Raw genomic sequence first — 119,453 nt, forward strand, 5'->3', positions numbered from 1 at the left:
GGAAAGCAGGCTGACTGGGTGACTGTGAGGAGGAAGCGTAGCCCTAAACAGAAGCCCCGTGTACACCGTCAACCCGTTCACATCTCTAACCGTTTTTCCCCACTCGGCGACACACCCGCCGAGGATCAAACTCTGGTTATTGGCGACTCTGTTTTGAGAAATGTGAAGTTAGCGACACCAGCAACCATAGTCAATTGTCTTCCGGGGGCCAGAGCAGGCGACATTGAAGGAAATTTGAAACTGCTGGCTAAGGCTAAGCGTAAATTTGGTAAGATTGTAATTCACGTCGGCAGTAATGACACCCGGTTACGCCAATCGGAGGTCACTAAAATTAACATTAAATCGGTGTGTAACTTTGCAAAAACAATGTCGGACTCTGTAGTTTTCTCTGGGCCCCTCCCCAATCGGACCGGGAGTGACATGTTTAGCCGCATGTTCTCCTTGAATTGCTGGCTGTCTGAGTGGTGTCCAAAAAATGAGGTGGGCTTCATAGATAATTGGCAAAGCTTCTGGGGAAAACCTGGTCTTGTTAGGAGAGACGGCATCCATCCCACTTTGGATGGAGCAGCTCTCATTTCTAGAAATCTGGCCAATTTTCTTAAATCCTCCAAACCGTGACTATCCAGCGTTGGGACCAGGAAGCAGAGTTGTAGTCTTACACACCTCTCTGCAGCTTCTCTCCCCCTGCCAGCCCCTCATTACCCCATCCCCGTAGAGACGGTGCCTGCTCCCAGACCACCAATAACCAGCAAAAATCTATTTAATCATAAAAAATTCCAAAAAAAAAAATAATATAGCACCTTCAACTGCACCACAGACTAAAACAGTTAAATGTGGTCTATTAAACATTAGGTCTCTCTCTTCTAAGTCCCTGTTGGTAAATGATATAATAATTGATCAACATATTGATTTATTCTGCCTAACAGAAACCTGGTTACAGCAGGATGAATATGTTAGTTTAAATGAGTCAACACCCCCGAGTCACACTAACTGTCAGAATGCTCGTAGCACGGGCCGGGGCGGAGGATTAGCAGCAATCTTCCATTCCAGCTTATTAATTAATCAAAAACCCAGACAGAGCTTTAATTCATTTGAAAGCTTGTCTCTTAGTCTTGTCCATCCAAATTGGAAGTCCCAAAAACCAGTTTTATTTGTTATTATCTATCGTCCACCTGGTCGTTACTGTGAGTTTCTCTGTGAATTTTCAGACCTTTTGTCTGACTTAGTGCTTAGCTCAGATAAGATAATTATAGTGGGCGATTTTAACATCCACACAGATGCTGAGAATGACAGCCTCAACACTGCATTTAATCTATTATTAGACTCTATTGGCTTTGCTCAAAAAGTAAATGAGTCCACCCACCACTTGAATCATATCTTAGATCTTGTTCTGACTTATGGTATGGAAATAGAAGACTTAACAGTATTCCCTGAAAACTCCCTTCTGTCTGATCATTTCTTAATAACATTTACATTTACTCTGATGGACTACCCAGCAGTAGGGAATAAGTTTCATTACACTAGAAGTCTTTCAGAAAGCGCTGTAACTAGGTTTAAGGATATGATTCCTTCTTTATGTTCTCTAATGCCATATAACAACACAGTGCAGAGTAGCTACCTAAACTCTGTAAGGGAGATAGAGTATCTCGTCAATAGTTTTACATCCTCATTGAAGACAACTTTGGATGCTGTAGCTCCTCTGAAAAAGAGAGCTTTAAATCAGAAGTGTCTGACTCCGTGGTATAACTCACAAACTCGTAGCTTAAAGCAGATAACCCGTAAGTTGGAGAGGAAATGGCGTCTCACTAATTTAGAAGATCTTCACTTAGCCTGGAAAAAGAGTCTGTTGCTCTATAAAAAAGCCCTCCGTAAAGCTAGGACATCTTTCTACTCATCACTAATTGAAGAAAATAAGAACAACCCCAGGTTTCTTTTCAGCACTGTAGCCAGGCTGACAAAGAGTCAGAGCTCTATTGAGCTGAGTATTCCATTAACTTTAACTAGTAATGACTTCATGACTTTCTTTGCTAACAAAATTTTAACTATTAGAGAAAAAATTACTCATAACCATCCCAAAGACGTATCGTTATCTTTGGCTGCTTTCAGTGATGCCGGTATTTGGTTAGACTCTTTCTCTCCGATTGTTCTGTCTGAGTTATTTTCATTAGTTACTTCATCCAAACCATCAACATGTTTATTAGACCCCATTCCTACCAGGCTGCTCAAGGAAGCCCTACCATTATTTAATGCTTCGATCTTAAATATGATCAATCTATCTTTGTTAGTTGGCTATGTACCACAGGCTTTTAAGGTGGCAGTAATTAAACCATTACTTAAAAAGCCATCACTTGACCCAGCTATCTTAGCTAATTATAGGCCAATCTCCAACCTTCCTTTTCTCTCAAAAATTCTTGAAAGGGTAGTTGTAAAACAGCTAACTGATCATCTGCAGAGGAATGGTCTATTTGAAGAGTTTCAGTCAGGTTTTAGAATTCATCATAGTACAGAAACAGCATTAGTGAAGGTTACAAATGATCTTCTTATGGCCTTGGACAGTGGACTCATCTCTGTGCTTGTTCTGTTAGACCTCAGTGCTGCTTTTGATACTGTTGACCATAAAATTTTATTACAGAGATTAGAGCATGCCATAGGTATTAAAGGCACTGCGCTGCGGTGGTTTGAATCATATTTGTCTAATAGATTACAATTTGTTCATGTAAATGGGGAATCTTCTTCACAGACTAAAGTTAATTATGGAGTTCCACAAGGTTCTGTGCTAGGACCAATTTTATTCACTTTATATATGCTTCCCTTAGGCAGTATTATTAGACGGTATTGCTTAAATTTTCATTGTTACGCAGATGATACCCAGCTTTATCTATCCATGAAGCCAGAGGACACACACCAATTAGCTAAACTGCAGGATTGTCTTACAGACATAAAGACATGGATGACCTCTAATTTCCTGCTTTTAAACTCAGATAAAACTGAAGTTATTGTACTTGGCCCCACAAATCTTAGAAACATGGTGTCTAACCAGATCCTTACTCTGGATGGCATTACCCTGACCTCTAGTAATACTGTGAGAAATCTTGGAGTCATTTTTGATCAGGATATGTCATTCAAAGCGCATATTAAACAAATATGTAGGACTGCTTTTTTGCATTTACGCAATATCTCTAAAATCAGAAAGGTCTTGTCTCAGAGTGATGCTGAAAAACTAATTCATGCATTTATTTCCTCTAGGCTGGACTATTGTAATTCATTATTATCAGGTTGTCCTAAAAGTTCCCTAAAAAGCCTTCAGTTAATTCAAAATGCTGCAGCTAGAGTACTGACGGGGACTAGAAGGAGAGAGCATATCTCACCTATATTGGCCTCTCTTCATTGGCTTCCTGTTAATTCTAGAATAGAATTTAAAATTCTTCTTCTTACTTATAAGGTTTTGAATAATCAGGTCCCATCTTATCTTAGGGACCTCGTAGTACCATATCACCCCAATAGAGCGCTTCGCTCTCAGACTGCAGGCTTACTTGTAGTTCCTAGGGTTTGTAAGAGTAGAATGGGAGGCAGAGCCTTCAGCTTTCAGGCTCCTCTCCTGTGGAACCAGCTCCCAATTCAGATCAGGGAGACAGACACCCTCTCTACTTTTAAGATTAGGCTTAAAACTTTCCTTTTTGCTAAAGCTTATAGTTAGGGCTGGATCAGGTGACCCTGAACCATCCCTTAGTTATGCTGCTATAGACGTAGACTGCTGGGGGGTTCCCATGATGCACTGTTTCTTTCTCTTTTTGCTCTGTATGCACCACTCTGCATTTAATCATTAGTGATCGATCTCTGCTCCCCTCCACAGCATGTCTTTTTCCTGGTTCTCTCCCTCAGCCCCAACCAGTCCCAGCAGAAGACTGCCCCTCCCTGAGCCTGGTTCTGCTGGAGGTTTCTTCCTGTTAAAAGGGAGTTTTTCCTTCCCACTGTAGCCAAGTGCTTGCTCACAGGGGGTCGTTTTGACCGTTGGGGTTTTACATAATTATTGTATGGCCTTGCCTTACAATATAAAGCGCCTTGGGGCAACTGTTTGTTGTGATTTGGCGCTATATAAAAAAAATTGATTGATTGATTGAATCTAACTGCGCAGATTAAACAGCTAACAGATACAGAAAAACACCGCTGTGCTCCGGAACAGGAAGTGATACAATACCGCAGTGAGAGCCAACCACCAGTAGAGGCAAATCTGACCTGTTATGGTCTTCTGAAACAGTTATTGTATTTTATAACTTAAAAACGGCACCGATGCTAGCGCATTAGCATGTCTATGGCGTTTTCATGGTGAAGTCAGCATTAAGCTGTTGCAGCTGTCAGCACATTTGTTTTCTGTATAATAATTCATGGCTCAGCGTTTGTTGTCGTAAAAGAGTCAAATGTATTACACATTGTAATATTTTATTCATTTATTTTTATTTATATATCAATAATAATAGTAGAAACAACAACAATAGTAGTAATAATAACTAATAATGCCACAATACAGTTTTAGAGAAACGGACAAAAAGAATCTGATAAAACAAAACAGAAAAGATTAAACCAACTAACAATGAACATAAATAAATATAGAAATAACTGTTTCCTGTGAACACCTAGTGACTCTTAAACCTCCACTTCATCCCTGTTTTATTTTAGTTTAATGACAATTTGTTTCGGTCAAACCACATCTAAGCTGTGTTTTTACACAAGAAAAAAAAATAAAATGCAGTAAACTGCATATTTGTGTCTTTTTTCATGAAAATGTGTTTTTAAAGATCACATATTACACTTTAGTCAGGCCTTTAAAATAGTTTCATGGACTCTTGCTGTAATATGTTGTCAGTGGTTGAGATAGTTGCTGTAGGCATCTAAAAATGCTCATAATCAGGTGAAACCTGATGGAAATCTCTTTGTGGTGTGTCGGTGATGTATGTATGTGCAAGATAAAACAAAACACTACTCCAGGTATGTTTTTGACGAGAATATAACATAATTTTGTTACAAGGTCAAACGTTGATGTTGCGTGATAAAGGCCTTTTAATAATAACTCACTTAAAGAAATAATGGGAAAAGTCACATGTAAGTAAAAAAAAAAAACGATTAATCTAAAAACTAATCGACCGATGAACTGATTAGTAAAATAATCGTTAGTTGCAGCCCTAGTGTTTAGGCTGAAATAAAATATGTCTTTCCTAAAAAATCAAAGTCCGGATTTCAAAAAAGAAGAGAAAAAAGGACAGGGAAAGAAAACTAAATGAGGGAAAGCAGCTGCTAACCAAATTCTTTGAAAAGAGAGGTGAGCTTGAAAGCTAGCTATATTGAGTTGGGGGGTCTGGGGGACCAAATTGCACCATTTTTCTAGATTCTCTAGAATGATTTCTAGATTTTCTAGAATGCATTCCTGTGCATTTTAACAGATAGGAATGGTGCAATTTGGTGCATTCCTGTGCATTTTAACAGATGGGAATGGTGCAATTTGGTGCATTCCTGTGCATTTTAACAGATGGGAATGGTGCAATTTGGTGCATTCCTGTGCATTTTAACAGACGGGAATGCACCAAATTGCACCATTTTTCTAGAAAATGATGCAATTTGGTCCCCCAGACCCCCCAAGTCAATATTGCTCCCCCAACTTTAAAAAGGGTTCTGGCTCCCTGGTGTAATCTAAGGTAAACACGATTTAGACCTGGTTTGACTACACATTAGAAATTTGGTGTTTTTGCGTTAATAAAAAAGAACATAACAGTGGGGGGGGGTCTTCAATATGGCTAGTACCTAGGGCCCAGAATTTGGTGCTACGCCCCTGACCCTAACCCTTCACACAACACAAAGTCGGTGAGAAAGAAGCAGAAACTGGGCAAAAATCTGTGAACAAAAAATGAAATGAGGAGCCGCAAAACATGTAGGGAGGAACACATGGTCAGAAAGGCATGCATGCAGGTTTAGTGCACGCTCATGTGCATGCACAAACACAATGCAAGCACCTGGAACATGTGGCACCACATTGCGAAGCTGCTGTGGGAAAAAACTACACACCAAAAAAAAACAAAAAACAAAAAAAAAAAACACACAATTTCTAATATTTAATCCCTCTTATTGAGCGGACAATATAAGTATGATCCTTCTGTTCCTCTGTATATGACCCATGGTCACAGACGTCAAGTCATTAAATGACATGAATGGAGCTCTTATCATGTCCATATCTGCTGGCCCCAAGTGTCCAGCCGGTCCCGCATGCATGTCTAACTGGTCCAGCGTGTCCAGCGAGCGGTGCATTGAAGGACACCCTGTCATGTGGACCATAGTGTGGGTGACGTGACATTCAGATCACCAGCTGAGTATAGACATGATCCTTTTCACCTGGCACAGCCTGTTGATGTGTGTGCTGTGCGGTCGCTCCAGCCCATTGCAAAGGCGATATTTGTTTTTATGTATTTCCACATGAGGACAGCATGCACATGCACGCACCTCACAGTGGAGAGTTGTAAGGTCATGTCCATCATATCATGGAACGTGTTCTGCAGCTGTGACTTGCAGGTTCACAGATCTCAACAGCCGCAGCTGTTTGCAGACACGCCCACCATTTTGATCAGTGCACAGAACAAAGTGTCACTCTCTGTTTCTTTGTTGTGATTATTCATTTTATGTATTTGTTATGTAATTATGTATGTAGTTATTGTAGTATTTATTCATATACTTGTCCTGGCTGTGTTCTCTGTGTTTTTAATTTTACACATCATGTGTACAGATCCGTCATTTCCAGCTCTCAGTGAGTGGGTGGCCAGTGATCAGCTGAGAGGTTCCTTGCCATGCTGTGTGCGCTCAGGCGTGACTGGCCAGTCCCCATGTGATCTTGTCTGGACGTAATTATCAGCATGTCATGCAAGTGTGCTCCCCCCTGCACGGCACATGTGTTGCGGAGGATGGAGGACGCATTCACATGCCACATGTGTTGGGGAAGCATGACACACTCACATGCCACATAGGTTGGGGGGCGGGGAGCATGACACACACGTATGCCACATGTGTTGTGGGGGCTGACACACTCACATGCCACGTGTTGCTTGGTAATGGCACACTCGTGTGGCACGAATGTGGTCATCTGCACTCCACTATCGTGCCAGTGTGCGATTAGCCCTGCCTTTTCTAAGTGCCCAGCAAGTGGTGTTGGATGTTCGTGTGTGATCGAATGGTCACTCACAGGGCACTCGCTGTCTTTCGGCTGTTGGCGTGCGCAAACTGTGTCGATAGCTGTACGAGGCGTTCAAGGCAGCTCTGATTTTTCACAAGTGGCATGAAATTCCTCCTTCGTGTGCCAGTCGGCTTCAATCATGTTATGCGTGAAGGGGCCCTTAGGAAGACCTGTGCTTACAAGGTTTACAGACAGATGACCAGGATGATTCGACTCCTCCGGCCAAAAAAATAACTAAATAAAAAAGTTTGAGATTGTAAAACACAGCATGATCTGCAACCCAATTCTAGATCTTGTAAAAACAATTTTTTTTAAAAATGACGCCTTTCACCTTGTAAAAATGCTGTTTGTCTTGATGTGTACTTGTTGCCTGCTGTGATGTCGTTGGGGATTTGTCCTTTAAAGCTGAGTGTGATGTTAAACCGTCTTGACTGACATGTCTCTGATGTTGCAGACAAAAAAGGCAATATTACAGCTAAAAGGAACAAAAAGTTGACATGAAGCTGAATCAATTCAGAAAACATTTTAATGCTTGAGGAAAACTGTGAATTATTGCATTTATCTTGGAATTTCAGTGTCAAAACAATTAGTCATACATTTCCTATTGATTCCTCCCCAAGCACTTCCAACAGCTGCAGACAGCCTCATTAGTCTAAAAAGACACCCTTATAGACAGGAAGTGCTGATAAAGCTCAATCAATACCACTGATCAGTTCAGACTTTGTTACAGATAAGCACAGAATAAAAAAAAAAGATAGAAAGTGCAGGGACACTGTCATTAAATAAAAACTCTCAATTGGTGATTTGGCTGCTACACACCAAAATCTACTTAAGTGGTCTGATGTAAGCGTCCGCTTTGCCGCAGTCTCAGGGATGGTGTCCAACCCATTATAGTGAATTAATAATCCCTAAAATTGAAGTGTTAAGGTGGTTTGCGCATACAGTTGAAGGAGATCTGCATAGTTAACAAGATGAAGCATCTGGAGCCACGTTATTAAGCCGCACTGCTCATTATACACTACAAAACTGTCGATGGTTGAAAAATGGAGCTACGGCAACTCTAATCCTTACCGTGTTCAAAACTCTATGGCACAAAGGCACCACAGATACCCTGATCTTTAACAAAAATCATGTCTGTCTGTCACACATAACTGTGGAACAGTCTGCCCACTGAAATTTAGATTTTGTGATAGGCACAGTTTAGCTAACAGCTAATTAGCTGTTAGCTAAATTTTCCGTGAGTGGGTTAGCTTTTTAGCTAACTTTGCAAACATTTAATGAACCAGTTAGAATTCACTAAATTTGGTTACGCTAACTGTAATGGTGCGTATCTTGTTTGGTCCAACAGTTCGGACATTTCATTTTCCTCCAAACCAAAAGATGATGAAAGATGTGAAAGCTGCATCGCACCATGGTCCAGAGAAAAGAACAACAATTTAGTCTGATGAAAGACGTGGTCTCAGTCCGGCTCAAACTGAACTATGGTTTGGTGCATTTGCAGTGGGAACTTTTTGGATGGTTCAGACTTTTTGCTAAACTACAGGAAGTAGGAAGCACACAGCCAGGATAACCAAGGAGTGGCTCCGTAAGAAGCATATCAAGGTTCTGGAGTGGCCTAGCCAGTCTCCAGACCTACACCCAATAGAAAATCTTTGGAGGGAGCTCAAACTCCGTGTTTCTCAGCGACAGCCCAGTAACCTGGCAGATCAAGAGAAGATCTGTGTTTAGGAGTGGACCAAAATTCCTGCTGCAGTGTGTGCAAACCTGGTGAAAAACTACAGGAAACGTTTGACCTCTGTAATTGCAAACAAAGACTACTGTACCAAATATTAACATTGATTTTCACAGGTGTTGAAATACTTATTTGCAACAGTAACATAAATAAATTATTAAAAAAATCATACATTGTGATTTCCGGATTTTTTTTTTTTTAGATTATGTCTCTCACAGTAGACATGCACCTAAGATGAAAATTTCAGACCCCTCCATGATTTCTAAGTGGGAGAACTTGCAAAATCGCAGGGTGTTCAAATACTTATTTTCCTCACTGTGTATATATATATATATATATATATATATATATATATATATATGTGTGTGTGTGTGTGTGTATGTATGCATGTAGACACACACACACACTCATCTTCAACGGCTTACTCCAATCAAAGCTCGCGGGGGGCTGGAGCTTATTCCAGCAGTCATAGAGCGTGAGGTGGGGTACACCCTGGACAGGACGCCAGTAGACAAACAGATTCACACCTGCATGCAGACCTAGCTGCACATAGAAAGGTCACAGGTGGGAATTGAATCCATGACCTTCTTGCTGTGAGGCAACAGTGCTAACCAATAAGCCACCATGCTATATATATATATATATATATATATATATATATATATATATATATATATATATATATATATATATATATATATATATATATATATATATACATACATATATATATATTGGACCATTTTTCAGAGAATATGAATGATAACATAAAAATGTATTTTCCACTCATGGTTATTGGTTGTGTGTCAAACAACTGTATTTACTATTTTTAAATCATAACAACAGAAACTAACCAAATGACCCTGATCAAAAGTTTACATACCATGGTGATTTTGGCCTGATAACATGCACACAAGTTTGAGTGGCTAACAAAAAGTTTGAGTGGCTAATAAAAGCAACCCTCCTCACCTGTGATCTGTTTGCTTGTAATCAGTGTGGGTGTATAAAAGGTCAGTGAGTTTTCTGGGCTCCTGACAGACCCTTGCATCTTTCATCCAGTGCTACACGTACGTTCTGATTTCTGGGTCATGGGGAAAGCAAAATAATTGTCAAAGGATCTGCCGGAAAAGGTCACTGAACTGTAAAAAAACAGGAAAAGGGTATGAAAAGATAAGATAAGGACCTAAGAATGCCAATCAGCATTGTTCAAACTCTCATCAAGAAGTGGAAAATGAGAAAATCCAAACCACGGTCAGGTAGACCAACAGAAATTTCAGCAACAACTGCCAGGAAAATTGTTTGGGATGCAAAAAAAAACCAAAAAAAAAAAACCCACAAATAAATTTAGCTCAAAAACAGGATTTCTGAAATAAAGTGGTGTGGTTGTTTCAACATGCATAATCAGGAGGCATGTACTTGAGGAAAAATGGGCTGCCAGAAGAAAGCCATTACTATGCGAATGCCACAAAGTATCCCATTTACAGTACGTCTAACATCACAGAGAACAAAGTCATTTAGAGTGATGAGACAAAAATCAAACTTTTTGGCCACAACCACAAATGTTATATTTGGAAAGGAGTCAACGAGGCCTGTGATGAAAGGTACACCATTCTTACTGTGAAACACAGAGTTGGATCACTGATGATTGCTGATGTGTGAGGTACAAAGGCACGGGAAACCTGGACAAAATTGATGATAGGGTGAATGCAGCATGTTATCAGAAAATACTGGAGGTAAATTTGCACTCATCAGCCCAGAAGCTCCGCACGAGATGTACTTGGACGTTCCAACAGGACAATGATCCAAAACACAAGGTCAAGTTGACCTGTCATTGGCTACAGCAGAATAAAGTGAAGATTCTGGAGTGGCCATCCCAGTCTCCTGACCTCAATATCATTGAGGCACTCTGGGAGATCTCAAATGTGCAGTTCATGCAAGATGGCCCAGGAATTTACAGGAACTGAGGCTTTTTGCCAAGAATGGGCAGCTTTACCATCAGAGAAAATAAAGAGCCCTGTCCACAACTACCACACAAGACTCCAAGCTGTCATTGGCGTTAAAGGGGGCAATACACTCTTAGATATATTTGTGTTTATTTGTTATTATAGTTTATTTTTTGCTATATCAAGTATTTGCTATGCTTACGAGGGTAGGCTGAAAAGTTCTAAGGCTCACTATAATGCAGTTAATGCATTACTCCTTCATGGGGAGCCTTAGAACTTTTCAGCCTACCCTCGTATATGGTTATATTTTTAGTGAGTTTGAGTCGGAGTATGTATGTCAACTGGTCTGAACTGGTTTTATATGATCAGAAACAACAGAGTTTGGTTCCACTAGGTACCAAACAAGTGTGGGTTGAAGACAAGAGCTTCCCTCTGTCTGTGGAGAGCCACTAAGATTAGGTTTGTGAGACTAAAACCCACCCACTGTACTGCCTATATTCTCTTGTATAAAAGCCATTTTGTTCAGGGTCTCTCAGTAGCTGTGTCTCTGGGGACCCAGGGCTGGTTTCCAGCGTAACTTTCAATAAATTCAAACTGAGCAATATATTGACTTTGCTCTTTGTAAGGGACAGTATTGCAGTAAGAACTGTAAGGATTAACAACACAGTATTAAAAATTGGGGTATGTAAACTTTTGATCAGGGTCATTTGGGTAGTTGCCGTTGTCATTATGATTTAAAAACACAGTTCATTCATTCATTCATTCATTCATTCATTCATTCATCTTCTACCGCTTTGTCCAATTAAGGGCCGCGGGGGGGCTGGAGCCTATCCCAGCAGTCATAGGGCGTGAGGCGGGTACACCCAGGACAGGACGCCAGTCTGTCGCAGGGCCACAAACAGACAAACAAACACAGACACACCCACACACACACCTAAGGACAATTTAGGGAGGAAACCGGAGCACCCAGAGGAAACCCACGCAAACACGGGGAGAACATGCAAACTCCACACAGAAAGACCATGCGAATTGAACCCACGACCTTCTCGCTGTGAGGCAACAGTGCTAACCACTAAGCCACCGTGCTGCCCTAAAAAAAAAAAATAAACACAGTTTTTAACAATAAATAACTTCACACAACCACTAACCATGAGTGGAAAAAAAAGTTTTTATCATGCCTATTCTCTGAAAAATGGCCAAAAAAAAAAAAAAATCTGCCAGGGTATGAAAACTTATGAGCAAAACACACACACACACACACACACACACACACATATTATATATATATATATATATATATATATATATATTTTTTTTTTTACAGTTCAGTTACCTTTTCCGGCAGATCCTTTGACAATTATTTTGCTTTCCCCATGAACCAGGAAATGTGAGCGTTGGGCGGACAGTTTGCTACTTTTACTTCCTTCATTTACTTCCTTCATTTTGCCTGTGTGTCACAGTGGCGGCAGATATGCTCATGTACGAAAGAAAGTGGTAGAGAAAAACAAAAAAATTACTTTGTGAGCATGGCTGATTCGAACGCGGTTTTGCCCGTAAGTCGCAAGAGAAAAACTACAACCTTTGCGGGGAGAAGTGAGAGTGCGCAGCCGAGGAACGGGAGGCCGTCAGCGGCTCGTGTGAGCGCGGTGGCCGCGGACAGAGAGGCAAAGAGAGACCGCTCCCTGGAGTCTACCCGGTCCAACTCCAACAGTGAAAAAAACGACCGCAAAAGTGAGATAAATACCAGACTGAGGTACGGAAGAAAGTTAAAGTTTTCCTTTGTAGGCTTTAAACATCTTACAAAAAAAATCCAACATAAACACGTACGCTACACTAGTTTTAAAGGGACCGTGTTGTTAAAACATTTTTTTGTCTTAACAGTTTAAATTGAATGTCTAGGGTTCCGTGTTAGTGATCCTCAAAATCCCACAATTCCGGTTGTGTATTAGAATATATCTGCCACACAAAGTTGCCTCAAGGTGTTTCACACAAGTAAGGTCTAACCTTACCAACCCCCAGAGCAAGCACACAGGCAACAGTGGTAAGGAAAAACTCTGATGATTTGAGGAAGAAACCTCAAGCAGACCAGACTCAGAGGGGCGACCCTCTGCTTTGGCCATGCTACAGACAATTGACAAAACAATTTACAAACAAATATAAAGGAAAATTTGCCAGTGCACAGGATGGGAGGGTTGCAGAAGTAGGGCAAAGCTATTCACCCATAATGTCTTACCTTATTCGCCCAACCATGATCATGTATTTTGCACGTTTTGTGCATCTAAACTACATTTTTTACACCACTTTTTTAAGGCTCTACTGCAGCGTGAAAAGCTTGACACATTTAACGGCGCCATCTTTAATTACTGCAAAAAAAACACCGCAGTGGATGAAAGCAAAGTTCATAAGCATTTTGAATGGATGCCTGGTAATGATGACGAAACAATTTTTATGAACAAAATGCTGCTTGTTGCCTGTAAGATGTTGTTAGTTTGACACAGTTCTCTGGGTGTGATGAGCCAAACAGAACCGGTTTAGATCACAGCCCCTCTGCGGGTTGCGAACCCTCCTGCAGCCGGCGAGAAAATATCCGCCCTTTTTACCCACGTTGAAACTGGAAGTGAACTTACAAACGTGCTCATTGTTCGGTTGTGGTTGGGCGTATATGCTCGCGTATTTACTCTATTGAACCAACGGTTGGGCGAATAGCCACTCCGCAGAAGTAGACACCACACCCATCTCTGGATGGAGCTGCATCTCAAACAGAGAGAAAAAAAAACAGAATCAGGCATTGGAAAGACAACAAATACAGTATAATTTGTTAGCATTAAGCAACAAGAAAAACAGAAGAATTACTAATGTGATCGACGTATGTCACAGGAGATCATATGAGAACATCTGCTTGCTTCAGGAGTAGCGCTGGGCCATCTGCACCAAAAATTATATCCCAGGATTTTTAGGCTGAATGGTGATATACAATATATATTGATATTTTATACAAAATGGGATAAATATTCAGTTTGAACTCATTGCCACAGGTGCGATGTCACAAGCACATTTATTTAAAGACTAATCAAATAAGAAACCTTCCAGGTTTTCCTTTCCTTCTCGGCAAAGCACATAACTAAATGCAAAACTAAAGTAATGCGTAACTTAAAACACGCCTCAGAACTTAAAGCACAAATAGTACACAAACATAAGCATAACAAGAGAGAGAACATCCCAAAGTTAATATACAGTACAATAAAATAACATAAAGAAATACAGAAAAATCATACACTAAAAATCATGCACCGGGATAGCAAAAGAAAGCAGTTAGTGTTCTGCAGATTTCTATTGGGGTCCCTATGTGTAAATGTTGAACAAACCACAAACGCTATGTCCATCCCATATTACATTTTTTTTTTTTTTTTTTTTACATTTTAATTGTTTTTAAGACCTGTATAACATCAAATAACATGAAATGTAATGACATATGAAATTTGCATCATATTTTGAATTAAATTGGCTGAAGTTGTGACTGTTGGAATTGATCAAGAAATCATGAATTATTTAAATTATTTAAATCATGAATTATTTATTTTATTTTGCTCCACATTAACAGATTTACAGCAAATAATGAATGTGCAAAAATAACAAGATTCAACACCTGTTTCATTTCAAAATACCTGCACCCCTACAGCGTTGTAGATTTACTTTTGTTTACGTTACTTTTTTCAAATATAAAGCTACATATGTAAACTTAGATGCAGTTTGCTTTGATGGCATCATTTGCCACCTTTCTTGGCATACTGCAGTACACTTGATTAGGTCCTGAAATTAGCCGCTTAATGTACTGAATTAATTTAGATTAAAAATTAGATTTTTGAATCAAATTGTGATGCCCCCCACAGGTGGGAATCGAACCCGTGACCTTTTTGCTGTGACGCAACAATGCAAACCATTAATCCACTGTGCTGCCCAATTAATCTGATACCAAGAAAATACAGGGTCAGTCTTGCAGATACCAACACGATACTTTTTACTTATAAAAGTAGCTTATGTACTTTCATAAGAGAAAGCGTTGTCTTATGATTTATGAAGTTAATGCATCATCAAAATGCTCACCCTGAATACATTTTCATTACTTCTAAATGACTTTGTGATTTTTTTTTTTTCCTTCCTACTGTTAAATAGCTTTCATGTGCATGTTAAAACCAGTCACACTTTCAGCAAGAAAACCTGACTGACGTTATGGCATCTGAACAACACGTTACCTCCTTTTCAGTTGCTTTGAAGTCATTCTGAATGGCTTCTAAACCGCCTGCACTGTGGTTTGATTTGTGCTGGATTTAGACCAGCTGCCTTTTATTTCTGCTAGTGAGCACCAACGTCCGCCAATGTGCTGCAGACATTTTTTTTGCTATAGCCTACACAGTGTTACATGAATGCCTTTTTACTCCACACAGGTACTAAAATATTGAAAAATTTTTTAAGAACACATATAGCCGGGAAGAGGTGAACAACATTAGCTGACCATGGTTGTATAGTTGTAAGCCTACCTACAAGAATTTAAAAGTACTTTCACCCCTGGATATTACTTAAATATTATTTTCTCCACTATACTCGTATAAGCTACACTCTTAAAAAAAAAAAAAAAAAAACTAACGCGCACTATTGATGATCTAAAAGAGACTTATTGTGTGGTTTAAATAAACACGTGTGTGTATTAATTAAAAAAATACACAGTGCAGCAAACATTGGCTATTCGCTCTACCTCACAAATGAAGCGAGAGGATGCGCACACTTTTTAATTTAATTTTTTTTTTTAGTGAATCAAATTTAATTGTTCCCATACTGACCCATCAAAAAAACTGCCGTTATCAAGCAGATATCGAATTTGATCAGAGTTGTAATATATGTACAGTATGTGTACACAGGGCACACAGCGGCTTTATTAATGCGTCTCTTGGGGAAATCAATCTGGAAAAGGCCTCATTCCGCACCTCCAGGAACAGCCTCATCTGAAATTTGAATCACCAAATTACCTTATACATACCTACTTGCACCATGTCCGCCTTGAGCATGTTGCTGAAAGTTGTGTGAAGAACCAGCTATTGATGAATGACAGTTATTGATGCATTGTCATTGGTGGGATTGGAGATGATGGAGGTTCAGGTTAGGCTTGCGACCTTGACCTTTATACATGGAAATTCCTCCAGATTCCTTAAATCATTTAATGATATTAATTGTATGCACTACAGAGGGCGAAATGTGCAAATTTCTTCTAGTCCTTTTTGAGGACCGTAGTTTTTAAACATTTCCCATTTTTTCTTGTATTTGTTGATAAACTATAGATCCTGTGGCACGGTGGATTAGCGGTCCTGCTCTTTCTCCCGGGAGTTTGCATTTCTCCCATGTTTGTATGGTCCGAGTGCTCCGGCGTCCTCCCACATCCAGTGCATGCAGGTTAGGTGAATTGGAGATTTTAAATTGGCCATAGATGTGCGTATGGGTGTGAATGTGTTTGTTTGCCTGTATTAATTCGGAGCATTTACACAAATAAACTGTTTACTCAGAAAGCAGCCAGCCATTGGGCACCGTGCCAGCCTCTAGCCTGTTCCCAACCCAATGCATTTGTGCATCACATATGATTTGAACATTGATGGAATGAAAATGTTTCTCATAAGCAAAAACCAATTCATCATTTGATGGCACCTTTATATATGTGTGCAATCAATAGCTCCGATTACATTATGGAAACCAGCTTTCTCTGAAAATTATGCCTTTAATGTTGGCCTGTTCAACAGCATTGTTTGGGAATGTGATGTACCTGGATGACATTTGGATGATTCCGTCCCACACAGCTGGGCTGGCTTGACTCAAGGTTGACTGGCACACTCGTGGCCAGTCGGCCAGCTCTCACTGGAATGCCCCTGTTGCCAGGAACCCCAGCATGGTCAGCACCTGTGTGGGCACAGACAACCGCCTGGCCTTGGTAAACAAAATTGGCTTTTGCAAGTCATTTGCAAGTAAATCCTCGCATTCCCTGAATACACTCTCATGTCGATTGCACAATTTGCAAGGCCCTCTTACAGTGCTAACACAGCCATTGTTAATACCGTTTTCTTCATCACTTTGCGCATGCTTTTATATCCACCCATATAATTGCAAACACGTGGGTGTGTTAATTGTTCAGAAGTGTGTCTCTGATGTGCATATCACTCTGATGACTTCTTGTTTTCACGATTAACATTTTCCTAACGTCACTTCTAAGTGTCACCAGAGGAACAATAGCTGTAGAAACGCACGTACGGCAGCCATGAACTTGGCGTGTGGCACCACACATTTCCACGATCATTTCACTTTTGATACATCTGAACATTGGCGTGGAGAAGGACGTACGCCATGTTTTTGTGCATTCGCAACCTATGTACGTGAGACCCATTGTTCCACACCTGTGGTTACAACCCAAGTACAAGGTTGCCAATGAACATGGGGGATAGGGAGATTTTGTCTTCTCTACGTTTGTCAACATTACAAGTGCACATAATAACTCTGAATAACTCTTACTGCATAATGACTAGTAACTGAAAAGGTTGTGTTTCTTTAGCTGGACCAAAGGGAAAAGGGGGACAGTATCATTATTATGTACAGTACATGTTCAAGAAAACCAAAAATTAGACCACAATGAATGCAAAAAGACTGTGTCCATGACAAACATCAGAAAACGTTGATTAGAGATGAAAAGAAAATCTAGCTTTGCAAATCCAGTCTTTTTGTTTTCTCTTTGTGCAACTTGATTTTTAGGATAATTCATTAGAGTTTTTCAAAGATTCAGTTTACTTGAAGAAACAGTTTTATATTTTTTCTTTTTTTATTTACTGCAGTTTTGCACAATAAATGTTCTTAAAATACCACTGTACCGTGTGAAACTTGTTACAGTAATACAGTTAAGAGTATATCTTTAGCTGACATGTAGTTCTCATACCAGTGCTGTACTACTTCAGAGGCATTTATATTGAAGTAATAATAATGAAAAATTAATATATTGTGATATACTCGTAATGTGGTAGATTTTAGGCCATACTGTCCAGCCTTAGTCAAATACAAAACCTTTTACACAATACCAGCTTTTTCCTAATAAGCGTCAATTGCAATATACTAACACTCAAAATACAAAATTAGAAAGTAAATACCCGCTGTTCAGGCGCAGTGTTGCAGGAACACGTGAAAATAGAAACATTCTGAAGGGTGGCGGTTCTTATGGATATGTTTTGTTAACTTTTTTTTTTCCCTCTCTCTAATTATTTCCCCAAACACATCTCTGTTGTAATTGTATAGCGGTCTCACATGAAACACACCTGGAAGAAGAAAAAGTTGCAGTTCCTTGACTGACCGCTTGAGGCTGCCTCCAAAAGCGAGCAGGTTCCCATTCAAGTCCATGTTATGATTAAGCCATAGTTATTTATGATTGGGCATGTGGCTGCTTTGAGTGATAGCGGTGGAGCCCAGTGTCTCTGCCTTTTGTAATGTTGGTATCTCGTTGCTTTTTCACTGTGGCTGCGAGCTGTTAATGTACTGAATTAATTTAGATTAAAAATGAGATTTTTGAATCAAATCGTGACCCCCGTGAGCTGGAATCAAACTGATTCGTGAGATACTGCAAGATTCACACCCCTACTCTGTAATGTTGTGCAATATTATTTGGTATTTTAATTTAACCTTTATTTAACCAGGTTAGTCCCATTGAGATCAAGACCTCTTTTGCAAGGGAGACCTGGACAATTATGAAGTTTCCACTTCAGCTAACCTGCCCAAAAGGCTGTGTGTGGTTTTGGGCATTTTATAAAAAATACCTGGAATAATATGGCTTGTTGTATAGTGAAACGTCCGAACGGGTTATTCAATTTGCAATTATACAGCGCCAACTCACAACAAAGCTGCCTCAAGGTGCTTCACACAAGTAAGTTCTAACTTTACAGCCCCTAAGGGACATCTTAGGGTGATCTAAAACGTCCTTGCTGCAATATTTTCTTATTTAATGTTGTATGCTAACGGTGTTAGCACTTTTAGCAGCTATTCCTAGCCTGATCTGTTAGGTCCCGATAATACATGATTGCTAACAACATAAGAGGCTCATAACTTTTTATGCCCACAACAAAGCAAACCGTCATGAGAACCATCACACAGTCCCCAAAAATATTATTTAATTAACACCCCAAACAGATGTTAGCCTGTTAGCTTAGAGTTCAGGCTTCTTTTGTTCTTTTGGATGGGTAAAGTGGGATTTCTGTTTAGAGCAAGTATGTCCTTGGAGTATCTCCCTCTCGCCACTCCTTTTTTGCTTTTGCTTTTATTTTGTTTTCATTGCCTTAGGGTCATGGGGTTGTGATTTGTTCCTTGCATAATTTGACCCCCTTTAAAACTAAGACAAAGACAAAGTTTAACTCTAATCCAAACTGCATTAAACTATGCAGTCAGCTCCTTTATTCAGATCTATCCCAGAATCTGTTGAATGCATTTCAGGCCAGGTCAAATCTGTCCAACAGTCTTTTTGATATTTTTGGAATAATTTTGCCAACAACCAACAAACACATTTGGTCTCTAAAAGTTCATCTTGTGCCAGTCACTGTGTGTGGCAAATTGAGATAATCCTTCTTTGGTACTGTAACTACAAATTACCAGTCTGTCATGGTCATATATTACATTTAGGACTGTACTGATTTTAATCGTAGGATTTTTATACAAATACAGTTTTACACTACTTAAAATGAACTGAAATTTTCTTGATTATATTCACACCTGAATACAGACAGTTGGTGTTTTAATGTTGATTTATTTTTTCTCAGTTTGTTCTGTTGTTGACATTTCTATAGAATTTAATATATTCACTGAATAATTATATATAAATGACTGGAAGCAATAAGAATACTGGCAGTGAGTTATGATTTTAACATTTCAACATGTCCAATTGTTGCAGCATAGGATTTGTATCATATTGCAGTTTAATGAGTTATGAAAACAATAACCAAATGTACTTTTTAAAATTTTACGCTTATATGACATGAAGTCTTAAAGTGTTGATATCTCCATAGGCATGAAGACAGTAGGGGCTGTGGCAATCTGACATAGCCCTTGACCTTCGCTCAAATGATTGACCTCTGGCTGATTGTACCAGGACTGTTCTGGAATCCATCCAAGCTTTTGGGCCAAATCTGTCTGAAAATCAAATTCCTTGACCTTGGCCTTCGTCAAAGTTAACTCAGTTTCATGGTCAGCCTTCACTGACGTACCAAGTTTGGTAGAAATAAGAAAAGATTGCTGGGCCGAGTGGCGGAACCTATGTTCAAACCTAAGGACGCTCCTGCAAGTTGGCTACCGGAGCATCCTTTTTTTTTTTTTCTTTTTTTTTTTTTAACATAAGGATGACTATCTTCCATTGCTGTTAACTTTGAACATAAAAAAATCTATTGTTGTATGCCAAGAGGAGAATACGCCATTCAAATTACACCTTTTGAAAGTCTAGGCCAATTTGAGATTTATAGACCTCACAAATGGTTAGTAAAATGTATTCCCAAGGATTCATTATTTTCTTATTTATTTTGTGAGCTGCAGCAAGAGACAGTGCACTATTTTTATTAGACCTGCTGCCTAACCTTGTTTTAGTGGCACTGTATATTTCTTTGTTGCATGCTTTGCTTTTTCTTAAAAGCCAGCAAACACAGAAAACATTACAAGTCTCTTTTCTGTCAGATTCATAATGTAATATACCTTTGACATAATGTTGTGGAGAATATATTACATTTTATTATTGTTCAAGTCATCCATCAATGCTTTATTTCTCCAGCTGTCACCGGACACAGGAGTCCCTGCTGAGTTCAAGCAGTGGGTTCAGCAACTACAGAGGAATCCTCAACTGGTGTGTGGTCATGCTGGTAAGTATATATGCTTACACACAATACATATACAACATATTACTTCCTCTGCGGAGAATATTACAGTGTTGCCAGGATTTATTTATTTATTTGTTTGTTTTTTAATAGTGGCACCGCTTGACAAGATTGAGCCTAGCCTGCAGTAGAAACTATTATTTTGAGAATTTTTGTGATACTTTTCACATTGCAAGATTGGATGTTTTCTCTCTTTTCAATTCCAAAGACATGGGAGGAAAAATTATGTGTCCATGTTGCTATAAAAATAAATAAATAAAAGGTCTGTAAGCAATTTAGTTGCTCGTGTTACAGTTATGTTCGAGTTAATTCCAGTGGGAATGTTGGGCCTTGGTGAAGGTTTGTGCTCTCATGAGTACTTTTTCTGATCACACAGTACACATGATTGTATTGACTGTTTCAACCGTTTCATTTCAGGCATCTACACAAGTATAAAATAATAATTGGACTTCATGGTCCTAGTGTGTCAGCAGAGGCATTACAGTTGACTTTGTTCAGACATGATCAAACTGTCAAAATAAGGGATTAAACATGAAAAAACTGAAGTTGCATCAAGCAGAGCATCCGGCTGTTTGTAGAAAGGATCGGATTAAGCCTAATTTATTTTTCAATGTTAAATACAGATGCGGACTGAGTCTTCTGTCCAAACTCTGTGTATGTTTTATCTGTAATTGTGTTAGTTTTTGAATAAAACTATGGCAACTGAGGAAATGAAGCAATACCACTGGTAGTCACGGGGGCAGTCTAGCCAACGTTCATGTAAGACACAACCTCAAAGCAAAAGAACATGAAGAAGACAATAACAATGACATAATATTTTGACGAGCAGTTTTATATATGTAATCCTGTTGTGAAGTATTTAATGGAAGTTGTCAGAAATGTTCAAGCTGTACTACAGCACTGTCTAGTGGATATTTTTCTTAACATTGTGTCCATATAAATGATGAACAGGCATATGTGGGCAGTGATGCCGGTAACGCATTACTTGGTAACGCGTTACTCTAATCTGACCACTTTTTTTAGTAACGAGTAATCTAACGCGTTAATCTTTCCAAATCAGTAATCAGATTAAAGTTACTTCTCCATGTCACTGTGCGTTACTATTATTTTTCATTGTGGGTCGACAGCAGCATTAAACTTGGTCTGTGGGCAGGAGGTCGGGGTTCGACTGAACTGCCCACTTTAAGCAAGCTGTGAGCTTTTCATTCACGGTTTTTTGCAGCTGCTCGACTCGTCCTTACCTCTTAAAGCGCGGTGATCAGCACACCTGCACTGAGCTTTACAAAGACATTTTTATACTTTTTTCCCTCCTTTATTTAGAATTCTGAGCTGAGCTGCACCGTATCGTCTCATTAAAAACAGCTGATCCTCCGCGACGCGTCAACAAACACTATTTTCCACTCAAATGTACCTAAACTCTCTTTCTGAGGACCGCATGATGTGAAAACGCAATAAAACTTTCTTACCTGTTAATCTGGTCCTGTTTTCTGCATAAATAAATGTTATCCATTCTTTGTGCTCAAACGCCAAAGCAGGGGCGAATCCAGATGGAATGGGGCGTGGGGCAAGGATGTGCCCCTCTCCCCCACAACACCCCTAGATTAAAGGTCCAGTTTTGAAGCCGTTTTTTACTACAACTACTAATATTGCTTAAAATAATAATAATTTCGACAAGTAAAATGTTTAGAGAGAATTTAAATGTTAGAAAAAGTTAGAATTTAATAGTTACATTTATAAACAATATAGGTTTGAAATTGCAAGTTTTACTGTTACAGTGCTGTTAACAGTTAAATATGAGGTCAATTCAATTTCAATTCAATCAATTTTTTTTTTATATATATAGCGCCAAATCACAACAAACAGTTGCCCCAAGACGCTTTATATTGTAAGGCAAGGCCATACAATAATTATGTAAAACCCCAACGGTCAAAACGACCCCCTGTGAGCAAGCACTTGGCAACAGTGGGAAGGAAAAACTCCCTTTTAACAGGAAGAAACCTCCAGCAGAACCAGGCTCAGGGAGGGGCAGTCTTCTGCTGGGACTGGTTGGGGCTGAGGGAGAGAACCAGGAAAAAGACATGCTGTGGAGGGGAGCAGAGATTGATCACTAATGATTAAATGCAGAGTGGTGCATACAGAGCAAAAAGAGAAAGAAACAGTGCATCATGGGAACCCCCCAGCAGTCTACGTCTATAGCAGCATAACTAAGGGATGGTTCAGGGTCACCTGATCCAGCCCTAACTATAAGCTTTAGCAAAAAGGAAAGTTTTAAGCCTAATCTTAAAAGTAGAGAGGGTGTCTGTCTCCCTGATCTGAATTGGGAGCTGGTTCCACAGGAGAGGAGCCTGAAAGCTGAAGGCTCTGCCTCCCATTCTACTCTTACAAACCCTAGGAACTACAAGTAAGCCTGCAGTCTGAGAGCGAAGCGCTCTATTGGGGTGATATGGTACTACGAGGTCCCTAAGATAAGATGGGACCTGAATATTCAAAACCTTATAAGTAAGAAGAAGAATTTTAAATTATATTCTAGAATTAACAGGAAGCCAATGAAGAGAGGCCAATATGGGTGAGATATGCTCTCTCCTTCTAGTCCCCGTTAGTACTCTAGCTGCCGCATTTTGAATTAACTGAAGGCTTTTTAGGGAACTTTTAGGACAACCTGATAATAATGAATTACAATAGTCCAGCCTAGAGGAAATAAATGCATGAATTAGTTTTTCAGCATCACTCTGAGACAAGACCTTTCTAATTTTAGAGATATTGCGTAAATGCAAAAAAAGCAGTCCTACATATTTGTTTAATATGCGCTTTGAATAACATATCCTGATCAAAAATGACTCCAAGATTTCTCACAGTATTACTAGAGGTCAGGGTCAAGAAAGAGGTCTTTATTTTACTTTTTATAAAACAAGTATTTATTTTCATTGAAGTCAAGAAAGGGTGACTATAAAGTGAGTTTTGGCAAAACAGGTATCATTGTCATGTTGACGTGGGTTGTTGTCGGCAGCTGGGGAAAGTAACTAAAAAAGTAACTACTAATCTAACTTAGTTACTTTTACAATTGAGTAATCAGTAAAGTAACTAAGTTACTTTTTCAAGGAGTAATCAGTAATCAGTAATTGGATTACTTTTTCAAAGTAACTGTGGCAACACTGTATGTGGGTGTGTGACGGTTTCTTCATTTGGAATGTGCAAATAGTATAAATGGTCCCTGAGGCGATGGAGGAAGCTTCTGCTAACCACTGATTGGTGGATTTGATTGCCGCATGTAGCTTCGTATTGGAGTTTCCTTGAGCAATAAAATAACACCAAATACCTGTCATTGTCCTTATGCAATGACCCCACATGAACATGGAAAATTTGATGTGGATAATTTAAAAAGAGTATCCTGCAAACTCTCCTCTTCACCAGTTTGTTTATGACAGTAATTTACAGTCTGGATTTAAAATTTTTACCCAAGGCCATCAAATATGGCCATTGGGTATTACAAAGGCTTTGTGTCCATCTGTCTGTGCTCAGCATAAGTCTAGTCCTATTACCGCCAGGGTCTTCAAATTCACAGGAAACATTCTTGGGACACAGACCTTGGACAAGTACAAAGATGGCTAACTTGGACCTATTCTGAGAGGTATTTTAAGAGGTTAAAACATCACATTGTGTTTCAGTCTGTTCCACATCAGTGGCTGGTCTCTCCAAAACTGCTTTGTTTTGTGTGTTTATATATGTTTCTCATATATTATGTAAAAGCTAGTGAGAAATAAACACTTCTAAAACTGAAAATGCTGTTTATGGAACCTAATAACACCTGTGAACCTATTTACAAGACATTTTGCAGTTGTTAGTGTGGTTATGGCATAGGCTGGTAGCTACCTGCAAAACTCCATTTCGTTTGTGTAAATATTCAAAGGATTCAAGGATTCAAAGGAATTTTGTCATATGCACAGAAGAACATGTTCCCTGCACAATGAAATATGTCTACTGCATTTAACCCATCTTAATTGCCAGTAGGAGCAGAAGTCGCCATTAGGCGCCCGGGGACCAGCTCCAGATGTACATCCCTGCCTTGGTCAACAGCAGGGCTGAGCAAACCAACACCAACCCATAACAGACAACACACACACAACACATAGGCCGGCCCGGTACATAAACATATATATGAAAAGCAAAACACGAGGGAAAAGGAGAAAAAAAAAACCCTCATAGCCGCTGCATTACACAGCAGCAATGAGGAAAAAAATCCCCATCAGCACTGAAAAACAATAATCACACAGACAAAAACAAGGACACAGTACGACAACCAAGATTTGAAAAGGTCCAGTTTATCAGAACACTCCGGAGGCAGCCTGTTTGGCGCCGTCAACGGCCTTGTCCGACAATCCTGGAGGGGGGAGGGGCAGCCCTGAGCAGTCTGAGCAGTCCTGAGCAGTCCGTCAGAGCTGGAGAAACTGAGGGGAGGGGGGAAGACTAGGGAGCGAGGCTTAAGTGGTGATCTTCTGAGGAGGTTTTATCACAGCGACCTTGAAGTGCAGCTGTATTTGGGGAAGCCAAATGAATAGCCAGATTAGCAGACGCCTGAAAGATTCCACAGTTCTGAGAACAGAATGGCTCTCAATGCATCTGAATGTAGAATGTGGTCTTCACAGACGGTCAGAGCGGGTTTCCAGGGCTGCAATCCTATTCGAGCTATTTTCCAACGCGCGGTTAACCCCCGCCGACTGCGCAGCCACTGCCTTCCCAATCAAATCAATCATGTAGGGCAGCCTGGAAGGACCAATCAAAGCTGCTTCCACTTTCTTGATTTTCCGGTAAACCAGCATAGTGCCTGCTCCACACATCAGAAAGCCGGTCACCACCAAGCCGAATATGTACACATCTTCGACGTCCTCCACAGAAAGCATGTAAAGGCACATGACCTGCCATCTCCTCCACGAGTCCATCACGTAACCCATCACATGCGTCCCGGCAGGACAGGTCGGGTCCTCCGCCCCCGAATGTCTTGTAGAAAAAATAGTGTCAGTTGCGTTCAGAGACCACTTTAACAGATCCATTTTTGTCATTCCAGAAGAGCAAAGCTGCAGCCTCACAGACAACACACCACAGAAGCAGTAAAGATAAGGAGGGAGGGAGAAGAGAAAAGTGCGTCCGTCTCGGCCGAGTGCAAGCTGGCAAAAAAAAAAAAAAAAAAAATATATATATATATATATATATATATATATCCTCTTTGTCATATATTATGTAAAAGATAGCGAGAAATAAGCATTTCTAAAACTGAAAACACTGTATTTGTAATCTGATAACACCTCTGGAGTCATTTACAAGACATTTCATGGACATCAACATGCACGGTAACATCTGCTAACTCAAAGCCAACTGCTGCTCCTGTCAAAACCTCATGCACAAGCCCACACTCCTGCAGACAAAATTAAAATGTAAGTGTTGTTTATGATTGATTGATTGATAGAGAGGCTTTATTGAACATGTACAAATTGTATGCAAGACAATAGGATCTTAATAATTAAACAACTGCAAATTATAAAGAAGACATTGCTCATACAGCAAGGGGATTTTAGCATTGCATTATATTCATTTGCATTGGTGCATTCCAGTTCTGTCAGTTATCTACAAAGCAAAACATACTCATACGTGTAAATATCTAGTTTTCAGCTTTATAATGAGAGTGAAAGATACAGACCCCAGATTCACTAAGTAACTTAAGACACGTATTCATTATGCATAATGAGACACTCCGCTCTTCATCACACTGAAGCTGTGATGAGTTGTTACAGTCACAGTTTTTCTAATACTTGCATGACAATGTTTTGGTCTAATTTCTGTTGGCAAAGCAAAGATGCTGTGTGTTGTGCATCACACTGATTAGTTCATTTGCTCTCAGGATGAGTTAACAACTAACAAGACTTTTTTATGATGTACAGTAATGAACTGCAGGAAGTCAGAGCAGCCAGAAACTAAAAGGGTGTATGAGTGAAAATATAAGGGGCACTGTCGGGTAGGTAGATTAAGGATTAAGAACAAGAATGTGAAAATGGGTCACATATCTGTTTGTCCATATCACGTTTGAACCTGCATAATAGTTTAAATTTAACATGCTGGTCAGTATTATTCCATGAAGCTTCAGATGAAAAATTATTAAAGGGTTCATATTTTACCCATTTTTCAGCAAGCCAAATTAGGTTGTCTTAAAAACAAACATTTGTAGACTCTGGAAAAGCATGGGCATGTACCCTGTCCATAGATGAACAAGTCCAACCTCTGCAGTTTCTCAACACGTTAACTCAAGCATGATATATGATATTGTCTTGTAACTCGGTAAATTAGAAGGGAATATGGGGATTCATCCATTTACATCTGGTGAACTTTGAAACACTAATTCAATCAAATGAGCAGCTTTGTTTTGCCCATAGACAAGTGTGTCACCTGCTGTATAGTTATTGGATGCTGTGTATTGATGATGGATTAGGAGCAGGTGTGGTTGTCAGTGATAGAGACTGGACATTTCTGCGTTAAAATGTACTACATCAGAGAAGCAAACTGATACTTTCTGATTCTTTCACAGCAGTTACTTTTTGAAACTCTAAAAAATAAGTCATACCTCCACACAACCCTGCAGAAAGGATTCTGTATGAATGTAGCCATGAAAGAAAATTGGAAAAAAGGGCAAGGGAGATGTTTGAACAAGTTGTGTCTCATGAATTGTCATTTCACAGAAGCCCAAAATCATATCAAGCATATCAAATATAGATTTTACTTATAGTATGAGAATTACAACATGCATACATACACACATTGTGGGATTTTGAGGATGGTTATCATGAGACCACAGTCACATTTTACTTTGAACATTACATGAATATCAGTTTTAGGCATTTTGACCCTTTTGCCTGAAAAGACACAGCTTCTGCAAATTAACAAATTAGATAATGGTAATAAATGAGCATCCTCAGTTGTCTTAACTTTACAGCATTATTTGCATATTAGTATTGTTATAGAGATCTGTCTTTCTCAAACATTTTCTTTAAATTCTGTAATTAAATATTTTAATTTGTACGTCTGTTTAGGGATGAATAATTTGTGACAAGAAGGTTGAATAACATTTCTTTGTGCTGCAGGTGCTGAGTAATGCTCGCCTCTTCTTAGAAAACTTGTTAAAGTAAGTCAGCATTTTGGTATTTTACATTATTCCTGTTTTGTTACATTAAATAATTTATGCAGAAATAAGAATGTTAGTGTAAGACACATCTTTCAAAGAGTTGTAGCTATGTTTAAGTGTGCAAAACAAATGGCATCAGTTTAATGTGATGCACATTGAACTTAAGCAACTGCAACTAATTTATTAATGTCCGTTTTATTCATATTTCTTACAGTGTAAATATTACTATAAACTGCAATGTGTTAAAACCAATGTTTTGTAAATTGTTTTAGGACTAAAGCTACAGACACATAAACAACATGCGACAGCAAGCAACAGAGGCAAAATGACTACTTGCCATTCATTTTCAATCTGATTGGGCCTTTTGCCGCAGCTAGAGTCTACGGTTGCTTTGCCGCCAACTAGGCGGGGCCAAAATAGAGTTGCAGTCTATTTTATGCAAATACTGAGCGACATGACACGGCGACTGCCAGTCCAATTGAATAGGCAGCGTAACATCGGCTGGTTGTTTGCTCGAACAAAATAATCCAAGACGGTGAAATTAGTGCCAAAGCAGCTGTGTTTATGTATAAATCTAATATGTTTCTCTTATATTTTGTAAAAGGTAGCAAAAATAAACACTTTTAAATCTAAAAATGCTGTTTTGAAACCAGATAACGCCCCTGAAGTGATTTGCAAGACATCTTACTTAGGTGTATTGATGGAACCGCCCATCAATTGACATAGCCGACTGCTTGTCATCGTCATTTGTAGCTAATGTGACTGTAGTATTAGGACCCATGTCCATACAGTGTTGCTTGTTTTGTCTTTCTGACAGAAAAGTGCTGAGATGGAGCTGGAAAAAAAAAAGCTTCATCCCACCATCTCATCTCACCGCTTTCCACAGAATAAAAAGGCTTCCTCATGGGATTTGTTTCTATGACCACAACAAACAGCTAATTTCTATCTTATAATGTATGGCAATAAAAAGCATTCACCTTCAGCGGGACCCTGGCATTTGTCCAAGTTATTATCACAAATGAGGGTTGTTTTTTTTGTTTTTTGTTTTTTGTCTCTATTGTAATAGATGTGCGACATATCAGGTGACTGTAGTCAGAAATGGCAAAAACAAATTTCTTCCATGCTTTGTCTGACTTGTCTGATTTTGCCTGAAAAGGCACTGTAGTGTTGTCACAGCACCTGTTTGGAAAAGCTTAGAGATCTTCAACTTAGTGCTCAGTGCAGCTACACAAAAAAGGTGAAGTGCTCTGAAAAAAAAGATCCTGGGTGCACCGCTTTTTCTGGAGATGCTCCATTCTAATGTACAGCAATTGAAAAAAGATGCGACTGCGCGAGGGGTGGGGGGGGCTACATATGTGGACATCAGACCTGAAGCATTCTTGCCCCCCATCCCCCGTCCTCATTAAATTAAAAACACAGATATAATATGCACATGCGACAATTACTGACACATTTTCATGAATTTACAGTAAATTACAGTCTTGGTGCACAGTCATTCAGTTTTTGAGAACTACCTGTTCCAGATAGATTTACCATACAGTACCATAATGTTTGTATTTCTTAACCATTGATGCAAGTCAACACCAAAGCATATTTAGTGACTTGGAAATGTTTATGTGTCTGTGTTCTTATTTCACAATGTGACAGCTTTTGATGTCCTTATTGTTCAATAACTTTGGCTGTTTTTGACTGTTACGATAATACAAAATTGGATAACATGGATTTATTTCTGAATACATTTAAAATTTTATCCTTAAAAAACAGGGAAATCAGGACTGTACATATACGTAGCTTTATTTTTTATTCTTTTTTTCCCCTTATTTTTTAATCTTGCTTTTTTTTCCCCTGGATATGCAGGTACGGCGTTCTTGTTGACCCTGTTCAGGTGATTTCCTTGTTTCTGAAGGATCCATATAGCTGGCCAGCAGTGTGTCTGATAATTGGTAGGTGCAATTTTCAAAACATTTCATTGACACAGAAAGATTCCTCAGAATAACTTCATTATTTTCTGAGTTGTGAAAAGTCACAAGTAAAGCTCTCTCACTACCAAGTGATGTAGGTACTAGTATAGGCATTAGGGCTGCACGATTAACTGCATTTTCACAGTCATCACATATCCCTAAAGTGCAATGAATATGAAAAATCATCTTTACATGTGCCATGATGCAAGGTCTAACAAGATGTAAGCTTTGGTCTTTAAGTGCTTGAGCTTAATGTTTTTTACAGTTGATGGATTGTGAAGCCGGTAGTCATTCAACATTTATATATTTTTGTCAGGGGAAATGAAGGAGAAGGTGGACAGTGATTCTGAAGCTGGGTGGCAAGAATGAGAAGCTTCTTGTATGAACTTTTGCAGGAAGCAGTAGTGACCAAAGTTTAACAGATTACAACAAGATTTTCTTGATTGGAAACAAAGGACAACTCCTGAATCTAGTTAAAACTGGCTCACATTAGTGGACAAGTGAGTGAATTTTCACCCACAACACACTATTAGCTACATGAGCGTGCTACTAATAATGTTCAGTAATTAAAACTGAACTTCTAAACTACATACGTGATTGTCATATGAAGTTTATATTGACATTTTCAAATACCTTGTGTTGATTGATGAAGTCCATCAGGGTTTTAACCCATAATGCAACAATTTTTAACCCAAATGTACACAGTAAGCAGACATTTTAAATATTTCACTGTAAATTCATTGTGTTGTAAATGAAAAAAACTCCCTTAGGTGTTTTTGAGGAAGAAACCTCAAGTAGACCAGACTCAGGGGTGACCAGCTGCTTAGGCTAAACTAACAGTAAAAAGAATCAGGTGAACAAAATTCAACAAAGAATTGTCAAACAAAAATGAATGTCCACATTGGAAGTCCCTGGGGTAGAGGTAGATAGATAACTGTCAGTAGTAATTTGAAATGATACTATTAAGGAATGTATTTATTTTAATTCGTGCTCTTAAATGAAAACAGACAGCCTGAGATTCATAAGCTTCATTTTCTGAACACAGGGGCAGGAGCAGGAGCAAAACCTAGTGGACGCTGGCCGAGAAGTGGGGTACAATCTGCACAGGCCACCAATGTATTGCAGGGGTGACACATGTAGGCAGATAAACTCATTCACACCTACGACATGACTTTAGAACTTCCAATTCATCTAACCTGCATGGGGCGAACATGTGAAGTCCACACAGAAAGAACCGGCTCAGAAGCAAACCTGGGACCTTCTTGGTGGGAGGCAACAGTGTAAACCACTAAGCCACTGTGGTTGGTAGTTTGATGTTGGAAATCATTAAATTCCACCATTGTACAAAATCTAATTTTGTTTGAGAAAGAAGCATGAAAATGGATCTTTAAGCAAAGTGAAGTGGTAAATGGTCCTTTTACCTTTCCATGTGTAGGAGACCCTGAAAGCCTTTTACAATGATGCCTCACATTCACCAACTCATGCATACACCATTGCTGGCATGCTGGCATGCAGGGCACTCAAATGCACAGTGCAAGTAATTTGGGGAATATGGACCTTACCCAAGGATCTTACCCTTAATGCTTTTCCAGTGTGTTGGGGATCTGAACCCAAGATCCTCTGGTCTCCAGCTCATCACTTTATGCTAGACCATCACCTCCCACAGGCAGTGGTGGACAGCTTAGATAAACAGTTAGTGTATGACTGTTATTATATATGGCTACTTCATCTGGTATTCCATGGTGTCTTCCTCACCATCCTTTGTCTTCTACTGGTTGAGGTACTCTACTGGCAGTTTGTTCCTGGGGGCCAGCCAGTTCTCCTTGGGTGTTATTTGTTTCATCTTGGATAGTACCTGTTTTCATTGATGACACAGTCCCCAGTGTTGGACTCTGGATGGAATCCTTCATCCATTGTGACAAGTTTATGTGTCTCAATATCTGTGCCATTTATCACTTGGTAGACTGGTAGGGTATGTCGGTACATGTTGATGGAACTGGTTTCTCAGCCTTGCTCTCTGGAGGTATCCAGCTGTACTGACTCCTTCATTAATCATCGTTAGTTTAATAAATGTCAAAATGATGATTAAAAAATGTTTGTTAAAACCATTCTTCTTAAACCATAGATATTCAGTGAAGTGGAACAAATTAATTCATGGAATTTTTGCTTGATAACAGACTATTTATTCAATCATCCATTTTCTATACCCACTTACTCCAGTCAGGGATCACAGGCGGCGTCTATCCCAGGGACACATGTAGATGAACACATTCACACGCACACCTACGGCCAATTTAAAGCTTCCAATTCAATTGACATGCATGTCTTTTGAAGTAGGAGGGAGCTGGAGGGAACCCCGCCAACATGGGGAGACTATGCAAACTCCACACAGAAAGGACCAGGCTGGAAGTGAGCCCAGGACCTACTTGCTGGGACAGTACAGTGCCAGTGTGCTGCCCTAGATGATTTATTGATCATGATTATACAAAACTATTGTTACAGTTTTGTATGACTGGCAGAGATATAGTGTAGAGACAATAAAAATCACCCTGGGATTAAAAAAAATTTACTTCTAATGGGGCTAGACTCATCCTTTTATCCTGCAGGGACCCATCAGGATTGGTCCTGCAGGGAATTAAGAATTCTAAGTGCCCAGCAATGTAGGACTGCTTCACTGCACCTCACGTAAACTGACAAAAATGTCATTGTGTCTTTGCAGTGTCCAATGTTTTCATTCTGGTGGCTCTTTACATTGAAAGGCAGCTGTCAAAGGTGAGTTAAGACACCCTCCATACATGTATAAAGTATTGGAACAGTTTTTGACAAATTTTTGGAGTGTTTGGCTTGAATATAGAACTCCTTTATTGGTCCGTGATCTCTGAGTATAGAGGCTGCGATGCCATGCACAACCAAAGGTCAACTTCAGCCGGTCACAATACACTTGGCTGTGTAAACAAGCCATCTCAACTCACCTTTCCTGTTTTTTACTCTTTTTTTCTGCAAATACACCATGCCAGAGACTTCTTGTGCAGTTCACTGTCACAACAGATGTGGACAGAAGCAGAATGAGAACTTCTACATGATTCCAGTGGAAACAAAGTGCTGACTTTTGCCCAACAATCCCACAGTAGGATACACAAAATTCAGTAACATTAATGACTAACATTATCACTAAGGGTAGGGTTAGAAATAGTAAAAAAAAAATTAAAAAGTGACACGAAAATGTTACTCATTTTGTCACGGAAGCCACGACGAGACTACGGAGGCGAACTTGGCTGGGGTTTCCTCCACAATGTCATAGCAGCGTACACAGAATTCAATAAAGTTAATGACGAACATTATCACTAATAGTAGAGTTATAAATGGGGGAAAAAAACGTGTAATGAAAATGCTACTCATTTTGTTACAGAAGTCACGATGGGACCACAGGGAAAAAAAAAACTCAGCTAAGTTTTCCTCCATGATATGACTGTAGTGTACACAAAATTCAATAAAGTTAATGATGAACATTGTCAGTAAATACTATTATATGTATGTAAGTCTGCAATCCTCAATTAACAAGTCTCGAGTGCACTTACACATGCGATGATACCAATTTTGCTCCAGGTGCAGTCAACAAAAAACAACACACCTGGTGCTGTGTTCAAGTGCCCAAAACGTCAATTTTTCTCCTTGTACTGCTGTAATTCAGCACCAGAAAGATGCCTGGTATGTTCGCTTACTCCACTATCGGTTTCAGACTAGGGCTGCCGCAATTAGTCGACTAGTCACGATTACATCAACTATCAAATCATTGGTGACAAATTTAATAATCGTCATTGTTTATTTTTAAGCTTTGCTTTTCTCTCAAAACTGCTGTTGTATCTTCTGCTGCCTTTCTGTCCTTGACGCACATGTGCAGTAGTCATAATCTGGGTCAGATGTAATGTCACCAGAAAAGTTATGCTCAAATAATACCATTTCCAGCTGGCAACGAAGCTCAAAAGTTTGGGAGCATTTTAACAAAATTAAAGAGAAAAACATGCAATGAACTTGCCTTCCATGGCAGTACAACGGCGATACAGGAGCATCTAAGAAGGAAACATGTTGTGGCTGATTCTGACAAAGCGAGACAGTTATCTCAGTAAGCTAATTGGCTAATTAACCGCTAACATTAACGTTTATAGTGAGTTACTGTAGCTGCAAACGTTAACATTAATGAGGACAATTTCATTCGCCTTAGCACACATATGTTATGTGTTTGCTGTAATGTTATAATAGCGATGTCATGTGAATAGGAAATGTGATAACGCTAATGTTTTATGACGCTACGTTGCAGTGCTAAAAAATGCATTCCTCTTCAATGGAAGATTTAGTTACCAAGTAAAAATGGAAAGAACTATCATCTTAATTGTCTTTATTTTTAGTTAGCACATATCTTAAAAACTTCAGGCTTGAAGCTAATGATGGTTATGTAAGAGCAGCTGCATGCTGGTGCAATAAGACACAATTTACATATGATCCGACTAATCGCAGAAATAATCGGTGATGAGTCAATTATCAAAATAATCGTTTCATAATCGTGTCATCTGATGGCTAATAATCATTTGATCGCTTTGGGTGAAGAGACTCTGTCTCAGATGAGTGACTGAGCTCTGATATGACGCGTGCCCAGTGGAGGCAGGGCGGACCAATTTTTAAGGGTGGACCATTCGCTCTGCGACACCGGCAACATGGCAGTGGGGAGTGTCCGGGTCACATAACTGCAAGGGGTCTATAGCTCTTATGTGGGTTGGTAAGGTTAGACTTTACTTGTGTGAAGCGCCTTGAGGCAACTTTGTTGTGATTTGGCGCTGTATAAATTAAAATAATTTGAAATTGAAAAAATATGCTACACTCTGCTTTATAAATGCAGAGTAAACAAATGTTTAAAGGGGCAGCTTTTCATATTTGCATCCAGGAATACAAACTCTTTTCATTCTTGCTACCGCCCTCACACATCCCTCCTACATTTGTGTGCTTCATCTCTTTCTCTCTTTGCTGTGAAAGCACATGAAACACCCGCACATAGTTGTAACAAAGCAAAACACGCTGGGCCTGTAATATCGAACACAGATCTGTGAACAGTATTAGTGTTATGGGATGACCCACTTGTTACTTTTCACTGCTGCTATGTGGAAATAAAGCAGTTGTTTGGGCACAGTAGTGTATTTTCCCCATTCACTGACACACATAGTCTATAACCTGGATTTGTTTGTTTATCAAGAATGAACCAGTTCAAATTAATTATTATGCACTCATAAATATACAAAAATGTTATTTACCTTAATAGAAGAAATAGCAACCAAAAATCTTCTTTTAATTTCAAAGGCTGAACAAAGAGATGCAACAATATTCATCTAGAGACAATAAAAGAAAAATGAATTAAAAAACAAAGCAAGTTGAATCTCCCACTGGGTGTCTCAGACAACTTGTACAAGTTGGTAGGAAGTTTAAATGAAACAGTAACGGATTAAATTAATGCTTCAGATGCCAGATGATGGTGTAGGTCAGTCTGATCTGAAACTGCCTTGAGTTCTGGATGGCAACCACCCATGAACAAAAGGTGGACAATCTCTGAGATTTAGCTACAGAGGACCAGATTTGGGATTAGGAATTGGATGTTTATGAAGGTTTGCCACTTTTAAATGGCCGAAAGTATTTCTGTCAGTGCTTTCAACAAACATTAAGCAAAGGAAAGGGTGCAACAAACAAAATGAGGTTGTTTGTACAGATTTAGTGTAAACATTGATGCTTTTGCTTTTACTTTCTGCACAGGGGTCTTTCAGTGAAATGGTGGGATTGCTGTTCCATTGCATTAACCTGACGGTCATACTAATCTTCCCAGCTGCAGTTGTGTTGTTCGTCCCCTCTACAACTCCAGGTAAAAGGTTTCTTCTTGGGAGAATAACATAACTAAGTCCCTTCGGCTGCTCCCTTGTTTTCACTCAGGGTCACCACAGCAATCCAGTGTGGATCTGCGTGTTGAATTGGCACAAGTTTTACGCCGGATGCCCTTTCTGACGCAACTTCACATTATATGGAGAAACCTGCAGAGGTGGGGTTTGAACCAGGAACCTTCCACACTGAAACCAAGCGCACTAACCACTTGGCCACCACCCCTGCCTTCCTGGTAGAATAACATGTCTGCTGCAAATGTATGACCCAATTTTCATGAAAGTTGGTCAGGCAATTGGGCGCAGGCCAAGAACTTTCCTCTTTTTCCCCACTTTATCAACATAGCAAAATGGGCTATTTTTCTCCATTTTTTCCCCTCAGTTTTTCATGAAATAATGCATGGACCACAACAACAAAATCTGGAATTTTATTCTCTGTAATAGAGATATGCAAAGTTGAATAATGGTGACTATCCATTGGCGAATAAAATTGTAAATTGCAGAATAGGTCATAATCCTTTTAGCTGTTTATAGTTCACAGGTTTGAAGATCAATGGGTTGGAATATATGCTGCTGTTAGTATGGATGAATGGCTGACTGTACCTTGGTGAAGGTGTACACTCTACAGAGTGCCCCACTAGTTGAGTATTTATACTGTGTTTTGGTGTGAATGGAAACTCCTGCCCTCAGTGGCGTTACTGTGTGTGTTTGCCTCCTAATGGTCTCCTCAGATTTAGTTTTGTGCCCCCCCCCCCCCCTCCCAGCCCCAAACTCAGTCATCACATGTAGTTTTATATGCACAATGTCCTGAAAAATGTGCTTCAAATATTGAACACTGTTAAAAAATAAATGGAAAAAAAAAAGTTTTATTCCACTTATCTCAAAGCAGCAACTGTCTTGGCAACCATTTGGTGCATGTTCAAAGCATCAGATTTCAAAGCTTTGGATTGCTCCATGCTGAAGTTTTTGTCTGCAGTAGCCCGATTGGGCACTTCAAAACAAACGCATTATAAAAGATATGATCACACTGTACAACTCACTCTTCAGACCACTTTGAGAGCAATCATATTTAGGCCACATTCTGCTAGTTAAAATAAACCAAACTTCATCTATCAGCCAGGCATTGTGGAGACTGCATTCCATTTTTTTCAACTTATATCCAGTGTATTTCATTTTTGAGTGATTTTAATTAGTGGCATTTATAAACCACCCATGTGTAGCAGCTGACATAAGAGGTCACACATATGGCCTTCAACGGACAATTGAGTGATTTGATCATGGAGTAAAGGAACATGTATTAGGGGTGTAAAGATTAATCAATACAAACAAAAAATAAATACATTTTTAAGTAAAAGCTATTTTAAGGACTATTTGTAGTATTATGAATGTATTGAGTATTGGTTACATTTGTACAAAAATCCACCATGAAGATGAATATGTATGTCAGTCTTATTTATTTTTGAAACGAGGTGCTACTGTTTCATGCAACAAAAGGAAGTAAAAGGGATATAATCATTGCATTATTTATTTATAATGCAAACACCGTGTTTGACGAGCAGACGCTACAGCATCAGACTAATTAATGTTATTATGTGAGACACAAAGGACTTGAGTAAACTGCTTCTTGATGCCACTGAACAGACAAAAATGTCAGTGTGGAGCTAAGCGTGTGCAAATTTACCTCACTAAATATAAATAAACATTTTATGTGGTACTGCATTTAATTATTTTATACATTTAATAATTCTATTAAATTTATTTATTTGCACATTGGCAGCTATGTTTAGGAAAAACTCCCTCAGGCATTTATGATTTCAGGAAGAAACCTTAGTCACACCAGACTCGGTGGAGTGACAATCTGCTTTGGCCATACTACCAATAACAAATGAAACATAACACAAAGAATCGTCAGTCATGCAAAGACAGAAATGTTGCAGCTAAGCAACCATGTACGTATAGGGTCTAATGGTTGCAACAAGGGATGGTTAAAAAAAACAACCAAATGATGAAGAGCAGAGTCTCAGTAAATGGAATATAACTGGTAAGTCTGTGTTCAAAGCCAGTTCAGTCATAGAAGGAACATTCTCAAGTATTCATCCATTAGATTTCCACAGTTCCCCATAGATCTCACATGTCCCAGTCCTGGAAGGATCTTGGAGGATCAGGCGGATGGATGATGGATGGATTTTTAAAACATTATAGTTAGGCTCACATTAGCTTCATCGTCCTACCTTGTTGTAATTCTGGCTGTCCCACAAAGTGCAAACAAATTGAGTGCTGAATAGTATGAAAGTTCTTTTTATTCAAGCCTATGAAGTTTATTCCCTCTCCTTATTCAGGAGTGTATGAAGGCTATTCCCTCTCTCTATTCAAGAACATTGTCTTTCAGTTTGTGAGCATGGTTTATTAATTTAATGTGTTCTGTATGTCACTGTGATACAACAGTGCTAACCACTAATCCACTGTGCTGCCTTGCATGGAATCAAATCACATTAATTCATTCCATAATGAAGAGTATTGTTCCTGAATCATATCTCACTTTGTGGCTTATTTTGAGTTGTTTTCAAGCCTTGATGTCCTCTCGCATGCTGAAAATGATAAATTAAGCAATAAGAGATTTATCAATCAGGTGGGCTGCATGCGTAACAAAAATTTTATGGAGGTAGCAGATTATGACGAAGTATTGAGCAGCTTTGCTCGCTGACTACAAATTGTATTCATCAGGTGGTGAGAAACCAGACCTGTTGTTAACAAAAATTTTCTTGAATTAATTGATGTCTGTGTTATTGAAGTAGTAATAATAATATTACTAATAACTGTTAAAAAAGAACAGTCTCATCAGTGATGTGATGTCTGACATCCATGTTCCGGTGTTGTTGGCATTTATAATACATGCGTACCACACAGAGTCCAAATGAGGCATGCCCCAGACCATCTGGACAAGTGGGCCCAGGCACAGTGAAGCGAACCCACAATAGTCAAACTAACTGGACTTTACAGGTCAAATGTGCTGAGGCTCGGTATGGATCACTTGTTGAATGCTGTGGTACCGACGATTCCTCCAATATTAATGCACCTTCTTGCTCATTTACAGTTTATTTTTATTAAGGGAAAAATGTTTTGGCGGTTCAGTGCAGGACCTCACAGTTATGCAAGTATATGTACCTGATGCTTACACATTTATGGACAAGACACTCATATTCCAAGCCAGACTTGTGATACTACTTATATTACAATTAAATTAAAAACAAATGTGTGTCAACTTCTAACACCCCTGTCACACCTTGACGATTTAGCCAGCGTATGACGACCAGTATTAAAAACACTGGCATACACTTGCGTACATATAAGTTATGAGTAAGTTTTGTATAAGTTAAGAGCATGTTGAAACACGTTGACGCATGCTGATATGCGTTGTGACACAGCGAGTTCATCGAAAAATTTTGGGCACGCACAGTATTTTCAACGCATGCCAGCGTACGACTCATATGTCTCGCATATGCAGGACATAGGTTGGAGGTAAGTTATGTGATTGTTGACACACGTTTCTTGTAAGTTACTCATAAGTCGATATACATCCATTGATGCTTTCCATTGATTGGCTGAACTGAAAGTTGCAGTCCTCGTTCAGACAAACAGTTCAGACTGTTACAGATATTAAAACCATTCACACACGGAGTAAATATAAAGTCTTAATCTTACCTATTATTTTTTTTCAGTCGGATTCATCATCACAGCCTGACGAAAACCTATTCACATAAAGCGTTCTGATTTTAGAAAACGGCATCAGAAAATACTTTAGTGCCTTATTGTGGCTGAAGAAATGTAGAATTTTAAAAGAAGTCGTTTTGTATGTTTTTCAGCCTGAACCAGAGAATGCTGGCGCTTTGTGCCACAATAAGAAAATTAGCTTATTTTAAAAGTTGTCACATCGCCTCATTTATTCATGTCAGAGTTTACCACAGGCATCATTCGACTCTTAAGCATTCTCCACGCGATGAAAATAAATCCCGTGATCCACCAAGACAAAAATAAAATAAAATCTTATAGATGTTAAGTTGCTTTGTTTGGCCTCCATGTGGAGGGGAGAGGCTTTGCAACAGTGTACGCGTGCTCGATGACATGCTTGTCAGTATTTATGTGCACTGCCTGCCAGACAAAAGGGTTCTGTCTGTAGTGGAAATGCAAACCAAGCCACACTTAACTGTTCCAACCTGTAGCATACTGACCCAGACCGCTTGGTGGAAACGGGGCTGTCGGTATACGCTGGCTAAATCGTCATGGTGTGACAGCTGCATAACTTATTTGACGCATCCAGTGTATCCAGCACATTTTTCATACGTCGGCATACGCTGGCTAAATTGTCAAGGTGTGACAGGGCCCTAAGGGGGAGTGTGTGTGTGTGTGTGTGTGTGTGTGTGTGTGTGTGTGTGTGTGTGTGTGTGTGTGTGTGTGTGTGTGTGTGTGTGTGTGTGTGTGTGTGTGTGTGTGTGTGTGTGTGTGTGTGTGTGAGAGAGAGAGAGGAGAGACACCTGAGTCATCGGAATAGTTTCCTGCTGTGGAACCAGTTTGAATATTTTGCCAGATTAAAGTACTAAGTCAGACGTATTGTACAATAAAAATCAGCAGCACTCCTCTTCATGTGCATGCATTTGAATCTGTGAATAATTAAATTTCTGGTGTATGCGAATCCTGTTGAACAAAGCTGAGATTTTCAACAGCTCAGAATTCATTGGCAGATTCCCGATTTGGCTGTGAAATTGTGAGCGGGTGAGGATTGGCTCCTGTAGTGTGTTTTTCCAACATGAGCTCCGCCTCTCTGTGTGTGTCTCTGATCACTGTAGAGCTGTCAAGCCATATTGAGCCAGCGAGGCAGATGGTTAATGTTGCAGATCTGCTGTGGTTTGATGCCAGGTGTTGCTGACCTCCACCTCACCCTGTTGGCATTACATGCAGCTTTGTGTGTGTGTGTGTGCACGTGCTATATATTTGTTGGTGTGCGCAGTCCCGCACGCTCTTTCCTATCAAACATATGGTGACTATCGATAAACCCTGCTAAGCAAACTGCTCACTTGGCCCGTGTGTTTGTGTGTGGTTTGTTGTGCAAATGTGAGTCCATGCGTGTGCGCACCATTGGCTAAATAAATTTAGTAACCTCACATCAAACTGTTTAACGGTGACAGTTTTTTCAGTGCATTGTGACCTTTTTACACATGCGTGCTGCAGTATAGTCTGCATCATTTTGACTTTAAACTGATTGCATTTTATTCTGTCTACCTCTTTCAACAAGGATGTTCCTTATTTGCCACATTAAAGTTGTTAATTGACAAGTAGGAAATTTCAGGCATCTCCCCATTATTACTTCACCAACAAAGTTGGAGGAGATTGTTTTCTCCCCTGTTTGTTTGTTTGTTTGTCTACGAGCGGGGCGCTGTAGTCTTCAAACGTGAAGTTTCCAATGCAGCTAACCACAAAATGGCAAATATAGTTAAGATGATCACATACAGGAAGTTCCCTGCACATCGCACCCATCCTCAGCTGGAACCCATATCCTTTTGGGTTCTGTTCCAGTAGGACATGACGTGTATGTGCCTAATGTTCAATAATTGATTTTGAAGTAATCTAAAAGTATTCAGATTATGTTACCTTTTTGTAATTCAATGAATTGTTACTAATTACAAAAATGCTCCTGCAGTTTGTATTCAGTAACTGATTACCTTTCAGAGTACTCTTACCCAACTCTGTATGTACTTCACATAACATCAACATTTATTTCTCACCTTTGGCCCTCCTTCTAGATTAATTTGTCACCCTTCACAAGAAAGAATTTGTTCATCTCTGCTCTGTGTATGTCTTGATTTGATGTTGCATGTATTTTGGAATTAGCTTGTTAGTTTCTTTCATTTCTAAATACTCTGTCTGGCAGTGCTTGTTTTTACCACCTGATTTTCTATGGTATCCCTAAAAGTCCAGCAGTATTTCTGTGCAGGTTTTCTGCATACTAATTTTACACCTTCATTCTGTCAAGCTTTAAACACTTAAGGGGTGAAACATTCAACGATAAACATGTTTCAAGCTGCATAAGCATGTTGGTGACATTATGCAATAGAGACCTCACGGTTAAAAAAACAAAAAACAAATTATAGCAGCTCTGTTGACACTCGACAGGCAGCTCACTGTGTCTGTAAAGCTGTGTGAAGGAGCAAGAACAAAATAAAACAAGCAGGTTGTTCACTGGATTCAACAAACACAGAGCATGGCAACGTCTCTGGGTTTGCTGAACTGAATTCTCCACAACATATCAGAATAGTGGTTAGTACTGTTGCCTCACAGCGAAGATCGTGGGGCAACATGGTGTCTAACCAGATCCTTACTCTGGATGGCATTACCCTGACCTCTAGTAATACTGTGAGAAATCTTGGGAGTCATTTTTGATCAGGATATGTCATTCAAAGCGCATATTAAACAAATATGTAGGACTGCTTTTTTGCATTTACGCAATATCTCTAAAATTAGAAAGGTCTTGTCTCAGAGTGATGCTGAAAAACTAATTCATGCATTTGTTTCCTCTAGGTTGGACTATTGTAATTCATTATTATCAGGTTGTCCTAAAAGTTCCCTAAAAAGCCTTCAGTTAATTCAAAATGCTGCAGCTAGAGTACTAACGGGGACTAGAAGGAGAGAGCATATCTCACCCATATTGGCCTCTCTTCATTGGCTTCCTGTTAATTCTAGAATAGAATTTAAAATTCTTCTTCTTACTTATAAGGTTTTGAATAATCAGGTCCCATCTTATCTTAGTTACCTCGTAGTACCATATCACCCCAATAGAGCGCTTCGCTCTCAGACTGCAGGCTTACTTGTAGTTCCTAGGGTTTGTAAGAGTAGAATGGGAGGCAGAGCCTTCAGCTTTCAGGCTCCTCTCCTGTGGAACCAGCTCCCAATTCAGATCAGGGAGACAGACACCCTCTCTACTTTTAAGATTAGGCTTAAAACTTTCCTTTTTGCTAAAGCTTATAGTTAGGGCTGGATCAGGTGACCCTGAACCATCCCTTAGTTATGCTGCTATAGACGTAGACTGCTGGGGGGTTCCCATGATGCACTGTTTCTTTCTCTTTTTGCTCTGTATGCACCACTCTGCATTTAATCATTAGTGATCGATCTCTGCTCCCCTCCACAGCATGTCTTTTTCCTGGTTCTCTCCCTCAGCCCCAACCAGTCCCAGCAGAAGACTGCCCCTCCCTGAGCCTGGTTCTGCTGGAGGTTTCTTCATGTTAAAAGGGAGTTTTTCCTTCCCACTGTAGCCAAGTGCTTGCTCACAGGGGGTCATTTTGACCGTTGGGGTTTTACATAATTATTGTATGGCCTTGCCTTACAATATAAAGCGCCTTGGGGCAACTGTTTGTCGTGATTTGGCGCTATATAAAAAAAAATTGATTGAATTGATTGATCATTTCCCACCTGGGGCCTTTCTGTGTGGAGTTTGCATGTTCTCTCCCGGTGTTTGTGCGGGGCCTTGATGAGTGCTCCGGCTTCCTCCCACATCCAAAGACATGCAGGTTAGATGGATTGGGAACTTTAAATTGACCATAGGTTAGCATGCAGGTGTGAATGTGTTTGTCTATATGTGGGCCTGTGATAGACTCGTGTCCTGTCCAGGGTGCACCCTGCCTCACGCCCTGTGGCTGCTGGAATAGGCTCTGCTCCTTCCCCCACCCCCGGTGACCTTTAGTTGGAGTAAGCGGGCACAGTAGATGGATGGATAGATACCTGAATTGGCCCATAAGATAATTTGGACATAAGAGCATATGGTGTTTGAGCAAAATGATGGGTTAAACTTTACATGTCAATAAAAGACACAGATGTCAACCTGCAAAAATTCTCTTGTGTGAATGCCTCTATGTGTCAGACTGTGTGAGCATTTGGAAATACAGATGAAGTGAGGGGAGGCGATGGTCTTGTGGTTAAACGTTGGGCTTCAGACCAGAGGATTCTCTGTTCAAAACCCAGTCAGACCAGAAAATCGCTAAGGGTACTTGGGCAAGTCCTTAATCCCCTAGTCACTCCCGGTGTGTAGTGAGCGCCTTGCATGGCAGCACCCTGATATCAGTGTGTGAGTGGGTGAGTGCATGTCAAAATTGTAAAGAACTTTCAGCTTCTGATGTAGATGGAAAAGCGCTACAAAAATGCAGTCCATTTATCATGCAGTCTGCATTTTGAAACAAATACCGGCCTACATGTTGTGCATTGCAGTGATATAGAACATGAGAGAACAGAGTACAATCCAGACAGGCCACCAGTTTGTCACAACCACAACACATCAAAACTGTCAGCATGCATGTTTGCCTCATCTGTTTTTTTTGTTTGTTTGTTTTTGTTTTTTTTTGGGGGGGGGGGGAGTGTGGGAGGATGGCCCAAACAGAACCAAAACACTTGGTAAACTTATTTCATACTCAAGACACAGTTAACCTGCTCGAATACTCTGACATGTGGAGATGAGAGCTGTAACAAATCATGATTTTCATACTGATTAGTCAAGAAAATAATTGACTGATTATTTGTCTGGTCGATAAAATGTCAAAAAGTGATGAAATGTTTCCTACAGCCAAAGATGATGCGTTCAAATATCATGTTTTGTCCACAATCCAAAGATACTCAGTTTGTTGCCAGATGGAAGTAAAGAAACTCATAAAATAAACCAGAACATATTCACATTTAAGAAGCTGAAATCATTGATTTTTTTTTTTAATGACTTAAAAAAAATTGATTATTAAAATAGTGTTAACTAATTAAAAGTTTGATTAATAATTACTTGCTGCAGTTGTAGTTGACTGCATTGTTGAGCTGGGACGATACGTATCTTCCAGTGTGATGTGTATTGTGATACATGAAGTGTTAATCGGTACATATCGCAATTATTAAGAAATGTAATTCTACAAGAATTGCAATTTGATGCATTATATTTTGATTTTAACTTGCTTTTTTTGCATCGCTGTAACCAGGGTAAGAAGGTGAATAATACACTTCCGGAGACTATCATAAGTCAAGTTTAAAACATTGCACATCACATTTTTTTTTTCCTGGGGCATCAAACTGCATATTTGGTATTTAAATAAAATGCATTGTGAAGTTCCACAGTGCATCAGGCAGGTGAGCTCATTGACATCTCGCATGAACAATTTCAATGTTCTGCTTGACAACTGGATGCAGAGTTGAGCATCTGGCTTCCCTGCTTCGGTCCAGTCAGCATTTGGCGTATGAACGGCCGACCCTCCTAACCATTTTTCATCCAGATAGACTCGAGTCATTGTTGCACTCTCTGGCTAACAGTCCTTCATGTCCATATTCATCAGCACTGAATTTGATCTCTGGGGAAATTCCCTGTGTGATCCACAATTTTTTTTTTTTCTCATTTCTGCCATAAACGGAGCTGACATTGGACACTAGATTTCCACCTTCTCTATAAACATTTGAATTTCAATTATATGTAGTTGTTACTTTAAAAATGTATTTTCTTATAATAAAAAAGTGATGATATATCAATCCCCCCCCCCTCCCCTACAACATTACTTTTTGCTGTTTAAGATCAAACTGCAAACCCTCTTCATTTGCTCTTTCACGCTCTCATCCATATCATCGTCTTTGCTCTCCATCCTTTCCCCACCTATCCCTTCATCCTCCATCTCAAGCATCCCTTCTCCCATTCACAGGTTTCATCCATCCTTTCTGTACCACTTCTCCTTTCTTCCTTACTTCATTCTTCCCTCCTCCCTCTTTCCGGCAATGCTTCTTCAAAACAGAGCCCCTTATTTCTCTGCAGTGCATCACTTTTACTGTATCGCCCATCTCCGTCTCTCTCACAGTTGGTGGTGCGTGCGTCCTTGGCTCTTACACTGTGCTCTTCCTCAAGCTTTACTCCTATAAGGACGTCAACATGTGGTGCAGGGAGATGAGTGCCATCAAGGCCAAAAAACTGTCCCGCTCTCTGTCCTGTAAGTGACTTGTACACACACATGCACTTGAGAAGGTTCTCACACGGAGAAGCATGTGGATGCCTGCTTGAGCCCTTTCATTCTTTTTATTTAATGTGTCATTTGTATGTAGATGGATGTGCAACTTAAAAAAAAAAAAAAAAATCATCCATTGGTCAACTTATTTTGGCCACCAGTGCAGATCATGCCAATTGTTTATATTGTTACAGTGCCATCTGCTGGCAGACACGTTACACTGCAGTTCTTTAATAAAACTGGAGGATAGATATAAGCTAGATATAGGATAGATATAGGACAGTATAAGCTATAATGACGCTACTTTTTTGATAATATAATAACTTCTGTTGGTAATGTAGAACTGCCTTTATGCAGATGTCACATCTCTGTGTTTGAGCATTAATTATGAATTTGTGCCACAGGCCCCTCTGCACACCACTTAAACAGAGTCGATCAAGTCTGTTACCCTGGCAACCTCACCCTCAAAGGTGATCAAATGCAACGTTTCCTTGTGCCAATTTTGTCTTATGCATCTGACGGCATGTTATTGTTGTGTTTGTTTGTGTGTTTGTTTGTTTATTTATTTGATTTAAATGTCACATTGACTTCCCTCTATAGACATGTACTACTTTGTCTTTGCTCCAACTCTGTGCTATGAGCTCAACTTCCCTCGATCTGCAAGGATCCGCATGAGTTTCCTGCTGAAGAGGCTGTTTGAGATGGTAATGAAACATTTTGCATCAATAATTGTCAGTACAAAATAAATTTTAACGTGCAATTAAATCCTCACATTAAATCCCAGATTTAACTTCACATCTCCACAGGTTTAGATCCAAGAGTGTTTCAAATTATAACTGAGTGTGATTTGTTCTGATAACTGACACTTTATAGTTGTGAAATAATGTTTCTTACTTGCACGCACGTGTATATGTTTTTGTTTCCAGCTGTTCTTGATCCAGCTGTTAACTGGTCTCACTCAGCAGGTACAGTCCTCCAATCACCACTGACTTTATGTATGATTACAATTCTAATGAAGTTGGGACGTTGTAAATGAATGCACATTGGTAAATAAATACAAATAAAAACAGAGTACAATGATTTGCAAATCATCTTCAACCTATATTCAATTGAATACACCACAAAGACTAGATATTTAATGTTCAAACTGATAAACGTTATTGTTTTTGTGCAAATATTTGCTCATTTAGAAATGGAAGCCTGCAACACATATCTTGTCTTTGTGGTGTATTCAGTTGATTATAGGTTGAAGAGGATTTGCAAACCATTGTCTTATGTTTTTTATTTACATTTCACACAATGTCCCAACTTCAGGTTACATCATGTGGAATCGTTATAGATTGTGTTTCTATGTATTTTGAAAATGATGGCATGACGTTGTACTCTCCCCATCTGCTTCGACCATGTTTTCAAAAACAAAAATCGCAAAAATTAGTCTTTTGGAAAATTGCATGGAAATGTTTCCAGTGGGATTCTTCCATTTGTCTCTCAGTTAGCAGGAGCACTTCTTTGAGTGGTGTAATGGTGGTGGAGTAAGTAGGCTCATCAATCAATCAATTTTTTTATATAGCGCCAAATCACAACAAACAGTTGCCCCAAGGCGCTTTATATTGTAAGGCAAGGCCATACAATAATTATGTAAAACCCCAACGGTCAAAACGACCCCCTGTGAGCAAGCACTTGGCTACAGTGGGAAGGAAAAACTCCCTTTTAACAGGAAGAAACCTCCAGCAGAACCAGGCTCAGGGAGGGGCAGTCTTCTGCTGGGACTGGTTGGGGCTGAGGGAGAGAACCAGGAAAAAGACATGCTGTGGAGGGGAGCAGAGATCGATCACTAATGATTAAATGCAGAGTGGTGCATACAGAGCAAAAAGAGAAAGAAACAGTGCATCATGGGAACCCCCCAGCAGTCTACGTCTATAGCAGCATAACTAAGGGATGGTTCAGGGTCACCTGATCCAGCCCTAACTATAAGCTTTAGCAAAAAGGAAAGTTTTAAGCCTAATCTTAAAAGTAGAGAGGGTGTCTGTCTCCCTGATCTGAATTGGGAGCTGGTTCCACAGGAGAGGAGCCTGAAAGCTGAAGGCTCTGCCTCCCATTCTACTCTTACAAACCCTAGGAACTACAAGTAAGCCTGCAGTCTGAGAGCGAAGCGCTCTATTGGGGTGATATGGTACTACGAGGTCCCTAAGATAAGATGGGACCTGATTATTCAGAACCTTATAAGTAAGAAGAAGAATTTTAAATTCTATTCTAGAATTAACAGGAAGCCAATGAACCCCTCTCGTCGTTGTTTCATTGCGAGGAAATGGCGGAATGATTTGGGCTTTTTTTCCATCAGAATTTTTTCAGAAACTGTTAGAGACTGGCAACTGGAAACCATTTGAAAAATGTATCTGGCTTTCGGTGAAAATTTTACGGGCTTCACAGAGAATAAGGAGTGTTACTACAGCTTTAAGGATGGCCCACAATGGCACACGGCACGCCGCGCTCCGAGCCACCATCGAGAAGCAGAAACCACCACATCATTTCTAAACAGATGGCTGTGTGGAGCTGGGACCGTCGTGTGCAATTTCTCTGGTTATCACAAGAGCTGGACATCAGCCATTTTCCGGCAGATTTCACTTTTAACAAGAGATTTTGTCATGAAAAGCCGCGCGGAGGCGGTGGAGCAGTGCTCACTCAAAGCCTGCCCACAGGCGAATGACGCAACCGACAGGCGTGGAAAAACTCACACATGCGCACGAAGGTTCAAGCTTGGCTGACGTAAAAACATATGAATCAAATCCATATAGTTTTTGAAAAAAATAAAAAGGTCCATTACTTTTCTAACAGACCTCGTATATCTCATTATAGACACTCAATAAGTGAAGTTTTGTGTGGATCCAGATCTGATCATTTAAAATTTGGATAGGGTAGAGCAGCCTGTCCCAACACTGTGGCCCACTTTGAAATCTGCGCATGTTCTGCGTCCCACCCAAACTTTTAATCACAGTTTTGATCAACACACCAGATTAAAGCCGGTGATCCAACACAATCATGCCTTTTCAACATAACGTAGTGCCTCATCAATGTGATGCAGGAGCTTACTGTCAAAGAACTACACAATACAGTACACACATAAGAGTGTACACCTTTACCTGTGCAGCAAAGTGAAGGGTTAAGGCCAACCTGGAGCTCACCCAGCAAAGTGAAGGGTTAACCCTAACCTGCAGCTCACCCTGTGAAGTGAAGGTTTAACGCTAATGTGCAGCTCACCCTGTGAATTAAAGGGTTAAATGCCAACGTGCATCTCATCCTGCGAAGTGAAGGGTTAACGCCAACGTGCAGCTCACCCTGTGAAGTGAAGGGTTAACGCCAACGTGCAGCTCACCCTGTGAAGTGAAGGGTTAACGCCAACGTGCAGCTCACCCTGTGAAGTGAAAGGTTAACGCTAACCTGCAGCTCACCCTGCGAAGTGAAGGGTTAAATGCCAACCTGCAGCTCACCCTGCGAAGTGAAGGGTTAACGCCAACCTGCAGCTCACCCTGCGAAGTGAAGGGTTAACGCCAACGTGCAGCTCACTCTGCGAAGTGAAGGGTTAACGCCAACGTGCAGCTTACTCTGCGAAGTGAAGGGTTAACGCCAACGTGCAGCTCACTCTGTGAAGTGAAGGGTTAACGCCAACCTGCAGCTCACTCTTTGAAGTGAAGGGTTAACGCCAACCTGCAGCTCACTCTATGAAGTGAATCGTTAACGCCAACCTGCAGCTCACTCTATGAAGTGAATCGTTAACGCCAACCTGCAGCTCACTCTATGAAGTGAATCGTTAACGCCATCCTGCAGCTCACCCTGCGAAATGAAGGGTTAACCCCAATGCGCAGCTCCACCTCACACAAACTCTATTTAAATTCATGATCTAACCGTCTCAGGCTCAAATTAATTTTTAGTAACAGGAAAAATCAGATATTTAACTGTTGCAAATCTTCAGTGCCTACATACCACCCACCCTCAATTCAGCAGGCATATGAACTGTGGATTAATTGTAAAGTTGATGTGATAATGTGACAGATTCATTTTCATGGCAGATTGTTATTCCAGTAGTAACTTCAGAGTTTTCAGAGTGGTGCACCTGTGAAGACAGTTATTGTTACGACAGCATTGTTACAACAGTGATCTGATCTGATTTGTGGGTTTTGTCATCCGTTACACATCTCATTTCCACATATATCACATTAAAGTTGGTCAGATAAAATAATAATAAAAGTCATAGGAAGTCCCTGGCTAAATTTTATTGCTTCTGATTACATTCTAACACTAATCCTAATCATTTTGAGTAATTTAAAACTTTATTACAAAATTGAAAATGAAAGACATTTTTATTTATTTTTAATAATCTCCTGTGGCCCATCAAGAGTTTGCAGCTCACAGATTGGAAATCACAGATGTAGATTTAAATTGGAATAATGTTCATAATCCCAGTGTAGAATTTAAGACTGTTTGGCCTTGTTTGTACTGGACATGTTTTGTTTTTCACTTACTAAAGCCAAAAGAAAATTATAATAATAATTCCTTTCCTGTGTGATTGTACTGAAGGTTTTGTGATTTCAGGTCATTAAACCTATAGCTATCTCACTATTATTTAGTTTTATGTGTGTAAAAAGTGTCATTTGGCTCTTTCTTCTTTTTTTTCTCAGTGGATGATACCCATCATTCAAAGCTCCATGAAACCATTAGAGGTAAGGAAACCAAGATGACAGTGGTGCTCATTAAATACCATTAGGGCTTGTTGCAAAAGGACAACCAGTCTTTTTATGGAGGCTGTTTGCTTTTAGTAGAGATGTAGGTGGGTGAGTTGTTTTCATATTTTTGTTACTGTCCCCTTTTTCTTTTGTTTTCAGTGTAAAGCATACCGAGATAAGTTTTTAGAAAGTGTGCTACACAGAACAAACTGATCTTTCTGTACCTGGTTTGTGAAATTGTTTGTCTCCTCTTATGTAGGACATGGATCTGTTCAGAATGACTGAAAGGCTTCTGCGATTAGCTGTGAGTAAAAGCATGGGAAGGGTTTTGGGTTTGTACGTATGCCTGTACAGTGTTGCATTAACTCTGTGACAACAACCTTGCATTATATCATCATTTGAATATAAGCAGTATTAGCTTTTGTCACCACCAGGATGCTGTGACTAGAAATAAGGCTTCAGATGTAACTTGACTGCTTGTCTTTATTTTATGATTTTGTGTGTGTGTGTGTGTGTGTGTGTGTGTGTGTGTGTGTGTGTGTGTGTGTGTGTGTGTGTGTGTGTTAAAATATGCCAATGTAGCCCAAAATATGAAGTTCACAAGTCCTCACCTACACGAGAGTACTTCAGAAACATCTTGGCCTCACCCAGAAAACGTCACAGGGGTCAGGTTGTTCTTGCATTATTTATTGAACATAGTCTCCCTTAACGTCAGTTAAGGGAGACAGTTAACACCTCTGTTTTGGAGTACCAGAGGACATGCCCAGCTCTCCACAATTTCTCTTATACTCACTCGACTGGTAAGCACTGAAAGCCGAGATAGGCATGTCCCAACTTGTCCTTTAACACTCCGAAACGGAGGTGTTCCTTTGTCTCGCTTCATCAGCGAATCAGTCGTGACGCGCGAAGCCTCCGTGCGGTTTTCCATGACAAAATCTCTTGTTAAAAGTGAAATCTGCTGAAAAATGGCTGATGTCCAGCACTTGTGATAACCAGAGAAATTGCACACGACGGTCCCGGCTCCACACAGCGATCCGTTTAGAAATGATGTGGTGGTTTCTGCCTCTCGATGGCCGCTTGGAGCGCAGTGCGCCGTGCGCCATTGTGGGCCGTCCTTAAAGCTGTAGTAACACTCCTTATTCTCTGTGAAACCTGTAAAATTTTCACCGAAAGCCAGATAAATTTTTTTGAATGGTTTCCAGCTGCCTGTCTCTAACAGTTTCTGAAAAAATTCTGATGGAAAAAAAGCCCAAATCATTCCGCCATTTCCTCGCAATGAAACGACGACGAGAGGGCTAGACCAGTGCTCACTCAAAGCCTGCCCACAGGCGAATGACGCAACCGACAGGCGTCGAAAAACTCACGCATGCGCACGAAGGTTCAAGCTTGGCTGACGTAAAAACATATGAATCAAATCCATATATTTTTTGCATAAAATAAAAAGGTCGGATACTTTTCTCACAGACCTCATAGATGGCAATTGGAATGAAGACATGATATCAGCATGACGTACGTTGCTTGAACAAAATTATCCAAGATGGCAGAATACACACCAAAACAGTCATTTGTGTCATGTTTTTTTTTCTCACAGAAATAAACACATCTAAATGTAAAAATTCTGTTTTTGTAACCAGATAATAGGTTTGAAGTGATTTACAAGACATCTTACAAAGATGTTAGCATGCTAATTAGTGATAGAAGAATTTAACCCTGAAACACTTAAATTAATTGAACTCTGGTTCTATTATGGTGCAGTTGCACTCTGAGATTAGTCTGGCATTTGCCAACGGAGAGTGAAAAGTTGTTTAGCATTGATCAATGCCATGGTACGCCAGACTCTTCAGAAGCTAAGTGGACGTTAGTCGGGCAAATGCTGATGTTCGTTGTGGTCCTGGAAACATTTTCAGCATACTACAAATCTTCGATGTTCATGCTGAAATGCCAGCAAAAAAAGATTTTTTTTACTGCTATGACACTTTCGCTAGTACACAGTTACCGCTACATTTCCCTCCACTGGCCAATGTCAGAGGCTTGACTGGACACATGACCTCCAGTGGATCCCTTTGGCATGAAGAAATGTGAAGGAATGTGTAGAATCTGTCTCGAGAACAAGGTAGTAGCAAGTGATGCAATCACAGTTACATCAACCAGTTATATCAATATTTGAGACATCGCATACAACCCCAATTCCAATGAAGTTGGGACATTGTGTGAAATGTAAATAAATGAAATAATACAATGATTTGCAAATCCTCTTCAACCTATGTTCAATTGACTACACCACAAAGACAAGATATTTAATGTTCAAACTGATACTTTTTTGTTTTTGTGCAAATTTTTCAATTTTCAATTTATTTTCATTTATATAGCTCCAAATCACAACAGAGTTGCCTCAAAGCGCTTAACACAGGTAAGGTCTAACCTTACCAACCTCCAGAGCAACAGTGGTAAGGAAAAACTCCCTCTGAGGAAGAAACCTCAAGCAGACCAGACTCAAAGGGGTGACCCTCATAAATTACAGAACAATTCACAGAACAATTCACGGACGAATATACAAGGAATGCTATTGGCGCACAGGACAGGAGGCTCGCCAACACGAATACAACTCCCATCTCTGGATGGAGCTGCACCTTAAACAGAGAGAAAAAACAGAATCAGGCATCAGAAACACAAAAAAATACTGTTTAATTTGCCAGCATTAAACAGCAAGAAAAACAGAGAAATACTAAGGCGATCGCCGGCCATGAGCCCTAAACATCACTAAAAGACCCAGAATTTAAGTAAAGTTGAGGCCGCAGCCTACTCCAATTACTAATAAATTAATTAAAAGAGTAAAAAGCGTAAAACAAAACTGTACCAGTATGCTAGCCATATGAAAGGGAAAATAAGTGCATCTTAAGTCTGTACTTGAAAGTCTCCACAGAATCTGACTGTTTTATTGACGCAGGAAGATCATTCCACAGAACAGGGGCACAATAAGAGAAAGCTCTGTGACCCGCAGACTTCTTATTCACCTTAGGGACACAAAGTAGTCCTACACCCTGAGAACGTAAAGCCCGGGCCGGTACGTAAGGTTTAATTAGGTCAGCTAGGTAGGGAGGTGCCAATCCATGAATCATTTTATAGGTTAGTAGCAGAAGCTTAAAATCTGATCTCACTGGGACAGGAAGCCAGTGAAGGGATGCTAAAATGGGTGTAATGTGGTCGAACTTTCTGCTTCGTGTCAAAAGTCTGGCTGCAGCATTTTGAACCAGTTGGAGACCCTTAATGCGAGACTGCGGTAAACCAGAAAATAGAACATTGCAGTAGACCAATCTAGAAGAGATAAATGCATGGATCAGGGTCTCAGCATCAGCCATAGACAGGATGGGATGAATCTTCGCTATATTTTGCAGGTGGAAGAAAGCAGTCCTAGTAATATTTCTAATGTGGAGGCCAAAGGACAATGAAGGATCAAAAATTACCCCAAGGTTCCTCACTTTGTCAGTGTGATGTATGACACACGAGCCGAGGCTGAGCGTTAACTGGTCAAATTGATGCTGAAGTCTCACTGGACCAACAACCATCATTTCAGTCTTATCAGAGTTTAAAAGTAGGAAGTTTCTAGACATCCAACTTCTCACTGCTGCAAGGCAATCTTCTAAGGATTTTATGTGAACGAGATTACCAGCAGTTATCGGCATGTATAACTGAGTATCATCTACACAGCAGTGAAAGGTAATCCCAAAACGCCGCAATATGTGCCCAAGGGGTGTTATATAAAGGGAGAAAAGCAGGGGGCCTAAGACAGACCCCTGTGGAACCCCAAATTTCATGTCACTAAGGTTAGAGGTAGTGTTACTGTACAAAACACAGTGAGAACGACTGGTCAAGTATGACGTCAACCATGCAAGGGCACTCCCAGTAATCCCAAAGTGATTTTCCAGCCTATCAAGTAGAATATGATGATCCACTGTATCAAATGCAGCACTGAGATTTAACAGCAACAGAACCGTAGTGGTGTCCGAATCCATTGTAAGCAGAAGATCATTCACCACTTTAGTGAGAGCCGTCTCTGTGGAATGATGTTTTCTGAAAGCAGACTGCAGTGGCTCAAAGAGATTATTCTCAGTAAGATAGTCTGCGAGCTGCCGTGACACCACTTTTTCCAGAATTTTAGAGAAAAATGATAGATTTGATATCAACCAATAGTTTGTCAATACACTAGGGTCAAGATTAGGTTTCTTAAGTAATGGCTTAATCACTGCAGATTTGAAACATTTAGGAACAGATCCAGAAGTTAAAGAAAGATTAATAATTTCCAGCACAGTCGGCCCAAGAGTGGGCCACAGGTCCTTAAACAGTTTTGTTGGTATAGGATCAAATAAACAGGTTGTGCTTTTTGTTGACATTATGAGTTTTGTCAGCATGCCCAGTGAGATACTGTCAAATTCTGTAAATCTGGGTAATACCTCAGTAGTGGCGCCCACATCAATAGCAGGGTGTAGTGGCTGGATTAAGGCAATATGTTTAACCTGATGTCTTCTATTTTCTTCCCAAAGTAATCCAGGAAATCTTGTGCTGTAAAAGAGCGAACTACAGGTGGTTGTCCATGCAGAAGTGTTGCCACCGTGTCGAACAAGAACTTTGAGTTATGCTTGTTTTTGTTTATCAAATCAGAGTAGTAAGTCCGCTTTGTAGCCAATAATGCATGCTTATAGTCTAAGATAGCATCACGCCACGCAAGGTGAAATATTTCTAATTTTGAACAATGCCATTTCCATTCTAGACCTCTTGCTTTATGCTTGAGGTCACGCAGATAATCATTGAACCAAGGTGACTGTGATTTGGGGGAGCGCCCGTTTTAACACAGGTGGTGCAATCATGTCGAGTGTAGTTTTGAGCACTGAGTTTAAACTATCCACAAGTTTGTCTGACTGGGTATTTGTCAAATGTGAAGCTAAGACATCAGGCAGTCTAGCTTCGAGTTCAGTCTTAGTTGAGGAGTTGATGCATCGCCGTAACGATATATAAGGTTGTTCACTAAACACGGCAGCGAAACTGTAAACTTAATAAGTGAGTGATCAGACACCACTGATGTAAGAGGCATGATGTCAATATTCATGACAGCAATACCACGTGCGAGAACCAGATCCAGGATATTTCCACTAATGTGCGTCGAATCCCGAATGCATTGCCAAAATCCTAATGAATCCACAATTTCAATAAATGATTTGCAGAGGGGATCAGAAGGCTTATTTATATGAATGTTAGTCACCAATGATCAGAATGTTATCTACACTAGTTGACAAGTTAGAGATGAACGCACCAAATGCATCTAAGAATTCAGAATATGGGCCAGGAGTAATACGACTGATTTTTATTCTTCTGACCTTGGCAATGTGTAATATCCTGAGCAGAGCGGAGAATCAGATGCTCAAACGAGTGATATTTGTAACCCCCAACAGCTAATAAGCTAAACCTAGATTTATAAATAAGAGCAACACCCCCGCCTTGCTTCGCATCACGAGGGACGTGACTAAATGTATATGCTGGTGGGCAGGCCTTATTTAAGGGGAGGACAGCTGTAGGTTTAAGCCAGGTTTCACATAGCCCAATCATATCTAAGTGATGATCAATAATTAGATCATTGATCAACAGTGATTTTGAGGACAGTGATCTTATGTTAATGAGACCCAGTCTGAGGACCTCAGTGGGGTTGACAGATGAACTGTTTGGGTTTAGGGGTGGTTCCAGAGTAGCATATGTATGCCTAGAAGTAGGTTTAGGTTTAAGACATTCCACGCACGTTGTAGGTAGCAGACACAAAATCTTTGCTATTGCTGGAACAACCACTGGGCCATCCTCAATTACATCATCATCCAATATAGTAATGGGTATTAAGTTTGGAAAGCATATCCCTCTATGATTTTTATGGACACGACTACGGAAGCAGGCCACAGTCTCAACTTGTTGAAATTCCCTCCCTGGTAAATAAACTGCACTATCACCATAGTGGATTTTCTGCACTAAATTCCCCGCTAAGCTAATGGATTCCACACCCACATTTGTCATAAGCCTTGCAGGGTCTCTAATCACCTACTCCGTGGCCTGCTGTAGATTCCTAATGTTACCCTCCCTGTAGAGCTCTATCTGTGTTCGCAGACAAGATGGCAGCACCTTCCCCAGTAGGGTGGAGGCCGTCCGGCATCAGCAAGCCACGGCGGCCCCAGAACGAAGGCCAGTTATCAATAAAGCTAAAGCCTTGCTGTCTACAAAACTCCACCAGCCACCTATTTAACGATGTCAGCCTGCTAAATGCTTCATCAGTACCCCGGGAGGGGAGGGGACCAGAGACTATTAATCGATGCCGACACATCTTTCTGGCAAGGTCACAAGTCCTCTTTATGTCCATTTTTGTGACCTCTGAGTGCTTCATCCTGATATCATTGGTGCCAACTTGAATAACTATGTGACTATATCTCATGTCATGTTCCTTGGTCTGTCTTCTCTTCTACAGCGTCAGCACCCTAAGATGAGATGCAATGTCGGGAGCTCTGGCCCCAGGAATACATTTAACGTCAGCCAGCGTCTGTAACCTGACTTTGCGGGTGATAGAATCCCCTATCACTAAAGTCCGGTGTTTCGGCCTGGAGACAGAAGTGGAAGTCACTTGTGGGCTCAGAGAAGTCACATCTGGCAAATCCAAGCGGGAGAACTGATTCACAGTTCGCACTGGCGAGTGTGATCGGGGTGCCACAACCGGGCACCAAGCCCTACGGGGCTTCCTCCGCCTAGCCACGGTCCGAAAGCCGTCCTCCACAGCCGACGTTTCTAAGCTGATGCTAATGGGCTCGCTAGCCGGGCCAACACTAACCTCATCTGGAGTGCCCGTAACATCTAACTCCACTGCGCTAAGAAGCTGCTCTAACTTACGGACATGGCTCTCTAAGAGAGCCACCCTATCTTCCAACATCACGCAGGATTTACGGAGGGTGTAAAGTAGAATTAGTAGTGTACTTTGTGCACTAAGAAATTCAAGAATGTAGCCAAGCAAACACGAGCTAACCAAACCAAAATTCACAGCGCTGAAAAACTAACAGAAGTATTAAACAGGTAAAAACGCAGCAGCTATAAAATACACTAAACAGTTAATTAACTAACAGGAGTGTAAAAAATGAAATGAAAAAATTATGACGGGGTCCGAAATAGCTAATGCAAGCTAACTGCTAGCGAAAATGCTAGCCGCTCCTAAGATTTTACACAGGAGTAAAATAATTACATAAAATTCACAGCAGTTCAACTGAAAAATGAACAGAAGTATTAAACAGGTAGAAAAGAAACAAAATGAGCACTAACTTCTTAATAGGACTAGCTGTTAAAATCCCAAATAGTCAGCAAATCAATTGTTGGAGGTGCCCTCTTAGATGAGATGGGATCAATGATCACAAGGTGCCACCACCACGTCACATCTTCAGTTGTTTGCCCCGAACGTCATTGGGTGTTTCGGCCACTTACAACAAGACACCCTCTGCCAAGGTTGGCCCATCCCAGGCTGATCAGACCCGGGCGTCCATCCATTTCAAAATGAGCAAATATTTGCTTATTTTGAAATGGATGCCTGCAACACGTTTCAAAAAAGTTGGGACGGGGTAACAAAACACTGGGAAAGTTGATGAATGCTCAAAGAACACCTGTTTGGGACATTCCACAGGTGAACAGGTTAATTGAAACAGGTGAGTGTCATGATTGGGTATAAAAGGAGCATCCCCAAAAGACTCAGCCATTCACAAGCAAAGTTGGTGCGAGGATCACCACTTTGTGAGCAACTGCGTGAAAAAAATAGTCCAACAGTTAAAGAGCAATGTTTCTCAACATTCATTGCAAGGAATTTAGGGATTCCATAATCTACAGTCCATAATATAATCAGAACATTCAGAGAATCTGAAGAACATTCTACACATAAGCGGCAAGGCTGAAAACCAACACTGAATGCCCGTGACCTTTGATCCCACAGGCAGCACTGCATTAAAACCAACATCATTGTGTACTTACTGCGTGGGCTCAGGAACACTTCAGAAAACCATTGTCAGTTAACACAGTTTGTCGCTACATCTATAAGTGCAAGTCTAAACTCCACCATGCAAAGCGAAAGCCATACATAAACAACATCCAGAAACGCTGCTGCCTTCTCTGGGCCCGAGTTCATTTGAAATAGACAGACACAAAGTGGAAAAGTGTGCTGTGGTCTGATGAGTCCACATTTCAAATTGTTTTTGGAAATCATGGATGTTGTGTCCTCCAGACAAAAGAGGAAAAAGACCATCCGAATTGTTATCAGCCCAAAGTTCAAAAGCCAGCATCTGTGATGGTATGGGGGTGTGTTAGTGCCCATGGCATGGGCAACTTACACATCTGTGATGGCACCATCAATGCTGAAAGGTACATCCAGGTTTTGGAGCAACACATGCTGCCATCCAAGCAACGTCTTTTTCAGGGACGTCCCTGCTTATTTCAGCAAGCCACATTCTGCACGTGTTACAACAGCGTGGCTTCGTAGTAGAAGAGTGCAGGTACTAGACTGGCCTCCCTGCAGTCCAGACCTGTCGCCCACTGAAAATGTGTGGCGCATTATGAAGCGCAAAATACGACAACGGAGACCCCGGACTGTTGAACAACTTAAGTCGTACATTAAGCAAGAATGGGAAAGAATTCTACCTACAAAGCTTCAACAGTTAGTGTCCTCAGTTCCCAAACACTTACTGAGTGTTGTTAGAAGGAAAGGTGATGTAACACAGTGGTAAATATACCACTGTCCCAGCTTTTTTGAAACGTGTTGCAGGTATCCATTTCAAAATGAGCAAATATTGCACAAAAACAATAAAGTTTATCAGTTTGAACATTAAGTATCTTGTCTTTGTGGTGTATTCAATTGAATATAAGTTGAAGAGGATTTGCAAATCATTGTATTCTGTTTTTGTTTACATTTTACACAACGTCCCAATTTCATTGGAATTGGGGTTGCATATTGAGTCGAAAGTTACCTCAGCCAGGCTACGCTACTGCTCTGCTGTGTACACCATGAATGCGCCCACCCTCTGATGCCAACAGTTGAACTACTTCCAACAGTAAGCCAGTGGAGTGTCACGAAATGCGGAGCTTTGCCAATACAATGTTGCCCTCTGCTGTGCTACGTCAACCTGCGTTGATGGCAGTAAATTTGGACTCCTGGATCAAGCCTTCTTTGGCGTTTCACAGAGGTTTTTGAGAATCTGCTACATCTGGCAGCATCAGCCAGTTCACCTCATAGTGTGAATGGGCCCTTAAGCAGTCAAGCAAGGAGGAAAAGCTCATAGTGGCAGTGTTGGGTTTCCCCATTCTTTATAATGTTTTGCTAAACCTTGTGCACGGGCCTCGGACATGCCCATCAAGTGACAAACGGCAACTGCCTGTTGCCTTCCTTTTTTTTTTTTTTTTTTTTTTTGCTAATTTGACCATAGGGTTAGAGTGGGCAGTGGCTTAGCGGCTAGCACACTTGTCTCACAGCAAGAAGGTCTCGAGTTTGATGCCACCCATGCCCACCCAGTTACTTTATGTTGGAGTTTGCGTGTTTTCCCTGTGCCTGCGTGGATTTCCTCCTGGCACTCTGGTTTCCTCCCACCATCAAAACATGCACGTTGACCAAGGCAGGGCCTCTACGCCTGGAGTTGGTCCTCAGGCGCCGGACTGTGGCTGCTCCTAGTCATTAGATTGTGTCTAACAGTAATTACAATGGGGTTAAATGCTAAAAACAAATTTTGTTGTATGTACACCGAAGGCCCTTCTTCTTCAGTGATGCCTCACATACACAAGCACACAGTCAAGGTGCTCAACTGCATGCCACCAGCGACTTCGGGATGAGACCTCATGACTGTTTATTAGATATGTCTGTAGGCACATATAGTTGGTGAAGAGGACTTTCCATCTTGTTGCATTTATGTTACTGTTCTGCCATGTACTCTTTATGTGATATTGAGTTGTCTTTTTTTTTTTTGTAACTTTTGTTATCTCTAGGTTCCAAATCACTTGTTGTGGTTGATGTTTTTTTACTGCTTCTTCCACTCATCTCTGAATTTCACGGCTGAGCTGCTGCAATTTGGAGACAGGCAGTTCTACTTGGACTGGTGGTGAGTATACCAGTGCTCATAGACTGCTCAAGGTTTTGCTACGTAGCAAAACTGTTGCAGCATGGAGGGGATCTTTGGAGCATTGGAGAATAAGACCTCAAGAACTGCTGTTAATTTCAGATGCAAAGAAATTTAAACTATTGTTGGTCTTCTGGGGGATCAATGGAGTGAAAATTGTGTAATTCTCAGTAATTCAGTAACTTTTTTTTCTAAATATACATATAAGTGATCAACTTGGTGTTTGGTTGTATTATTATATTGATTTCTTTCCTAAGTACTGGAACTGTGAATAGTTAGTTCCTTCATAACAATAACTATTTAAAGTTAGTGTGTAGGATTTAGTGTCATCTGAACCCTGTCAGACCAGAAAATCACTCAGGGTCATGTGGCAAGGTCCTTAACCTTCACGTTGCTCCCGGTGTGTCGTGAGCACCTCGCATGGCAGCACCCTAACATTGAAGTGTGTGTGTGTACACATGTAAATGAGTGAGTGAATGAATTTAAGGCATCCCTGTAAAGTGCTTTGACCATGAAAGTACTATATAGATGCATTCTCTGTTCTTTTGAGGTAAGCAATATTTATGAGTCTCCGTTTCACAAAATGAGGGTTCTCAAACTTGTTAGCTTGCAGTCATAACCAGTGGAAGCAAATACTGATTCCTGTGTGATGGGTGTGTGAGTGTGTTTGTGTGAATGTGAGGCATGATTGTAAAGCGTTTTGAACTTCTGTTGCAGATGGAAAAGTGCTATATAAATGCAGTCCATTTACCATGTACTCTCCATTGTTCTTCAGTCTTTCTGTCTGCAAACTGCAAAATACTAAAGGCAGACTATGTCTGTCCCTTTTGGGTTACTGTATCAGTATGGCGGTGCAACCTGGTGCCCCCATGAGGGGGTCCTCCAGTGTAGACATCAAGGTCTCATTCCAAGCTTTTAAAAACGCATTGACTCGTTTTTGCAGATGCCCCATTTGCCCAGGGCCAAGCATCACCCCTTTTTAAGACAGTTGGTAAAATGGCCTCCTGAAATTAGATTAAATTTACATGGAACACATGTAATGAATGAGAACAGGACAAAAAATGGACACCATCAGCTGAGTTATTTGTGATATATTTTTTTATTTCAGATGAAATTAGACATTTTATTGAAATTGATTTTCCAGTGTATCTGATATTGGCCATGCACATGCGCCATCCCACCCCCTCTTCAGGCAGAATTTTGCGTGGAAAGCCCTGGGCCCTCTGATGGGAGAACGGGGTAATTAGGCACCAATGAACAGATGGTTATGAACGCTATATTCTACGTCTGCTAATAAACACATTTAAATCCTCCACACTGTAGCTTTAAAGAGTTGTTTCAACATTCACATGTTCATTGTTTAAACGTTATATTTTTTTCATTACAATATCTGGTGGCTTCTCTTTCAGGAACTCTGAGACGGTGACGTATTTCTGGCAGAACTGGAACATTCCAGTCCACAAATGGTGTTTACGGTGAGTTGGTCACACGTTGACAGACATTGAACAATGACATTTCTTCTTATTCATCGATATTGTGTATAAACCTTTGTACGCAAAGTGTGAGTTTTGTCAATTCATACCTAGATGAAAATGTGCGTAAACTTTCTCCAGTGCTGCTGCCAGTCCACAGCAGTCAGTGAAGAGTTACATAACTCTGCCTTCCTCCTCTTCCACCCTGTTTTGAATCATCAGTTTGTCCTTTTATACATATTTTATTTTGTATTTTGCATTTTTTATTTTATTAACTGTTCAGCACTCAGAAGAGACAGAATTTACTGAAGCTATAATCTGTTCCTGAGTTTCCCCCACCCCCCTCTTATTTGTTGAGGCATTGCTGAGGATGCCAAAATGTGTTGCTTGTTCTGCAACACATTCTCCATTTTGCCAAAAAGAAAGTAGTGATAATACTCAGAGCATTAAAGGGAAGGTTTGTGATCGTAATTGGTCATTTAGGGCAATTTTTGTTTTGCGTAAATGCTAAATGGACTGCATTTTTATCTGAAGCAGAAGCTCAAAGCACTTTACAGTGATGCCTCACATTCACCCGTTCACACACACACACACACACACACACACACACACTAATGTCAGTGTGCTGCCATGCAAGGTGCTCAACTGTACACCAGGTGTATTTTGGGGATTAAGGACCTTGTCGAAGCGACCTGAGTGATCCCCCCCCCTGTCTGACTGGGATTTGAACTGTGGATCATCTGCTTTAATCTGTAGAGTCTCAACCATCACCTCCCGCATGCACCAGCACAGTGATTTAGAATGTGGTTTGGTTACAACAAACATATGGATGCTTCAGGTCTGGGAGTTTGCACCACACCATGAAACTGCCTTGGATCCTCAGTGGCAACCACCCAGGCAAATAATTGGTATATCCCCACATCTCCAAAGTAGCCATCATCCTGCCATAGCCGGGTGAAAAGTGGGCAGACACCCACTTGGTCTTTTTGAGGTGCCTGGGTCCTCAACACACAGACACCTGCACGTTGGCTCATGTCCAAAATGTCACGATACAAGTAATACTCCTTATCGGAGTATCTCTAAGTAACTGCTCGTTTGACACAAAGTCATTGAAGTGGTACCCAACGGTGGTGCATTCACATACAGTATTGTACATTTTCCAAAGTGAATTTATAAACATTTCCATGCAACATTGCATCACATTATTCCTGACTATTTTAATGTATGTTCAGAAATAAATGCAAAGTGCAGTTCCGTCTGTTGTCTCATCAGTTCCACAGATTCATGGTGGAGTTGAATATAGCAAGATTTTTTTAGAAAGATTATGTGAATTTTCATCTACACGTGAGGAAATAAAGCTAAAATTTGGGCTGTTTTCTTGTATTAGCCCTTCTGTGCTCGTCTTCACCATGAAACTATTGGTGCTGATGCAGTATGAAGAGTAAGCAGAAAAATGACAATGGGAGAACCATTTCCCACTGTGTGGTTCATCCATCTATCTACAGCATCCTTGAGCCATTACATCATCTATTCTTCCCTTTGTTTTCTAGTCACTTTTACAAGCCGCTGCTAAAGAGGGGATTTAGTAAAAAAGTTAGCCAATCAGCAGTCTTCTTCTTGTCGGCCTTCTTCCATGAGGTAGGTGATCAGTTTATTCTACATTCACACTGCGGAATGTTCATCATAGTCACACCTTTGTCTGAAAATGTAATATCGTCAAAAATATAAATACTGAAATCTACAAATGTTCTTAGAATGTATGCTAGAAGATTTCTGAGAATGTAATGATTCTGGTTTCTCTCTGTGTTAGTATCTAGTCAGTGTTCCTCTCAGGATGTTCAGGCTTTGGGCCTTCATGGGCATGATGGCTCAGGTAAGAACCAACTGAGGCATAAAATTACTGAGCATGTGATAAATAATTTACCACCTACTGCACAAGAATGAGTATTTTTCATACAGGTATATCCCCAGGGATGTTTTAATTTCATTATACACTGTGATGTACTGTGCTGTGCAGATGTAAGCACAGTTTCTTCAGTTTCTCCCTCTTTTTTTTCATGGGGGAACCACAAAAGATGCCATATGCAGCTGCGTGTTGATTAGGCAAAAGTTTTATGCTGGATGCCCTTTCTAACACAAATGCAGATGCAAAGAATGGGGTACAACCAAAAACTTTTTGCACCATACCTGCAATTAATAAGAACATCAGGTTATATTTGCGGTATTTACTAGACTATATGTTGCACCGTTGTATTACTTGCATCAGTCCGCAAATGTGCCACGGAGAAGGAAAAACATATGTACTGTAAGTTGTGTTGGTCTATAGGTAATGTGGTACGGCTGTTTCATGAAAAGTAGAAGATTGCAAAATGTGAACAAGTAGAAAAATGAGTTTATCCAGTCCATTATTTACTTATAATGCAAATACCATATTAACAAGCAGAAGCTAACGGTTGAATTAACATTATTGTGTCAGGCACAGAGAATTTAAGAGTGAATTGCAACGGCACTACTCACTACCTGCGACCTTCTAGAAAATGTAAAAAAAAAAAAAAAAAAATCACATTTTAATGCTAAAAGTGCCTCTAGCGAGTCCGCATACATCTGGCTTTTCACACTTAGAGAGCTGGTAGACCTGTTGAATGTTTCAAATGATGATCAGTCTTCTGCTAAATGCTGTGAAGGGAGAGTAGATAGTCAATAGAATAGAATAATAGAAGTTGCATTTCAATTTTATTGGCGTAGTTATGTTTGGAAAAAGAAGGGGAAACCGCATCAAGATTTGTTCAAAATTGCAGAGTGCTTAAAACGTTTGCACATTGTTGTATATCAGGTTTTTTTTGTTTGTTTTTTTTATGAGTGCCTTTGCACTGAAAATGCTGCATCACAAATCAAACACACTCATCGCTAGAGATGTGGGCGGGACACAGGTACTGAATGTTTGACAAAGGAGGGAGATGTGCTAAAAAGATTTTTTTTTTTTTTTTTTTTTTTTTTTTTTTTCTTCTGTCAGCAGTTTGGGAATAACTGGGAAATGTATGATAAATATACGAGGTCTGTCCATAAAGTATCGTACCTTTTTTTTTTTATTTTTTTTTTTTAAACTATATGGATTTGATTCATACGTTTTCACGTCAGACAAGCTTGAACCCTTGTGCGCATGCGTGAGTTTTTCCACGCCTGTCGGTGACGTCATTCGCCTGTGAGCACGCCTTGTGGAAGGAGTGGTCCCACCCCGTCGTCGGATTTTCATTGTCTGGAAATGGCGGAATGATTTGGGGTTTTTTCCATCAGAATTTTTTCAGAAGCTGTTAGAGACTGGCACCTGGAAACCATTCGAAATATTTATCTGGCTTTCGGTGAAAATTTTACGGGCTTCACAGAGAACAAGGTCTATTGGACATGTCCAGCTCTCCACAATTTCACTGATACTTACTGGACTGGTAAGCATTGAAAGCCAAGATAGACATGTCCAAACTTGTCCTCTGACATGCCGAAACGGAGGTGTTCCTTTGTCTCGCTTCCAAAGCGAATCGGTCGTGACGCGCGAAGCCTCCGCGCGGCTTTCCATGACAAAATCTCTTGTTAAAAGTGAAATCTGCCGGAAAATGGCTGATGTCCAGCTCTTGTGATAACCAGAGAAAGAGGACACGATGGTCTTGTATCCACAGAGCCATCAGCTTAGAAATGTTCCAGTGGCTTGTGCCGCGTCGTCGCAGTTCGGAGCGCGACGCGCTGAGCATCCTTAAAGGGGTCCTTAAAGCTGTACTAATAGACCTTATTCTCTGTGAAGCCCGTAAAATTTTCACCGAAAGCCAGATAAATTTTTCGAATGGTTTCCAGGTGCCAGTCTCTAACAGCTTCTGAAAAAATTCTGATGGAAAAAAACGCCAAATCATTCCACCATTTCCAGACAATGAAAATCCGACGACGGGGCGGGACCACTCCTTCCACAAGGCGTGCTCACAGGCGAATGACGTCACCGACAGGCGCGGAAAAACTCACGCATGCGCACAAGGGTTCAAGCTTGTCTGACGTGAAAACATATGAATCAAATCCATATAGTTTAAAAAAAAATAAAAAGGTACAATACTTTATGGACAGACCTCATATTACAGTGGTTATTTTTTAATGACACTGCTTATATTTGAATGAGGCTACACCATTTTTGTCATGTCTTTTAAATTTCTGAAGCATTTTTTTTTCTTTTTAAGAGATAGAGATGTTTGAGATATCTTGTAAAACCTAGTTGTTAAATTCTTAAAAAAATTACTTTAATATGTTAATACCTTTTCATGTAAAAAATACCCTAATCTCCTGCTCACTCATCAAAATTAGCAATAAAATGTGTAAAATAAACATTAAAAAACAATCATACAAAGTTTTAGAAAACTGGATGGTTTTCATTTTGTAGCTTTCTTTAAAAAAAAAGTCTTTGGCCTGGGCTGCAGCATTCTTACCTATCTGTTAATTAATGACCTCATTAGTATACAGCGTACTTGATTTATTATGGGGGAAAATAGTGACAGTAGCCAATTTAGCTGCCTCTTGTTCTTTCCTGATTGTGTTAGTTTGTTAATCACCATATGCTGCATGGCACAAACAGAATAACATACACGCACTTTTAAAAACTGTAATTAGCCCTTATAATCACAATCACCATTTTTTTTATTTTCTCATCAGCTTCCCTTGGCTTGGTTTGTTGGTCGCTTCCTTCGAGGTATCTATGGCAACACTGCAGTCTGGATCTCACTCATCATTGGTCAGCCATTCGTTGTTCTGATGTATGTCCATGACTATTATGTCCTACATAACACAGTCCAAGCTGACTGACACGCCAAACGCCCACCGTCCAGACAGCAGTCCGCCCAACCTTTGTGAGGCACACAAATGATACTTTCGTCCAGTCTAGTGAGCACTGAGCACTTCAGCTAGATCCTGATCAGAACTAAGCATGTTTGCATTAAAGGGGAACTTTGACATTTTTCAACCTGGGATTTATATTTGTTTTGGGGATTCATTTTTTTCACTCTAGGCAAAAGCTAATTAAATCAGAACAGTATTGATTTAGAGTGAAAACACTACCACAGGCTAACCGGCTAATTAATGTAGTTGTATTGACAAGCTAAAAACATTCACAGTAAACCATTTCTTGTCACCACTAAAGAGGTGAAAATGACATAAGAAGAGTTTGGTAGCAATGAGAGGAGCCCTATGGAGGTAAAAGTGTACATGTTTACCTCCCTAAATGTAAAGAAACTTTTACAAAAAAAACAGATTATACAGTTGGTAACTTACCTTCGCCTCATAGCAGTCATCCCATGGCAGCTAACTACATAATTGGTTTGTTATAAAGTTTCTTTTTGCATCTTTAGTGGTGACAAGATGCTGTTTGCTATGTGTAGTTTTGGCACCCATTTTTTGGTTTTGGCATTTACGCAACAGTCAGATTAGCTGCGATCGACTGCAAGCGACAGAGGCCAAGTGATGAGCTGCCATTCATTTTCAATTATAGTTGGTGGTTTGCAGTAACAAGACACGGTGGTTGATATGCCACCAGGTAGGTGGGGCCAAAATAGAGAAGTCTATTTTATGCAAATACTGAGCGACTCAACATGGTGACTGCCAATCTGAATGAAGCCAGCATGATGTTGGCTGGTTGCTCGCTGAAACAAAATAATCCAAGATGATGGAATATGATCCCAAACAGCTGTTTTTCTATGTCTGTATTTTATAAGTCTAATATTTCTGACATTTTTCCACATATTTTATAGAAGTTAACAAAAATATACTCTTTTAAATCTTAAAACACTGTTTTTGTAACCAGATAATACCTCTGAAGTGATTTACAAGACATTTTACAGAGATGTTGGCATGCTAAGGAGCGATACAGGGATGACAAATCAAATTAATTTTGGTTCCGTTAAGCAGTCATGACAGTGTCAGGCTTTTTCGTCCTTGATAATCTATCATTAAACATTATGCACATTAATGCCAAGTAACCACAACCTGGCCATGCTCCAGGAACGGCCATCAAGCAACAAACAACAACTGCTTATCACCGTCATAGTAGCTAATCTGACTTTATAGTTACATTATGTAGTTGTTTAGCTCTTCATGGTGCAAGGATTCTAAATGAATAATGCACCAATTCAATTTGTTCAGTTCCCAAATGAAAAGTAAACCCCAAAATATTGGAAAACAGATCCCAGGTTGGAAAAATATCAAACTTACTTTTTAAACGCTTTGGCTTGGCTAAGTACGAGATATTTCTCTCTGCTGGGAAAGTTACAGATAGCTGCTTTAAAAAAAATTATTTAGACATTTAAAGAACAGGAGCATTTTTGTATCAGATATTAATGCAGCTCATCTCTCAGGTGATTTTTGTTTGACTTTATTACTAAGAACCTCTGCTGGCAGGTCTGGTCTATTGCTGTATGCATGCTGAATATACTGTTACTATAAAAGCAGCATATTTTGATTTCATTCACATTGTTACCACACACTCCGTCTGCTGTGGTAACGGTCTTTTCCAGGGTTACTTTCAGGCAGCCAAAACACTTGCTGTTCTCACCAATCACAGCAGGCAATATTGCAAACATTTCCAATCGCTCCGCTTGCCTGAATGTTTTTCAGCTAAAAGAAGACTGCACAGAAATTCATATCAATTTTGATTTAATTAGCCAATCTGAAAGTGCGCAGGACTTGGTAAGCAGAAAGGAAAACTGATATTTTTAGGTGGATATGACTATGGGTTTGTTTGTTTGCTTTTGTTTTGGGCATCCAAACGCACACCTCTTTCCAGTACATACATTCCCCTTCACATGTATTGGAACAACATTAATTATTTAATGATGCTGGCAGAAGCATACCATCTTGTGATGACCTAAGTCGTTATGTGTGTTTGTATATTTGCTACAAATATATCATGAACCTCTCTGACCTTCACATTTCCAGCTAATCATGAATGAACAATGATTTTCATTGTTTTCTTAGCGAAAGCTCATCAGAATATGATACAGGGCTATGGGGTTACAAAAAGTCCTATCCCTGCTGTGCACACTGATTTTTTTTTTTTTTTTTTTCCTTTTTTAATAAAACTCATTAGTTTAAGTTATTATAAACCATAAATTTTTGGATAATAAGGGCCATGGTTGCTATGTGTTGACTGGTCTATGGCCCCATTGGCAGTGGTTGTTGGCTGCTGTGGATGCATTCATGTTTCACCTTTGAGTATCACTAATATATGAGATATTATGGCTTGCTGTGTGGTTAGTTGTACTAAAGCACTATCTAAGGCCTTGTCCGCACAAAAACAGAACTTTTCCTATACAGTCTTTTTCTTTGTCATTTTCAAAAATGTTCCTTAAACACGGAACCATTTCAAGAAATATCTGCATCCACATGAATCCAGTGAAAACGCTGTTGTACTTATGCCAGGCGTATAGGTGGTGCTGTAATGCTCCCACAAAAAAACGGAGAACACGACATGGTGCATGCGCATAACAAGCTATAAGTTTACAAATTTTAATCTGACCTTTTGCGTCCTTTCTGCCGGATTCATCATCACAACCTGCCAAAAACTTATCCACATAACACCACAATTATCACCAATAAGATACAAAACTTTTGCGGGTATGCCTAAACCCATCTCCATGTGGACCTGTCTCCAGTATTTCCATTGTAAGAAATTTTGCATTATTTAAATTGTATGTTGACAACATTGACACTAATTTGCAGTTATCGATAGCTTAGTGACGTTAGCTCCACTGATGATGCCGCATTTACTGAGGAAATATGGCAGTCATAGTTTTTATATGAAAATTACCATCCATTCTGCCAAAATAGCATTAATCATACAATCCATGGAGAGCTTGTCAATCTTAACTTTGCTTGTTTTGGTTATGCTTGTTATGGCCTTGTTTAGTCTTCATTTGTTCCGTCCGTTCTTACCCACACTCCACTTTATTACCCATTTACAGCTTGGCTCGGAGTTAGGTGGAGTTGGGCACTGCCAAGATGGCATTTGGAGCTACTCCATTTGGGCTTCATACCCCCTCTTTAGGAAAACCAGTGTATATACACTGTATCTAAGGCAAATAATTGCTGACATTCTAAACTCTCTTTTCATGTGCATTTGTTCTCAAAGCCAAAAGTCTTCAATGTACAGTAAAAACAAAGGCATGAGCATTGTTGTTCTACTACATTTGGAGAGTCACTGATCGCCTCCATCACATTTGATTGATGAAATGTCTTGCACACTCCTGAGTGCTGGCCACATCATCAGAAATATTTTAGCCTTTTTTTCACAGAAGACAGATTGTGCAACATGAAAATGAAAGTAAAGCATTTTAAACATCTTTGGCACATGTTGTTGTTCAACTGTGGGTGCAAGAGTTTATTTTCATTTCATTGTGACTTTAAGGTCTGAATAGGATCAAAAAGTCCCTGTAATAGGTTTTAAGTGCCTTGAATTTGTATTACACCTCCATTTTTTTTGTTACCGTGTAGATTTTATGCAAACCAGAGGGGCCTTAAATTGTTTACCTGACACATTTACATGGACCATTATGAGGAAAATTGAATGTGTACTTACAGGATTTTACTTAATTTGTCAATGGGAATGATAAAATTTCCTGTTTGTTTTTTTTTTTATTTGTTTTGCTTTTTTATTTTTATTTTTATTTTTTTTTTTTTTTACCTGAAATATTGTTCATAATGTACAATCAAGCCTTTTCAAGACTTTTGTTGATTACCTTTTATAGAACTATAAAAATATGTTATGCAGAATTTTGTTCAGTTTTTGTAGTTGTTTTTGCGTTAATATCCCATTTGACCTACCACTGGGTTGAGGTTTTTGTGTCCAAATGTGAATAAGTGTGGGTTATTTTGAGTTTTTTACTTTTTTATGTGAGTAGCAGGGGGTTATTTAATAAGGTCCATGTGGAAAAATTAGCATAACCCATAACGTTGAGCAAATGTTTGTAATCTGTTTGAAATTCAATCATGAGTTTTTAGATTTTTGCTGCTATAACTTTGAAATGTAATTCATTTTTGTAACTACAATAAAACAATTATATAAAATTTCACAAGTTTTTAGTGTGTCTGTTTTCAAATGATAATGAAAAATAAACTCACCACAAATATAGAAATAATTTGCAACACCTTATTTTATTAAATACATTACTGGCAAACAGGAGATCCAATAAATGAATAATATTCACAGAATATTCAATTTTAAAGTGAGGTTAATGTCATGTCCTAAACCTGTAGGAAACGTAGTGAAGTTGTCTGTATGATGGACACGAAAAATGTGCCAGAGCACTCTGTGTCCCTGCAGCTGTCCTGTTGTTTGCTCTACCGAAATTTTGTATATTCTTGAGTCTGACCCTGTTCTTCCTCTCCAGTGTGCTTATAATTTACAATCCGACAGTTCAGGTCATATCAGGACACATTAAGACGTGCACAAGTTTGAAATGCAAACAGCTGATCTTCATAACTGGCCTGCTGTGTGAGTTTGAACCTGCAGTATTGAAGTAAAGCATTGTAAGATGGGACACTTAAGTTGGTTTTGTGTTGTGATGAACACCCTTCTGTTTAAAACATCATGAATGTCCATACCAACAGGAGATACTGTATGTTCAAACCCATGAATGTCAGGGTTTATTAAATTGACTTTTGGTGTGGGTCCTCTGAAATACCAAGTCACATTTTAGAACCGGTGTCCCGTCGAGATGAGGTGAACGTCGAGATGAGGTGCGTTGCGCTACTGCGCATGCGTGCGCATGCGCACATCGCTCTACCCCGGACTTGAAGACGTCACCCGTCGAGATGAGGTACCTCGCGCAACTGCACATGTGGAGATGATGTAACTCGCTCAACGTGCAACGGCGCATGCGCATTTTTTTTTCATCAAAGTTTTTTTTTATTAATTGTATTCAGTGTATTTATAGCCTAGTAAATAAAACATTTTCTGTGTTTTACGTTAGGAGCATAAATGTATGTATATGTATATTTTGCCTGTCGAAATAAGCTAACTCCAGGTTAAAAATACTTATCGTTTTATAGTGAGTAGATTTTATACATTACTACGTTTGGATGAACAATTTATACATTTACTTGCCCATCAAAATAAGCGAACTTCGTCAAGTAATTTTTTTTCAGTGCACACATATGCAGTTAAGCGAGGAACCTCATCTCATCGACGCACCTCAGCTCGACAGACTTTTATCTGTCGAGATCATTTACATTTATTAATTTATTGGATCTCCTCTTTGCCAGTAATGTATTTAATAAAAAAAGGTGCTGCAAATTATTTCTAGATTTGTGGTGAGTTTATTTTTCATTTAGAAATTATAAACAATTTAAAAACACGACATGTTGGAAACTGAAGTGGTAATTCTACAAAAGGACTGTGGATAAACATGGCTGTAATTCCAAAATGGTTAATGCCATGTTTTTCTTGAACCCTTTGAATTAAAGCAAAAAGTTGAGATGCCATCACATCTTGATTGTGCGATTTAAACTCCACTACGTACAGAGGCAAAAAATAGCAGAAATTGTAACTGTCCAAATACTGATGTACCCAACTGCATAATTCTGAGGCCTCGATGCAGAGAGACGAAGCACTGAATTAAAGATGTGAGCAGAGATTGGGTTTCACAACATATTCCACCCCCCACTCATTGCTGACCAATAAACTCCATGAAATGAGAGAATGAGACCAGTAGAAAGTGCAGAAACCTTGTCATCTCATCTGTCATCAATATTCAGGCGGTTCCTGACATAAACAAGGTTTACCTCCTGGGTCATTGAAAAAAATCACACATCGCTTCACGTGTGCTGATCATCTATCATTTCTACATCCACACATGCAGACAGACAGCCTCTGGCTCCTCTCTGTTTCTTGGTTAGGCTTTTTTTTTTCTTTTTAATTCCCTCTATCCTTTTTTCCGACCCCCCTCCTACACACATGCACACACACTCTCTCTCCTCAACCAAAATAACACTGATTCCATGATTCGTATGCTGTCATCCGTTATTCCGGTTCTTTCCGAGGGATCGCTGACAAGCTGTGAATTATGGTGATACTGCAGATAGAAAACCAGGAGACACATACCTGTCTCATTGGGGAAGACTGATGGAGTGTTGGTCCAGAGAGGAGGTATAAAGAGATGACCCGAGGCTTACATTTACATCCAGGTTCACATAAACCGTGGATTTAACAATTCGTAAAACAATGTAAAAGAAGTAAGTTCCTTCAGCAGAGCCAATGTGGATCTGCATGTTGATTTGGTACATGTTTTACACTGGATGCCCTTCCTGACGCAACTCCACATTACACAGAGAAATATGGCAGGGTTGGATTCACATGGTTAAGTGTGTGTCCATAATATAACTGCATTGTCTCTGTCTGTCTGTCTTCCCCTGCTACTTCCTTTGGCTGATTTCCACCACACTTGATAGGTGGATGATGGTTATCCCCAGAATTGCCCTTACAGGGTTGGTTTTAGTAAAGGTCATGGTTGTTGGAAACAAAGGTCAAAATGTTTTTTTTTGGGGGGGGGGGGGGTCCATACTCTTGTCCATCAAATGTAGTTTACATGCGAGTTCTTGAATTGGCCAGGTTCAAAGGTCCAAAGTTTTTCTCTCCAATTTACACCAAATTTTGTACCCATATGGAGGTGGATTTTACAACAACCCAGGCAAGGTCAGCTTGACCAGAGATCAGTCATTGGAATCAAAGATCAAAACTTAGTTTTTCCACTCTGAATTGCACCAAAATTGGCTGATATATGGAAATTGGTCAGATTTGCCAAAGGTCAGCCATTGAGACCAAGCCCCTCTGTGTCTGTCTGTCTGTCTGTCTGTCTGTTGGCCTACTCCTCCCTTTGTTTATTTAAAGTGCATCTGGGAAGTATTCACATCACTTCACTTTTTCCACATTTTATGTCAAAGCCTTATTCCAAAATGGAGTAAATTCATTTTTTTCCTCAAAATTCTACTCACAACACCCCATGGTGACAAAAAAAGTTTAGGCGCACCTATCTTTGAGCAGTTTTGCCCATTCCTCTTTAGAGCATCTCTGAAGTTCCATCAAGTTGGATGTGGAGCGTCAGTGCATCAATTTCAGATCTCTCCAGAGATGTTCAATCGGATTCAGGTCTCGGCTCTGGCTGGGCCACTCAAGGACATTCACAGAGTTCTCCTGAAGCCACTTCTTAGATATCTTGGCTGTGTGCTTAAGGTCATTGTCCTGCTGAAAGATGAACTGTCCCCCCAGTCTGAGGTCAAGAACGCTCTGGAACAAGTTTTCAACCAGGATGTCTTTGTACATTGCTGCTTTCATCTTTCCCTCAATCCTGACTAGTCTCCCAGTTCCTGCTGCTGAAAAACATCCCCACAGCATGATGTTGCCATCACCATGCTTCACTGTAGGGATGGTTCCTGGTTTCCTCCAAACATGATGCCTGGCATTCACTTCAAAAAGTTCAATCTTTGTCTCATCAGACCAGAGAATTTTGGTTCTCATGATCTGAGAGTCCTTCAGGTGCCTTTTGGCAAACTCCAGGTGGGCTGCCATGTGCCTTTTACTAAGGAGTGGCTTCCATCTGGCCACTACCATGCAGACCTGATTGGTGGATTGCTGCAGAGATGGTTGTCCTTCTGAAAGGTTCTCCTCTCTCCACAGAGGAATACTGCAGCTCCGACAGAGTGACCATCAGGTTCTTGGTCACCTCCCCCACTACGGCCCTTCTCCCCCAATTGTTCAGTTTAGACTAGTGGTGTCCAAAGACATTCCAGAAAGGGCCAAGAGGGGACAGATTTTCTTTGCAGCCACTGACTCCACCAGGTGATTTCACTGATTAACATCACTTTGCACAGATGGGATGACTTCATTTAGAAAGAGTCTTGGTGTGTCCGAACTTCTTCCATTTAAAGATGACGGAGGCCACTGTGCATATTGGGACTTTCAAAGCAGCAGAAATGATCTGTACCCTTCCCCAGATTTAGGCCGTGAGACAATCCTGTCTGAGGTCTGCAGACAATTCCTTTGACTTCATGCTTGGTTTGTGCTCTGACATGCACTGTCAGCTGTGGAACATGGATGTAGACAGGTGTGTGTCTTTCCAAATCATGTCCAATCAACTGAATTTATCCCAGCTGGACTCCAATTAAGCTGTAGAAACATCTCAAGGATGATCAGTGGAAACATGATGCACCTCAGCTCAATGTTGAACTTCATAGCAAAGGCTGTGAATACTTATGTACATTCAATTTCTTATACCCCCGTCACACATACGCCGATTGAGGCCGAATTGCATCAGAATGACACATCCGGCCACAATCTGGAAATACTGAGGTGCAGTCTGAAGACCAACGGACAGCAGTCTGTGAGCATCTACATATTTGGTCCCATTCATTCAGCTGTTCCGAGTGTGTTGCACATATTCAAAACAGTCTTGGCGCCAGCGAGATGCGACACACATCTGATGCCGGTCTATATGCAGTTTTTGTGTCATGTGATCACAGTCTACATATTGTGACAGAATTAAAACAGCATCTGAAATGATCTGATCGCCGTTGATTGAGCTCTGAGATCGATCAGTCACAGCAAAGCTTGCCGGCATCATGTGCCACAGATGTCCACCTCTACTGGACCTCGGCCAGGGAGGGCAAAGGAAATTTTGATATGTAATAACGTATATGTGGCACGCATTCTTCATGTATAGTGGGTGTGAACAGCGCGCAATCAAACCAAAAGTACCGTATGCCGCTACACCTCTCCGTGGTCTCATGTGCAATAATGCACTATAGCGCATGTCTGGCACGAAGCTGAACGGATCTCACTGCTATAATATACATATTACCTAATCACCATCTAAACTCTGTAGGAGGCGTTACGTGGAACTGTATCCCAGGCCATGACATTATTAAACATGAAACTCACCTTCAGCACGGAACTAGGACAGCGCAGAGGATCCAAACATTGCGCACCCCATATACATGCACAGAGATGGAATTGTCACTCAGCTGTGTGCATGTGTGTGTTCATAATGGCTACATGATCCACTAAGCGTGCACGCGAGCCACTAGACACCTTTGCTGAAAGTTGGCTGGCAGAGGGCCAAGCAGTCGCACCATGCAACAGACACAGCTTTGACACATATGGCGTGGGGCCGATCCATACGTTGGTTGTACGCCGGTGTCCAGTACCAACAGGGACTGTGCAAAGGGAGGAGCGCAGGCTCCCTCCCACTCCGGTCCAGTGTTTGCCATCCGGACATTTGGACATTGGGCAGTCTGATGGCAGTCTTTGTCATCTACCTGTTGTCCACATACGCTTTGGATGACATCATGCAGGTGTGGATGAGGTAATCTGGATGTATTTTGACAGCTGACCACGCCTCTTTCACTCCCAACTGTGCCTGATTATGGCAATTTTTGCTGTTTCGGCCTGGTTCCTGCGCATTCTTGCTATGCGTTACGGGAACTTTAGGTTCCTTTGTTGTTTTAAAATGAATTTGCAAAAATCAAAAAAAAAAAAAATTGACATTATGGGGTATTGTGTAGACTTTTGAGGGGATGAACTTAATTTCATCCATTTTGAAATGACCCTGAAATTTCCCTTAAGAAGTTAATTTTAGCAAAGGTCAAGGTATTTTTCAGCCCAAACCTAAGCCAGTGTATAAACCAAAATAATTAAGTTTCTAACGATACTGTCTATAGTAAAATGTTGAAGTTCACCTCTTTTACAGTCCATATGCAAACACATTGCTGTGTAAAATTTTAGTCATTTGCTTTGCCTTAAACCTCTGAAAAATAATATTTTCCATTTCCTCCTGCTCTGTCATGTGTGAAATCTGGTGTGTTCCATTGTTCATGAAACTATTGATTGAACGCACCTGACTGAGCTGATCTGGTTTGAGTTGATCAGGGACAAATGGAAAATTTCCAGAGGGAATTTATTTAAATAAGTGGGGGAAATTTGTTTTTTGTCTGGAGATTTAAAAATGTATTTCAGGAGTCTTGTCAACTGAATGCTAACTTGTCTGAGTGAGCCAAGTTTACAGGTCACCTCATTGCTGTTCATAACAATTGTTCTATTATAACGCAGACTTCACTCATAAATTGCTCTGTAGGAAAGAATATTTTACCTTCTCACCTCTATAAACCCCAACATGCTGCCAAGATGCTTCATCAAACATCAATCACTCAGCATGGAAACATGCTGCCATTCCAGCACTTTGCATATCCTGGGACAGGAAGGTAGAATGTGTGGTGTCACTGTAAAACTGATTTATCTCGACAATTGTGGGGAAGGGACCTCACTGAGGGAGAAATACTCAACATCTTGTCACAGGAGCAGAGGCAGGGCTGATGTAACTGTACCAACAGGTCAGATCAGACACCTTAACACCACAGTACAATACTGCTTTCAGACTCGAAGAATGTTTTTACAGTGCTGGAGTGCTGTTCCCGTCACCAGGTCCTGTTGGGAAATTAGCCTAAAATGTATGTTTTGATGGTGGGAGGAAGCCAAGCAGACATGAGGAGAACGTAGAGTACAAATGTAAAGATACTGGGCTCTATGGGTGGAGCCAAAGCCACAATCTTAATGCTGTGAGGCAAGAGTGCCAACAACCTGCCAAAAGTTCAGCCAAGACTAGGCTGAATATAAATCTAACAGAAAAATTTAATTTAACCTTTATTTACAGTGAGGAAAATAAGTATTTGAACACCCTGTGATTTTGCAAGTTCTCCCACTTAGAAATCATGGAGGGGTCTGAAATTTTCATCTTAGGTGCATGTCTACTGTGAGAGACATAATCTAAAAAAAAGAAAATCCGGAAATCACAATGTATGATTTTTTTTAATAATTTGTATGTTACTGCTGCAAATAAGTATTTGATCCCCTACCAACCAGCAAGAATTCTGGCTCACACAGACCTGTTAATTTGTCTTTAAGAAGCCCTCTTATTCTGCACTCTTTACCTGTATTAATTGCACCTGTTTGAACTTGTTACCTGTATAAAAGACACCTGTTCACACACTCAATCAATCACACTCCAATCTGTCCACCATAGCCAAGACCAAAGAGCTGTCTAAGGACACCAGGGACAAAACTGTAGACCTGCACAAGGCTGGGATGGACTACAGGACAACAGGCAAGCAGCTTGGTAGAAGACAACAACTGTTATGATTATTTATCAGAAAGTGGAAGAAACACAAGATGACTGTCACTCTCCCTCGGTCTGGGATTCCATGCAAGATCTCACTTTGTGGGGTAAGGATGATTCTGAGAAAGCTCAGAACTACACAGGAGGACCTGGTCAATGACCTGAAGAGAGCTGGGACCACAGTCACAAAGATTACATTAGTAACACATGATGCTGTCATTCGCCCTATTGACGTATCCCATAATCCCTTGCGCGCCAGAGAGTCGCTGCAATCAAACAGCACATAGAGAATCCACATGATGACAATTGTAAATGAATATTATACTACAAAAATATATATATATATTTTTTTTATGCTTTTCATGACGTTAATAAGAGACTGCTGCATGATACCCTGAAAACTTGCTAAAACAATTATAAGAAATAATCCGTGTCTGCTATGTTTAATCTGCGTGGAATTCAGTAAACACAAACCGAATTTCAGACATATATATTAGTCTGGAACAAAGAGGACAAACAGTGTTGTAAAGAACAATAATCAAGATGTTAAAGAGCAAACTTCACTTTCCTTCAGAACGACATGATCAGGAAGCGAGCGTAGCTCACAGCAGATCCCATTGAAAATAACGGAGAGACAGCCTGTGATTCTCACATGTTTACATAAAACAAACGCAATAACAACGTCTAGAAACCCAGAGAATATATTCATGAGTTTTAGGCACAATATAAAAATAGTTTTATGTTGCGATGCCAATTGTGTTGTCCGTGTGCAGCGGTTAAAGTGAAGCCCGATCAGAGCGTCTCAGTGCAGTTCTCAATGTTACTGAGATCTCGCAGCACGGCGACCTCTCCGAAGTTTTGCGGGATTTGAAACGTCAATAGGGCGAATGGTTTAAAATCCTGCAGGGCAGAAAGGTCCCCCTGCTCAAGCCAGCACATGTCCAGGCCCGTTTGAAGTTCACTAGTGACCATCTGGATGATCCAGAGGAGGCATGGAAGAAGGTCATGTGGTCAGATGAGACCAGAATAGAGCTTTTTGGAATCAACTCCACTTACCATGTTTAGAGGATGAGAGCAACCCCAAGAAAACCATCCCAACCATGAAGCATGGGGGTGGAAACATCATACTCTGGGGGTGCTCTTCTGCAAAGGGGACAGGACGACTGCACCGTATTGAAGTGAGGATGGATGTGTTCATGTATTGCGAGATTTTGGCAAACAACCTCCTTCCCTCATTAAGAGCATTGAAGATGGGTCATGGCTGGATCTTCCAGCATGCCAATGACCCCAAACACACAGCCAGGGCAACTAAAGAGGGGCTCCGTATGAAGCACTTCAAGGTCCTGGAGTGGCCTGACCAGTCTCCAGACCTGAACTCAACAGAAAATCTTTGGAGTTTGCTGATTCTCCAAACCTGAAAGATTTGGAGAAGATCTGTATGGATGAGTGGACCAAAATCCCTGCTGCAGTGTGTGCAAACCTGGTGAAAAATTACAGGAAATATTTGACCTCTCTGTAAGTGCAAACAAAGGCTACTGTACCAAATATTAACCTTGATTTTCACAGGTGTTCAAATACTTATTTGCAGCAGTAACATACGAATAAATTATTAAAAAATCATACATTGTTATTTCCGGATTTTTTTTTTTTTTTGATTATGTCTCTCACAGTGGACATGCACCTAAGATGAAAATTTCAGACCCCTCCATGATTTCTAAGTTGGAGAACTTGCAAAATCGCAGGGTGTTCAAATACTTATTTTCCTCACTGTAACTAGGTTAATTCACCAGTTTCCAATGCATGTCTTTAAATGTGGGAGGAAACCAGAGCACCTGGAGGAAACCTACGCAAACGCAGGGAGAACATGCAAACTCCACACAGATAGGCTGCAGATGGGGATCGAACCCATGACCTTCAGTGCTAACCGCTTATCCATTGTGCTGCAAATAGCTATTAGCAGCTTTGAGCCAGACTGAACACACACACACACACACACACACACATACAAAATAGGGTCAGGAGACACTGGTTTCCTTTTGACAAAGAAAAAGTAATTTCAACCAAATATGGAAAAAGTGTTTTTTCTAAGTAATTTGTACGTATTTGCCTGAGATTGATCCTTCTTCAGGCCCAGCAGGGATTCAGTGGAAAAGCCTGTTACCATGACCAGACAGTCTCTCGACGACTGTTTGCACCAAATTTCAGACAAAAAAAAAAAAAAAGAATCTATGAACAGGTTTTAGCTATAAATCAAAAAGTGTGAAAAATGTATTGGGGGGGTGCTGGGGGTACTGACAATGGTTCAAGGACAGCCTGTCTGATACAAAGTTATTTTACAGCAATTAATTTATAAGTACAAAAGCTGCCTCTTTTCTTTCCCTTCTAGGAGCACCTGGGGGCCCCAGGCAGATTCCGTCAATAATTCCAAAATTCAATGTCCAGAAATATCCCAAGGAATGTCCCCACCAAATTCCAGGAAATTTCTTTGACCAGTTTTTGAGTTTTCGGGACACCGTGCGAGGTGCACCAGGGATGAATACTGATGCAGTTATACCTTCAGTCCAAAGGAGTAGGAATTGCTGACAACCATGTGTGGCTAGGTTGAACATCTGTTCACATCTCTGTTCACATCTGGAAACATATTGTTCGAATGCAACCCGTTGGAATTTTGGAATTCTGTAATTTTGATTGTATGGCAAAAAATCCAACAGGAAATTTGCAAATCCTTTCCTCTGAGCTGGAAAGTCATCAGTGGAAAAGGGCGTGGGTGTGTGTGTGTGTGTGTGGGGGGGGGGGGGTTAATGCAAAATAATAAATCACATAATTTGTTTCAAACCACCCGCCCCTTTTGCTTAATCCCAAAAGAACAAATAAATTTTATTTAAATAGCACTTTTCTACCACCCCATTTAGAATTTTCATCTTGTATCCCAGATCTTCAAGCATCCAAATATATGTAAAGTCACACAGTGTGTTTGATTTAGGGGTATTTCTTAACAAATTAATGTACTTTATTAAACTTAGAATGAGCTTAACAGAGCATGAATCCCCACTGCTAAAGAAGTGAAAATATCAACGGAAACAAAACTGACTGGCGTTGGCATAATGCAAACCTCACCACAAATCCTATGCACAGTAGCTTTAAAGCAAACACTCTTTAATGTCCAGATTTGACAACAAAGAATCCCACCACATGCACAGATCTATTTAATAGACACGCGTGTGGATGCATGTATATAGCGTTTTTCCATCTGCATTAGATTCTCAAAGTGCTTTACAATTATGCCTCACATTCACCCATGCCGGAGTGCTGCCATGCAAGGTACTCACTACACACCGGGAGCAACTTGGGGATTAAGGACCTTGCCCAGGGGCCCCTAGTGATTTTCCAGTCAGGCTGGGATTTGAACCGAGGATCCTCTGGTCTGAAGCCCAACGCTTAAACACTAGACCATCACCTCCCCTGGTCTTGACAGAACGTAAACACTCAGACTTCCTGTCTGAGGAGAGGAGAGGGACACACAGACTAAATAGTATCCTCATAGGGAAAAGAGGCGGAGGAGAAGAGGCAACAGAAACGGATAACAATAGAAAGAAGCCGAGACATCTGAGAATGATTGAAATGGACACTGAGTAGCAGCAGTGACCTCTTGGACCTGGACAGACCTGAAGAAGAGTTCTCATTAAGATTTTCAAAGTTCTACAGTCTTAAAAGTGACTGATCCAAGTGCATGAGAGTGCAAAGGTCACTGAAGGTGACCAAAAGTATCCTAGATCTGGAATAATCCAATCAAGCATCAGAGGATACTACAGCTTCATCATACACAGAATGGACTGGACAATAAAAACAAGGTTCTACAATATTTTTCTGTAGATGTAAGTACTGCAAAAACTCTAAAGCAAAGCAAGTGTAATCCTCTTATATTTACATTCCAAATCTTGGTATAAATGGATTATATCATGCTTTTCAAGAGAGGTTCAGGTTTTCTCTTTTTCTCCATGTACAACTGGAGATGCATCAGGAAGGGCTTCTGGCATAAAGCTTATGCCAAATCCCAATGTAGAACTCTACCGGATTCCCTTTGGTAACCTCGAGCAACAGGGGGCAGCCAAAAGAATTAAAAGGACAGTGCTATTAAAGGCAAAACACTACAAACAACTAAACACTGAATATTTCACACCTACAAGCAAATATCCTTTTAATGATCCATATTAATAGAATCCTAATTGTAAGCATGTTGAGTAAAAACACATTAAAGCAGTTAAGGAAAAAGATATTTAAAAAAAATTGTTTCATTTCAGATATGACTCAAAACAAGATGTTTCAAAGATTCTTTAAAGATTTTTAAGATGCATTATCGCAAAAAAAAAAAAAAAAAATTCTTATGGCTTACAAAAATTGTACTTTTTAAATTATTGAGACTTATAAGTTTAGATTAGATTTGTATTTACAAATTAGATAAATATACCTGTTTACATTTTGTGTTTTTGCAGTGAATGTAATCTGTTAATTTTTGTTGTTCCATTTGTCACTGTCCTAAAATAAGGAATTATACAGTTAAAAAAAAAAAATCCCTTGTCTTTATGGAAAAACTCTGGCAGCTGTGGTTACCAGGAGAATTCTGTAAAAAGTATGGTGAATATGTAAATTTTTTTTACATAAAATATGTACATTTTATAGTGTAAACCTGTCGTAATTTTATTGTCCATTTAGAAGATAAAATCTCTGCAAAACAGTCATCTTATGTTTAATTGTCTTCAACATGTAGTTTAAACAGACACATCGCCTCTTTTTTCAAACCCTTAATTATTAGTGTTTTACTGTATTTGTGAAAATTCTCATCTGTAACAGTACAGTTTTTGGTATTACAGTTTTTCTGTGTTAAAACTACAGTCATTTGTAAATCCTACAATGGTGTACGATTATTTCAGCATATTTGTACTGTTAAATTCACAGTTCAGTTTACTTCCATAGTTTACACATTATTGCTGCAAATTAAACATTACTCCATTGTTTTTGTTTTTTACAGTTTTTTATGTTGTGATTTCACAGTATTTCACCGTTAATTTGACAGACTTTTTTTTACAGTATACTATATTTTTTTAAAAATTCAGATTTGTCTGCTAATATTCGGTGTATTTCACTCATTACTTTGCTGTAGCAACTTACTTCAAACATGTGGACACTCAACAGATTGTACTTATTTCAAGATGGGAACCAACATATTTAAAAAGATTTGTTTTCAAGTAAAATTATCTTGCAGCATATGAATAGATACTGTAACTTCATGAGTATGAAGTCATTTTCTCCTCAAGTTCAGTGTTTATTTCTTGTGTTTTAGCAATGCTTTTTTGCAGTGCAATCACCAAAGGCAAAAGTGTAAAACAGACCTGATACCACATAGGGCCATTATGTTACAGGAAAATATGTTCATACAGTTGCGTGAATTAAAGCTGCATGAACTATTCATGTCCTCCAATCACAAAGATTTAAACAGTGAAAACTGAAAAGGTTCCAGCAGTCTTGTGGGACTGAGCAATCATTTGATGTAGGACAGCGTGACAGCTGCAGTATTCCGTCCTGTCTTTCGGTTTTTCTACATTTTTGGCTTTCACAGAGGCAGGACTCCCACGCTGCTGGAATCTATTTGGACAGTGTTATTTGTGATCTGCCTCAGCGCCCTCTGCTCTCCTCTCAGTATCATTTTTCACTGCATCAGCAGCAGCAGCATCTGATGCAGCAGTCATCGTTTCATTTTATCTTTGAATGCTTTGCAAAACAAATCAGATGCAACAAAAATCTGCATTTCCATCTGTTTCTACTCAGTGAAGCCAGTTTATTCGACTGCAGAGTCCATGTTTTACTGAAAGAAAATAGTTTCAGATTTTTGCTGTAAGACTCCGGTGACAGATTATACAGTTGTTTCCAAAATGTAGATATAAAACTGCAGCAGCAAACAATGACCACTTTTAAAGAAAATTTTCAATGTGTGACCTTTTTCAAAACCATTCCAACTTTAAAGCTACAATGTATAGGATTTAGTGCCATCTAACGGTGAGGGTTTAGACTGCATTATGCCGTCACTGATCATGATTTTTTGTTTTCCTTCATGTTTTGGCTTGGTGACGGGAGGTCTTTCTACCTTGCCTTCTGTTGTAATAAGCAATATGTAGGATGCTCCATTCCACAAAAATGAGGCTTCTCTAACTTGTATGTCTGCACTAGTAACCACCAGGCAGTGTACCAGGGAACAACCACTGATTCCTCTTCTTTTTTATTCAGTCTTTCCTCTTTGTTGCAATGTGCCGAGGAGGGACCCAGGGTATATAGGGAGAAGGATGCTGAGGATGGAACACCTGACAGGAGGAGAAGAGGGAGACCAAATAGGGGCAAAGCAGGTTTTCAGTACCACTTAAGGTTTTGAAATGGCTGAGGCTGGATTCTAAGTGTCGTTTTATCACTTTAAGTGGTACCGATTAGGTCAAAATTGATGACTGGCCCATGGACTAAAACAGGAGGTTTATGGACGTGGTGCGGGAGGACATGCAGGTGGTTGGTCTGACAGAGGAAGACACAGAGGATGGAGTGAGATGGAAGCGGGTGACCTCCTGTGGTGACCCTTAATGGGAGCAGCTGAAAGAAGAAGAAATCCTTTGAAAACACATTGCAGCTTTAACTTACAGTTAATATTATTATTTCAGTTGGTGCTTATGTTTTACACAAGATTTAGGAGAAGCTGGGCCACAGTGGATCAGAAATGTTGTTTTGTGGCAGCATAAACACATCATGCATATGTTTAGGTCATTCTATTGTAGATTTAATACAGCAAGTTTTTGTTTATAAGGCTGTGTTATTTATGTTTCCCCAAGTGTAATTTACAGGTGTTTAAAATCGATTTAAAAATTTTTGATTCACTGTGCCCCAGACAGCAATTCACGGGGCACAGTGAATCAACTTGGAATATAATGAAAAAACACATGATTATAAAAATTTCTTCAACATTATTAAATATATGCTGATGCATATACAAACTATAATCCAGCAAACCAGCTATGTAATGTGTGAGTGTCTTATATAGTGATATAAGTCCTTTAGATTATACACAAATTATAGAAGTAATTCATGGAAAAATAAATGTATAAGCTTCAACAAGTAATATTTGTCATCCACCTGATACTGGGGCTTAGTAAATCACTTTCTAGACTGATTCACTGTGCCCCAGGTGCATGTGACACACATGAGTCTGGAGAAGACATAACACATGCTCATCAGTTGGACGAGGTGGTCTTCTAACTAATACTTTTTGGGCCACCTTTCCTCTGTTGTGAGAAATAAATTCCAAAGACACTGACATCCACAGAATTTACTTTTGATAGGAAAAAACTGACTTCACTTGCCACTTAGCTTTGCCCTTAATGTATCCAAAAACAAAACACTAGTTTATAAAGGGGGGTGTAGTTTTGCAGATATAGCTACGCACTGATTCACCGTGCCTGGTTTCCCCTATGTTGTGGCTCAGATTTGATGGTTCTGTCATTATTGCATTTCAAATTACAAACCATTAATGTAAATGTTTCTTTTAACCTGTTGTGTGCTGTAAAATTTAATTTATGGTGATGCAAAACAGTTTTTGGTACCACAGCAGCCCCCCTAAAAACAACAACAACAAAAAACACTTTGGTTTACAACAAGCTCAGTGGAATCTTGAAATCTTGTACTTGTGTCATTTGTTTGTGAAGAGATGAAGTTAGTGGTTTAACTCGTAATTTTCCTCAGAGCAACAATCATAACGCTCGTTAGTGCTCTTAATGATGACAAACTAGCTCCACTAAGCAGAATAATGCCAGGGGATGTTAGTGTGAAAAAAGACATTTATTTCCTTCAGTAGGCACTAATGTTCTGTTTCCGAACTGGTCTTGTTAATGCAGATAAATCACATCATTGGCGCCCTCAACTGAGTGTGCTATTCTCATTAACGTGAACACAATACATTTTTCATCAGCTGGATGACTGATGACTTTTGGGGTGCATGTAAGTAATTAAACTACATTTGTCATGGAACGGTACAGCAGCAGGTCCTCGGACCTCCAGACAATTTTGAAAAGTGACACATGTAGGTGCAGGTTACATGCTCCAAGGGGGGGGGGGCGACGTCAGGTCACAATTGTGTTTGATGCACCATGCCGAGCACACAATTCTATCATGACAAAGAATGAAATAAAACTTTTTGTAAAGGCACATGACTTAATGTTTTGTTTGAGCATGGATCACAAGTTTTCACAATCTGTATTTTTTCTTTTGTTTTAGAAAATTGTCTCATGTCTTTTGCAGTAGAAATGCTGATGCACTGCCGATAACGATGAGTCTTAAAACGGGTGGTGAGAGTTGTTTCTTTCCTAAACGCTTTGTTAATTTTCCAGATAAAAGTCAGGCGTGTGTGACATGTGTCTGAAAACAGTCATCAGCTACTTTATTAGGTACAACTGCTCATTAAAGAAAATATCTAATCAGCCAATCACATAGCAGAAACATAGTCTTGTTTATACATATGGACACAGTGATGATGATCTGCTGAGGTCTGAACCAAGCATCAAACTGGGTTGGGGGGTGGGGGGTGGGGGGTGATGAGTGATTTGGAACATGGCATGTTTGTTGCTGGTGCCAGATTGTCTTGTTTTGAGTATTTTAGAAACTGCAGATCTTTAGGGATTTTCACCCACGACCATTTCTACAGCCCACAGAGAACGGTCAAAAAACGAGTGGTGGTTCACTGGGAAAAAAAAGGGGCTGCGGCCCCAAAATAATGGGCAGATTGGTTTGAGCTGGCAACATTTTGAGGTTTGTATACGACGGCTGAGACCAAGCTTTAGTAAATTATAAATAACTTTTTAATGATATGAGATAGAAACTTACTTTTTTTTTTGCTGAAAAGTTAACTCCGCTGACTTTCGAGCCACTGTCCACCATCTTTGTACTCCTCACAGAAGCTGTGTGATGACATGAGCAATGTGAGTGTCCAATCGGAATTGGTTCACCGTCACATGGTTTTCCAAAATCCAATCGTAGGGCAGATTCACCTCACGTGACACACCAAAGATTGTTTTTCGTAGTGATGTGTTACTAGTTGGCCCGTTTGAATAGCCCCCTAGCTGCTCCAATGCGCCCTGCGCCATTACGCACAGTGAAAGTGAAAGTGAGCAGACAGAGAGCCTCTGATACAATCTCACATGCTCAAACAGTGTGTGAGTATCAGGATTGCTCGACTAGTTTTCCTGTGAATGCTACTGGATAAGCCTGTGGCAAGCTCTGTCACTCCGGTGTAAAGCACTGTTTACCATATCAGTGGAGTGAAGGGGGGAGGAGCCGCTCCTCAAACTGAATGAGGCTCAAAGTGTGAATGATGCTTTCAGAGCAGGAGAGAACAAACACACAGTCAACTTCATAGTAGAAGTTTGTGATGTGACCTTTATGTAATAGCAGACAGAAATTGCTTTGAGATGAAGACGAACACAATGCATAGACCATTTTCTATATATTGTTCAAAATGTGCATTTGTGTTTATTATTTGAGGGTGATTCTTTTACTACGGGCACTATTGGCCTTGTAAATGTAATTTCCACCACACCATTGCCTTACAATATAAAGCGCCTTGGGGCAACTGTTTGTTGTGATTTGGCACTATATACATGTGCTCTGATGTCACTGTTTATCTCCATAGAAACTACCCAAACAATCTTTCAGACAAACTGTTTAAAGGGACATTACAGTGTTGTGGTGGAAATTACAGCAATAGTGTGGGACAAATACATTTTGTTAAAAAAAAATCACAACAGTTGTATGACATTGAATACCCCAATTATGTTTTGATTATTTTACTGATATTTTATTCAGAGATATTTTAAAACATTAGAAAAAACTTTTTTTACCATTCATTTTTATCATTGAAGATCAAAAGTCTGGGTGTGGGACAAGCACAAAATGGCAATATTTGCATATAATGATGCTGAAAAAAGGTGAAAAAGTCATCATAGACAACTAGAACAAATTTCTTAAAACACTTTCATTGTAAAGATAACTATAAAAGTGTGAAATTTCCCTTTTTTCTGTTTTTCATACAATATGATCAAAGGACATAATAAGTGCCCGTAGTCTAAGAATCACCCTTGAACCTTTTTGTTGTACAGTCTTTCACACAAGAGCCCAAATTACCTTTGTAAAGTGTCAAAACAGTTGTTTATTATAGTTTGCTGTGTGTTTTGAATAAAAGTGTGTGGAAAATTATTTTCCGCTTTACTTTGTCCTTTCTTATTTCTGATTGTAAACCTGTATTGCACTTATAAAACACAACTATAGCATATATATTTTGAAAGTACAGGTTGTCCTGAAAAAAGACATAAAACTTGATTGTGGGATGCAGGGAGAGCTGTTAACAGCAATAATATAACATTTATGCCAGGCAATTGAACTGTCCAAAAAATGCCCTCAGACCCCAGAGGGTTAAATCGATAGCCAATGGGCACCGGTGTAATTCCACTCTACATGCATGGTTGGATGTTTTTGATTGAACTTTGACAACATTCTGCATGTTTGTCCCACTTTGTGTAGTCATACAAACTGAAAGCACCCAGAAGCTCTCTTCCATTTCATACTACAGGCCAAATTATGCTGTCAAATATTTTGCAGTAGATTATAATTAGGATCTTTGCATTGTGAAATTTTCTTTTCATTGCATAGAATGCCCTGGAGGCTTTTTTTTGTGCATTCACTGTCATGCTAAAACATCCTGATGCAATAATGAGTAGACCAGCATAAGAATACCGCATCATCCCCTCCAGGTGTTGCAACCTAGAGTGTGCAAAATCTCTCTCTCACCAATATAATTCTTATAGCTGAGGATGTTTTTTCATCATTTTGGTCTTTGCTAATTTTGCTGCTAGGACTAGTGATTCTGTTTAAGTACGCACGTGCACGCACGTGTACGCACGTTTCTACAGCTATTGGTCCACTGTGAACATGTAAAGGTGATGCTGGGAACCGTTAATAGTGTGAAAACAATCAAAGACACACTGATGAACATTTAATACACCCACGTGTTTGCAATTATATGGATGGATATAAAAGCATGTGCAAAGTGATGCGTAAAATGGCGCTAACGGTGGCGTTGTTGGAGGACCTTGCAAATGGTGCAATCCAACGTGAGCGTGTATTCGGAGAATGTGAGGATTTACTTCCAAATGATGATAATTGGTTCATGAACCGATTTGGATTACCAAGGCCACTGTTACTGGAGTTGCGCACAGAACTGCGGCCTGCCCACAGCGCAATACAGTGAGGAGCCAGGGATTGTCTGTGCCCACACAGGTGCTGACCATGCTGGGCATCCTGGCATCAGGGACATTTCATCATGAGCAGGCTGATTGGTCAGGAGTGTGCCAGTCACATTTTGCAGCAAGAGCCGGTTTCAAAATGTAATTGGAGCTATTAACTGCACACATATTGCTATAAAGGCGCCATTACATGATGAATGTTCAAATCATATGTGGTGGCTGCACAGTGCATGATGTGGGAGGGGGGGTGCTTGTGTTTAATCGTGTAATTGTTCCGAACGAAAACCAGCGCAGACACATTTGGGGATGTGTGCATTCAAATATGTTTTTGTTACTATTATTAATGTCTTTTTTATTTTTGCTTGATGGTGAGCTGCAGAGCTCCTGTGTTCAGTATTTGTCAATAAACGCGTGTGTAAATTGTGAATGGTCAGCGGATGCGCACCTCACCTTTTTAACGTCAGTGTGTGCAGCCTCAGACACACACACTTCATAGCTCTCACGAACATTTTCCCAGTTTTTGCATATTGCATATTTAAATGGGGCGTGGCCAGGGAGGAGTTTGGTTCCACGCTCAATTCCATGTTCAGTGGGATGTACAAACAAAACGTGCATGGACTCATGCCTATGCACACTTTCATACTTCTGAATATATTTGTGCTTACGCCAGATTGAGGGTTTTGGCAGACGCCAACTTTTAGTAGAAAGTCCACGCAAGTCTTTGTACATGAGGCCCCTGGTGATTTTCCCTTTAATTGCATGCAGGAATTTTCCCTCAGATTCTTGGATTGTGAATCCAGGAGCTGGACACTGTTCCATCTGCAACACTAACTCATTTATGCAAACTTATTTTTACAAATCTTGGTCAGTGTTGGATTTATACAACTCTACCTCACTACTCTATTTTGTGTGAAAAACTGTTAACACTGCATTTACTATTTTGTACACACTGATTTAATTGTTGGCGGCACGGGGGATTAGCGGTTACAACTGTTGCTTCACAGCAAGAAAGTTGTGGGATCATTTCCCATCTGGTCCTTTCTGCGTGCAGTTTGCATGTCCTCCCCGTGTTCGCATAGGTTCCCTCCGGGTGCTCCAGCTTCCTCTCACGTCCAAAGACATGCAGATAAATGGAATAACAGTTTATTGAACAAGATATGGTAAATGAGAAATGTCCAAATCCATAGTTGTTGTTGTATGTTTTTATGTTAACTGATTGACTGGGATGTGTAGTGTATAAATGTGTGTTTGTGAGGAATCCAATCTGACATTGTAGTCACTAAAATAGATTTGAATTCTGCCATTTAAAATGAAACTAAATAGGTTCTCCATATTACTGCTCATTGAGACGCCGCTGTAATTTTGTCTCTAGATTTGTAAAGTAGGGTAATAATCTGGTGATTCCAGGAATATATTTACAAATTCAGGAATACAACCAGATTTGACATATACCTGTTATAATCTTATAATCACATGCATGATGGACATTCGGAGGTCTCTCTCTATCGCTCACTAGCTAGCTAGCTAGCTCCCTATATATAGCTAGCTTAGCTAACTAGCTATATTCACCGAAATATAGCTGTATATCATCACATGCTTGATGAAAATTAGGAGCAGGTGTGTGTGGTGTCCAAAGGAGACCACTAGGGGGCAAATACCATAGTATAAAAAGGTCTGTTTTGCTGCAGTGCAGCAGGAGGTTGAATAGGAGTGCTGAGTCAGCAGCTAGTGTATGACACCAGGCGGCTGTTCCAGAGTTTTTATATATATATATACACTCAACAAAAATATAAATGCAACACTTTTTTGGTTTTGCTCCCATTTTGTATGAGATGAACTCAAAGATCTAAAACTTTTTCCACATGCACAATATCACCATTTCCCTCAAATATTGTTCACAAACCAGTCTAAATCTGTGATAGTGAGCACTTCTCCTTTGCTGAAATAATCCATCCCACCTCACAGGTGTGCCATATCAAGATGCTGATTAGACACCATGATTAGTGCACAGGTGTGCCTTAGACTGCCCACAATAAAAGGCCACTCTGAAAGGTGCAGTTTTATCACACAGCACAATGCCATAGATGTCGCAAGATTTGAGGGAGCGTGCAATTGGCATGCTGACAGCAGGAATGTCAACCAGAGCTGTTGCTCGTGTATTGAATGTTCATTTCTCTACCATAAGCCGTCTCCAAAGGAGTTTCAGAGAATTTGGCAGTACATCCAACCAGCCTCACAACCGCAGACCACATGTAACCACACCAGCCCAGGACCTCCACATCCAGCATGTTCACCTCCAAGATCGTCTGAGACCAGCCACTCGGACAGCTGCTGAAACAATCGGTTTGCATAACCAAAGAATTTCTGCACAAACTGTCAGAAACCGTCTCAGGGAAGCTCATCTGCATGCTCGTCGTCCTCATCGGGGTCTCGACCTGACTGCAGTTTCGTCGTTGTAACCGACTTGAGTGGGCAAATGCTCACATTCGTTGGCGTTTGGCACGTTGGAGAGGTGTTCTCTTCATGGATGAATCCCGGTTCACACTGTCCAGGGCAGATGGCAGACAGCATGTGTGGCGTCGTGTGGGTGAGCGGTTTTCTGATGTCAATGTTGTGGATCGAGTGGCCTATGGTGGCGGTGGGGTTATGGTATGGGCAGGCATCTGTTATGGACGAAGAACACAGGTGCATTTTATTGATGGCATTTTGAATGCACAGAGATACCGTGACGAGATCCTGAGGCCCATTGTTGTGCATACATCCAAGAACATCACCTCATGTTGAAGCAGGATAAAGCACGGCCCCATGTTGCAAGGATCTGTACACAATTCTTGGAAGCTGAAAATGTCCCAGTTCTTGCATGGCCGGCATACTCACCGGACATGTCACCCACTGAGCATGTTTGGGATGCTCTGGACCGGTGTATACGACAGCGTGTACCAGTTCCTGCCAATATCCAGCAACTTCGCACAGCCATTGAAGAGGAGTGGACCAGCATTCCACAGGCCACAATTGACAACCTGATCAACACTATGCGAAGGAGATGTGTTGCACTGCATGAGGCAGATGGTGGTCATACCAGATACTGACTGGTATCCCCCCCAATAAAACAAAACTGCACCTTTCAGAGTGGCCTTTTATTGTGGGCAGTCTAAGGCACACCTGTGCACTAATCATGGTGTCTAATCGGCATCTTGGTATGGCACACCTGTGAGGTGGGATGGATTATCTCAGCAAAGGAGAAGTGCTCACTATCACAGATTTAGACTGGTTTGTGAACAATATTTGAGGGAAATGGTGATATTGTGTATGTGGAAAAAGTTTTAGATCTTTGAGTTCATCTCATACAAAATGGGAGCAAAACCAAAAGTGTTGCGTTTATATTTTTGTTGAGTGTATATATATATTCAGTGTATTAAAGTTGCCATTCTTTTCTAATGCGCAGTCTTTCTTCCGGAGACCCACACTGTTCAGGTTCAGGTTCAGGTAACTTTATTTGTACCCGTAGGAAGATTTGGCTTGCAGCAAACAGAAAACAGAAAAAAGGCGTCCATGTTAGTCAACACAACAACAACAATAAAAAAACACTAAAAATACTAACAAAGAACATACACAAAACAAGTTAACAAACACCACCAAGGACTCACAACCTTAAAACCACTAAAAAGATGGTCAGCTTAAAACTAGTGTGCAAAGGGCAAATAAATAAATAAGTATATAAATATCTAAATATAACCATATGCAAACCTACTAAGATTTGTTCAGTTGCACAATTGCTGCTGGGACAAAACTACTCCTGTAGCGTTTTGTTCTACACCTTGGGATTCTAAACCTACGGCCAGAAGGTAAAAACTGAAATTCATTAGCCAGGGGGTGGGAGTCATCAACTGTAATGCAGTTGGTTATCCGCTGTAATTGTTTAGTGTACAGGGACTCTAAACTCAGCTGCGATTCACCAATCAACCGACTGGACCATTTAATGATCTGACTCAGTCTGTTCCTATCCTTCAATGTCAAACTGCCAAACCATGCCACCAAAGAAAAAGCTAAAACAGATTCAATAAAAGCACGATAAAATAGTGTTAACATGGTTCGGCCAATGTGAAAATACGACGGTTTCCTGAGACAGAACAAGCGCTGATGTCCCTTCCTACACACTGCCTCACAGTTTGCCTCAAACTTCAGGGAGTCATCAATAATAGTCCCAAGGGTATTTATAAGTTTTCACAATTGCAACTGGTTGACCATTCATTGTTGTGTTTCCAGGTGTGCTACCATTCTTCCTAAAATCAATGACCATATCTTTAGTTTTAGATATATTAATCTGAAGATATGAGTCCTCACACCATTTAACAAAATGGTCAACTACAGGACCGTGGCTACTCTCGTTATCCCGCAGCAGACTGACAATCACTGTATCATCCGCGTATTTTAAAATAAACCTGTTTTTAAAAGTGCTCTGACACATACTGGTATAGAGAATAAATAACAGAGGTGAGAGCACACACCCTTGTGGCGAGCCAGTAGAAGAACACACTGTGTTTGATAAAATCCCGTTCACTCTAACTTTCTGTGTTCTGTTTGTTAAAAAGTCTAAAATCCAACCCACGAGATTATTACTTAATTTAAAATGTTCTAAAAGCCTTTGGGTTAAAATACAGGGTTGAATTGTATTAAAAGCTGAAGAGAAGTCAACAAATAAAAGCCGGGCATGACACCCGCTGCCCTCCAAATGCCTGAGAAGCAGATTAAGCAAAGTGAGTGTGGCGTCCTCCACTCCTCTATTAGGCCTGTAAGCAAATTGTAAGGGATCGAGTGCATGCATAGTATTTTTTAGCATTACCGACCGTACCAATTTCTCAAAAATCTTCATCAAAATTGATGTTAGAGCAACAGGCCTAAAATCATTCAAGGATGTAGGATTACTAGATTTAGGAACTGGGACCACAACAGCATCTTTCCACACTTTGGGGACATGCTGTGTTTCCAAGGACCAGTTAAAAATATAATAAACTGGACTCAGCTCTTTTGCACGAGATTTAAGTAAATGGCCACAGATATTATCTGAACCATGACTCTTATTTACCTTTGTGCTAAGAAAAGCTTTTTCTATATCCCATTGGTGAAGGGAGAAGTGTTGAGAGTCACGGAGCCTGAGACCAAGTTCCTGAGTTTCCTTACTAAAATCAGATATGTTAAAACGATTAAAAAACAATTAAGAGCATTAGCTAGTTCAGTATCTGAGTTGAAGCCACTTTAAAGTAATATTTGTGCTGCTTTCCATATTTTGGAGGCCTGCAATGGCCTTCATACTAGACCAAGCTGACCCAAGATTATGAGCAGCCATCCTCTTCTCCAACTCAGACTTATAGGTCTGTTTTGCTTTAAGAATCTCTATTTTAAGCTCTTTGGTAACTAAAAGAAGGTCTGAGTCTACTCCCTTTTTGAAGACCTCCTTCTTTTTCTTTATACAAGATTTCTGTTGTGTGTTGGGGGGTTTGGCTGGACATTTTGGTGTTGTTTTCTTTTCTTTGCTCTCCAGGTGGTATGCAAACTGGTTTTTGTCTGTGGAGAAGGTGCTGGCAGAAGAGTCCTTCACCCTCATCAGCATTATTGGCTGCACTTGTGGAGGATGTGCACGTGCAGGCCTAATGACTTGCAGCACCTGTGGATGATGCTCACGTGCAAACTTAAAGACTTTCAGCTGAAGCAGATAATGAGATGGCGTTCTGCATTTAAGCCATGAGTGATTCGAGCAGAATTGCCGGGAACGCGACCTTGTGACGTTCGTTTGTGAGACGCTGAGGACCGCGCCTGGGTTTGACACATCGTGCCTGTGAAGGAGGACGGGTGAGGGACACATGCTGTCAGCACACATCAGAGGTGATGATTGTCTGAATAAGTGTTAACAGTAATTTGGTATTTTGTTACGCAGTATATTTGAACATTGATGAGAATTGTGCAGCTCGCTTCTCACGGCTGTGGCGTACGGAATGATGATCCTCCACCTGTTGTGAGAAGCTGCTCATTTACATATAGCTTAAATTCAGACCTGAATGTGTTGCTGATAGTGTGTGCCTTTGAAGGATATTTGTTGTAGCTGTTGACTTACCTCACCTTTGCATCCTTCACAGAGTCAGTTTGTCGTGTCCACCTGTGGGGTGTTCGGCGGTGAGTCTGGGTCCAGAAGCGTCGGGCTTCGATCTATTTGGGCGCTGGAGAGCGCGCCGTCCTTCACCTCGCCAGATAATCGTACATTTATGTTGTACACAGTTATTGCACAGAAGGGAAATAAATGTTTTGTTTTTGGAACCGCTTTCTGGTTATTTTAGCGCTGGGTTCAGTCAGACGCTGGTCGCGCTCCTCAACTCGCGTCTGCACATAACAATTTCACTGATTTAGTGACCCATGGTCTATTATTAGGATAAATTTTAACTTTCTTACAGGGTACAATCATGTCTCTACAAAAAGTGACATAAGAACATATAACATCAGTGAGTTCATCCAGGTTATCAGAGGACTGCTTAAACATGTCCCAGTCAGTACAGTCAAAACATTCCTGCAAACAATGCTCAGAATCAGCAGTCCAAACTTTAACCTCCTTGGTTTGTACTTTTCCCCTCTTTAAAACAGTCTTGTAGGTTGGCAGAAGATGCAAAACCCAACGGAGGAAGAGGGAGTGATTTAAAAGCATCTTTAATTGACCCATAACATAAATCCAAAGTCTTGCCACGCCTGGTTGGGCAGGTAACATATTGATAGAAGTTTGTTTGGGTTTTTTTCCAAGGAGACTTGATTAAAATCTCCCAAAATAAAATTCGGGGCATCAGGTGAAATGGACTGCAATTTTTGAACAACATTAAAAACAGTACTAGAAGCACAGGCAGCATTTGCCTTTGGGTGAATGTATAGTACTATTATAAAAAGTTGTGGGAATTCACGAGGCAGATAAAAAGGACGCAATGACAGATAAAAGTTCAACATCTGGTGTGCAGATTTTCTCTCTGACAGTCACAGAGGTGCAGTATTGTTTGTTGACATACAAACATACCCCACCTCCTTACGTTTTTCCCGTCACTTCAGTCTGACAATCAAGACGAAGCGGAGCTCCAAAACCATCGATGAGCAGATCGGCGTCTCGGTCTTCCTCAGTAAGCCATGTCTCCGTAAAGGCCATGACACAAGTGTTCCTGAAGTCCTTTTGAAAGTGGACATTTCCTTGAAGTTCATCCACTTTATTTCTCAGGGACTGAACATTTCCCATAATCATGACACAGGCAAGGGGATCCTGGTAAGCTGCTGTTTACGCACACGCAGCCTCACACCACCTCGTCTCCCCCGCTTTCTCGAATCACCTTTGTTAAAAACCAGATAATTAAAATCCCTCGGAATAAATTCTGGTAATATAACATCCGTAACGCGGTTCAGACTGACACAGTTCAACTGCATTAACACATCTCTGGAATAAGTATGACGTGTCCCTGTCGGATTGACAGCTCCGGTGAGATCCCTCACAAACAGGGTACACAATAAAAGCCACAATGCAACAAAATAAAGCGGATCCATTTTCGTTGGCAGCAGAATAGTCCTTCACACAGCAATAACCATACAGTGAGAACATAAAACACTCCAAGACAAAACAAAGAAAAAAGATTTTAGACAATAAGCACACTGTAAGAGTGTTCCATGATGCATAACACAAAATAATGGCCGACGCACATCCAAAATGTCCTTGTAACTATCTGATCGTAACCTAACTGCTTTTCAAAATGGCTGACGCACAAAATGTCCTTGTATTTGGCTCAATTATCTGATCCTTTTATAAGCTGTCTAATTGATAAAACCATCTAATATTTTTATAGCTGTCTAACTGATCAAAATCAAAATATTCGCCTCTGTTTGGACAGCATGATGGAACACTGTTTTATTGCTTGACATCACACTATATTGCAGATATACACAAACACTATAAGATTTTTACATAACAACCTTGAACGCAACGTGAGCGGACATGTTTACCTCACCTCACTTTGCAGCCAATCACATAGACAACTGACTCAAGAAAGGCTAAGGACCGCCCACATGGGGACTGGCTTAGGCACAGAAATAAAAGTTAGTGTAGGAAGGAGATCTGGGCTCTTTGCTCTAGGTGTTTGCATGTGATCTGGTTCAAAGACCCCAGCACTGTTAGATGACTCTCTGTATCAGGGTTTGAACTTTTTTTCAATACAATATTTAAACTTTGAAGTCCATTTCCTGTCCAGTTCTTTTTGAGATCACTCACCACAATAAAAGAACCTAAAACACACAAAGTTTTTCTGGACACAACAGTGTTTGTCAGGTTCCCCCTTGTCAGGTTTAACCCTTTTTACCTGCACATACAAAAACAAGACTCAACAGAACCAGACAGAGAGCAGAAATTCTTTTGGTGGCTTTGCGCAAAGGGGAAGAGATCAACAGAACTTGTAGCTTTTCTGTGCAGTCTTTTCCGAAGAGGTCCCACTTCGCAGAGCCTTTTTATTGAGACACAAACATGGGTGGTTACAGGGTGAATCATTCATTTACATACACGTGATCGTATGATGCACATCGCAGGCTGACAGACACAAGGCACTTCAAGGCTGTGGAGCATTCTGTTCCTCTGACTAATCAGTTTCTGCTGGCACATGTTAAACCACAAACAAGGACATGCAGTCCTTGATCAAGCCTCTGTTTGCAACCTTGATGTTTTGGAATGTTAAGCAGTTATTTTCACAGGGCTCATCTCAGGTTGTGGTAACAGGAGAATGATGGTCAAATATATATATATATATATATATATATATATATATATATATATATATATATATATATATATATATATATATATATATATTAGTGGTGGGCATAGATTATTTTTTTTTATCTAGATTAATCTCACTGAAATCTTGAAATTAATCTAGATTAATCTAGATTAAAATGACTCGTTCAGAATATGCGTGCTACCTAAGTATAGTAGAGAAGCTTGAATCTTCGACTGGACTGGGTTGCTTGACGCAAGGACGTTTCGCTTCAAATCGCAGAAGCTTCCTCAGCTAAAATTCTTGCTCTGGTGGTCTGACTTCTGTCTTGACTCTTGTAGAGAAGAATAATCAAGAAGTCACAAAAGCTGGAGTTTTAAACCTAACCAGACCCCTCCTACTGAGAGGCAGACTGCTATAGGCTGGTGACTAAACAATAGCTCTAATTAGCAGCTATTGTGCTCTAGTTAACACCCTCCTAATGACAGGGCAGCTGTCACCTAAGTAATGACTGTCACCCAGAAGAAAGAGTGGACTTCTTCCAGAAACTGTCTGTGGCCGGGACGGAGCTGGCAGTGCTGAGCCACTCACACCGGGCAGAGAGAGGCAGCAGCCGGCCACCGCGCGTAGAGCGGTCAGCGGACGAAACTGTTTAAAAAAAGAAACAAACAAACAAACACACTGCTTTGCTTTAAATGGACAGTAAGCTACTTTAGATGATCAGCGTGGACCACCTTTTTCCTAAAAGGCTTTATTTTCCTGTTTGTTGCGTTGGAAAGCTGTAGCTTTTGTGCTAATTTGATTAGCACTTGCTCTACTTCTTCTTCTGTTTGTTTTTCTGGGGACATTACAGCGCCACACACAGGCCTGGAATATGTACTACAACGTTAAATGAAGCTTCGAGGCACAGACCCAGCTCCCAGCCCAACTTTGAGAATAGATTAACGGCGATATTTTTTATATCGCCCAATAAGAGTCTCACATTATCGCAGCACGATAACGCCGATAACGGCCCACGACCAATATATATATATATATAAGGTCAGGTGCACATAAACGTAAATTTGCTAATGCGAATGTAAATGTGTTTGATTGACTGGATTCTGTTACACCTGTGAGCAACATGTACACATACTATCTTTCAGTCACAACAAATGTGCATTTGTTGTATGATAATGCTCAATAAAAGATTGTCATTTTTTCTGACAGTTTCGACTTCAACAAATCATCATCCTCCCTGTCTCCACTACTACTGTCATCAACACCAACATTAAGATGAACTCCAGCATCACTGAATCCTGGGTTTCTATCAACACATCCTTTTCGGTTTTGCCAATAACAGCTACCAAGGCTAACAGCAGTGGAATGGAAGCGTGTCTTCATAAATTGGCTCATTTGGATGAAGGACTCTACAATGACTTTTATGGCCTTTGGATTACCTTAATGGTTGTAAATGTTCTCATATTCCTGGTAAGCATGTTTCAGGAGCCCTGAAAATATTGTGTCAAATAGGTACATTTATATAATGGCTGAGTGGATCCTTGTCATTTGATTGGTGGGTTGTATGTCACATGACATTCCATTTGCTGTTGTGTTTCATTAACCGTGCAATAGCTCTTTTTTAGCGTGCAATTTTGGTGCTATATGACATTTGCTATTGCACACCCGACCACCGTGCGCGCTCACACTACCGGGGGAGGCACTTAGCTAAACATGGCAGAGTTTGTTTTGCTGGCAGATGACGATTTGAAGGAGCTAATTGATGCTGCTAATTCTTTTAATACACACACACAAATCCACTCCACTGTAAGCCGTCTGGAGGCATGAAAAGCTGTTAGGATGAAAAGTTGAAAAGCTGGACAAATTTCTGACGTGAATTTTCGTTGGACTGAGGAACTACATGAAGTCTTTTTTGGCGGTTGGGGGGGGAGTACACAAAGTCAGTGCACAGTATCACGGACAATATCATCGCAATTTTGGACAGTTCGTGTTGGACTGTTAAGCATCAGTGATAAGTCCTTTTCTGTTATTTATAAATTAATAAAATACCAAATGACAAAAATCTATTTTAGCCATTATATAAAACAAATAATGAATGTTTTTACATTCTTTCAATGGAATGAGTATTTAATTCAGTGAAAGCTGGAACACTATTCAGTGAGGCAAAGCCAAGTTGAATGGTATGTTCCAGCTTTCACTCCAATTAAATATTTGTACCATTGAACTCATAAACATTCTTTATTTGTATATTATAACATGTACCATGTCTGTGGTGCATTCAGCTACTCTCTGGAGAGATGTAGACTTAAATGACTTTCAAGATAAACTTGATTAATGATCTCTTTTGTTGAACAAACTGATTTTGTTTTACAATGGAGATTCTTTCTTCCTAAGAGCAGATATTAGAGATATCACACTATCTTACCTTTCAGAATTGAAACCATGTCCGCATTAACACGCGTCAATCTGAAGTCACAGGTTACGACTGAAAATGGCCACATTGACACAGCACCAAAAAGATCAATCCTACATAGTCCCTGAGGTGCCATTGCTTATACCCAGATACTGTAGCATGAAGTGGATGAAAGGCTACAACTGTCCTTGGAAGGGACACCAGTCCGTCACTGTTTATTTCTGCAGCCAAGGCCGGTACCCATTTACAGCTGGGTGGACTGGGTCAATGCCAATTAAGTGTCTTTCTAAGAATACCTACAGTTAGTAGGATCAGCAATAAAATCCAGGTCAACATATTGGTATTATCCCACTAAGCTACCTGCACAAAAACGAATAAATAGATCACTAAGTTGTGCAATTTTCTTTTTCGGCATTTCTAGTAATCTGTAGCTCAGAGCAAGGGGGCATGATCTTGATCAGTGCCATCATCTTGCAAAAGGTGGATCCAAACAGCCGAAGCACCCCCACAATTCCATGCAGTACAGTAATGATTGGACCATACAGCTGTTTCTCCATGATGCATGAATGATATTGCATTACGATTGTGGTGTGATTCTGTTGCTTTCTTTGTTAAGATATATTTCCCTTTCATATCAGTGAATTGATACAATATATACAAGTCTTTTAGGGAATAACCCTGTTGTGTCTGATGATTTGCTGGTTCATTTGCTGGTTCATGCAGGTTATATGGTTGCAACTAGAGCTTTACCGGTGACGTGTTAGCTTAGCCTGTAAAAAGAAGTTTTATGGTGATGCATTAGCAGAGCCGTAAAATGGCTATTTGCGACCATATAACAGCATGAACGTCTGCAAATCATCAGACACAAGGGGGTCATTCCCATTCTAATTCAATTCCATTGTTTGCACGGTTTATTTTTCTGTAGGTAATTCGGTCGCCGAGGTTTACCGTCGAGCCGAGGCAGCATCGCTCCAACAGCAGTCAGGGCCCAGAGTAATCCATCAAACATGAAAATCCATCAAATGTGAAATGGTAATTCTGTATCAGAATCCACATCAGTACTTTCGTATGATAGCTTAAATTCATCCATTTCAGCGGCGGCGGTACGTGACTTTCTCTTGCTCTCAGCTAACAGCACTAACTGCTAGCAGCACGTGCAGCCAGTGCTCTGTCAAATTGTGCGCCTCATCGCATAAATCAACAGTTCCGCGTCCTGACTATATTTTGCATGCATGTGCGGATGACAGGAATGACATTCGACAGAAATGACATCTCATCAGAACACCAGTCAGGGCGCGGAGTAATCCATCCAAATGTGAAACGGTCAAATATTTTGCCACCGTTACCCCGATATTATACAATCTGAAATCTTACACGCTTAACCAATCAGATTCGTGGACAAAATGTAACTGGATTAGAATGGAACGTAACAAACAAATTTACCAGTTTAAGATTTTTTAATCCAGTATAGCAGATCAGTTAAGATTAATAAAGATTAAATGCCAAAATACATAAATGTTCACCCAACCCTAACTAACTCTTTTCACCTCTTCTCTTTTATGTCGTCATGTTTTCCAGGTGGGCATGATGCTCAACATGCTAGCACTGTATGTTTTTTGTTTCCGCACCAAGCAGAAGACCACCTCAGTGATTTACACCATCAACCTGGCGGTGACAGACCTGTTGGTTAATCTCTCTCTACCAACTCGCATCCTGCTCTACTACAGCGGAGGAGGTTGTCTAACTTGCTCCTACCTGCACATCTTCAGCTACTTTGTCAACATGTATTGCAGCATCTTGTTTCTGACCTGCATATGTGTTGATCGTTACCTCGCCATTGTGCAGGTTGGTTACCCATGAAGCCTGTTTGGTGAGGCATTGACAATGGATTTGAATTTGAATTGTGTCTCTTCACAAGACCTCTCTTCAATAACAAGAGAAAACCCAAGTAGAATAATTTCTTTTGTTCTTCTAGGCGGAAGCATCCCGTCGGTGGCGGAACTCCAGTGTGGCCAGATGTGTGTGCGCTTCTGTCTGGTTCTTTGCCATCGTGGTTACCTACTCCATCCTCTCCACTGTTTTCCAGCATACAGGCTGCTGTGTCTCAAAGCTTCTCTTTCTCACTATCACTGAGTTCTTCCTACCCCTCGTCATCATTGTAGTCTTTACTTTGCGAATTATGTGGGCCCTTGCAGACCGTCGCCTGATGCAGCAGAGCAGGTAGAACACGTCTGTCTTGAAGGACTAGTAGTACCTCCCACCAAATTGGTACTGTAGAGTAGAGAGTCAGGTATTGAGCACTCACTGACACTTGAATCCTCCCTGATCCCCCCCCCCCCCAAAAAAAAATAGGCCAAGATCAGCACCCTCTGAGCTTGCACAAGAGGTTTAAGAGAGGAATGAACATATATCCAGCATATCTTGAGTATTTGCATGGTGAAGGTTGGTGTGTATGTGAATGGTGGAATTTGAGGTATCACTGTAAAGTGCTTTGAACATCTCCTCTTAACTCAAGTCTGGGAGCATGTGCTGGAATTTCACATCACTGCATTCTGTCATGGATGACAACCATCAAGGCAGACAACCGGCCCATCCATGCTTCTCAAAAGTAACCATCCATCTGCCACAGTTGGCTAAAATGTGGATGTACCCTTGGCCTTCTCCAAACACTGGGGTTCTCAACAGTGAGGTACCCATGTGCTGGATCAGGCTAAGAAAAATATGCCATGTGGCTAAACTGTCTTAGCTGATACTCCCTCAGAATACAAATGATACTCCTCATCTGAGTCTCCTGAAATAACTGCTCATTTAACACAAAGTCATTTCAGCTGTACCCAAGTACAAACGAGATCCAGTCATAGCCTTCGGTCACTGGTTATCATCCAAGTCTCACAACTATACAATAAAAGTAGAAGCTACAGGACCCTAAAGACTTGGACCTTTGTTTTCCAGCCATCTATACAACCTGCAATATCACCATCATCAAACACTTCTGTCCAGCAACCTCGAGACTCTGTCAACTTCCTCTGTAAATTCAACACTTTCCCGCACACAGATACACTTCTGAAAATCCAGTCCAGGAAGCCATTGAAATCCTGGATCTTAGTCTTCCTCCAGAAGAACTGCAAACCCAGACACACCAAACATCTGCTCTCAGGGGGTAAAATGCTATAAATGGTTTGCCATTTAGACGTTTATAGTTGTCTTTGTAATGTCCTTCATTAATTTCCTTTTTGCAACATCATTAGCCTACATATCCATATATTTCCTCATCGCCTTGCTGGGTGTAATCATGTTAAAGACAGTGAAAAAATATATTCCTGGATCTATCTTGAGACCCAAATCCATGCCAAAATTTTAAGCATTTTTCCTTTACCGGTGCTCCACCCCACTGCCAAGTTTCATGAAAAGCAGACTTGGTAGTTTATTGTGTAATGCTAGAGACAAACTAAAAAAAAAAGCAGTCATGAAAACCTCATTGGTGGTTTAATAAAAGCACAGGATAAAATGATCTTCACAGCAGTGACGGCAGACTTGTGCATTGTTTCCACAGGGAGAGGAGGAGAAAAGCAGTGCAGCTACTGAGCACTGTGCTAATTATCTTCACTGTCTGCTTCACTCCCTTTCACATCAGACAGGTGAGTGTAAGATGGCTATTGTCAAAAGCTCTTTCAGGCATTAAAAAAAACTGCATCTCAACAAATATACGAGGTCTATTAGAAAAGTATCCGACCTTATTATTTTTTTCAAAAACCATATGGATTTGAATCACGTGTGATTACATCAGACATGCTTGAACCCTTGTGGGCATGCGAGAGTTTTTTCACGCCTGTCGGTTACGTCATTCGCCTGTGGGCAGTCTTTGAGTGAGGAGTCGCCCACCCTCTCGTCGATTTTTTCATTGTTTAGGAATGACTCAGAGACTGCTGCTTTGTTTGATCAAACTTTTTTCAAAACTGTAAGGTACAACTGAGTGGACACCATTTGATAAATTCAGCTGGTTTTCGGTAAAAATTTTAACGGCTGATGAGAGATTTTGGTCCGGTAGTGTCGCTTTAAGGACGGCCCATGGCGCCTGACGGCGGTTGCGCTTCGAGGCAGCAGCGTCTCGCCATTTCAAGTTGAAAACTTCCACATTTCAGGCTCTGTTGACCCAGGAAGTCGTCAGAGAACAGAGAACTTTCAGAAGAAGTCGGCATGAGGAGTTTATTCGGACATTCCATTGTTAACGGACATTTTGTAATGAAAGAACGTGCGGGCAGAGTCGCGTGTCGGGTCGGACCCGACCGCGGGGGGTCGCGACAGGAAAAACACCTCCGTTGGAAACCTTAACGGGCAAGTTGGAACATGCCCAAGCTGTTAAACAATTTCTCAGTTACTCACTTGTTAAAAGCCATCAAAAGCCGCCTGAATTTTACAAATGGTTTTCAACACGGAGGTGTTTTTCCTGTCGCGGTGCACGCAGATTGAAAGACGTGCGCGCAAATTCGCCGAGTCGTTTCCGTGACGACTCGGCGAATTTGCGCGCACGTCTTTCATTACAAAATGTCCTTAAACAGTGGAATGTCCGCATAAAGTCCTCATGCCGGCCTCTTCTGAATCTTCTCTGTTCTCTCACGACGTCCTGGGTGAATTAAGCCTTAAATTAGGATGATTTCAGGTTGAAACAGGCCGACGACAGCGCCTGGAAGCGCTACACGACGTCCCGCTGCGTGGGAAGTCCTTACAGCGACAGAAACACCCCATAATCTCTCATCAGCCATGAAACTTTTCACCGAAAACCAGCTTAATTTCTCGAATAGAGTCCACTCAGATATTCCTCACAGGTCCAGAAAAAAATTTGATAAAGCAACGCACGCCGTCTCGAGCAGCGTGTGAAACAAAGGAATTCAGCCGAGAGGGCGGGACCACATCTCACTCAAGGCCTGCCCACAGGGAAATGACGTCACCGACACGCGTGAAAAAACTCACGCATGCGCACGAGGGTTCAAGCATGATTGGTGTAATCGCACGTCATTCAAATCCATATAGTTAAAAAAAATAAATAAAAGGGTCGGTTTCTTATCTAATAGACCTCGTATTAGGTGGAAATAGAATAGGAATGAATCTGCTGCTGCTTTTTCATTTTACTATGGAAGGATTTAAACATTAAACTAGAGCCACTGCGCTTGTAGAGCGCAAACCTCCACCAACACTAGTTTTCATGAAGAACACCCTGAAGAAATACCTCGAGGCAATCCCTGGTCACCCAAGTTATCAAGCATTAAGGGGACAGACACCAGCTTGACGAGAGCCCTCGGATAGAATGCCAGCAGTGTTTTGGGTGCAACTGTGGACCCCTTGTCTGGGGCCCTTTGCATTTTATTAAAAAAAAAGACAGCAAACCAAGTCCCAGCAAGTCCTTTACAGCAGATAACTGACTTTTTTCTCCCTCTTGATATATCGCTCTGAGTCACAAATGGCCAACCTAATCTCAAGGCAGTTCGTGGTGGCATTACAAAAAGTAACTTAATCTATTGCCCGTGATACTGTCATGAAAATGAGGTGCTTTTCATGGCTGGGGCATGAAATGCGGGGTGACATGGGGGGTCTGGGGAGGTTGTGCTTAGGGTTAGGGAAGGGAGACACTTATGTTATGGTTACGTATGTTTGGAGAAGGGGTAGGATTAGAAACAGTAAAACAAAAAATAAGCATCACGAAAATGTCACTCATTTCATGATGGGGATACGAAAAATAATGTGAGACTTGGATTTCAGTTAATTTCATTTATATAGCGCCAAATCATAACAAAGTTACCTCAAGGCGTTTCACACAAGTAAGGTCTAATCTTACCAACCCCTAGAGCAGGGGTGGGCAATTAGTTTTTACACGGGGCCACATAGGGAGCCTGAATTATGTCCGAGGGCCACACCATCAATAACTCAGCTGTCTCCCATTACAAATTTTACAAAAAATTACCTATTTAATAGCTTTTATAGGTAATTTTTATTATTGTAATAATATGTAAATATTTAAATATACCTAAATAAACCTCCCTAATGATTTGCAACACACAAGCTTGACATTTTTAATATATGTAATAATAATCACAGACCTCATGAGGGCTGGACAGAGACATGCAAAGGGCCGCATGTGGCCCCCAGGCCGCAGTTTGCCCAGGTCTGCCCTAGAGCAAGCACATACGCAACAGTGGTAAAGAGAAACTCCCTCTGATGATTTGAGGAAGAAACCTCAAGCAGACCAGACTGAAAGGGGCAACCCTCTACTTGGGCCATGCTGCCAACACAATTTACAATATGAATATACAAAAAAATTTGAGTGTCCATGCTGGTGTTCAGGACGGGAGGCTTGCAGAAGAAGACACCCACTCCCATCTCTGGATGAAGCTGCAGCCCAAACAGAGAGAAAAAACAATCAGGCAGCAGAACAACAAATACAGTGTAACTTGTTAGCATTAAGCAACAAGAAAAACAGAAGAAATACTAAGGTGATCACTGGCCACTAGCCCTAAGCTTCACTAAAAGACCCAGAATTTAGATAAAGTTGAAGCCTCAGCACGCTCTGTTTACTAATAAATGAATTTAAAATGGTAAAAAGCATCGTAACATACTATGCCAATATGCTAGCCATACGAAAGGGAAAATAAGTGTGTCTTAATTCTGGACTTGAAAGTCTCTACAGAATCTGACTTTTATTGATGCAGGGAGATCATTCCACAGAACAGGGGCATGATAAGAGAAAGCTCTATGACCTGCAGACTTTTTATTCACCCTAGGGACAGAAAGTAGTCCTGCACCCTGAGAATGTAAAGCCTGGGCCGGTACGTAAGGTTTACTTAGGTCAGCTAGGTAGGGAGGTGCCAATCCATGAATAATTTTATAGGTTAGTAGCAGAAGCTTAAAATCTGATCTCATAGGGACAGGAAGCCAGTGAAGACATGCCAAAATGGGTGTAACTTTCTGCTTCCTGTCAAAGGTCTTGCAGCAGCATTTTGAACCAACTGGATAAGAATATGTACAATTTTAATATCACTGCAGCAATTTCCTGCCATATTTTCCTTTATAAACTAATTCAATTCAATTCAATTTTTTTTTTATATAGCGCCAAATCACAACAAACAGTTGCCCCAAGGCGCTTTATATTGTAAGGCAAGGCCATACAATAATGATGTAAAACCCCAACGGTCAAAACGACCCCCTGTGAGCAAGCACTTGGCTACAGTGGGAAGGAAAAACTCCCTTTTAACAGGAAGAAACCTCCAGCAGAACCAGGCTCAGGGAGGGGCAGTCTTCTGCTGGGACTGGTTGGGGCTGAGGGAGAGAACCAGGAAAAAGACATGCTGTGGAGGGGAGCAGAGATCGATCACTAATGATTAAATGCAGAGTGGTGCATACAGAGCAAAAAGAGAAAGAAACAGTGCATCATGGGAACCCCCCAGCAGTCTACGTCTATAGCAGCATAACTAAGGGATGGTTCAGGGTCACCTGATCCAGCCCTAACTATAAGCTTTAGCAAAAAGGAAAGTTTTAAGCCTAATCTTAAAAGTAGAGAGGGTGTCTGTCTCCCTGATCTGAATTGGGAGCTGGTTCCACAGGAGAGGAGCCTGAAAGCTGAAGGCTCTGCCTCCCATTCTACTCTTACAAACCCTAGGAACTACAAGTAAGCCTGCAGTCTGAGAGCGAAGCTTTGCAGGTTTCCAGGGTACACACTGGGTGTGCCAAGGAACACAAACCTGGCTCTGCTGGATTCATCGGGAGCCATGGTGACCCCACCATGCCACACAACACAGAGAGGTACAGCTCCATCCAGAGATGGGAGTTGTATTTGTGTTGGCGACCCTCCTGTCCTGTGCGCCGACAGCATTTCTTGTATATTCATCCGTGAATTGTTCTGTGAACTGCCCTGTAATTTATGTTTGTAGCAGGCCCAAGCAGAGGGTCACCCCTTTGAGTCAGGTCTGCTTGAGGTTTCTTCCTCAGAGGGAGATTTTCTTTACCGCTGTTGCTCTGGGGGTTGGTAGGGTTGGACCATGCCTGTGTGGGGCGCCTTGAGGCAACTCAGTTGTGATTTGGTGCTGTATAAATGAAAATAAATTGAAAAATTGAAAAACAGGTGCGTCCCAGGGAACATTTATTTTCAGGTGACATGTTCAAGCATTCACTACAGCAAGACCATGCCTAAAACACTTTCCATGTCATGTGGTAACACCATACAAGAGATGAGACCTGGTAGTCACCTCACCTCCGAGTACAAAGAGACCAAAGGTTTTGTCCACGTACATACACACATGTCCTGCAATGCCTTTTATATAAGCCATATACAGGTGTATGAAAAGACATCATGATCATGTGACTGCATTGTGTTTGTTGCATTGAAGGTGGTGGTGTACTTCTATCCTGATATGCCCCATCATGTCATAGTTTACCATCTGACAGTCACTCTTAGCAGTCTGAACAGCTGCATGGATCCTGTGGTCTACTGCTTTGTTACAAATAATTTCCAGGTGAGATGACCGTTACTAACCCTCACGTAATTGTTTATTAAGTCACATGTTTTACAAGTCGTTTCTGTGTGCTGCTACAGTCCACGATGAAGAGTTTGTGCCACCGCGTGGAGCGGTTGCAGAGCAGCGGTGAGATCATCAGCATGCAGCACAGCTCGAAGGCCTCCAGAGGGTCAGCCAACGCCGGCGCCAATAATGTGATCATGATGACCACCATTTCCACTTCACTACAAAGAGACAATTTTGGGAAAAACCACATGCTGTAATTATCCTTTTACACGGGGCGAGAAGAAGTCGCTTGGTGTGCGTCTGGGGAAATACAGCTGATATTTGTGGACTCGGCGACAGATGAGCAGCGATAACAGCATCAGCACGTTGCACGAGCGCACAAGACTGAGAGTCAGCTGTCACAGATTTAATAATGAGGATCAGCTAATGCAGAAGAAATCGGACATCATACAATACTTCTTCAGAGTCCTGAGAGCTTTGATTAACTACTTCAGTGAAGTACAAGAGTGATGAGGGACAATGGAGTTTGCCACTTAATGAGATCACCAGGCCAAGAAGCCTTTGCTGTTCTTCCACCTCATCTTTCTCCATATATTGACTTTGTCTCTCATTATTTCCACAGACTGTATTCCATTTCCCCGGTAGTATCTGTTACTATGGTGGCCGATAGGGGTCACAACACTTCCAACTTCAGACAGCACTTATAAACACAAAAAGTACCTGCAGCAATTCAACAACACATAGTTTAATCAAAAAACATTTTGCAAAGTGGACAGAAAATGCATGCATGCACAGAACATAAAAAACAACCTAAGGCACATGCAAGATTTTAATTTGATAATCTGTCTGCAGCAAAATCACACCCAAAATCACAGTCGTTCTGCAAAGCTCCACAGCAACATAGCAGAAGTACAAAAAACACAAAACAGGTTTCTGCCTGAAGGACTTTTAATGACAGATCATTTAGCGCAGGCCTCCCCAAATCTGTTCCTGGAGTTGCATGTTTTCATGTCTACCTGCTCTGCTGATGCGTGATAATAACAACAACAATAACAACAAGAGCAAACAGGGATTACTGACATCCGCCAATCCAGATCTGGATCACCTCCAAAATTCAGTGGAGTCTTCCAAGCGCTAATATGCATCTGTGGTCCAAATGTGGTGATAATTCAAGAAGTTGTTTTGACGTAATTCTTCAAAGCCTATAAAGTGAAACTTGATCCAGAATCCGGATCCACATCACCTCCAAAATTTAATGGTATCTTCCATGGCCTTATATATATCTGTGGTGAAAATTTTGTCAAAATCTGTGCAGTAGTTTTGACGTAGTCCTGCTAACAGTAATCCTTCAACGCCTATATAAAGTGAAACTTGATCTAGAATCTGGATCCGGATCACCTCCAAAATTCATTGGAGTCTTTCAAGTGCTAATATGTATCTGTGGCAAATGTGGTGAGAATCCATGAAGTAGTTTCAACATAATCCTTCAAAGCCTATAAAGTGAAACTTGATCTAGAATTTGGATCCGGTCCGGATCATCTCCAAAATTTAATGGAGTCTTCCATTGCCTAATATCTATCTGTGGTGAAACCTTCGTCAAAATCCGTGCAGTAGTTTTGACGTAATCCTGCTGATAGACAGACAAACAGACAGACAAATAAATAAATAAACACCGGTGATTTTATTCCATACTTGGCGGACATAATTTATTTATATAGCCCTTTTAGGCTGACAATTTACAAAGTGCTGTACATAATCGATCACCATCCATCCATCCATCCATCCATCCATTTCATATACCCACTTACTTCAGTTATGGGTCACAGTTGGCAGAACTGAGTAAATTTATTTATTTTTCATGATGTTTTTACTCAAACTAGCTATATTTTTGTGTTTTATGATTTTTCATATATTCAATATATTGACCAAGAGAAGTCCATTAAAGTCCTCCGGACAGAAACCTCTTTTTGTGTTGGGAGTGCTTCATATATTTATTGGGAACACCAGGAGCAGTGAGCAGATTTCTTCCCCCAGAGCTGGTGTTGCATCAGGAAAGGCATCTGGTGTAAACTTGTGCCAAATTCCAGATTGGATCAACAATGAATCTTCTGTGGTGATGCTGAATAACCAGGGGCAGGCGAAAGCAACAACAATGTATGTACAGTACAAACAGTATGGAAAACATACTAAAACAAAAATCAGGGTATATAAATGTCACACAAGTACAGCATAAAATACATGGGTCAAGTAAATTTTCTTTCAACATTTAATCAGCAGTTACCAACAAAGGACAATGAAGCTTCAGCAGAAGTTTACAGTATGAGTACCATCAGTGGATAAATAATCCCTATAGAAATGTAATACCAAAATATCAACAGCTATATATGTTGTAAGTGACAAAATGCAAGAACACATTTATAACTACACTATGCAATTTGAAATCCTTCTGGGATCTAGTGTTGTGTGCTGGGGTGTTTGGCTGGCTTGGTTTTTGTTTTTCTGTTTCTCCCACCAGGTGGTATGCATTCAGGACTGAGTGGCTGAGTATTAGGACCTCACCCTGAACACCTGAGGCTTGTTTTCACATGCAGGTCATCAGGACTCACAGCTGTGGTGTATTTTGTCTTGATCAGAGATTGCTGCACTTAAACCTTGAATGCACAGTGTGTGATTGCCAGAGACTCGACCTTGTGAGCAGACGTGTGAGATCGACGTCAGGAGAACAATCTCACCATTACGGACGAAGAGACCGCTCCAGGTTTGACGCCACAGTCTGTGAAGGAGGATTGGGTGAGGTCTCACGCTCTTCAGCACACTTCCTGAGGTAATTTGGTTTTGGTGACTTTTATGAAGTAATGACAGTGGATTTGGTGTCCCTCACACCTTGTTGTATTGAGCTGTCATGTTATGCTAATTGTCTAATCACCTTCTGCTGCAGTGGAGATTTGAACTGAGTTGTTCCGTGCCTGCAGGGTGAGAAGCTGATATATATTTAAGCCAGGAAGTGTTTGCTGATTGTGTGCACCTTTTGAGCTGTGTCTCTCTAGGTGGAGAGTGTTGGACTCACCTCATGTTTTCTTTCTTCACAGACTCGGTTTGTCGCGGCCACCTGGGGGGTGTCGGCGGGGTCCCTGGGTCCGAACTGCTGTGGCTCCGGACCGTTTGCGCTGCTGAGAGCGCGCCGTGTTTTCACCTCACCAGACCGTGGACATTTTTGGTTGTTTATCACTGCACTCATTATGATTATTAAATTCTGTTATCTTTTGAACCGTGCTCTGCTTATTTCATGCTGGGTCCTGTCAAACGCTTGGTCGGTGGTCCGACCGCGTCCGACACATAGTGTAGCTTATGTAGGATAAGAATGTCAAATATCTGTTGAATAAACCACCATACAATTATATATAATATGAACACTAGTTTATGTCATAGGCCTTTTTAAATGCTTAACGCCAAGATGCCATATCTCAACTCACTTTGCAGGTGTGAGTTCCAAAATTTTCCTCACAGACGAGGCAAAAAGTAAATCTTTCAGCTATTTAAGAGATAATTAGTTGAGTGCCTAGAGGGTTTGCGAGACTATTGCAATCACTCTGTGTGTGTGTGTGTGTTTCATTTACATTTTAAATGTAAAATGCTATACCGTCTCAGCATAATATTAACAGGGTCAAAGGTCAAGGTCAATTAAGGTTATTAATCTGAAAAATCACATTTTTCACAATAATTAAAAATTCTAAATTATTTATGCCACATGTTGTCATTTGGAGCTGTCTTACAGTAATTTCCATTTCTATTAGATACTGGTTGTTAGTGCTAAAACTTGCACTTCATTTTTCTTCTCATTACACATTCATTTTGTGATATACATGTGGTATATCTATGGTTGTAGTTGCCAACAATTTGTCTGTATGATGGTGACATGTACAAGGCTGTTCATAAATGAGGATTTATGAACTTTACCCACTTCTTGTTGTGATGAACTCACTAATGTGTTTCCATTGTTGCTACTGTATTTTCAATATTCACCAGCACATGCATGGGGTCATGGCAAGGGGCGAGACTACCAATTCTCATTTAAGTGTGTCACAAACTGTTGTAAAAGACAGACATCAACTATGTCAGAGAAAATTTTACTGTAAAACTGCAACCAATCTGAATCAATAGTTTAAAAGAAATTAAATTAGATTCACACAGCAAAGAGACATGAAAAGAAAATACATTATACAAAAATATAAAATAGAGTGTTTGTTGGCCCAATAAAATATTGTGAATATAAGCTGCTTTTATGCACTTAGAACCTTTGCTCATTGTGCTCCAGCTGCAAGAGACCACTTCTGTTGAAACTTATGAGACCAACCTCAAAACATCTCTGTTCAACAATTAGTATCTGCTTTGAATTTACAAGCAACAAGTGCACATAAAGACTCTGTGCTGACTTTAGTGTTGAATTAGAAGCATTCCACCTTGCATGGCATCATGCTATCTTAGACTATAAGCATGCATTACTGGCTACAAGGCGGACCTATTACTCTGAGCAACAAAAACAAGCATAACTCAAAGTTGTTGTTTGACACGGTGGCAACACTTATTCATGGACAACCACCTGTATGTCGCGCTCATTTTACAGCACAAGATTTATTTGATTACTTTGACAAGAAAATAGAAGACATTAGGTTAAACCAGGGGTGCCTAAGTTCAGTCCTTGAGATCTAACTTCCTGACACTCTAAATTGTCTCCCTGCTACAACACACCTGAATCCAATGAAAGGCTCATTAAAAGCCTGCTAATGAGTCTGCGTTTGATGCCATGGATCATCTTATTCTATTCGATAAGCTGTAGAATCATTTTGGGATTACTGGGAGTGCCCTTGCGTGGTTGACGTCATACCTGACCAGGCATTATCACTGTGTTTTGTACAATAACACTACCTCTAACTTGTTGCTTAATGCTGACAGATTATACTGTATTTGTTGTCTTTCTGCCACCTGATTCTGTTTTTTCTCTCTGTTTGAGGTGCGGCTCCATCCAGACATGGGTGTAGTGTGTACTTCTGAAACCCTTGTGTTCTGTGCACCAGCAACATTTCCTGTATATTCTTTTTTGTGAATTGTTTTGTAATTTGTGTTGGTAGCATGGCCCAAACAGAGGGTCACCCCTTTGAGTCTGGTCTGCTTGAGGTTTCTTCCTAGAGGAGTTTTTTCCTTACCACTGTCGCCTGTTTGTTTGCTCTGGGAGTTGGTAAGATTAGACCTTACTTGTGTGAAGTGCCTTGAGACAACTTTGTTGTGATTTGGCGCTACATAAACAAAAATAAATTGAAAAAAAAAATCCAAAAGCTTTTTGCACATTTAACAACATCACAAAGCTTCAGAACAAGACTAAACCAGAGACACAAAACAGCGTCACAGGACACGATAAAGCCAGAGAGAGAAAACAGCCTCAGGAGGACAAAGTGCAGAGATCAGTGGAGATGGAGCATGAAACAGAGAGGCTGAGGGCAGAACTGGTTGACATGAAGGAGACTTTTCAACAGATGGCTGAATTTAAGAAGCACTTTATGGTGGGTGGAGCTAGAGCTGAGGCCGGGGTTTCACTGGACTCCCCTGAAATTTGATTGGACACAGATGATTGACATGTCATGGCACCACACGTCTGGTTGAAAGACCTGCATTTTCAAATTAGAGTCACATTGACTGCGAGGTTCCTCCTGTCCAGTAGTTGGTGTTGTGTACCACAAAAAGTTCTAATACACCTTAGTAAAAGAAGGAAAATGTTTGCCTCAGATTTGAACTGAACACCTCATTTGAACTATGGACTTTATGGAAGACCTGGTAGCCCTGCAGACATTTTTGTGGAGACCAGCTGGCATCTCAACCAGAGTTTTATAAAGAGGAGCTTAAACGGCAGCTGGAATCCCAGCAACACGTCCACAGTGAGGAGCAGGAAGCCCTGAGACAACTCCATAAAAATGAAGTCAAACAAATGGAGGATGTCTTCCAGAAGAAGCAAGCTGGACATCTAGGTGGCTACATCATCTCCAGCTTTGGCTTCTTTGCTGCAGGACTGTTAACAGCATTCTGATTCATGAACCATTAAGATGTTTCTACATCTGCTCCATGTTCAGCTGCCACATTGTTCCTGTTTAAGTTCTGATTATTAAAGCATTCACACTCAGATTTGTTTGACCGTTGGGCTGTTTTTTAAATGTCTTCTCGGGTATTCCATCTGTTTATCTAAAGGTCTACTTCCACCCCAAAGGCCAGAGTGAATCATCAAAACCATTTTGTGTGGCCATAAAGAGAATAGAAGCTGATTTCTCAAGACAAATACAGTTATTTTATGTATATTGACAAAGAGAACATTTCAGGACAGGTTAAAATCTTACTTTTGGTCTAATGTTGTCTGTTGACCTGTGTATTGGAGGAGGCTCAGACCGCCCATTTTCATTTGCATGACACTGCAGTGATTACACCTGTCCTGTGTGTGGTGGATGTTGAGACCTGTTTCTGTTTTGTTTTATTTTCTACTGGTGCTTTAAATATAAGCAGGAGACTTGATTGCAAGGCACCACTGGTGAACTCCCTCCATCGGATTCTTGTGAATGACAGAGCTGATATGAAGGTTCTGTTTCTGAATTATAAGTTTCTCAATGGTTTTACAGTCTCTTATGGAAGGCTGTAGCAGACCATCGTGATGAAGAAGGGGAGGTGATAGTCTAGTGGTTAAGCGTTGGGCTTCAGACTAGAGGATCCTCAATTCAAATCCCAGCCTGACTGTAAAATCTCTAAGGGCCCTTGGGTAAGGTCCTTAATCCCCTAGTTGTTCCTGGTGTGTAGTGGGCGCCTTGCATAGCAGCAGCCTGACATTGGCGTGAATGTGAGGTATTTGATGTGTAAAGCGCTTTGAGCGTCTGATGCAGATGGAAAAGCGCTATATAAATGCAGTCCATTTAAGAAGGAGCTGAGCTAGAAAGCGACACTCTCAAATTAGCAGTTTAATTTACGCTCGTATGCTTACCTATGGGCATAAACAAAACACAAAAAGAATCAGGTCATTGGACACAAGTGATGGAAATGAGATTCCTCCGTTGGGTATTTGTGCTTATGCAGCGGGATGAAAGTCCCGGGTCCCAATTGAAAAGACGTTCCCGCTAGCTTGGCTAACGGGGAGTTCCCCTTTGGCTGACCTGGTAGAGGAACGGTCTTTTGGTGCGAGCCGCGTGGGTTCAATCCCCCACCGTCGTCCCGGCCACGAAGGTCCTGCTGCTTCAATCTGCCGTCACGAACAGGATGTGGGTCACAGAGTATGTTAACATGCACCTGTGACTTCGGGACGAAGTCAAAAATGGTGGGGAGATGTGTAGCGGGATGAAAGTCCCGGGTCCTAATTGAAAAGACGTTCCCGCTAGCTTGGTTAACGGGGAGTTCCCCTTTGGCTGACCTGGTAGAGGAACGGTCTTTTGGTGCGAGCCGCGTGGGTTCGATCCCCCACCGTCGTCCCGGCCACGAAGGTCCTGCTGCTTCACTTACATTCTTGAAATGGGTCAGAAGCTTGACTATCCCAGAGGGATTCAGAGTAGAGCCACTGTTTCTTTGCACTGAAAAGAGCCGGTTGAGGTGGTTTGGGTATCCGGTGAGGGTGCCCCCTGCTTGTCTCCCTTGGAAGGTCTTCCAGGCACGTCCAACTGGGAGGAGGCGCCAGGGAAGACCCAGGACACACTGGGGGGGATTATACTGTATCTCCCAGCTGGTTTGGGAATGCCTCGGGATCCTCTGGGAAGAGTTATAGGACTTGATCAAGGATAAGGAAGTGTGGCATGACATGCCTAGTCTGCTGCCACCATGGCCTGGACCTGGATAAGCCTCAGAAAATGGATGAATGAATGAATAAGTTATTAGATTGTGATTATACTTGGACTCTAGCACTATATTCATATTCACATATTTGCTATAAAGTGTTTTACTATATTTGACCATATTGCTACTGGTATGGTATGGTATGATTTTATTTCTCAGGGACAGTGCACAATAATACATTGACCTAAAAAACAGGAAAGATGCATTGTGCCAGGTTATAGCAAAAATATTAATTTCCACCTGTAGTCCCTGGACAGGTTGATGTCTAACTATAAGTGACAGAGTTTGTTAGTGAAAAGAAAATCCATTTAGCACAAAAACTATTCATACTGTAAACATATACCTTGCCCCTCAAGTATACCATTCATAAAAACGTTCAACATTTTATCAATTCACAGACATACACAAAAGATACCACTTTGTTCACACTCACACTCATCATATATATATATATATAGTCACACTTTTCAAACATCTTCACGCTATACTCTCACACATAGGCACATACATACATCATATATACAAATCATACTTTTCAGACACCTGCACTCTGTGCTCTCACGTGCCCACACTCTCATACACATACATTCATCAGTGGTGGGTGCAAACTTGCTTTGATAAAAGCCATTTCTTTGTCAGCTGTGCAAACGTTGGAAAAGTTGTTACTACATTATAGCATAATATATTACTATATTATGATCATACTAGCTACACAGTCACAATAAAACATAATTCTAGATTTAAGCAGATTGGTACTGTCATATAATAACAATAATAATATGAGCTAGGCGTCATGCAGCGGCGCAAAGCTCACTCATGGTACAGGGCATCCTACACAGGGAGTGCCAAAATTCAAGTCCACAGTAAAACAGGAAATGTTCAAATGTCAAATGCTTCCTGGATTGACAGACCAGATCCCATGGAATCTCGAGGGAACTCAATGGCAAGCTCACACTCAAACAGGAAGTGCCAAATTCTCAGTCACAGTGAAACAGGAAATGTCCAATGTTGAACACTTCCTGGCATGGGTGGAGCTATAGCGGAGGCGAGGGTTTCACTGGACTCCCCTGAAATTTGATTGGACACAGATGATTGACATGTCATTGCACCACACGTCTGGTTGAAAGATCTGCATTTTCAAATTAGTGAATCACATTGACTGCTAGGTTCCTCCTGTCCAGTAGTTGGTGCTGTGTACCACAAAAAGTTCTAATACTCCTTAGTAGAAGAAGAAAAATGTTTGCCTCAGATTTGAACTAAACACCTCATGTGAACTATGAACTTCTAATCACACCAAACTTATATTGGTGAGTAAACAACCATATTTTATGCCAGGAATGAGGTCCAGGTTGTTAAAAGCAGCATTTCTCCTTTAATTCAGGTTGCCTTATATACACATGTTTAAGCTAACAGACAGTAGCTGGTTCATACTCTGTTGGCTTATTAGTGCAGTAGATAACTGAAACAATCCTTCAAATGGTGATACAAGCATCAAATTTAGCACAAATACAGCTGGAACAAAATTAATGGAGTAACTTTAACTTCTGATCCCTGTACAAACTGAAACTGACCTTTGTCACCATTCTTGCTGCTTTTACCTCATAACTCCATAACATTCAGTCACAGATTGTCCAAACTATACCTTTTTGGAATCTTTATCAGCAGGCAAATAATGCGATGTAGTTTTCTATATGATCGGCGCATCTTTTAATTTTGACCCTTTTGTAATTCTTCAATTGACCCTTACCTGGCTGCCTTGAAAATTCAAGTGGCCAATCAGTTTTTTTTTTTTTTAAAGAGTTAATGTCTATGGATTATTTGTGCCAAATTTGATGCTTGTATCACCATTTGCAGGATTCCACTCTAAATATTCTCTTATCTGCTGCACTATATATGAGATGTAAGTTGCTGCTCCTCACTGTTTCTCAGTTGCCCTCAAAAGTATTGGAACACTTGGTATTTCACACATTTTAATTTGTTTATTCCATTTCAAATAATTTTTTTTTTCTAAAGTTATCTTCCTTAACTCAAACTGAAAGCAAATCTCTACAACATGATATAAATTAATTAAAAATATAAAATCCAGCTTCCTGATGAAGTGGTGGATTGAAGGAGGATTTTCTTAAAAAGAATAACTAAAAGTTCAGCTACAATTTGATAC

At 40.5% G+C, this 119,453-nt stretch overlaps 2 protein-coding genes across 2 annotated transcripts; both read left to right on the top strand.

Moving 5' to 3' along the window:
- Positions 1-12,318: 12,318 nt before the first annotated feature.
- On the top strand, positions 12,319-71,313 carry LOC117514444 (diacylglycerol O-acyltransferase 1-like). The gene is made up of 17 exons (XM_034174913.1): positions 12,319-12,641; positions 20,715-20,802; positions 27,945-27,985; positions 29,843-29,928; positions 32,666-32,718; positions 35,743-35,848; positions 45,725-45,853; positions 46,273-46,338; positions 46,469-46,572; positions 46,795-46,833; positions 50,545-50,586; positions 50,849-50,893; positions 60,622-60,734; positions 62,162-62,227; positions 63,775-63,862; positions 64,035-64,097; positions 66,908-71,313. The coding sequence occupies exons 1-17, from the start codon at positions 12,415-12,417 to the stop codon at positions 67,055-67,057; spliced, it is 1,506 nt and encodes a 501-aa protein (XP_034030804.1). The 5' UTR covers positions 12,319-12,414; the 3' UTR covers positions 67,058-71,313.
- Positions 71,314-96,694: 25,381 nt separating this feature from the next.
- gpr20 (G protein-coupled receptor 20) lies at positions 96,695-110,167 on the top strand. Its single transcript, XM_034173660.1, has 8 exons — positions 96,695-96,756; positions 96,816-97,023; positions 99,722-99,982; positions 102,504-102,770; positions 102,901-103,145; positions 104,479-104,563; positions 109,304-109,429; positions 109,510-110,167. Exons 1-8 carry the CDS (start codon positions 96,695-96,697, stop codon positions 109,693-109,695), a joined length of 1,440 nt encoding a protein of 479 aa, XP_034029551.1. The 3' UTR covers positions 109,696-110,167.
- The last annotated feature ends 9,286 nt before the right edge of the window (positions 110,168-119,453 follow it).

This window comes from Thalassophryne amazonica, chromosome 7 (assembly GCF_902500255.1).
Source record: "Thalassophryne amazonica chromosome 7, fThaAma1.1, whole genome shotgun sequence".
Taxonomy (NCBI): Eukaryota; Metazoa; Chordata; class Actinopteri; order Batrachoidiformes; family Batrachoididae; genus Thalassophryne; species Thalassophryne amazonica.

Bases quoted from the DNA above. Each gene is read 5' to 3' on its own strand.
- LOC117514444 (XM_034174913.1), top strand. From the start codon at position 12,415: ATGGCTGATTCGAACGCGGTTTTGCCCGTAAGTCGCAAGAGAAAAACT. The intron at 27,986-29,842 runs GTAAGTCAGCAT...CTGGATATGCAG, and splicing joins TTCTTAGAAAACTTGTTAAA to GTACGGCGTTCTTGTTGACC. The intron at 32,719-35,742 runs GTGAGTTAAGAC...CTTTCTGCACAG, and splicing joins TTGAAAGGCAGCTGTCAAAG to GGGTCTTTCAGTGAAATGGT.
- gpr20 (XM_034173660.1), top strand. From the start codon at position 96,695: ATGACAGATAAAAGTTCAACATCTGGTGTGCAGATTTTCTCTCTGACA. The intron at 102,771-102,900 runs GTTGGTTACCCA...TTGTTCTTCTAG, and splicing joins GTTACCTCGCCATTGTGCAG to GCGGAAGCATCCCGTCGGTG. The intron at 109,430-109,509 runs GTGAGATGACCG...GTGCTGCTACAG, and splicing joins TTGTTACAAATAATTTCCAG to TCCACGATGAAGAGTTTGTG.